Source organism: Bos indicus, chromosome 23 (genome assembly GCF_029378745.1).
Source record: "Bos indicus isolate NIAB-ARS_2022 breed Sahiwal x Tharparkar chromosome 23, NIAB-ARS_B.indTharparkar_mat_pri_1.0, whole genome shotgun sequence".
Lineage (NCBI taxonomy): Eukaryota > Metazoa > Chordata > Mammalia > Artiodactyla > Bovidae > Bos > Bos indicus.
The window spans coordinates 12782767-12926520 of record NC_091782.1 but is presented as its reverse complement, the minus strand read 5'-3'; the positions used below and the strand labels follow the sequence as shown (position 1 = coordinate 12926520).

Below are 143754 nucleotides of genomic sequence, written 5' to 3'. Positions count from 1 at the left end.
GGACGGGAAAGACCCCGCGGAGCGCTGGCGGCTCTGGTGCACGGCGCGGGCAGCCTCCTGGTAAATAATGCACGCCTCCCAGCGCCGGCTGCAGCAGGTAGTGTATCAAAGTAATATCGCGCCGCGAATTGCAGTGTAATCGCCGTAATTTAGGGCCCCGTGGGTGAGCCCGTTTCGGCAAGGCTGCGCGCCCGGACGGCCAAGGTGACTGGAGCGTCTGCTCCGGCTTTGACCTCTGGATTTCCTCCAAGCTAAGTGAGGCCATAAAAAATTCAGAAGCCCAGGCTGTCTCCTAGCAAATGGGGTGTGGGCAGAGAGATTGTATTATCTATCTAGACCCAGCGAGACGGATGCACCCGCCAGGAATAAAGCGATGTCGCCGATCGCGCTTAGGAGGGCCTCCCGGGTGGTCGAGCAAGGCCCAGGCAGTGTGTTGGGGGTGTCCAGCCCAGAACAAGGAGATGGTTTTTCACTAGACTCGGGGTGCCCCTGCCGCGAGCCATCGGATCCGTCCCTCCCGCGGGCTGCGCAGCAACCAGACCCTCCCAGGACCGCCGCGGCGCTAGGGAGTCGTTCCGGCATTAATATTCCTGCCCAGGTCCTCCCAGGGGCCTGCCGCCCGCCTGCCCTCCCCCAGCCCCGTAAGGGGAAGTCTTTGTGGGCTAGAGAGATGATAACAGGAAATGCATTTGCAGGCTCCCTTCTAACTTCTTGATGGGAGCCAGTTGGAAGCGCTCGGAGCTGTGCTGTCCCTCTGAGCTCGGCTCCCGGTGACCTGGAAGGTGATAATCATGAGCTTCTCTCAGGAAAGACAAAGAAATGGAAAAACTTATCGGGCCCTGCAGCTCTGTCACATTGCGTTAGCCGAGAGCCTTGTGTCTGTGGCCCCAACTCGGTGTTGGAGGGGCTGTTTTCCGTTTTCAGGAGCTCTCCACCCCACCCCTTACTCTCGGCGCCCAGGAGTTGTCTCCTCCTCACCCCTCTCGGAATCATTTTCATCTCCCAGTGAAGAGATGTGACAGATGGCAAGCTTTCTGGAACTGACACTCTGCTGATCGTCCCCAACCCCATCCCGCCCCCCTGGTTGTTTCTCTTGCCTGGGCTGTGAACTTGGGAGCCAGGAGGGCCCTAGAAACCAGCGGTTCTGATTAAACAAGCCGTGGGGCATTCTGACAGCAGAACGTTCCACAGCCCAGCAAGAAAGAAGGAGATTTGTGTGTGAGGAAAGATGTCCAGGATATATTGTTCAATAGAAAAAGCAAGTTGCAGCACAGCATATAGCGAAATATCTCATTTGTGTTACATTTTAAATAAAGGCTATATATACTCACAGGCTTGCCTATGCGGAGAAAATGTCTGAGAAGGAAAAAAGACTGTTAATGGCTGTCCCATGGGATAAGGAGGAGAGAGGGACTTTAACCTCTCACTTTGAAATTTTTGTTTTGTTTGATTTTTTTCAAAAATGATTGCATTTACTTTCACAATTTCAATATAAATCTTTTTCCAAAAAAAAAAAGAAAGAAAAGAAAAATAAAAAGAGACCTCCAGTCTAACTTCTTCATTTGAAACAGAGCTTAGGGAGGGAAAGGCACTTTTCCAGGTTGCACTGTGCTCACAGCTTGGCCTCAGGCCCTATCCTCCGTGTCCCTTTACCAGGCTCCTTCCCAGGCGCAGCCTGGCCAGCCAGGCTCAACAGGCCCAGAAGAGAATCGGGGGCCCCCTTTCCAGAGCAGGAAGGGCCCCTAATTGGAGTGTGACCTGATGTGAGGGAGCAGTCTTTGATTCCAGAGACAAGAGTTGGGAGCGGGTTTGGACACCTGGCTGGGTGGCCGGCACTTGTGCATGACCCTGCCCTTCTCCAGGCCCCACAGGCCCAGTCTTACCAGGGGTGGGAATAGAAGGGCTATGCCTGGGGTGACCAACCATTGTGATCTGTCCGGAACTGAGGTGGTTCCCAGGATTTGATCCATGGAGTTCTCCAGGCAAGAATACTGGAGTGAGTAGCCATTCCTTTCTCCAGAGGATCTTCCCAGCCCAGGGATCGAACACAGGTCTCCTGCATTGCAGGCAGATTATTTGCTGTCTGAGCCACCAGGGATGCCCCAAATTAGAACAGTCCTAGGCAAATTGGGAAATAGTAACCCTTCTTGTGCCAGTTGTGTCTATGGCAGCCCACTGACAGTTTGGCAACTCAAGGTTGAAGATTCTAGAAGGCTGTCTCCAGGCAAGGACGGCTCATCCTTGTTCTGACTTCTCTGAAAAGTGTGAAGCTGTAAGGGTTAATTTACTTGTTGGTTATGATTTCCTCTCAGTCCAAGCATGCATAGAAGCGTGTGCACACGCGTGCACACACACACCCGCCCCACCATGCTTCCTTACCTCTCTTAGTCTGTCTAAAGGCACATCAGCCAGGGCCCAGCAATACCCGCCTCTGTCTCTTTGAGCAACATAATCCTCAAGAAATTCTGGAGCCTTTAATTACACACGGGGCTCATCGCAATTTCTCATCTCTCCCTCCCCACCTCAGGAGACAAAAAAGAAATTTCACACCCTAGTGAGCCCAGCTCATCTTTTCCTCTTTGATGCCAGCCTGGGGTTAAAAAGCAGGGACAAGCTACACACGCCTCCTCTGGGTTCTGATTCCTTTGCTGATTTTGAGATTCCAAGCATGCATCCTAAAGATCTAATCTGATTTTGCCATGCCCGCCTTACCAGCCGATGAATGGCCCCCCTGGCTTCCGCACTGCAGCACCCAGTATTCTGCAGAAGGCCAACTTCCACCACCCCTCTCACCTGCTGCTGGCCCCACCTGACAGCCCAGAGGAGAAAGGGCTAAGGTTAAGAAGGTGGTGGTTGGCAGAGGCCGGGGGGGGGTGGGGGGGGGCATGGGGTGGGGTGGGTTCAAGTTTCTGTTCTGGTCACATCTAGCTGTGTGACTTTGGACAAATTGCTTCTCCCCTCTGGTTTTCTCATTCATAAAATGGAAGGGGTTGACCTAAGTGGTCTCTAAGGTCCCTTTAAATGCTGTATGTGCATAGTTGTTTAGTTGTGTCTGACTCTGCAACCCCATGGACTGCAGCCCACCAGGCTCCTCTGTCCATGGGGATTCTCCAGGCAAGAGTACTGGAGTGGGTTGCCATGCCCTCTTCCTGGGGATCTTCCCAACCCAGGGATCGAATCCAGGTCTCCCGCATTGCAAGCGGATTCTTTACCGTCTTAGCCACCAAGGGAGCCGAAGGTCCTTTTAGACCTAATAAGCCAGACTTCTTCAGTTTAAATCTTGGCTCCCCCTTCTAGCTGGGGGAACTTGAGCAAGTTACTTAACCTTTCTGTGCCTTGGTGTTTTCATCGACTTCACTGAATTGTTGTTGTTGTTCCGTAGCTAAGTTGTGTCTGACTCTTTGCGACCCCCATGGACTGCAGCACACCAGGCTTCACTGGGTTGCAGTAAGAATTAAATGAGTTCATATTTGAAGAGTGCTTAAAACAGTGCCAAGCACATGTGAAACCCCTTGTGACAGAGAGACTGGTGCCCCTGCCACACGCCCTCAACACTCTCTAGTCCCATGTGTAGCACTTGGACTTGCTCCAGCTCCAAGCACCTGTGTCTCTGTGCCTGACAGCTTTCTCCACCCACTCACCCCCTCCCAGTCTGCTTGCCCTGAGCTCCAGGCAGGCTAGAAGTGCAAGCAGTTTAAGTGCCCAGAGAAACCTTTAACCAGTGATCTTAAGGCATTTGCGTATACATACCCAGGCGAGCTTGGCCCTCGTTGAGATAACCAAGGCTTATTCTACACAGTCTCCCAGACTGGGTGGTAACTGCTCTTCAATGCAACCTTTGTTGGATTTCCACCTTCCCTGTCTCCCTTGTCCAGTGCTTCTCAAGATCACCCACCAAATAAACGACTCTGCACTCAGATCCTGGCCTCAGTTGTTACTCTGTGCTAGTGCAAAGACAGGACCTTCGCTCATTGCAACAAGCTTGTGCAGTGAGTGTGGTCATTCCATGTCACAGATATGGAAACTGAGGCCCACGGAGGCTCCGTGCCCTGCCCAAGATCACACAGTAGGCACGTGGCCCAGCTGGAAATTGAACCCCTTGGCTTATGCATCTCCACCTTCCTCCCTCCTCTCCTTCTGAGGGGCTGAATCCTGTTTCACAGTGGACACCTCATTCCTTCAGAGCCAGGGCGGTGGCAGCTCCTTCACTCCAGGAAGGGAAAAGGGGTGCAGAACCAGGCTGTCTGTGAAACTGCCTCCCTGGCAGACTTGAGAGGCCACCCAAGGACTCTTTTCCAATCACACAGACGCCCACAGACCCCTGGGGTCTGCAGTCCTGGGCAGAGCAATCAGGCTCTTGGTACCACTGCCTCAGTTTAAGTGCAAACATGTAGGGACCCTTGGAGGACAGTGGCCTCCCAAGGTGCCAGGGTGGTACTCAAACATTGCCAGTCCCGAGAGGGCCCTGTCCTTCTGGGCCTCCAACCAAGCCCCTGTCTTGGCCTCTGGAAGTGTGCACTGCCAGCAAGAGCAATGGGCCATATGCCTGAGAAAGAGGGAGCCATGCCTCACAGTCACCCCTGGCAGAGGGCCTCACTTCAGACTTGGGCTCGTTACGGTTCCTGCTGTGCTGAGTCAGGCTTTCTACTTACCAATGGCTTTTATAGGCACACAGCTCCACATTCACAAAAGCCTTCCTTCCTTCTCTGCACCCTTCTTTCCCTCCCTGGAGACAACAGCCGCTGCTGCTGATTTACTGTGGCTCCTTCCAGAGATGTTCTATGGATAGACAGGCACACATATGTAGGCGTTACAGCACATTGTTCTTTTTCCCTCCAAAACAATTTGTCTTGGAGATTCTTCTACAGGGGTATGTGAAGACCTTCCTCATTCCCTTTTACAGTTGTCTAGTATTCCATAAGCATTTACATCTCATAACCAATTTAACCAGTCCCCACTGGATGGTTATTTTGAGTTATCCTTGATCACTTGCTAATACAAACCTTGTACCTGTGTTTAGTTGCACACTTGGAAGTGTATCTATAGGAAAAATAGCTAGATGTGGGATTGCTGGGACGAGAGGTACATATATATACTTGTAATTTCGAAAGATGTTGCCCAACTGACCTCCAGTCACTTAAACTCCCACCAGTTGTGTGCCCTGCAGAGGGCTAACTGTGCCAAGTGTGTACGGACATTGTTGACTTTGCCCTCATGACAGCTGGGGAGGGTGGCATGATTATCCGTGTCTGATGAGAAAATTGAGAGAGATTCAGTTTTGCCCAAGATCACCTCCCCCCCCAAAAAAACACAAAACTTTGAGCAGTATTACCTGCCAGGCTCTAGGCTAAGTGCTTTACATTTGTTATCTTATTTAACCCTCCCAGTAACAGTATGAGGTGGTTACTCTTAGAACCACCATTCATTCAGTTGAACCAAGTGTTGGAGCTCAAAGAGACTGAGAAGCTTTCCCAGTTCCACACAGCCAGTAAGTGGCAGAGTCAGATTCGAAATTTCTCAGTGTGCCTCCAAAGTCTGGGCTTTAGCTGCTCCCAGGAGGCTCTTAGAGACTCCCTGTTTAGTGCCTATCATGTGACACCAACTTTTCTAGGCACTGTGGTGCTCAGTCGTGTCCAGCTCTTTGCAACCCCATGGACTGTAGCCCACCAGGCTCCTCTGTCCATGAGATTTCCCAGGAAAGAGTACAGGAGTGGGTTACCATTTCCTTCTCCAGGGGAATCTTCCTGACCCAGGGATCAAATCCACATCTCTTGCATCTCCTGTTTTAGCAGACGGATTCTTTACCACTAACGCCGCCACGTAGGAGGCTGAGGCACTGTGGGGGCGGGGCAACAGCCAAGTCCCCGAGAGGTGTGAGACATGTTCTTCAGTAGCCAGAGAAAAGATCAGAGGCAGAAAGGATTACAAAACTGTTTTTCAGGGACTTCCCTGGCAGTCCAATGGTTAAGATTCTATGCTTCCACTGCAGGGAGGCATGGGATCCCTGCTAAGAACCCACATGCTGCGAGGTGTGAAAAATAAATTAAAAAAAAAAAAAAGGCCAGGACTAGAAATTGCTCTGCTGACCCCCAGACTGGGGCTCCTCACTCTGAACGCTGCACGGTGCTGCCTCCTGCACACACTTAAACCAAGAGAAGCTGACCAAGCAACTTAGTGTGGCAGTGAGGAGGAGAGGGGGGCTCATTTATTAAGCACCTGCTGCATACGCATAACCATAGGTTCCACAATAACCCTTTCATCTTACAGTCCCCAGCTGAAGCGGGGTGCTAGGAGTCAAAAAGCTTGAGGGTAAGTGGAAGCAGATTTGCAAGAAGCATGAAACCCAAGCAGAGGGCTTTACATGCACTATGGCATGAACTGCTGTGAGTGAATAGGGCTGATTATAGGTTATGAACCAGGACATGATTTCTATCAAATTTATGTTTGAGGACACTGAGCCTGGTGGCAATGCTTGGCACGTGCTGTTCCTCTGGCTGGAATGCCTTTCCTGGGCTTGAAAGGTCTCTGTGACGCATTCCCTGATCCCCGCAGAGTTTGACCAGGTGCATTCACACCCCCTTTGCTAGGTGAGAAATGCCCCAAGGCAGTGGCTGGCTCTGGTCCAGTGTCAGGCACATAGTGGGAGCTCCACAAATGCTTATGGAATGAATGAATGAATGGAGCGATGAAGGCCTGCCTGAGAAAATGGCAGCAGGAAGATAGAGGAAATGTGAAGCCAAGTTGAAGGAAGATGGACAGGGCCTCGTGAGTGGTTAGATCTAAGAATAGCTTGCACTTACATGGTAATTACTGTATAATGGGCCCCATAAGGGAGGCACTATTTTTTATCCCCATTTGACAGATGGGGAAACTAAGGCTAAGTGAGATTATGCAGCCAGTAAGTGCTTGAGGTCACAGCTAGTAGGTAGGAGAGTTGAGCTTTAAACTCAGTCTGGCTGAGGGTGCAAGCTCTATTTTATAGCTCTCTCATTATTGTATACAACTTACAAGAATTAAAGCGCCAATACTTTGGGCACCTGATGCGAAGAGCCAACTCACTGGAAAAGACCCTGATGCTGGGAAAGATTGAAGGCAGGAGGAGCAGGGGACAACAGAGGATGAAATGGTTGGATGAAATTGTCACTGACTCAATGGACATGAGTTTGAGCAAACTCCGGGAAATAGTGGAAGACCAGGAAGCCTGGCATGCTGCAGTCAATGGGGTCGCAAAAAGTCAGATACGACTAAGCGACCGAACAGCAAGGGCTGAAAGAGGTGAGTAAAATCGAAATCACCCATCCTAGTAAACTGGGATGATAATGCTCAGAGACCCCAGGTATTCTGACCTGTAATCAGTTGCTTTATCCCTGCCTGCTCACCTCCTTCTCATTTATTACCTTGAACATTCCGACAGGATCCAAGCTTCCATCCCTACAGATTGAACAGCTTGGACAGAAAGGGCAGAGTCTTCTCCTTTTTGAGACCCAGAGTGCAGAAGTGGGGGCTGGGGGGCCTGGCAGAGTGCCAGCAGGAGTCAGCGCCCCGCCCAGCGGCTCCTTGCCTGCCCCAGTGGCTCTGGGCGGACAGCCAGTCCAGCCCCTGGTGCCATCTCTCTGCTGCGCCTCCTCTCTCACCAAAGTCACACTCCGCACGCTCAGGTTCCTTTGTGGTGGGTGTTTTGATTAATTTTATTCTAATTAATTCAGTAATCTCAAGCTGTTTGCAAAATCTGCACCGAACGCTGCTCCGTGATGGATCTGCAGAAGGGGCTGCAAACACACGATTCATTTCTCCGTTGGAGCTATATATATCTTATGGCTGGGAGAGGGTGGGCTGGGGAAAGAAGCAAGACCGTTCCCTGCCTGCTGGCTCTCAATGTCATTTCCCAAATGCCCTCTCTTCCCTGGGCTGGGCTTGCTGGCTGTGGTCCCGCTTATGCCTCTTCTTTTTGGTGGGGCCTGGGGTGGTTTGCTTAACCTCATCGACTTCAGCACCCTCATCTCAAAATGGAGATGAAACACCTGCCCTGGCTACCTCATAGGCCCTCAGAACCAGCTAGAGTATGGGGACAGGCTTGAGAAGCTGTAGAGAAACCTGAAGGGCTGCTGACGTCTTTAATGGAGAGACAGGAGAGTGTGATGGCTGAGATGCAAACTGGATTTTCTTGATCGACCTCTTATTAGCTGGGTACCTTGGAGAGATGACATCACCTTTCTGTACCTCAGTTTCTACATCTGTAAAATGGGAGGGAGTGAAAATAGCATCCTCCTCATAGGGTTCTTGTAAACAGTAGTGAATATGGGTTTTTAGAACAGTACTTGGCATGGAGTCAAGCGTTAAACAGAATATTATCATGGTTATCTTAGTCATCTTCATACCTTTAAAATCTTCTGCATGCAACCCAAATACTCAGTTATGCAAGAAGCCTTCTCTGACTAGCCATATGGAAACTTGTACCCCAGTCCCAAAGAATGCATCCTTCCCTCATTTCTCTGAATGTGCTGAAGTTTTCACCCATAGTCTCCATATCTTCTTTGGGTGGCTCACTTTTCTTTTAGCTCAATGGAACACCTCAAGTTACAGGGGTCATCTTAGTCCGTAACTCTTACCATGGTGGGATTAAAAGGGCTTGGCCCGTGGCTGTTTCAGAAACCCCATCTAAAGGGATTTAGAGGCAGCAAGATAATTATAAGGGAACTGGCCTTGAAGCTGGGTTTGCTAAGTACACACAGTGATTTTAATGTAAATCTAAATAAATATAGAAAGTTTTTGAAATGGAGGCAATATCAATTGTCTATATAAAGAATGATCCTCTTTTATATGGAGGGAAATTTGGAAATGATAGAGACAAATCCTTCCCCATACATCTTTGAAATCTGTTCTAGTGCTATAAAGAGAAAAACCAACCAATAAAACAACCAAACAACAAGGTAAAGGAATGAGGAGGGAAGAGTGGTCAGGGAAGGTGTCATCTGAGCCAAGCTTGAGAAATGAGAGAAAGCCCATTGTGTGACCTTCTGGGCACCAGCACTTCAGGGTGAGGGCACAGCCTTAAAAAGTCTTTGAGACAGGAATGAGCTTGGGGTATGCGATAGTGGCTGAGGGGGATGGCAGGATAAATCAGAGAGGCAAGGCCACAGGTCCAGACCAATAGGCCTTGTGGGCCAGGGAAAGAAGTTAGATTTCATCCTAAATGCACTGGCAGCCCCTGGAAGACTTTAAGCAAGAAAGTGACACAAACTTATATATATATATATATATGTATATATGTGTGTATATATGTGTACATATATATATATATATATATTTTTTTTTTTTTTCCTGGCTGCAGCATGTGAAATCTTAGTTCCCCAACCAGGGACCAAACCCATGGGCCCTACAGTGGAAGTGCAGAATCTTAACTGCTGGACCACCAGGGAAGTCCCCACAACCTTATTTAGATTTTAAAAGGTCACGGTAGCTGCCTTTCCAGAATTCATCCATCCATCCTTCCATCAATTCATTGACAACATTTACTGCACACCTACTGTGCGCCAGGCACTGGTGGTTCAGAGTTAAGCAGGACATTACCCTCCCCTCATGGAGTTCAGCTGGAGACAAAATGAGCACAGACATGCTTTAAAGGCAGGGTGGCAAGTGGCATGGTAGAGCTGCATACAGGATTATCCCTAGAGGTATGGACTAGGGGTCTGGGATTGGGAACAGGAAAAGCTACTGGTTAGAGCAGTGGTTCTCCAAATTGAGTGGCATCAGAAACCACTGAGCCCTTGTTTAAAACAGATTGCTACTGCACGCAGCCTCCTGCCACTGATTCTGATGCATTCACTCTGGAGTGGGGCCTGGGAATGTGCACTGCTAGCTACTTTCCAGGGGTACTGATGCTGCTGGTCTGGGGACTGCACTTTGAGAACCCACTGGGATAGGAGGCTGTCGGCTCCTGTGACCAAAAAAATGCTAGTTCCAGGAATCCATTTCAGAACTGGAGACTGGACAGCTCCCAGCATCTCCCTTCAGTGCTTATCTTCCGCCCACGCCCGAGACAGGAGAACCCACTGAGGACAGCCATTTACCCACCATCTCCTTCCATCCACTGCCCCCTGGATTCCACTCACAGCCCCTCTTTCCCCTCTCCCTCCTTGGGAGGCATGTCTTCAAACTTTGTCCTGAAACTGAAGGAGCAATTTCACTCTCAGTTGCCTCCATTGATTCCTTTCAGGCTGCAGAAGACCTGTTACCACTCATCCCAGCTCCCAGCCAGCCAACCAACAGCCCTCATCTCCCTCCTTCTCAGCTCAGTGCCTTGGGCTGGGGAATTCCAAGTCCCTCAGCCTTCATCTGCTTGTTGCAGCCTTATTCACCTCACACCCTAGTAATTCTGCCCCCTGCCTTTCTCTGTTCCCTGAACGTCCCCTCCTCTCCCTCACCAGCCCCCACCTCCCTCACCCCTCTGCCCATCCCATCTGTGCTAAATTTGGCAAGCTCTCCCATGGAAACCTAAACTGCCAGGTTCCTGGTAACTTCAGCCCTTAGTCCCTCAAATCGATAAGACTAAGGCTTCTAACATCAATCAGAGCCCCAAATTTCAAAATTTGCAAAAAATTCCTCAGTTGGGGGTTTTCCCAACTATCCTTCAAGACCAGGGTTCTCCTTGGATTTCCAGTAGTCAGCTGACCCTGCTCCCCACTCCCCCCACTCCCCCCACCCCCACCAGATGGTAAACGCCCCAAGAACAAGGAGCTTGGGTTGGCCACTCAACCCTGAGATAATGTGCTCAGCACAGTACTGAGTAAATGCTCAGTAAACAGCCCCGTTATCATTACCCTCGCCATGAGTGTGTTGTTGCTGTTTCTGTTGCCTCCTCCCCTTGTGCCTTGCCAAATGCCTGGCACCATAGGGTCTCAAAGTCTTCCAGCTAAACACGTAGCAGAATGCAGAGTTGTCATTCTCACCTCCCTGGTCTCACCTCCTACTGCCTCATTCATCTGTAACAGCTTCTCCCTCATTTGCCTTTTTTTTTTTTTTTTCTCACTGCCTCTGTGTTCTAAGCTGGAGCCTTTGAATGAGTTTTGTGCAATAACTCCCCACCCCCAACAGCCAGATCTTGGAGGCCTGGGAGATAAGTGTCAGGAGATTTTGGTGGGTAATGTGTTCTGGGAAGTAGAAAACGGCCCCCCTTACAGAGATGCAATTATACAGGTTACACGTCCTTAGCTTCAGACACAGCCACAGAACCCAGGAAACCTGGAGTCAGCTCAGATGGTGCATGGGACCACATTATACAGAATATTCTCCACTTGCTGTAAAGCTGTTGACAAATATACAAGAAACGAGATGGTTTTCTTTTTCTTCTTTTTTTTCCCCTCTTTTAGCCAAACACTGAAGGCCCTCGTGAGTCACAAAAGTTTTGAGAAATTACTCAGGAATGTAGGAGGAACACTCCATATTTTCCCCTGTCAAAGGTTTGGTTTTCTTATTTATTTACTAGTGTGCCACTGGGTAAATTGAACTCTGAACAACATTAAAAGGAAATAAACATATCTCTCAGCTGCTCACGGACTTGGTGCTCGCCAGGGAGTTGGGTTATCAACAAGCCTCCCCAGCCAGGGATAAACTTGCAGCCTGGAGGTGGGGTGGGGGCCTGGGAGCATACAAAGCGGGGGACCTTCCACTGCCCACTGCAGGCATGATGGAGCTCCTTTTCCATCCACCGGCTTGCAAGACCCACAACAAACATCTGCATTCAGTGCCCACAGTAGCTTGGGCAGACAGAATGATTCCCTTTTATCCCCACCTTTCTAGATCTTGTGCTTCTCACCAACGCACTACACCACACACACACACAGACACCAGCAATGACAAACGAGAACCACAGGAGGAATGTCATCTCAGAGTCACATCTGCATGGTTGAAATCAGAGGGTGGGATGCCTGCGAGCATTCTTATGACCTGTTTACAATCACCGAGAATCGATACTTACTTTTGGGAAAGAAAAAAAAAAAAAATATATATATATATACACATACACACACATATATATTTGTGTTGGATGGATGGATCCCTCTCACTCTGAAAACCATGACAGATGAGTTTTGTTCACCTCTCTATGCATTTTAAAGGTGCCTTTAAACTCATGAAATTAGAATCTGGGTTGCTGGTGGCACCCATCCAGCCCTGACCTGGCCTCCGCTCTTTCTCAGAGGGGTGGGGGCAGCCAACTAGGGCCTCATTCAGAATTCTATCTCGCCTGACTAGTGTGACGGCTTCTCTGTCTCTCTCTCTCTCTGCTCAGTTTCCGTGATAAGAAAAGCTGGGTCCTCTCCCCAGGGGTGCAAGCGAGGCTCGGTGGGTTTACAGGGGTGAAGGCAGCATCCCCACTGTCCTGTGGTCTTCCCAGGCCCCAGTCCCACCACAGCTGTGACTCACGGCTGCTTGGGGTCAGGGCAAGCAGCCCTGCAGGCTCCAGGACTACAGAATATATTCTAACACTCATTCTCCTGCCCAAGAACATGCAGTGGCTCCCATTTACCCACAGCAACTAAGTAGGCAGTGACTGCCTGAAGCTTTGGGTTGAAAAGGACTCTAAGGCCGCTGTCAGTTTCAGCAGGGAGAGTGCAGTGATTGACTAGTAAATATCTGAAGTGAATGGAGGCAGGTTAGAGGCACTCGTGCTGAAGAGCCATCTTCCCTGGCTTACAGAATAAAGTTCAAATACCTCTACTGCTCGTCCACGTCTCTCCATTGTCAGGCTTCTCCAGCACCATTGCTTACTCCCGTCCAATAAGCCTAGTTAAGCCAGGCTTCACAGCACACCTGGCATGTGGGAGCTCGGTCCAGTCCCTGTGGCTCAAGCTGGTGGCCCTGCCCTCCTGCCCCTTCTCCATCTCTTGTGTGTATGAGTTTAATTTTTACTACTTCTTGAGGTTCAGCTCAAATCCTCCTCTCCCATTAAGGCCTCCCTCACAGGGACCACAACCCCGTTCTCCCCCTCCACCCACATTGATCACAGCTGTTCTGCCCCACCCTCCCCCATGTGGCCACCACGAATGGTGATTACAAAAATTACGGGAAAATATCTGTGGCACAGTTCAGTGCAGAAAGCAGGACACAGCACAGCATGAGCAGGAAGAGCAGCATCGTGTAAGAAACGCTGAGCGACCACATCCAGTAGAGGCTGAGGGGACAGGCTCTGAAGCCAGACTCCCTGGGTTTAAACCTGAGCTCTGTCTCTTCTACTGTACGACCTCTACAAGTCATGTAACCTTTCCATGCCTCAGCTTCCCCACCTGTAAAATAGAGATGACTAATAGAGTACCCTTTCAAGCGAGTTAATCTTCAGAAAGCATTAAACACAATGCTTCATACCACCACAGACGCCACTGGGATGCAAGCTCAGAAAGGTACAGACGTTTGTGCCTTTTATTCACTGCTTTAGCCTGGCACCTAGGATAACACCCAGCACACAGGAGGCATCAACAAGAGTGTGTGAATGAGTGAAGGGGGGATGGGGGAACAACACATGCACCAATCAGAGGCTGCCACACATCCACTCTGGGGGAACAACACATGCACCAATCAGAGGCTGCCACACATCCACTCTGGGGGAACAACACATGCACCAATCAGAGGCTGCCACACATCCACTCTGATGGGAGAGGCAAACACACACTGGGACTGTCTACACAAGTCTGTCCACAAGCACTGAGAGCTCACTGGCAGGGGCACAACACAGGGATGAAGGAGGCCAGGGCCCTGTGGCAGAGGTTGCTAGTTATCGTCCTTCCGTCCTTCCCTTCCTCTCTACTCCTGGAACTTCTGGCTGGTCACATAGTCGAACAGAATAAAGACTACATTTCCCAGACTCCCTTGCAGCTAGACAGCCCGGTGACTAAATTCTGAGGTATACAGTGTAAAGGGAGATGTCAAATGATGGCTTCCAGAATTCTCCTTAAGAGATAGCTGATATTCACTCTTGCTCCAGTCGACTGGAAAGTGATGTAATCGCTGGAATAGGAGCAGCCATGTTAGACTGTGAGGAGAACTTGGTCATGAGAGCCGCCGATCATGGAGCCACAGGACAGTGGAAGCCTGAGTCCCAGAGGACCATATGGAGCAGAGCTTTCCTATGAGCCTTGAACTCCAAAAACTCCTAATGCATAGGCCAATATTTGGGAGTTTACTATCACCTGCAGACCATCTCAGTCCTAACTGATACTGACTCCATCACTGGAAACTCAGTCAGCTGGGTGTAGCACAGAAGGAAATAGACCTACTCTGCCAAGTGTGGTGATGATGGCTCTGCACAATATACTGTAGGAAAAGTCTCAGAGGAGGGAGGACCAGGCCCAACTGGGAGGGGGATGTCAGGGAAGGGGATCCAAGAAGGCTTCCTGGAGGGAGTGACACCTACACTGAGATCCATGGAATGGGGAGGAGTTTTCAAGATGGCGGGATGTGGCGGGGGAGGGGTGAATGTGGCGAGAAGGACTTGGACAAGCCAAGGCTGGGAGGAAGGGCGTTCCTGGCTGAGGCACAGCAAGTGCAAAGTCAAAGAGGCCGTGACTGAACAGGGCTGATCTGGTGCAGTCTGAGCACAGCGTGCACAGGAATGGGATAGGAACCATGAAGGAAGGAAGATGAGTTACGGATGTTTTCATCCTTGTGTGGATGAAGGCTTGGAAGCTGGGCACAGATGCCTAGTGTGTAACGTGTATGCATGCGTGCACAGTTGCTTCAGTTGTGTCTGACTCTTTGTGACCACATGGACTGTGGTCACCCCAGGCTCCTGTGCTCACCCCATGCTCCTCTGTCTATGGAACTCTCCAGGCAAGAATACTGGAGTGGGCTGCCATGCCTTCCTCCAGGGGATCTTCCCAACCCAGGGATCGAACCTGCATCTGTTATGGCTTCTTCATTGGCAGGCGGGTTCTTTACAACTAGTGCCACCCGGGTGGCTTAACCTCACACAACTTGTGTGAGACAAGTACTCTCATAATCTCTTTTCGCAGATGCAGAACCCAGGCACAGGGAGATTAAACCTCTTGCCCCAGGCTTCACAGCAGGGAACGATGGGGCTTGGATTGGAGGCTGAGCAGTGGACTTCTCAGCCTGGTGCCCTCCTGAGCCCCTCTGCACTCTCACAGGAACATGGCTTTGCAGAAGATACTCTCAGCCCTTTCCATCTACCTGCCCTGACCCCTTTCCCCCATTTGGTATCGTCTGTGGGCAACATTAGTGCCTGGCTGGCTTACAGCAATACTGTTGCAGTGGGCTCTTGTCTAACACTCAGAAATGAATTGTCCAAAGAGACATAAGTGCTGACAAAGCAAGAAACTTTACTGGGAAGGAGCACCCAGGCGGAGAGCAGGAGGGTAAGGGAGCCCAGGAGACCTGCTCTGCCACACGGTTCACAGTCTCGGGTTTTCTGGTGATGGAGTGAGTTTCCAGGTTGTCTCTGCCCAATCATTCCGATCCAGGTCTTCCCAAGTGGTGTGCCCATCACTTAACCAAGATGGATCCCAGTAACGAAGGACTCTGGGAGGTTGGTAGGACATATGGACTGATGGCTCCTGTCTCCTTTCGACCTTCCTCGAATTCTTCCAGTTGGTGGTAGCTTATTAGTTTTGCATTCCTTAACTGATGCAGGGGGTTACTGTGGTGCCTGGACAGGGCGGGCTGTTTTGGATAGTGGTTCCCCTAACAATACCAGGAGATTTTGATCTTGGTCCTTAGGGAAAGAGAATTGAAGGGGCTCCAGGGAGCAGAGAGAAAGCCCAGAGCAGCCAAAGAAAAGGACACATCTGAAAAGGGGACCCCAGATTCATTCAGGCAGGGTCCTCCTTTCATTTTAGAGGAAAGATTTCCATCAGGAAGCTTCACATCTCTAATCCTGTGTCTATAATAAGGAGATAACCATCATCCATATATTAGTGTGTTTCTCACGTTATCTTGGGGTTTCCCCAGTGGCTCACACAGTAAAGAATCCATCAGCAATGCAGGAGACCCAGGTTCAGTCCCTGGGTTGGGAAGATCCCCTGGAGAAGGGAATGGCAACCCATGCCAGTATTCTTGCCTGGAGAACTCCATGGACTGAGAAGTCTGGAGGGCTACAGTTCATGGGGTCGCAAAGAGCCGGACACGACTGAGCGACTAAGCACCCATGCATGTATGTTATCTTATTTTTACCCTCCCACCAATCCCATGAGTTTGACACACTTACCATCATTTTACAGATGAGACAAGGCACAGAAATGCTAAGTAACTTGCCTGGCTTTGCTCAGCTCATAAATGACAGCACCGAGAACCGCCCCTGGTCCGCATGACGCCCAAGCCCACACCCACAGTGGCCTGACTCTTCCAAGTCCTCAGTCAGAGATCTTTCTCTCCATGACAGAATTCTGTTCAGACGCAGCTGCCTCTTCCCTCAGAAGCTCCCCTCCCCCTCCCATCCTGCTCCCACAATCTGTAGTCAACATATGCCTTGAAAAGGCGACAAAGCCACAGACGTCCTCAGAGGTTTTTTAAAATGTATTATTATGCAAGAGCTGAGCGAATTGTTGCTAGAAACACCCCTTGCCTTACTCAGTCCGGGCACGTTCAGAAAACCCTTCCTAAAACATGAATTTGAGCGCCTTCGGGCACCAAAGACCTTGGACTGGTTCTCCTGCATCCCCTGCCTCTGGGAAGGAGGCCTCTTAAATACTGCTCAGCTGGAGGAGGGCCTTTTCCGAGATGGAGATGTGGGCTTCCTTCCCTTTGGCCACGAGTCTGTAATAACCTCTCCACAGGCAGAGGCCATGCTGCACAACCCCATTGGGCGCCGTCCCCATCGAGCACAGCATGCTTCCGTCCCTGTGGTCAGCCCACCTCTTCAGCAACTGGCCTCAGCCTTCCAGCACCCCACTGCCCATCCCCTCAACCCTTCTGGGACGTTGTGCTGGCCTGAGGCCCACCGGCTCCAGGCCCTGCGACATCTTAAAGTCCAAACTCGAGTCTGACTGATGGCTGGATGCTGGGTAGCCCGCATGTCTGGAGTTCTTCCCAGGAGAAGCCCCAAGTACAGCCCAGTAAATCAATAAACAAATTAATAAGCAAATACTGCTGTCTGCTGAGCCGGACTGGGACTCCTGGGCGAACAGATTTCAAATCAACAACAGACAGCCACAGGGGATGCCGGGAACCGGGGCACCATTTCTTGGTGGAATTTTCAAAGCCCCCCATGGGTCCCAGGACTAGAAGCAAGGTTAGGGGGCAGGGGCCAGCAGGGAGCTGTAGGCTGTTGTCACCGAAAACGCCTTTCCATCCTCAGCGTCATCTTTCATCCTCACTTGCTCCAGTTCGCTCTTTCCTGCCGAGAGCAGGGCTCGGTGCACCGCTGGCAGGAGCTTTGATCTGGGTACCAGGAATGATGATGTGGGTGACAAAGGAGCCCCGAATCACACGAGGCACCAATTAGGGGAGTTGGCCCTTTATCGCTGACTCGCAGCTACACGGCAGTAGCAACCGCGTAGCTGCTTCTGTGCACTTCTGAGTGGGTCTGGCGGGTCGAGGGAGGCCAGTAGGGAACTGATCTCTGTGGATGCCACCTCCATCATCCCCTCAGCTCTGGGCAGCCAGCATCCGATCCTCCAGGCAGGGAGACCCTGGCAGAAACCTCCCTGCCAGCCCCCTCCACCCCTCCACCCCCTCCGGCATGCAGAGGCCCAGGGGCCAGGGTCAGATGCAAACAGAAGTGCCTGGTGGCTGAAAATAGACCCAACCGGACCTTAGGAGAATCTCCAGCCAGGAGGCCTGCGGCGCCTTTTCTGAAAGGGCCTCCTGAATGCCTGCGTCCTCTCTTTTGTGCTCACAAATGCCACCCAATCGCAGCGAGGCCGCTGAAGCTGAATAAGAAGAGAGAGAGAGTGTCTGCCTGGGGCGCTGGCCTCTGGGCTGTCTGCCAGGGCTGTCAGGCTGCCCAGACTTCAATACCAACAGAGTTAAGGGACAAGGAAACAGCTCCGGTAAAGGCTTGGAAGTCGGGGAGGGAAATGACCTCTCTTGTGAGGCAATAGAGTTCAGTTACCCAGGGCTTTCTGGCACGAGGCTGTCGCAAGGCCCCACGCAGGCAGGATCCTCTGGCGGGTGGACGCAGATGGTGCCCCCAGTCAGTGGAGCCGGCCCGTGGCCCTGCCCCGTCTGGCTGCCCAAGGCTCTCACGGCAAAGGAGCCTGGGCCCACCATTTCCTTTCTGGCCATCGGGAAGGGGGTCCTGTCAAGCTGCCACAGCTCTCAGCAAGCACATTTCAGAAACAGGGGATGGTGCCTCCCCTCCCCAAACAGCCCGGGACACCTGGAGAATTCTGATCATGAAATGCACGTGCCGAAAAACCTCTGATGACCTGCTGATGGCCCACAGAACAACATCAGGACTCACAAACATCCCTCCATTCCTTTGCTGCTTCAAACAATCCCCGGGTGCCTCTCTGTGCCAAGCCCCTTTGAGAAGGTGTCCAGCTGGTGACAGTGAGCAGGACAGATATGGTTCCTACCCTCTCTGAGCTGGCAGTGGAAAGGGAAGCCTGGCTCTCAAATTCAAAAGGTGGGCTCATGTGGGCAGGGCGGGGAGATAGATACTCCCTAGAGCAATGGTCCCCTGACTCTGGGATCTAGTGCCTGATGATCTGAGGTGGAGCTGATATAATAACTATAGAAATAAAGTGCACAATAAATCATCCCCAAACCGTCACACATACACAAACAACCAGTTTTCCATGGGAAAATTGTCTTTCACAAAACTGGTCCCTGGTGCTAAAAAGGTTGGGGACTGCTGTTCTAGAGGGAGGGTAGATTTCAACTGGGCCTGGAAGGCCAGCTAGGCTGGGGGCCAGAGTGCATTGCAGAGGGTGGGGAGGGGATATTGGCTGGGGGCATAGGTCGGGAGGACCCAGTCAGCCAGGGACGGAGAAGCGGAGGCCCGCTGACTGGAGGGCGAGGCTGGGGCAGACACGCACCACTCCCTCTTGCAGGCTGGGTGGACGTGCAGAGGGCCCTGCCCCAGGCCCCGACTCCGGCTTCTCAGGCCACTTGCTGTCAAGTGTCACCCCACCGCCAAGCCTCCCACATGACCACCGTCAGCACGTGAGAGGAAGAGAGAAGGGAGTTGGAGACAGTGAGAGAGAGAAAGAGACCAGCTCCAGGGGCACAGGCCGGGTCCACTTCCTTCCCGGCCCCAGGGAATACCTAAGAGAAGCCCCACAGCCTGGCGCCAGAGCTCAGACCCTGGGGCCACACCCCGATTCTGCCCCTTCCTAGCCGTGTGGCCTGCGGTGAATCTCTTCCACTTTTCATCCTCCTTGTGTCACTTCTCCGTTTGGAAAAAGAAGGTAAAAATAGCATCAGTGTTCTGAGGGTTGTTGTGGGGATTAAAGGAGTTAATGCATATTAAGTGGCTGGAGCAGCTCCCAGTTCCCAGCGAGAGCCCTGTAAGCGCGACTCTATTATTACCCGAGAGAACAAGGTGTCGGCCTTTGCCAGAGGGAGGTGCCCGGGCCAGGCCACTTCAGCAGCGTGGGGAACCGGGGACACGAGTGAGAGGAGAAGAAAACCCTGGAACAACAGGCCACTCTGGACTCCTGAGCAAACTGGAGAAAACTGGGGGCCCACTGGGCCCAGATGTATGTGTGCGTGGGTGTGTGTGTGTGACTTACATGCAGGCAAAGGCACTTGTCTCTAAGTGTCCAGCTTGATCAGTTTTTACACATTTCCATCACCCCAGAATGTTCCTTCAGGGACACTGGTCCTCCACACAGGCTGCATCACAGCAGGGAGCCTACACTCCATGGGGGCATGAAATAATCTTTTGGGGCTCTACTTCTATCTCTTGCATCTTATTCTTTTCAATTTGCCCTCTTGTATGTACTCTATAATATACATTAGCTCAGTTGTGTGTGTTTAGAATTTATTAATAAATAAACTTACATTTGCTGGGGTTATGAACTTACTATTTCCTGCTTGTCCCCTCAGCCCACCTTCACCCGGTCCTGAGAATCCCTGCCCTAGGGTGTCAGGGAGGATTTGGCTAATGGGAGACTTAATGGGAAGAAGAAAGTGCAGTCAGGGACTTTATTCCCACGGCTCCCTCCCTGCAGGGCCACCCCAGGTGGCTGTGTCCCTCCACGTCTGGGTGCTCCACTCTCTCCCCTCCCCTGTGGACTGAGGAGTGGTCACAGCTCTGCACCACCCCTTGTAGCTTCTCTACACCCACAGCTTTATAAAGAGGTTCTGGGGCTTTGCAGGTGCCACTAGCGGTAAAGAACCTGCCTGCCAGTGCAGGAGACATAAGAGACTTAGGTTCGATCCCTGGCTTGGGAAGATCCCCTGGAGGAGGGCACGGCAACCCACTCCAGGATTCTTGCCTGGAGAATCCCATGGACAGAGGAGCCTGGCAGGCTACAGTCCATGGGGTCGCAAAGAGTCAGACACGACTGAAGCGACTTAGCACACACGCAGGTAAATAAACTTGCTTGAATTACCCTAAATTAAACAGGACATCTGTTTCCTGCTGGGACCCTGACTGATATACAGACACATCCTCAAAAATGTTTTACCCACAGGGGTGTGTGATCAAGATATTTGGAGATCACTGTTTGCTGCACAGCGTGGTGCCTATTTGTGGATCTGGTCCCATGGAAGCCGTCTTCTCCAGGCTTGGAAGCAGCAGGCATTCAGATAATCTGCTGCGCAGGTGGAGTCGACTGGACTACCACTCATGGCTCACTGGGGGTCCCACCCTCTCAGAGACTGATGGTCGGGGGTGATGGCAGCTCCCTTTTGCTCAGCTAGCCTTCTCTCTCAGTTCCCGCCATTTCCTGCTGGGGATTCAGCTGTTTCTCAAGTGGCTGCTACTTGATTAGTTCAGTGTCTTGAGAACAATGAAATGACAGCCTCACCCCGAATGACATGAGGAGAGTTTAATAAAGAGCTTGTTTGCAAAGGTGTGTAGGCAAGGCTTAGGGAAGCTGATAAGGGGTGCTTCAGTACCCAGGGCCGGCGAGTGTGGGGAGCCCCGGAGAGAGCTGCAGTGGAGGGAAGGCTGGTGGGGAACCGTGGGCAGAGGGACATGGCCAGCCCGTGACCTTGAGGGGAGGAAGCTGGGGTAATAGATTCCCCATCCTCACTGCCTCCATTCCTGAAGCCTAGCTGGAAGCCAGTGGGCAAAGGAGCCCTCGCAGGCGTCCAGAGAAGCAGCAGTCATCCGGGCCAGGGAGCCGGGCGCTGTAAACTCACATCCCCGCAGGCAGATCCGGGCAGGCAGCTAGCTAAGCCATGATGTGGCTCACCCCAGGCTCCAGCCTCATCACCGCCAAAGGGAGTCCAGGCAGGTGGTGGAAGGAGGGGTGCTCCTGCTCTCTGATTCCTTACAACCTCAAAGAGAGGAGGCGAGGGAGACAGGAGGCCGTAGATAAAAACACAGTTGCCTCCAGCAAAGCCATTTAGGAAGAGCTCCCGAGACTTTGTTCACCGCAAAACACACAGATCAGGTTCTCGCTTCCTCCGGAGCAGCAGGGGGGCAGTGCGGGGCTGAGTGAAAGAGGAGGGGTTCTCTCCCTCACCCCTGGGAAAACTCAGAATCCTCAGACCCGGCTCTGCCCGTGTCTAACTGTAGCTCCAGGCAGGATCCTGTATTTCTCTGGATCGCAGTGTCCTCCTCTGGAAAGTGGCAATAACAGCACCCACTTCCTGGGGTTTTTGGAGAAGTGAGTGTGACAACACTTGGGGAAGCGTATGTTCCTCACCAGAAGAGACGGGGGATGGCAGGCACGTGCCGTTTTATGGAATACCCAAAAGGAGTACTCGTCTTTAAATGCATCTAGTTGAAATGACAGGACCTTTCCCTCGCCCCCTAAGGGTTTACTGAACATCTTAATGGGCTCACTGCCTTGTGGGCTCCTGGAGAGAAGGAGGGGGTGGGAAATCAAACACCGACGTGAAACAACGGGAGAACTCTGGGCTAGGGTCAGGCAGAGTTTCAAGGTAGTACAAGGAATTCTGAAAGAAATATTGTCCCCCAGTCATGTCCGACTCTTTGTGACCCCATGGACTGTAGCCTCTCAGGTGGCCCTAGTGTTAAAGAACTTGCCGAAGAGACTCAGGTTTGATCCCTGGGTCAGGAAGATCCCCTGGAGGAGGCAATGGCAACCCACTCCAGTCTTCTTGCCTGGAGAATCCCAAGGACAGAGGAGCCTGGTGGCTACAGTCCATACTGTCACTTCAGTCGTGTCCGACTCTTTGTGACCCTTGCACTGTAGCCCGCCAGGCTCCTCTGTCCTTGGGATTCTCCAGGCAAGAAGACTGGAGTGGGTTGCCATTGCCTTCTCCAGGGGATCTTCCTGACCCAGGGACTGAACCCAGGTCTCTCGCGTTGCAGACATGTTCTTTACCATCTGAGCCACCAAGGAATTCTGAGCAGGGGGAAATTGGGCTTGGGAAGGCAGCTCTGGAAAAGTCAGAATTCCAGGTGAGAGGAGTCACCTGGTAGAAGCAGGAGCCTGGAACACTAACAACAGCCAAGAGGGAGGCAGGGCACGGGGTGCTCCCTGTGCTCCTCCTGTTTTTCCATCCTGCCATCCTCAATTATGTCTCCTCATGACATGAGGTGCCTGCAGCAGTTCCAAGCCTCGAATACATTCTCAACAGCTTCCCAAGTAGAACTGAAGGGGTCAGATGGAGAAAAATGTGGGTGGACTTCCCTGGTGGCTCAGATGGTAAAGTATCTGCTTGCAATGTGGGAGACCCGAGTTCAATCCCTGGATTGGAGAGATCTCCTGGAGAAGGAAATGGCAACCCACTCCAGTATTCTTGCCTGGAAAATCCCATGGACGGAGGAGCCCGGTGGGCTGCAGTCCATGGGGTCTCAAAGAGTCGGACATGACTGAGCAACTTCACTTTCACTTTTCAGTGTAAGAAGAGAGGATGACTTTCTTCTCACATAGGTCTCTTACAGAGGAAGAGAATTTCCTAGAAGTCCCTGCATATTACTTCTCATGTCTCATTGCCTTAATGAGGCCACATGCCTACCCCTAAGCCAATTACTAGAAGAGGGAGATGGATGGTCGTCATGGATTTGCACCAATCATGATTCACCTGGTGGCTAAGCACATTGACTCCTGATAGAGCTCTCCCCCACTCCAGTACTCTTGCCTGGAAAATCCCATGGACGGAGGAGCCTGGTAGGCTGCAGTCCAGGAGGTCGCTAAGAGTTGGGCACGACTGAGCGACTTCACTTTCACTTTTCATTTTCATGCATTGGAGAAGGAAATGGCAACCCGCTCCAGTATTCTTGCCTGGAGAATCCCAGGGACAGAGGAGCCTAGTGGGCTGCCATCTATAGGGTTGCACAGAGTCGGACACGACTGAAGCGACTTAGCAGTAGCAGCAGCAGCAGCAAAGGAGAAGGAATGCTGTGGGATAGGCGATGGACAGTGTCTGCCACGTCCATCCCAGCTCCCGCTGCGCCCCTGTTGCAGCACAAAGAAAACACACCACTTCAGGCTCCTTCCACCACCTGCCCGTCCTCCCACTTCATCTATCATCCTTCCAGCCGCACCCTGGAGCCCAGCGCTCAGGGCCACTGCTCCACAGAACTCACCAGCCTTCTTCCAAACTCTGCCACTCTGCTGTTGGCTCTCCTGCAGCAAACGGCAAGGCCATCCATCAGTCTGAGGCAGAAAGGTGAGTGGCTTCCTAGACTCTACCCCCTTACTCTCCGTGTTCCCTCTTCTCCTCGTTTTGCCTGCGCTGGGTCTTCGTTGTTGCGTGTGAGCTTTCTCTAGCCGTAGTGCGCTTCTCATTGCAGTGACATCTCTTGTGGAGCATAGGCTCCAGGGTGTGTGGAGTCCTCGTGTCACATGGGTTTAGTTGCCCCAGGGCATGTGTAATCCTCCCAGACCGGGGCTAGAATCCGTGTCCTTTGCATTGGTAGGAGATTTCTTAATCTCTCAACTACCAGGGAAGTCCCATATTCCCTCTTTAATCACCCCCTTCCTAGGTCTTCAAGATGTCACCCCTTCCCATCCCCGTGTGATTGCTTCGGCTCAGGCCCTGGGGCCCTGCCATCCCTGCTTAACCAGGTCCCTGCTTGCAGTTTCACCTGCTTCCAGACCAGGGCTGGCAGTAAAGTGAGGCAAGCGAGGCACCTGGGGGGCAAGATGTTGTGGGGAAGCCCTGCTCCCACTGTCCTCTACAATGCAACCAGCTGATGCTTCTAAAACACGAATCTGATTGCAATGCCATTTACGCTCAGACCTGCCCAAGAACTCCTCTCTACTTTGGTAAGGAATCAGACTCCTTAGAACGGTCTTCACCCATCTTCTGTTCTCCCCTCTTTTTTTTTTTTTTTTTTCCTTTTATGAGATATTTAAGACCTACACAAAAGGTGTAAATCATAATAAAATGAATACCCTTATATAAGCACCATCATTCAGCTTAAGAAACAAAATATTACCAACACAGTAGAAACCCCCTGGGCACTTCTCCCCAGTCACATCCACCTCCCCAGTTATGGAGATAATCACTAGCCTGCTTTTTTTTTTTTTTTTAAAGTGCGAAGTCTTAACCACTGGACTGCCAGGGAAATCCCTGCTGCTGCTACTGCTAAGTCACTTCAGTCGTGTCAGACTCTGTGCGACCCCATAGACGGCAGCCCACCAGGCTCCCCCATCCCTGAGATTTTCCAGGCAAGAACACTGGAGTGGGTTGCCATTTCCTTCTCCAATGCATGAAAGTGAATGTGAAGTCGCTCAGTCGTGTCCGACTCTTCGAGACCCCATGGACTGCAGCCTACCAGGCTCCTCTGCCCATGGAATTTTCCAGGCAAGAGTACTGGAGTGGGGTGCCATTGCCTTCTCCAAGGGAAGTCCCTAGTCTGCTTTTTTCTTCTTTTTAATAAATCTACTTTTTAAAATAATTCTACTTATTTATTTACTTTCGGCTGTGCTGGGTCTTCGTTGCTGCGAGGGCTTTTTCTCCAGTTGCGGTGGGCAGAAGCTACTCTCTAGCTGCAGTACACAGGCCTCTCACTGCAGGGGCTTCTCTTGTTGCTGAATAGGCTCTAGGGCACTCAGACTTCAGTACTGTGGTTCCCGGCTGTAGCGCACAGGCTCAGTAGTGGAGGCACATGGGCTTAGTTGCTCCGTGGCATGTGGAATCTTCTGGGATCAGGAATGGAACTCGTGTGTCCTGATTGGCAGGCAGATACTTTACCACTGAGCCACCAGGGAAGCCCCTCAGCCTGCTTTTGATGTTTGCTATTTAAACAGCATATGTTTGAGTAGTGAAGCAATATATAGTATTATTTTGAATATTTTGCATGTTTTAAAACTTTAGGGAAATAGTATCATATGGTTTATGTTCCTCTGCAACTTGTTTTTTTCAAACATTATGTTTGTGAGATTTATCCATGTTGATGTGTGTAGCTCTAGATCAGAGGTCAGAAAACTTTTCTGGAAGAGAAAGATAATAAAATTTTAAACTTTGTGGGCTGAACAATCTGCTGCAACTACTCAGTTCTGCCACTATAATGTGAAAAAAGCCATAGACAATATGTAGATGGGCAAATGTGACTGTGTTCCTATACAACTGTAATTACAAAAACCGTAATTACAAAAACAAACAAATCAAAAAGCAGGCTGGATTGGGTGTATTTTGCTAATCCCTGCTTTAGATCATCATTGCTGTATAATTTTTCATTGTATGATACACTGCAATTTATTGATCTTTTTTCTGCTGATTGATATAAGCAATTGAATTATTTTCCCAACTCTTGCATTCATGACTACATAAAACTATTCATGCACATCCTTTGCCATGTAGAGTGGATGGAGAACCTATCCCTACCCCATTAACTTTGAGTTTGGCCTAATGGAATTTAACCAATAGAATGCTATCGAATGTGATGCAAGCATCATTTTAAATGATTTAATTTGGCCTCTTGCAGTCCTGCCATTTGTCATGAGAAGAGCTTGCTCCCAGCACACTGTTCCTCCTTCAGCCTCAGTCCCCAAATGAGAGACACAGAGAGCCGGGGCAAAGCCGGGCAGACTCACCCCGGCTAACCTGAAATCCTGCGGGCAAGGAGCACTCCCTGGGCTATGACCCGCCCACGATGAAGGAAGGAGAGCCCAACTCGGTGTTCGAGGCCATTCTGGACACTGTGGATCCAAACAGGGACAGCCACATCACCCTGCACGAGTACTTGACCTTCATGATCAGCTGTGAGAACGAGAAGGGAGACTGAGAAGCTTCGAAGGGAAGCCTTCTGTGACCAAGGGAGGAGCTGTACCAGGACCTGACTCGGGAACAAGCCGACTGCTTCGTCTCCCACGTGAAGCCCTCCATGGACAACAAGGGCTGTGAACTCCCCACTGCTTCTGACTATGTCAAGTGAACCCGCTCGCTCCTCATGAATTGATCCTCTGCTCCTAGGTTAGCCTGGCTCTCGCTGCTCACCTTGCTGCTGACTCGCTGCCTGTCATCTCATCTCTGTGCTCTTAAGAAAAATACTCCCAGACAGTGATACTTTCCAACGTAACCTTAACCTGCTTAGCTTGGGACAACATTTGATAGAAAATGGTGCTTTGATAAATTGCTTCTGGTCTAGTCACCAGGTTGCTGTGGGGACCCAATTCCTGTCTTAAAGCCAGCTGCCCCTTTTCAACTGCAGAAAAATCTAAGCGGCTGGCTGGTTCGCCTCTTGTTCTCCCTCTCCCAATTTTCTGTTTTCATGTAAAAAGCAAATGACTTGACTCCTCTCCCAAAAAAGGAAGTAAATGTTTGTTGTAAGTCACTGAGAATTGTTTGTTACACAGTATGATTACAGCAGTGGCTGATTAATACAATGGACATTTAAACTGTTTTCAAATCTTTGCTATTACAACAAAGTACACAATTGTAATATGTCAACTGACGCACCTTCAACTTTTTTAGTTAATGCTGATTTGTTTTCCATAGTTTTGTATCAACTTACACTCCACCAGGGGTGTATCAGAGTTTCCATGATTCCACATCCTTGTCAGTGCTTGGTTTTGTCAGATGTCTGCTAATCTGATGGGTGTGAAATTGTATTCCCTGTCTAACTCTTACTCATCTTTCCTTTTCTCTGAGCCTCCTTCCCTAACTCCCCAGTGTGAACTAAGCCCAACATTCTCAACAAATCCATAGCTCCTTCTGCTGCAAGACACATGGGATCTTAGTTTCTGGACCAGGGATTGAATTGTGCCCCCTGCATTGGAAATGCAGAGTCCTAACCACTGGACCACTAGAGGAGTCTCAGTCCATAGCTCCTTAAGCTTGACTCTCTCACAGTTTTGGAGCATGGCATTGTATTTATCTTTTAGCCTGTCACCACACAGTGATCCTGTGTCCCCCAGCCCCAGTATAGAGCTCACAACATAACCAGTTCAGTTCAGTCACTCAGTCGTGTCTGACTCTTTGCGACCCTACGAATCGCAGCACGCCAGGCCTCCCTGTCCATCACCAACTCCTAGAGTTTACTTAAACTCATGTCCATGGAGTCGGTGATGCCATCCAGCCATCTCATCCTCTGTCGTCCCCTTCTCCTCCTGCCCCCAATCCCTCCCAGCATCATAGTCTTTTCCAATGAGTCAACTCTTCGCATCAGGTGGCCAAAGTACTGGAGGTACAGCTTCAGCATCAGTCCTTCCAAAGAAATCCCAGGGCTGATCTCCTTTGGAATGGACTGGTTGGATCTCCTTGCAGTCCAAGGGACTCTCAAGAGTCTTCTCCAACACCACAGTTCAAAAGCATCAATGCTTCAGTGCTCAGCCTTCTTCACAGTCCAACTCTCACATCCATACATGACCACTGGAAAAACCATAGCCTTGACTAGCCGGACCTTTGGTGGCAAAGTAATGTCTCTGCTTTTGAATATGCTATCTAGGTTGGTCATAACTTTCCTTCCAAGGAGTAAGCGTCTGTTAATTTCATGACTGCAATCACCATCTGCAGTGATTTTGGAGCCCAAAAAAATAAAGTCTGACACTGTTTCCACTGTTTCCCCATCTATTTGCCATGAAGTGGTGGGACCAGATGCCATGATCTTCGTTTTCTGAATGTTGAGCTTTAAGCCAACTTTTTCACTCTCCTCTTTCACTTTCATCAAGAGGCTTTTGAGTTCCTCTTCACTTTCTGCCATAAGGGTGGTGTCATCTGCATATCTGAGGTTATTGATATTTCTCCTGGCAATCTTGATTCCAGCTTGTGCTTCTTCCAGCCCAGCGTTTCTCATGATGTACTCTGCATATAGGTTAAATAAACAGGGTGACAATATACAGCCTTGATGAACTCCTTTTCCTATTTGGAACCAGTCTGTTGTTCCATGTCCAGTTCTAACTGTTGCTTCCTGACCTGCATATAGGTTTCTCAAGAGGCAGGTCAGGTGGTCTGGTATTCCCATCTCTTTCAGAATTTTCCACAGTTTATTGTGATCCACACAGTCAAAGGCTTTGGCGTAGTCAATAAAGCAGAAATATATGTTTTTCTGGAACTCTCTTGCTTTTTTGATGATCCAGCGGATGTTGGCAATTTGATCTCTGGTTCCTCTGCCTTTTCTAAAACCAACTTGAACATCTGGAAGTTCATGGTTCACGTATTGCTGAAGCCTGGCTTGGAGAATTTTGAGCATTACTTTACTAGCGTGTGAGATGAGTGCAATTGTGCGGTAGTTTGAGCATTCTTTGGCATTGCCTTTCTTTGGGATTGGAATGAAAACTGCCCTTTTCCAGTCCTGTGGCCACTGCTGAGTTTTCCAAATTTGCTGGCATATTGAGTGCAGCACTTTCACAGCATTATCTTCCAGGATTTGAAATAGCTCAACTGGAATTCCATCACCTCCACTAGCTTTGTTCGTAGTGATGCTTTCTAAGGCCCACTTGACTTCACATTCCAGGGTATCTGGCTCTAGGTGAGTGATCACACCATCATTGATTATCTGGGTCATGAAGATCTTTTTTGTAGAGTTCTTCTGTGTATTCTTGCCACCTCTTCTTAATATCTTCTGCTTCTGTTAGGTCCATACAATTTCTGTCCTTTATTGAGACCATCTTTGCATGAAATGTTGTCTTGGTATCTCTAATTTTCATGAAGAGATCTCTAGTCTTTCCCATTCTGTTGTTTTCCTCTATTTCTTTGCATTGATCTCTGAAGAAGGCTTTCTTATCTCTCCTTGCTATTCTTTGGAACTCTGCATTCAGATGCTTATATCTTTCGTTTTCTCCTTTGCTTTTTGCTTCTCTTCTTTTCACAGCTATTTGTAAGGCCTCCTCAGACAGCCATTTTGCTTTTTTCATTTCTTTTCCATGGGGATGGTCTTGATCCCTGTCTCCTGTACAATGGCACAAACCTCCGTCCATAGTTCATCAGGCACTCTATCAGATCTAGTCCCTTAAATCTATTTCTCACTTCCACTGTATAATCATAAGGGATTTGATTTAGGTCATACCTGAATGGTCTAGTGGTTTTCCCTACTTTCTTCAATTTAAGTCTGAATTTGGCAATAAAGAGTTCATGATCTGAGCCACAGTCAGCTCCCGGTCTTGTTTTTGCTCACTGTATACAGCTTCTCCATCTTTGGCTGCAAAGAATATAATCAATCTGATTTCAGTGTTGACCATCTGGTGATGTCCATATGTAGAGTCTTCTCTTGTGTTGTTGGAAGAGGGTGTTTGCTATGACCAGTGCATTTTCTTGGCAAAACTCTATTAGCCTTTGCCCTGCTTCATTCCATACTCCAAGGCCAAATTTGCCTGTTACTCCAGGTGTTTCTTGACTTCCTACTTTTGCATTCCAGTCCCCTATAATGTAAAGGACATCTTTTTTGGGTGTTAGTTCTAAAAGGTCTTGTAGGTCTTCAGCTTCTTCAGCGTTACTGGTTGGGGCATAGTCTTGGATTACCGTGATATTGAATGGTTTGCCTTGGAAATGAACAGAGATCATTCTGTCATTTTTGAGATTGCATCCAAATACTGCATTTCGGACTCTTTTGTTGACCATCATGGCCACTCCATTTCTTCTAAGGGATTCCTGCCCACAGTAGTAGATATAATGGTCGTCTGAGTTAAATTCACCCATTCCAGTCCATTTTAGTTCGCTGATTCCTAGAATGTTGATGTTCACTCTTGCCATCTCCTGTTTGACCACTTCCAATTTGCCTTGATTCATGGACCTAACATTCCAGGTTCCTATGCAATATTGCTCTTTACAGCATTGGACCTTGCTTCTATCACCAGTCACATCCACAACTCGGTATTGTTTTTGCTTTGGCTCCATCCCTTCATTCTTTCTGGAGTTATTTTTCCACTGATCTCCAGTAGCATATTGGGCACTTACCGACCTGGGGAGTTCCTCTTTCAGTATCCTATCATTTTGCCTTTTCATACTGTTCATGGGGTTCTCAAGGCAAGAATACTGAAGTGGTTTGCCATTCCCTTCTGCAATAGGCACTTTATAAATAATTGTTGAATGAAGGTTTGATGAGAAACTTTAATCAGTCTGGTCAGCTCCTGTCCCAGGGGAGAGTATGAGCTGAGATAACAACTCATCACAGGTACAACACACACATCAAGGTGTGTAAAAGGTCAGAAACCAATTACTCTTCATGTGGTATCTGACTTGGGCTTTGAATGCTACTTGTTTTTATGCTAAAAATGTGATCCGACCAAGGTGGATCTCAAGGGAATAGCAGTAGCTAGAGAAGTGAGTGAAAGCTAAACCCTAAGGGTCTAGGAATGTTTTGTGAGCAAATGGAATCTAAAAAAACAGGTTGCTTGCATAGTAAATAACTAACATTTCTTGCACACTATTCCAAGTACTCTATACATATATGGAATCCTATGATAACCCCATGAGGGTGAATATCAGAGAAGGAAACTGAGAAAAGTGATTTGCCCAAGGTACACAGCTAATGAGTGGAGACCAGGATTGATTTGAACTCAGACAGTCTGGCCTCAGTGCCTGAACTTTTAATCACCATCCTCTCCTGCTGTTCTGGAAACCTTCACACACACCCCCAAGGCAATTGCTCTAGAGATCAAGGGACTAGACTTATCCCAGAAACCCCTTCTCTGAACCGTGAGAACGCCTTTGGATGGTATGGTTTTGTGTGGCATACCCAAAAGCCAGAGTTCTGAGAACTCCTTGGGAAGCATCTCCGTTGCCATTCAGTGTGACAGAAAGAACACAGGTCTGGGAGCCAGGAGACAGGTTTTAATCCAAGTTCAGCCACAGTCTTAGTTCACGTTATTTTTTGTTGCAAGAAGAAAAAAAAAAACCAATAATTTCAAAATTTCCCAAACAAAGAGGGAAGATATAAAAAATGGGCAGTGCTGATAGAACACCCACGGGTTGATCCAAGAGACAGACCGTGGATATGACCATGCATTCATTCTGTCCCTTTCTCTCTGGGCTGAGAACAGCATCACATTTCAGGGTCAGATTTCTGGGAGGTGAAATCTGATTGGCCCAGCTTCTGTCAGGTATCTGATTGTTATCTTTTCTGGCCCAATCCACTGTGACAAGGAAGGTGAAACCACATAAACTTCAGAAAAGAGGGGCTGCTATGAACTAGGCAGATAGCTCTAGGTGTCTAACAAAATTACTAACTCACTGTAGACCTTAGGGAAGCCATCTTCCTTCCTGGGACTCAGTTTTTCTCACTTGTAAAATGAGAGATTTGATCTGTATCTTGTTCACCATGACATCTACTATGCCTCACACATAGTAGATGTTTAACAAATGTTTGTTGAATAAATGAATGGACTCGAATGACCTCTACGTTACTTTCTGATTCTTGTAGTGTCTGTCTTGTAGAATTCTTATATGTGAGATATGCAGGTGCTGGGAGCTGCCAGGGAGGAAGAAGAGGAAGAGGAGTGCAGATAAGCACGTGCTGAAGGTGACCAGGGAAGCCAACTTAAGCAATCTTTTCTCTGGGCATCTTTCCAGTGCCAATCCTCTGTCCTCAGCAAGCTGTCTTCTGGACAGAATTTGGCTTCTTTAAAGGACCTTGTCCCTGGAGAGATAGTGCCCTTTACAAGCTGCTAAACTGGCTTCCTGAGAATAGCCAGCACAGAGCCATTTGGTAACAAAATCCAAAGGCGAGAACCCTGGATTTGACTCCAAGAGCTAGAATCCAGACTCTTCCACTTATTTTTTTTTAATATTTATTTATTTATTTGGCTGTGAAGAGTCTTAGTTTCAGCACACAAAATCTTCATTGCATCATGCAAAATCTTTCGCTGTGGCACACAGACTCTCTAGTTGTGGCATGTGGGCTCAGTAGCTGTGGTATGGCGGCTTAGTTGCTCCACAGCATGTGGCATCTTAGTTCCCTAACCAGGAATTAAATATGCATCCCCTGCACTGCAAGGTGGATTCTTAGCCACTGGATCACCAGGGAAGTCCTCAGACTCTTCCACTTATTAGGTGATATGAATGGATCACTTAACCCCTCCAAACATCAGAGTCTTCATCAGCCAAACAGATATGAGAATATTTGTTCTGCTTCATTCATAGGAGTTCTCAAGGCATAGTACATGTAAAATTGTCCAAAATACTTGAACCACATTTATGGTATGCTAATGAGGTATGAGGGCTACCCTGGTAGTTCAGCTGATAAAGAATCCGCCTGCAATGCAGGAGACCTAGGTTTGATACCTGAGTTGGGAAGATCCCCTAGAAGAGGGCATGGTAACCCACTCCAGGATTCTTGCCTGGAGAATCCCCATGGACAGAGGAGCCTGGCCAGCCATAGACCACGGGGTCACAAACAGTCGGACATGACTGAGCGACCAAGCACAGCACAATGAGGTATGAGGCACAGCATTATGTGCTGAAATGGATTATGTTATATAATCTTCCCAAGAATTTTATGAGATACCTACTATTTATTTTATCCTCATTTTACAGATGAGGCAACTGAGACTCAGAGGTTAAGTAACTTGTTCAAGGTCATACAGTTGGTGAGCAGCCGAGTCAGTTGCCATGCCTTGAACCACCAGTCTCTACTGCCTCTGTCTATGTTCCAGTGATAGACGCCTGACAGTGTGCTGGTAATTATTATTCTTACTTCCCAGGGCCCAGGCTCCCTCGCAGAAGCTAAACACTGAAATTTAAACATTGAGTATCCAGATGTATGAACATCCAGAGAAGCAGAACTTCAGGGTTCTCCCAGAAAAAGCAAACAAAAACACTCAGTCTACAAATTATGTGAAATACGAAATTTCTGGGCAGTAAGTGAGAGAAACACAGCTCAAACTGGCGTACTCAAAAGGGAGGATGTGTTGGCCTCCATCCTTGTTGGCCTCCATCCTGGGAGAGGCAAGAGCAAGGCAACTGGAACCTCAGGTCCAAACACCCACAAGGCACCGTCTCTCTCACAGTCTCTCACTAGCTGCTGCTTTGTGCACTCTGCCTGCCTCACCTCATACTCCACAGGAACTTCTTTCATGGAAGGCAGCACAACTAGGGGCAGTTCCAGGGTCACAGCTCTGCAACCAAAACTGAGACGAGGTTTCATTTCCCAGCTAGAGATTAAAAACCTCAGTGAAGCTCTCCTATTGGCCAAACCTGAGTCATGAGCTCTCTCCTCTGAACCAATCACTGTGGCCAAGAGCATATGATTCTATGACTGGCTACCCTGCTCAGGGAGCTACATGGCCCCCCATGTGACCAGTGGGAGTGGACTTGTTATCAAAAGGAGGGGGGCGGTAGAGATGGCAGCACAGATATGGAGTCTGGAGGAATCTCTGAAGCCAACGGTCACCCCAATTTGTGTCCCTTCCAACTTTTCCTCTTTCTCAATCCACACCTACTAGTAAAAAGTCACCTAGTGGGCTATCAGTTCCATATTCCCATCTCCTTCTTCAGAAGGGTTCAGGCCATCTTCTTTAGGGATGGAGGAGAGGGTCTGTCCTCTCCTACAGGCCATTTATCCATGGATGTACCTCAGATTCCTTGTCTGCAAAGGGAGGGTGACCGAGCCTGCCCAACCTTCCTTACAGAGCTGTGTGAGGACCACAGAGCTAATGGATGTGAAAATTTGCCTTAGAAAGAACAAAGTGCCATATTTACAAACACAGGATGTATTTATTGATTTATTTATTTTCCTTTGTATCCTAAAAAAGGATTTGAGGTAGTTTACCAAAATGTACACAATACAGTGGGATAAAAATAGATAAAGTGATAGAACAAAGGGAAAGCAAGGGTAGAAAAAGAAAATAAAGCCAAGGAGAATGCTAGTACATGAAAATCTATGCTCAAAATCCCTGAACAAGTTCAGATCTGAGCTTCGTCGTGAGCGAAATAGTGGATGTATAATCAGTTACCAAAGGTACAGTAGCCATGAGGTAAAATCCTATTAGCATGCCAGGAAGGGCACATAGCCTATCTTGATGCTAATATCTGATAGAAATCTCTTCTTATCAAGAAAACATTATGGAATTCCCTGGTAATCCCGTGGTTAAGAATCCACCTGCCGGAGTGACGCGCACTTCCGGAGTCTCCCGGCAACTTTAGTAAGCGTGGTCCGCTTACTAAAGCCAAAGAAAGAAAAAAAAAAAAAAAGAATCCACCTGCCAATGCAGAGGACACAGGTTAGATCCCTGGTCAGGGAAGATTCAACCTGCTGAAGGGCAACTAACCCCTTTGCCACAACTGCTGAAGCCTGCTCACCCTGGAGCCTGCGCACCACAACTAGAGGAAGCCTGCGTTCAGCAACGAAGACCCGGCCTAGCCAAAAATAAATAAATTAGTTTTTAAAAATATTATGGAAGGACTGGTCTCCATATTCAACAAATATTTAGATTCCTGTCCTTTTATTTTCGAGATGCCCCCTGACATCTGCTTCAGGGTGTCAGGTGGGTTCATCATCTATTTATGATTTGGTTTAATTGAGCTAACATCACTGGATACCAACTAGGTAGAAAGCAAAAACCTTTTTTTTCATCTATTTTGCTTTTTTTTTCTATTTATGGGAAAATGAGGTTAGGTGCAGGAGTGGTACATGAGTTCCCCCTTAAAGTGTGGGACAAAACAGTTCGAGCATCTTGGCTTAGCTGAAACGTATAAAAATCACTAAGACATAAAACTGATCCAAGCAGGCTATAAAGACACGGCTCCCTTTGCCTCAGAACCTGGGCTATAATCTCCTGTCCTGGAACAAAATTCAAACATAAATCAGCCTCCACTGTATTTTTAACCACCTACGAAATTCTTCATTTCCTGCCTGTGATACTTCTGACAATGAAAGATTTCAATCTCCCCCACTCCCGCTCTGAGAAGGTGCCCTTAGGGCAGTGGTAGGGGTCCAGGCCTGGGCCCTCTGGGTCCAGCAAGCCCACGATGGGGCTGGGATGGAAGAATAGACTTAGGGGTCTCCATGACAAATTTGCCAGGGCTGGGGCTAGCCAAACAGTGCTTTTGTGCAGGGTTGAAAAGGGCACCCCCTGCGCAGGAAATCCTTGGGTTCCCACCTGGAGTGCCCTCTCCCATCTTCAACTTACCCAATCTCGTTTATCCTCCAAGACCCATAGCCTCCACAAAGCCACCCCGAATATGCATGGCATTCTTTTTTTACCCTGAGCTCCTAATGTATCAACAGTAAGTACCAAACAGCTGGCTTTTAATTATATGTTGTCTGGCATTCACTATTTCATGTTGTCAGTCTGTCTCTCTAACTAGATTGATGATATCTTGAGGGTAATGATTGCTTCTTATTTTACACGTCCACCTTACAATCAACGAGGGTGCCTTTTATCTGGGCACTTTACAAATAACAAGGCCGTTAAAAACATAATCCTACGGTGTCTAAGCTATCTAGTCTCCCCAGTGTGCCCATTTCATAGACAAGAAAATTGAGAGCCAAAGAAGAGGCTTGACTTGCCCAAGGTCAGAAAGTGAGAACCTGACCTGGCCAAGAGTGAATCCAGTTCTCCTGTTTGCCAGTGTGCTGCTTGATTTCCCTTAAAAATTAGCTACAAAATTCCCAAATAGACAGTTCAGGACGCTCACTGGAGAACAAAGACAGACAGACAGCTGGCCAACGGTAATCCATCTGCATATGGACAGAATTTCCGGCACAAAGCCAGGCCAAGCTGCATTAGGCTAGACAAACAGCCCCCATGGGAATCAAAGCTGGTCTTTGAACGTACCATGGGGTGAAAGGATCTCAGTGGGTTACCTGGGGTTCTTTCAATCTCCCCAGCACCCGTCTGCAATGTCTGGGCATGTGAAACCCACAGTTGATCTCAGTAGGAAGGATGAGTAGAGAGGTGAAGAGGGTGTCTCCTCTCTGAATAGAGTGTATGTGAGTGGCTGCATTTTGCAGTAAATGACACATCCTTAGTAACAGGAAATAAACCAATATTGGCCCAAAACTCCTAACAGCAGATGGTTTACAATAATATCAAAGTTGACAGAAACTAGTATCAAAATAATAGCAAAAAATACGAATGGCAACAACTGCTAAGCAAAACCCCATAATGAAAAGCTGGAAGCAGGTGCCTTAGTCTTGCTATCTCTCCTGGTCACTCACAAACCACAGTATCAACCACTTAGTATTTCTCACAACAACCCTATAAGTCTGGCATGACGAGCTTATTTTATAGTCATGGGAATCAAGGCTCAGCGAGTTTAAGTGTTTTGCCCCAAATCACACCACAGCTAAGTGGCAGAGCTGGGACTGGAATCCAAGTCAGCCTCACTCCAAAATTCCCCCTTTTACTACAACCCACGTAGGCTCTCATTCCAGCTTCAATTCAGGCATTTTGTCCCATTAGCAGGTACGTGGGACAGGCTCTGGTTTGGAAAATCCAAGGCTCACTGGGGAGAAGGATGACAGCTCACCCATCAGTTCACCGGGAGTGGGGAAGAGAGACAAGGGACTGACATGAAGCATACCCACGGCTTTTTCTTGGTGCCAAACAAACGCAGAAGGAATCACTTTTAAAAGAACACAGTGTTTTTCCTTCTCTTCTCACCTCCCCTGGGCCTGTGCCTATGATAATTGGGAAGCAGAGAGTCTGGTTTTTCTGGGATCAGAACCAAAGCTATGAAGAGTGTTCTGACAGTAAATGCTGTTGATTGACAGTTGATGGACAGTGTTCTAGAGTAAGTTTTTCCTGGGCTGAGTGTTAAGCTAAGAACTGCACTAAACAACTGCTCAACAGCCTGCTTCCTGTTCAGATAGAATTTACTACACTTTCCTGCTGTGGGCCTCAGTCAGGCAGCCAGATGAGATGGTATCTCAGGTTCCCTCCAGCTCCATCATTCAGTGACTCTATCAAGAAGAGAAAACAGATCTGAAAAGACTTTTCCCCCCAAACACTGTCAAGGTTATTATTCACACACAGAAACACAGACTCGAACAGAGAGATAACTGGTCAGAAAATAAGAAGCTGCAATGCTGTTCTCATACTCTTTGACCCAATAATTCCACTTGTGTGAATTTATCTTAAAGAAATAATTCAAAAGGACAGAGCTATGTACACTAAGATAATTGCTTTAGCATAATTTGGTGGTAACATCCTATAAAATAATACAAGAATAAGATGCGTTCACTTGGTGGCAATATACCCCACTGCAAATGTTGATTTCAAAACATGGGGAAATGGGACTTCCCTGGTGGTTCACTGGTTAAGAATCCCCCTGCCAATGCAGGGGACACAGTGGGGCAAGTAGGGGGAGGGGCGGGTTTGATTCCTGGTCCAGGAAGATTCCACATGCCATGGGGCAACTAAACCCACGTGCCACAATTACTGAAGCCTACACACCCTGAAGCCTGTGCTCTGTAACAGGAGAAACCAATGCAATGAGAAGCCTGTGCACTATAACTAGAGAAATCCTGTGCTCAGCAACAAAGACCCAGTCTAGCCAAAAATGAATATAAATTAAAAAAAAATTTTTTTTAAGCTTTAAAAAAAGCACATGGGAAAATGTCTATTTCAAATATCCATTAATGAGTCATGAAATAAACTTAATAGGTCTCCTGCCACTAGCTTTTTTCAGTTGAACAGACTGGATTAGAAGACATTTGAGTGCATCATAGGTGGTAAAGGTGTTTATTAGGGAACATTAGTTTCGGTTATATGGGTAACTGGGTTACCAGACAAAATTGGATCCCAGTCAAAGCATTTCAAAGGACATGGGTCTGCAGCATACTCTATGGACAAGACTGAAAGTGAAAAGTGAAAGTCAGTCGCTCGAGTCCAACTCTTTGTAATCCCAAGAACTGTAGCCTGCCAGGCTCCTCCGTCCATGAAAGTCTCCAGGCAAGGGTGCTGGAGTAGGTTGCCAATTCCTTCTCCAGGGGACCTTCCAGGCCCAGGGATTGAACCCGGGTCTCCTGCACTGCAGGCAAATTCTTTACCGTTTGACCCACCAGGGGGAGGTATGATAGGACTACAACAGCGTAAAATATAATGTCTGAGACCAAGCCCGGACCAGAATACACGGAAACAAAGGCAGGAACTGCACTGAGTGGTAGGATAAAGGAAGCTGCTTTTCACTTAAAAGTCTTCTGTGACGTTTGTAGGCTGTTACAATAAAACAAGAAAAATAAGAACAAGACGAAAAGGATGAATAACAACAGACCATTGTCAGTTCCCAAAGGGCCAAGGGGCTCAAGATGGGGCTTCGAGGTGAGGCAGTGCTTCAGTATGGTCTTGAAGGTCCATAGTGAAGAAATGACAGAATTGAAGGGATGGGAACTGACTTCTTCAAACAGCGCAAAGTGGTCCCTAAAAGCTTGAAGGACACAGATGACGATGTGGTGAAAAAATAGCGTCTCTTGTGCTGTAAAGTGGCTTTGGGTAAGTAAGGAAAGGCATAGCTCCACCCCTGGGCGGGGCATTGTTCCTTCCGGACCAATCCAGGTACTCTCTCCCCACCGCCTTCGACGCTAAGGCCACAAAGAAAGGTTGCCCCTCACAAACATGGCCGCACCAAGCTGGCCACGCCCCTCAGTTAGATGGCGACCGCCGTTAGTCCCGCCTCCCGCCACCTCGGCGGCCAATGAGGGAGAAGCACGAGACTTTGCACATGCGTGGCGCCACCAGTGGGCGCGTCCAATAATGACTCCGGGAACCCGTCGAGTAACATGACTAAAAAGAAGCGGGAGAATCTGGGCGTTGCTTTAGAGGTGAGGGGAGAAACGGGGGCTGCAGCATGTCGTGAACTTCTCCCCGCGGCGGATGGTGGGTCGGCCGGGCTACTGGTTGGAGGAAGGAGTAAGAGGAGGAGATGAGGGCGACGTGGGTTTGGGAGAGGGACGCGAGGGTGAGAGACGGCCCGCTGGGAGAATCGAAGGTTGCAGGGCCCGAGGGGTCACGAGAGGTGGGAACAGAAGGTGAGGGGACTTCCAGAGGGGAAGAGACTCGCGGGTAAGGGGAGCCCCAAAGAGGGCGCGGTACGGAAATTTGGAGGCCCTGAGAGGAAACGTTTAAGTGAAAGGGGGAACCCAAAGGGGGCGGGTACTCGGAAGTAAGGGGGATCCCCAAGGGGTAGAAATCTGTAGATGAGGGGACCCCCGAAGGTCAGGGACCCCATACTGTTTAGTATATCACTGGTGGCCTGAGATGGGGAATTTTTCTTCTGGGGTACTGAAGCATGGAGCTTGAAAAGTACTTTGTGAGAATCTGTAGAGGATTCGGGAATGGTGTTCTCAAAGAGCTTAAAAAAACTGCATAAGGAAGGGAAAGAAAATTGATGCCTATTGAGCAAGTGCTATTTGTTACTTTATTTGCATTCCTGGTTAATCCTCACTACAAGCCTGTGAGATTTTTACAGATGGGGAAACAAGTTTCAAGTAGAGCCGGAGTGGAAATGGTTGAGGTGCCCAAATTCAAGCACAGGTGGTTTGCCTTCTGCTGCATCTTGTTTCTCCCGGTTTATGGTTCCCTTAGATCAGCCTTTCAGCAGTTGCAGGAAATATACTGGGCACTTGTCTTCTTGAACTTAGTCCCAGTTCAGTGGTTCTCAGTCTTAAGAATGCATTGAGGATCATCTGCCTTGTTAAAAATGGGGAGTTGAATTCTCCCCCATCCCAGGTAATTCAGTAGAACTTGGGTGTGTATTCTTAACAAAGTATCTGTATTTTTAACAAGCTCCACCCATGCTTAATGCAGGAGGTTTTAGTACCACCACTTGAGAAATATTGGCCTACTCGGTAGGGAACAAGGTTGATGGAATCTTCTTGCATTGGGATGACCAAAAATTTCATTCGAGTGTTTCTGTAAGATGTGGAAAAACACGAACAAACTTTGGGAAGACAGTTCAATCCCTGAGTCGGGAAGATCCGCTGGAGAAGGAAATGATGACTCACTCCAGTATACTTGCCTAGATAATTCCACGGACAGAGGAGCCTGGCGGGATACAGTCCATGGGGTCAGACACAACTGAGTAACTAACACACAATAAAATCAAATATAGATGCTAAAATGAGATGGCACTCTGAAATGGGAAAAGCCTAGACTTTATAGCCTATATTAGGACATGATAAGCTGCTGTAACAGAAATCCCAAAATTCGGGGTTTTGTTTGTTTATAAAGGATCAGATAGTAAATGTTTTCGGCTTTGTGGGCCATATAGTCTCTATTGCAACTACAGTTAACCCTCGTTGTTCACAGATTATGTATTGTGCATTTGTCTCCTTGCTAAAATGTGCTTGTAACCCCCAAATCAATACTTGAAACGGTTCAGTAGTAATTACCAAACTGACTGAAAGCATTGGGATTTGATTCACCTGAGGCACACATGTCCAGTTACAGTCAAACAAGGCAATAGTGTGTCTTTATTTTTCAACTCTTCTGTGAGCTATGAACTAGTGTCCTTTTTCTGGTCTATTTAGTGCCAAGTTTCCTGCATTGTTGTGCTTTTGGTTGGTGATTTTGCAGTTTAAAATGGCCCTCAAGTGTAGGCCTGAAGTGCTGTTCAGTTTTCCAAAGTGCAAGAAGGCTGAGCCATGCCTTATGGAGAAAATGTGTGTGTGAGAGTAGCTTTCTCAGGCATCATTATATAATGTGCTGTTGGATGTGCGTTCAATGTTAATTAAACAACAGTATATATTAAATAAGGTCTCTTTAGACACAAGCACACAGGGTTTTGTATTGATCAGCTGATAAAAGTGTTGTGACCGGAGGCTCTCTGGAACCTAACTTGGTTCAGTATTTGCTAATTTTTTGTTGGCAACTTTATAGAACATAACTACCAAAATAATGAGACTCAGCTATACTAAAAAATAACCAAAAACTATACTTAGCACAAAAAGCAGCCATAGGCAGTATGTAAACTAATGAGTGTTCCAATAAAACTTTATTTACAAAAGCAAGTCATACATCCAATAAAACTTTTATTTACAGAAACAAGTCGTGGACTGTATTTGACCCACAGGCCATTGTTTGCCAACTCCCGGTCTAGGGTACCAGGACAGTAGTGGTTCTGCCATATTCCTTTGGTCTTGTGGTTCTGCTGTCCCCCAGAGCCTTGTTGTCACCTCATGAATGAAGCTAGGTTGCACCACACTGAAGTGTTCACTGACAGGAAAGATAAGAGTGGAGGAAGTACACTCAGTGTCTTAAGAGTACTGGGCCCAAAGTGCCCTCTCCCCATTGGCAAAGATTGCAGCTAAGATGCAAGGCCTGTAAGGGGTGGCTCGTAAATACATTCATCACCTAGGAGACCATGTGCCCAACTAGGGCTCCATTTCTGTGGAAGAAGAAGTAAGTGTATTTTACTGGACAGCCTGTCTCCTCAGCAGACTGCATCTTACCTCACAAGGTAGTTTTGAGGATTAAATGAGAGAGTGTTTGTAAAGGAGCATGTGTGACACACAATGGATAGTCAATAAACAAGGCTTTCTCATTGGTAGCCATCCTTCCATTGTAAGTAAGTTTGGACTTTATAGTTTCCTCATTGGTAACATGAAGGATTGAACATCACCAGGGCTTGCAGACTCAGTGACTATGGTCCACATATAGATCATAGATGTTCATAGATATCTTTTGTTTGTCTGATACGGGTTTTATTTATTTGTGATAATACCTTTCCTTTTTTCATATTTTTATTTACTTTCTTTGTTTTGGCTGCTTACTTGTGACAGCTGGGATCTTACTTTGGGTCTTTCTTTTGACAAGTGGGTTTTTTTTTTTAAATTCCAGCATGTGGGATCTAGTTCCCTGACCAAGATGGAACCTGGGCTCCCTGTATTGGGAGCATGAATTCTTAGCCACTGGACCACCAGGGAAGTCCCTGATGTGAGTTTTAAAAGTGTTTTGAATATGGTGATGTGCCTGCTCTCCTAGTGCCTTATACCAATCAGTTTTGCCTGTTTTTTTTATTAACCTGTCAATGTCAATATAAGTATTTACACTGGTCATCTTGATGATTAGGTTACTTTTGTTTGGATATTCTAAGGTTTGAGCTCTGCAACTGTGTGCGTGAGAAAAAACTTGGCTTCTGGCTGTCTCTTCACCTTGCTCCTCCTTTGCCCCCTGCAGATCTGAGTATTGAATGTGCTCTGGTGTTCAGGAGCAGCAGATATTGTCCTGTTATTAAAAGTCATGTGCTCCGAGCCAATGAAGTGGTGATTTAATAAAAAATGTTTGTTAATCTGGCGAGTACGGTAAAACCCCCACAAGTGAGTGATTTCAGCACCTGCAGACAGTCTCCACTTGCTGTAATGAAGCAGTTACTGAGCAGGCAGCGCTCCCCCTGAGGGCTGGCTCGGGCCAGCTGGACTGGACAGTCACCTCCCAGGACATTAAGGCATCTCTCACCCTCCCCCACTTGTGGCTCCTTTCAAAGCCTTTTTATCCAACTCATGTGCCACCTTGTGAGATCTCAGATTTGGGGAAAAACTGGCTACCAAGTTTTATTCTGAATAACAAGAGAGAATTATAATTCAGATGAGAAATCGCCACCTCTGGTACTGATTTTCAAATTGTGTGGGAGGAGGGAAAGATTGTATTTCCTTCTAAACTGATAGAAGGATTCTGCCTGAGGGAAAGCTTGCGTTTCAGTCTCAATGGATAGGATTTTGGCTCACATAAAACCTGTTAGTTTTTTAATTTCTGATAGTAATGACCTGTTATTTGGTCATTGTACTTTCCCGCCACAACTGGACCATTCACCTTGGTGTCTTTAAATGTTTCAATAGTCTTAACAGATGTGCAGTGTCTTGGCTGACATTTAGAGAGTTGGATCTGGTGCCCAGTACAAAAAATCTATCAGTTTGGAAAACTTTTAAGCTACAAGTTACAGAAAACTGACCTCAGTGACCTAAAAAAACAAGAATACACTTTTTTTCCCCCATCACAAGAAATTTGGAGGGAGGTAGCTACTGACCTTAGTTCAAAAGGTTAGCTATGTCAGGGCTGGTGTTTCTGCTTTTTCTTAGCTGTTTCCTCTGTTCACAAGATAGCTGCCACAGCCCCAGTCATCATATTCAACTTTAAGTCAGGGAGGAAAAGAAAAAGGAACTATAACACTCTTTGTCCTTTTTGTCAGTGAAGCATAAGCTCTCTTGGGAGTCTCCCAGCTGACTTCTGGATCATCTCTTTGCTTAGAACTGGAACATGACGACTTCTGGCTGCATTGAGGCTGGAAAAGTATCTTTGAGCTTTTCTAACTTCTATGGTGGCACACAAAGGAGGAGGGGCTGGGAATCAATGTTGTGTTGACCAACTAACAGTATCTACTAGAGGGAATAAAAGTGAGTGGTAGTCATTTAAAATTCACTGGAATTCTTATCAGAGAAAGAGGCCAGGATCAGTGATGGTGAAAGACAGGTGGTAGGATGAGAGGAAAAATTGACCAAGGCAGGATGAGCACCAGGAGGAGAGGAGCCTGGACACTTGTGTTTGTGTGATGTCAGCCCCCGCTGTGAACTCCCTGAGGGCAGTGAGAGGCAGCAGCACTGAGTGTGGCTGAAGACCGTCTCGGTTCCGAAACAGGCTGTGTACAAGGCTGGTGCGAACCTACCAGCTTTCTAAGACAAAGGTTAGAAGCAGCCTAGTGGGCCATCAATAAATATTTACTGAATCGGCCTTGAGAGGCTAGAGGAGGCATTGAACCCTCACCTCTTGACTTCTGGGCCCAGTTGACTGGTTCATCGGTCAGAGGTCAGGAGCCCACAGTGGAGCAGGCATCTGGACACCGCCTTGCTGGCTGCCGCCCAGCCAGGGGCTTGGAGAAAGGCTTGAGGCCTGTGGACACAGTTCAAGGGCGACTGACCATTAAATAAGCCTCACCTGCTGCCAGGCACAAGCGACAGGTTGCCATTGGGCAGGTGATTTCTCTTGGGCAGCCTGTGTCTGGCTCCACTCCACTTGACGGGGGTCAGGAGACTAAAACCTCATTACCTAACGCGGCTGGATGTCAGCGTGTGTGGAAGTGGCTGTTTGCCAGCATCTTAATTAATGAATTCATAAGGCGCGGGGTAGATGCCAATTCTTAAAAAGGGCTCTGAGCCTTTCAGCGATGAAGAGGCTTTTGCTAATTTATCAAAAACTATATATTGGGGGCAAGAAGAGAAAACAAAGCTCAGGTGTTCTGGCCCAGGGACGACTGAAGGCTCCAGGCGCAGACTGACATGGCTCTGCTTGTGAGCTGCTCAAAGGCCAGGGGGTCTCAGAAGGCTTCAGAGCTCGTGAGGGCTTCAGCCGGGCCCCCAAGTTCCTGACCTGGGGCAGGGAGTGACTCTCCAGAGAAATGACCAGCCCCTTAGCTCTCTGCTTTTCCTGAAACTTGTTCATTGATTACAAACTGGATGGGTTTGCTGTCGTCTGCCCAGCCTAGCAGAGAAACTTCTGGTGATTTGGGAGCCGTGATGGAGGTTTCTGTTTTCTACCCTCAGAAAACAAAAGAGCCTCCTCCACGGAAAACATCCCTTAGGGGCTATCAGGGTAATCCGTCCTCTGGGGTTTGAGGCTGGTCCCCTGGAAAATCAGGGCCCGTGACCCCCACGTGAGTTGGCTGTGTGGCTTCCAGGCCCCAGATGGAAAGCCGGAGACCATCTGTGCTGGCGGGCTGGCTTCTCTCCCCATCATAATAAACGTCCTGGGGCTTCCCTGACGTGTAAGAATGAGTGGGTTTCCAAAAATCCAGTTCCTGGACTGCTGGGGCTGGAGATGAAACAGTTGACCCCACTCTTCAGGCTGTGGATTGTTAACAAGTAAGAAGAAAGGCTATGGGGAAAGAAGAGGTTTTCAGGCCCAACTAGCCCACCTTTTTCCTTCTCAGACACGTATTTGTTCTGTGCGCTTTGTCAGGGTGCTTTGGCAGCATAGGTCGTTTGGGGGAGGGTGCCTCGGATGTCTGAAGCTCAGAGTTGGAAGGTAATAATTGCCTTCAGTGTGAGGACATGCTGGGCTCCCATCTCACTGTCTCCAGGCAAACAGATTTCAGTCAGGTTCTTCCCTCACAGCAAGTATCTGTTATGTGGACAGAAACCAAGCAAAGCCCTTGTACAAGATTATTCAGAACAGAGAATCTGTTAAAGCCAGATCAACAAGCTTAGATGGGCTTCAACTGGGATGTGTAATGATTTTGTTCCACAGAACCCTTCTTTGTCATGAATGTTTTCATGAGGGATTTTGGTGAAAGAGCTTGAAGTGGTGGAAAGAGCATGAGCTCTGAAGCAGAAAAACACCGATTCAGACCCCAATTCTGCCACTTCCCAGTGCTGTGACCTAGATGGGTTTGCATAAACACACAGGAGTTTGCTCCTCTGTAAAAAGGGGAAGGTCCCTTTCTTGCAGAGTTGATGCAGACATTGGGGAGCATGTGGGAAGCTGCCTACAGACTGGCCCAGGGTGTAAGTGGAGGTTTCGCCTAAGAGCTGAAAGTGGCTCCAGGCTGGTGGCTCTGTGTGTCCCCCTGGGCTGGTGGCTCACAGCGCTGACTCCCACCACCACCCCCTCGGGTACCGGCTGTGTGACCCTGGACAGGTTACTTCATCCCCGTGGCCCAGGTTTCCTCATCTGCAGGATGTGGGTACTGACACTTCTCCTCACCGCCCAGGGTTATTGTGAGCGTCCTGTGAGGGAGCCATGTGAGGCGTTTAGAGCAGTGCCTGCCCCCAAAGTGCTGGCTGCTGCCAGTATTACTGTGGACCTTGGGCTTCCAGAGGCTGCTCTGACTGGCGCGCTGCCATCCAGACACATGTAAGTCCATGATTTGGCTTGGGCTCAGGTCCCTCGACACCGTGCTCGTTACTGGGTCTTGGTACAGGAAGGATCTGGCCAGGCCGGGGTAGGATATGTCCCGTGACCACTGCTTGACCCCTTAACTCATTCTCAGCCCCTGTCACTCATAGCCCAGAAGCTCCCAAGAGCAAGGCCGGCAAGACTGGAAACGACTTCCTAAAATCGGAAAGCACAGTGGCTTGCCTGGCAGCGCCAAGCCCCAAGTGTGCCTCTGCCCTTTTCCAGAAGAAAGTCTGGCCCTAGACAGCGGCTCCTTAGGAAGTGGGCGGGGGCCACCTCCCGGGCTGTCGGCATGTTTCTGGGAGCACCATTCAGCACCTTCAGTAGGAGAATCTTCAGTGGGAGAGCCACAGCCTGCAGCTTGTGCTTGTTAGCAGACCTGGAAATGGCCGCCCGTGGGCTTGGCCTGACCAGGATGCTGAGTGCTTATCCTTCCCTGCCCCCAAAGGGGCCCCTTCAGTACCAGGAGGCTCCACACTCCTGAAAAGATGCCCCCTGGGGATTCTGGGAGAATTTTACAGTTTCTCTTAACACAGTAGTTTTATGGCATATAGGACCCCAGGGAGACTTCCCTAAAGCTGTGAGGATAGGGTGTTATTCCCCAAGTCAGGTGGCAGAGGCGGTTTTGCTTAATACTGAACTGCCTGCAGGGAGCCCAGAGCTGCTTCTGACGGAGGGGCCCTGGCCCCGATGCCAGCCAGCAGGAGCAGTGGCCTCACTCGGCTGGGGCCGGGGCCTGTTCTGACCTTAGCGTCTGCCTTCAGAACTCCGAGATCTGCTGCAGGAAACACCCCCGCCTCTGGGGAGAATCCTTGGTCTTACACTTTTCCCCACTGAGCCTGCTCCTCTGCCCACTCTCTGAGCCACTGCCCAGCCTCCAGTCCCCTAGCCCCAGCTTGGGTAAGAAGGGCAGCAGTTCCCGTTCTGATTGGAGGAATCCCTCGTGGGCCTTTCTGGTTAAAGTATTGAGTTGGCCAGAAAGTTCGTCCAGATCTTTTCATAAGATGGTACAGAAAAACCTGAGCAAACTCTTTGGCCAACACAGTATAGACTTTCTGGCTCCTGTCTCCAGGACCTCCCCCGGGGCCCTCAGTTCCCCACTCCTTGAAAGATGCTCCCTGCCTGTCTCCTCCTCCTTCCTCCCCACACGGCTCAGACTGGCAGTCTCCATGGGTAGGTTTTAGCCACTGCTGGTCTTGGGGTCAAGAGCACACTTTACTGTCAGGACAGGCTGCCTGTTCACCACCTGTTTCCCGGCCCCCTGAGCTGCTTGCACACAAGTGTAGACAACACCTAGCGGGTGCTTGTGTGGCGTGCCAGAAGGCAAGCAGTGGTGCGGGGCTCACACCACGGCCTCACTGATTGCTCGGGCCCCTGTGCGGCCATGCTCTGCCTACGGCCTGAGACACACTCTTCATGCCCCTGTATTAAAACACACTTGGTCTTCTGAGTTTAAACGTAATGCATGGACACTTCTCTCGTCCGTGTTACTGTCCGCCAGGGGCATCCACTCTCTGCTCCCACACAGCCTGAGTGAGGGCCTGCCTCAGTGCCCACCGTAGCTGTTCCTGTACCTGTGAGAGTCACAGCCAGCAGACTGCTCCAGGGAAGTCCCAGAACTGAACCAGTGGGGCAGCCACGCTCCTCCTGCCGAATGCCTGCTCTCTAGCCTGTTGGGCAGGAGTCCCGGGAGCCTCCCTGGCCTCCAGAGTGTTATCTTCCCTTCCCGTCGGAGTTGGTCGGATCTCTGATGGAGCCTCTTTCTACCTGAAGTCCTGGGCTTTGCGTTCCTGCTCCCAGTTTAGCTGAGCACCTGGCCCCAGAGAGCCGCAGCTTCAGGAAACCTGGGCGCCAGCTGCCAGCCCCCAGCCCCCACCTGCTGTTCTGCATCTTCTCAGATGCCCGCTGGGGCTCAGACCACGCTTGAGTCTGTTCTGCCCCTAGCCGCTGCTCTTGGCCTCTTGACCTCTGCTTCCACCAGGCCCAAACTTTACAACGTGGCACTGGCTCCAGACCAGCCCAGGTTCATCCAGGGCCGGGTCATAAAATCCCCAGTGCACCGCATCCCAAGCCGGCTGGGGAGGCCGGTCTGGAGGCATGGCTGTTCTGAGGGCCGCCCTGCGGGCCCTGCTGACCCTCCGTGGACGGGACGGCCGTACCTGAGCCGAGGGGCCCCCTCCGGCTGCTGCCAGCCAGTGACCAACGGGGAGTTCACTCCATTTCACACCCCTGTTTCTTGCTCCTCTTACTCTTGCCACAAATTAACTCAATTTTCTTTTTATTCCCTAAAGATCTAGTTGAAAACCATTCTCTAATAATGATAGCAAACACTTGTTAAACCTTCACTGTGTGTGTGAGACACTGTTCTAATATTAATACCTTACGTGTATTGCTTTGTATCATCTTCACAACTCTTGGAAATAGGAAGCATTATTACCTTTGTTTTATACTCGAGTAAACTGAGGCACAGAATTAAGGAAGTCACCTAGACGTAGCAGGTGACTGGCGAGTCGCCAGAGTACAGCCCGTACTCCCTGTTACCACACTTCTCAGGAACTACAGCCCATACTCCCTGTTACCACACTTCGCAGGAACTATAGCTTCAGGCCTCCGCGCACTTGGTCTTCCAACTGCTTGCCCAGCTCTGACCCTTATGCTTCCAGAATCTTCTTGACATTTGTCTCCTTATTCTGGTCCTAACCCGTGTTTTCTGTCCTGGTCCTGGCTGTCCTGTCCTCTGTTGCCTTCAGCCTGGTGGCAGAGAGGAGGCTGATCAAAGACTATAGATTTGTTTGGGGGAATCTGCGAAGCGTGTTACCTACGTGCTTGTCACTGTTGTCTGAAAAGCCAACTAGAGGCTTATTTTAGGTCTTGTTTCCTGGGTGCCCGCCCGTATTTCAGGTTCCATCTTGCTGGGCTGGCTCTGCTCTGTGGCCATGACTCCCTGACCCCGGTCACAACGTAAAAGACGCATCTTGACCCTCCCTCCACGCCTGATTGGCAGCCAGGAGCCACCAGAAAATGTACTTACTTTTGGCTCTACTTCCTGGGTCTTCGTTGCAGTGAGCAAGGGCTACTCTTTGTTGCGATGTGCTGGCTTCTTATTGCAGTGGCTCAGTTGCCTCATGTCATGTGGAATCTTCCCAGACCAGGGATCAAACGCGTGTCCCTGCATTGGCAGGCAGATTCTTAATCACTGAACCAGCAGTGAAGTCCCCAGGTCACTAGAACTTTTGCACCCATTATTATGGCTGCTTGAGAACCGGCTTCTGCTTCAGCAAGTGCTGCAGGGTGTTGGACTGCGGGGGGCACCTTCTGAGGATGGGTCTGGGGCCTGCTGAAGAGCCTCCCGCTGGCCCCAGACTGCCCTCGCTCTGCCCACAGCAGGCAGCTGGGTTTAAAGGAGAATTTGATGTTTAGAAGGGAATCAGAGAGAGCTGCAGCAGGCCATAAATATTCATGGAGGGAGGTTAGAACTTGAGTCCCTAAAACCTTGATTTGTGTTAGTCTGTTTATGCTCATTAAAAAGTGGTAAGTGAAAGTGGGGTATTCATGGAACTGCAGATAAATTGGGCTCGTTGAGATAAAGGCCTCCAGCCGCCAGCTCCACAGGCCCTGCCTAGAGCGTCACAGCAGACTGGTGTGCCCACTTGTGGTTTGCCAACCTCAATTTAAAGATTTTGCTTAGCATGATAAGTTCCTGGCCCCCGGTAGCCTTGTAGAGGTATTTAGGGATGGAAAGCCCCGAAATTCCTCCACAAAATGACATGCACACCAGGGCCTGGCCAAAGGGTGGCAGGGAGAAATCTAACCTAGCGCTAATACTTGCATGGGGTGGTCCACAAAGTATATAATCTATGTGCATGTACCACTGCTTCTCTAGCTTCTTTCCGCTTCTGTGGGCATGAGGGGAGGGTTTCAGACTCCAGGTGCTAAATGAGACCTAGCCCCGCTCATTCCTCCATGGCTACAAACACAGGGACTGCAGCAGGGCAGGCTTTGTAGTGGCCACAGAGGAGACAGATGGCCACCACGCCTTCTAGGGTAGGAGGTATACAGTCAGCCTTCCTTAGAGGCCAGGCATCACACACATAAGTGGAGTGGGTTGATCTAGGCTAGGTGTGACCCTGGGCTGCAGATTTATATCATCTACCCAAGGGGCTCCCACAGTTTGGCAAGATGAGGTTTGGACACCCACAGCTGGATGACATAATATGCGCTTGGCTTCATGAGAGAAGGATTGGCTCATCTGCCCAGGGAAGGAGGCAGTACCTCTCCAGCCAAGGGCCGCAGAAAAGGCCTCATGGAGGAGAGAGCACAGCAAGAATTAAGCTTTGTGTGGGACCCAGCATAGCATTTGGTGCCTTGATTTTGGTTTCTGCACCAGGAAATGGAAACCACAAGTCTTAGGGCCTGAGGGGCGGCTGTGTGTGTCAAGGGTGCTGCTGTGAAGGGCGGGCCTTACGGCGGCCTGTCACCTGTTCCTCTTGGCTCCGTCCCCACTAACCTTCACATCAGGCTGTTTCCGTTCCCCGAGCCTGGCTCCCCGGCGCTGGTTTCCCTACAGCGCGTGTTCAAGACGGCCTTTGGCCTCCCCAGGCAAAGGCCCATCTCCTGGCTAGGGCTGTTCCCAGGACAGCCCTCCCTTTGGTACCCACTAGCAGGAAATACGGAGAAGGCAGTGGCAACCACTCCAGTACTCTTGCCTGGAAAATCCCATGGACTGAGGAGCCTGGTAGGCTGCAGTCCATGGGGTCACTAAGAGTCGGACACACGGTGCGACTTCACTTTCACTCTTCACTTTCATGCACTGGAGAAGGAAATGGCAACCCACTCCAGTGTTCTTGCCTGGAGAATCCCAGGGACGGGGGAGCCTGGTGGGCTGCTGTCTATGGGGTCGCACAGAGTCGGACACGACTGAAGCGACTTAGCAGTAGCAGCAGCAGCAGGAAATGACACAATTAACCAAGCAATTAACTCAAGGCTCTGCAGTGGCTCCCTCCCACAGAGCCTTGCTTCCAGAGCTGGAGTTGGTGGCAGCTGGGGCTGCAGGGAAGGGGGTAGGTGGTGTGTCATTTGGGCTGAGCGTTGGGACAAGGGAAAGAGGCTGACCCAGAAGGACCAGGGTGGATACGGGCCAGGAGGAGGGGCTGAAGGCCCAGAGTCTTCAAGGGCAACTGACACTGTCCCCAGAACACTAGGGATGCTGGAATTGGTCTGCACGGTCATTGATTTCCATCTGTACAGGGGCCACTCCAGAAAGGACTGGAGCAGAGAGCTGGCTGAGACCTTTAAGGAGAGGGGCGTTCTACTTTGACTTCTCAGTAAAGTCCTCCTATCTAGGGGACCCAGTCTCCCATTTGTGAAATCAAAGTGGTATTTGCTATCCCTCCCCCGGTTGTGGTAACAGTGAGTGAGGTCATACGGAAAATCAAGCATGAGCTGGACCCAGGGCACTGTTCAGTCAGCTGCTGTGAGGGACACAGGGCCCCCTGAACTCCCACTGACTGCAGTCTAGGCTCCACCAGCAGGGCAAGAAGCAGCAGGCCCAGACCCAAAGAGGTGGCCGATAAGACACCTGGACACAGATGGACACAGGTGAACTTTGAAAGCCAAATGCGTGACACCAGGACCTTGGACGATCCAGTCTAGTACTTCATAAAGCATGTCCCCATAATTCAGATTATTTCCCCAAGAACACATCTCTGAAACTATAATCAAAATAAATGGGAGAACGGGCACCTTTGGCATGTAGCCTTTCAGGAGCTTAGCTATTTTACCACACGTTACAGCTACCTTGATGCTGGTCAATGCTTTTGCACAAAAACCAAGTCAGAAACTTTTAATCTGTACTTTTAGTAATTTTTATTGAATCTCATGGGAAAATGTGTATTATTACAACTTGGGTTATTTTAAAATGAAGTGTACCAATGTGAAGAAATGCCTCTGCTTTTTGGCCCCTAGACGTCTAATCACGCATGGAGTGCTTTGGAAAGGCAGAGGCTGCCCGTATCACCTCATTCATTCTAGGATCTGCCTGTGTAGCAGAACTTGCCACATTCAGGGCTCTGGTTGTTCCTGCTGTGGGGCCCAGCTGGGGACACAGCTGACTGAGGGGCTGCTCCTGTCTGCCCCATCCCATGTTTGGCCCGGTGGGTCAGGGCAGCTCAGAAACCCTGAGCAACATTCACAGGGCTCAGGCTGTACCATGTGGACACAGAGGACAGCAAAGCGTGGATTCGGGGTGTGGATGCTGTCCTAAGACTCCTAGAGACTCCTTCCTCCTCATCCCAGGATCCCAGCTGTCTTGAAAACTGGAAGAGTCTGCCACCCATCTCTACCTGCTGGGTGTGCTGTGTCTTTCAGATCGATGGGCTGGAGAAGAAGCTGTCACAATGTCGGAGAGACCTGGAAGTCGTGAACTCCAGGCTCTGTGGGGTGGAGCTGAGCTCAGAGGCCAGGTGATGCCCCTCCCCACGGCCCCCACCCCTTCGTATCTGTCCCTGGGTCCTGACCTTCAAATTCCACCCCTCACCTCCCCCTGCCTCCAGAGACCTGGGCCCTTTTTCCTCTTGTCCACCCTGCCCTGGCGCACCCGCTGCCCCTTGGGTGGGAAAAAAGCTTGAGCTATTTTGACCTTCCCCCCTCACAGGAGGTCTCTGGAGAAGGAGAAAAGCAGCCTGATGAACAAAGCCTCCAACTATGGTAAGAAAGCTTCCCATTGCCAGCCCCACCCTCCAGTCCCAGGATCAGGAACAGGCAGACAGCCTGGGGAGCCCACAAAGTGATGGGGGTCAAGGGTGCACTTCAGGAGGGGGCCAGCCCTCAGGAGGCCACAGGACTCCACTGAAGGCCCAGCAGCCTAGGAGAGGAGCAGGGTTGCTCTTCTGTTCCAAGGGGGACGGAGAGGCCAGAGGATCTGTTCTCCCCCTTGGGATCAAGGGGGTGGTTGGAGCCAGGCTGAGATCCCTCCCACTCCCCTGACTTGGGAGGCCTGTTCTGGCCCTCTCCTTGCAGACCTCCATTCCCTCCCAGGAAAACCTTGCGATGGGAACGATGGTAGTAGGGTCTTTGGGGTCCAGGATGGACAATGAACCTCCCACGTGGGTGCCGTGAAGGGCTGCTGTGGGTGAAGCGATGCTGCCATCTTCTGGGTGCCGGGCGCCGAGCCAGGGGGAGCCCACACCGGGCCCAGAGCTGGAGGGTGGCCGCTGCCCCCCACCACCCCGCTGCCGCCCTGCCCAGTGGCCTGGGAGGTAAAGGGTCTGCAGAGGCTCCTCGGGCTCTGTTGTAGTCACCCTGGGGGGCCAGAGCTGGCCCAGAATCAGCCCTAGAGTAGTTTATACGGCAGGGAACCTCCCTGAGGAATTTGAACGAACACCGTAAGCACGGTGCGTGTCACATACCCCTGCCCAAGGCTGGTTTGCACATATCCCCACTCCCTCACAGAGGGAGAGATGAGACCTCAGTTCCCCCCTCAAAGCTGGCAGTTTTCACACAAAATTGTAGCATTTATCACTCAGTTGAGCCCTCACAGAGTACCAGCCACCTCTGTGTCATGAAAGGACACAGCATGGCTGTGGATCAGCTGGGCTGGCATCCTCCAGAGGCAGCCTGACCACCCCGTGAGCACAGACGGCCTCCGCTCACCATCACTAGTTCCTGCTTAGCTGGGCATCCAGCAGAGGGCAGACTGGAGCACTGCTTGTGTGGCCCCACCTTTTGTCTGCTCCCCAAGGGGGGCCCAGCTGCCCTCAGTCTCTGCTTGACCAGATAAGACACCCCGGAGGGAGGGGCGCCACGGGGCCACCCAGGGACGAGCCGGAGGACCCTCCTGGGGAGGCCACGCCACCACCTCACTGGGCTCTCAGGCGTAGCCCTTTTGGTGCCTCTCCCACACATGCTGTCTTCGGCTGCATTTGGAGAGAAACAGTTGAGCAGCATTGGGGCTTGGGGCTTTTTTGGGCCCAGCAGCTACAGCCACAAGGTTTTGAGGATCTGTGCTGATCGAGGACACCTGTCCACCACCTTTTTTCCTCCCAGAGAAGGAGCTGAAGTTGCTTCGGCAAGAGAACCGCAAGAACATGCTGCTGTCTGTGGCCATCTTCCTCCTGCTGACCGTCATCTACGCCTACTGGGCCCTGTGAGGCTGCGATTTCTCCGGTCAGCCCTGGCTTCCCCTCAGCTCCGTGATCATAGCTAAGCAGGCCCTTCGAGCCTGAAGAGGACCAAAGTACAAGGCTGTTTCTCCCTGACCCAGACATTGGAGCAGGGCTTCATGTTGGCCTGGCCCCTCTCACCTCCCATTCCCGCTGTGGGCTTGGGGCTCCAGAAGGACTTCGTGCTGGCTTAGCCCAGGGGAAAGGCAATAAAGAACCTGTGTGCCGAGAAAATGTCATGACCCGATGGCAGTAGGGTGGCATTCAGGATTCAAGGGAGGAAAGGGGCTGTGAAGGTAAGCCCCCAACCCAGGTGGGGAATAAGGCGGTGACAAAGCACCTGCTCAGGCAGAACCTCAGTGGGAGCCACATCGAGAGCTTGGGCTGCTGGGCTGAGGCCGACCTGGCACCACTTGTCCCTGTGCCCTCCAGACACGGTCTGGCACCCCAGTTGGCGCCTGCCTGTGATCACAGCAGAAAAAGTGCAGCCTGGGGACTCGTGCTTGTGTGGTGGTCCCACTGGAGGGCAGAGTTAATCCAGTATCTTCAAGAGGCAGCAGGCCTGGTGAGGTGTGGCAGAGCCAGTGGGCAGCCAGGGCCACAGTCACGACCAGACAGGCTCAGGGTGAGTGGCCAGGAAACCTGGCAGAGTTTGCAGGAGGGGCAAACGCAGACCACCCCGCCCCTGCTCACAGCCTCTCCAGCATAGGCGCCGGAGGCTGGAGCAAGGCCAAGCAGGGCAAGCAGAAGGATGCAGGGGCTTGGGAGCCGAGATCACACCAGTTAAGTCAGAAAAGCCGGGAAAGGCACTGCCTGGGTGCTCAGGCCGTGGAACGTGAAGGACCCACCCAAGCAGTGTGTAGGCAGAAGGCTCTAGGGGAGGACCTGCTGGGTGACAGGACGGAGAATGCGCCTACAGCAGAGAGGGAAAGGCACCCGCGGCCTCCAGTGCAGATGCAGAGCCATGGCTCCCTCCCCATCTAGTGGCACTAATTGGTCTGACGCCTCTGTTATTTTAGTCGCACAGACTGATCCCGGGTTGTCACGGTGCCACTGGGAGTAGCTGAGTGATTCACATGAGGGGGAGGGGCCTCCTGGGCTGCGGGGTCTCTCATTCTCCAACCCCTGCTTCTCACAGGAGCCACAGCATTTTCTGACTCTTCCTTGGGCCCCTCTTGGGCAGCAAGCAGCAGCCCTGGGAGCCCTGAGCTCGGACACGGCGCTGATTAAACCAGCCCCTTCTCCCCACTTCACTGAGGCGAGCTTCCTCCCCTTCAGCTCCCAGCCCCAGACCACAAAGCACAGAGGACACACAGCAGCCCCAGCACAGAACCACACAGGCGTTAAAAATATGTCTTTAATGATCCAAGGTTCTGCAAGACACACGGATACCCAGAATTGGGTGGAAATACAGCATCTCAGCGGTGCTGCTGACAACCTGGGGGGAGGGGCTGGATGCGGGCTGGAGACCCCTGAGGTGGAGTCGATTCCAACCTCATGGGAAGCCTCCGTGCCCTCTATCTCCATGGAAACCAGTTTAGTACACGGATGGGGCCCTAGGGAGCCCCTGTGAGCATCTCCGAGAGGTATTTCCCATTAAAAACCACCACAGGTTCCCTCCCCCACCCAAAGCTACTGCCCAGCTTCCCCCTCCGCCCGCCAAGATATAGAGGACGTGGAGTGACCACATAAGGACAAACAAAAGCAACTGTGCCTCCTGTTGGGGAAGAAAACAAAGGAGCGGGGAGGGTGGCAAGGTGTCTGGGGCAACCAGGAGTGCCATGATCACCAGAGGACTGGGTGCCACCCAGCCCTGGAGGACCCTGTTACAGGGGGCCGCCACTGCTGGCCACAGAAAACGCAGCTCTTCAAGACTGCTTCCTCCCCTTCTAGAGCTGCCCAGGGTTTACACTGAGAGGGCTGGGGCACAGACAGACTCCACAACCCCAGGAAGCAGTCACACCCACTCCCAGACATGCCACCTGCATCCTATGTAGTATCAGACGGGGTCCACATGCTTCCCTTCCCGGCCTGCAGGATGGTCAGAGGTGTGGGCTGGGAAGACCAGGGCAGGGCAGGGGAGGAGGCAGTCTTCTCCAACTTGGCATCAAAACAGAACAAGTTCAAGAAAACAAAACTTTGATTTATATAGCAGCTGCTCCAGCCAGCTCACAACAGTGGGCCTCCCCTCTCGGAGTTTGCCCAATAAAAAGCTGGGCAAGGCAGGGGCACAGGCGCCCTCGGACAATGCACAGAACTCAGAAAAGTGAGTGTGTGCTACAAGAGAACAGCTGAGCCCTGCTGCCCCTGACACGTCCCCCGCTGGCCCCAGGTGCCCTGGGCCCTGACCTTGACCTGCTGCAGGAGCTGACGGAGTCCTGTCCTGGCAGGGGAGACAGTTCCCAGGCAGTGCTCCAGGGAGGAAAGTTCAGAGTGTCCCACAGAAGGAACATGTGTCCTCTAAAGGCTCCAACTGAGCTCTTCAGAGGAGCAGGAGGGGCCACCGCCCTCAAGGCCAGGCTCCGAACGACAGGGCGCTGGGCAGGGTGGGCGCGCCCCAGGCCCTCAGGCGCTGTGCGTCTGGATGAAGGAGAGGACGTCCTCCTTGGACAGCTTGTCTGGGTCCTGGGGCTTCTGGGATTCGTGCACACGGATGCCATCCCCCCACTCCCAGAAGAGCCGGCCATAGTAGCAGATGCTGGGGGGAGACAGGAGGTCAGGGGCTGCACCCAGGGGAACAGGACCAAGAGACCCCCACCAACCTGACACCTGTGACGGGAACGATTCCGTCTGGCAGCCAAAACATACCCAGTAACCCCGCTCCTCCCGCCTTCCGGAGCCCGCTTTTCCAACAACACATAGCTTCTACTGCTAACGGCATCCTACTGGATCCTCCCATTACTGATACTCGGGGCTTATCTGTCTCTGCTGCTCTAACTGAACAGTATTAGTGTGGTGACACTAATTACAGGTGCATTAGAGCTACTGCTGCTGTTGAAACCTATGACCAAGAGTCTGGCAAACAGACACTGGGTCTGAGAGCAAGGCTGTGGGCCTTGCCACGTGCCTGTGCCAGGGTCGGCCCTTCACACTCAGGATGCCCACCCAACCTTCACAGCCAGTCCTGACATCACCCGCCTCTCCCTGGGCTCACCGCCCAGTCCCAGACACACCCTGCAGAGACCACCATCCCACCCACGGGGGAGGCCCCTGCCTGGGCAGCAGTGAGTCTCAGGGCGCAGGTGTGCCCCAAGAGCTGGCATCCTGGTAGGAGTTCCTGGGGCTGCTGAGGGGGCAGGCCTGGAGGAGGCCTACTTACTGAAATGGAGCAATGGCATCTGCAGGGAGGTCAAAGGTAGAGTTCTTGGTTTTCTTGTTATAGAAGAACTTCCTCTTGAAGCTTTTGCTGAATCCCATCGTCCATGGCTCTGATGGGAGGAAGGGGACAAAGGCTCAGAAAGGACACACAAGACCCTTGAGGGATGAGTCAGCCTTCCTCCCTGGCTCCTCCATGCCCTCTCCCCCAGACAGCAGCAGAGAACAGCCTGGGAGGACACAGCCCTCATCATCAGCCCAGAGCGGCTCCTGGAGGACGCCGAAGACGACGACTACTCAGCAGCCCCACCTCCCACCAGGGCTGGCAGAGGGGACAGGATTCTGTTAGCCAGAGGGAAGAAGACTCAACAGGAGATATAAATGGCCAGTCTGTCTTTCTGGATCTGCCACTGCCCGTGAGGAAGGCCCTTCTCCTGCCATAAGGACACCATATGTACAAGTTGGGCCCCACTCTCCAGCCCCAGCCCAACCCCCAGGACCACCAAAGACGCACGAGCTCAGGGAAGGCAGTCCCCCTCAATACACCTGGCTCTGCCCACCTCAGTAGGAAGCCCTGAGCTCCGGCCCAGGCGAGGTGTGGGCCAGTCGCCCTGGCTGAGGGAGGGGGTCAGGGAGGGGCTCATCACCCACCATTCACCGTCCTGACGATGTAGAGGCCGGTGGGCACGAAGTGCCGGTCGTCCCGCCCTGTGTAGCTGAGCTTCGGTGTGCCACTGGAGCCCTTAATGATCTTCATTTCTAGCCTTGATTTTCCCAAGCAGGCGTGCAAACAGGAAGTGTGTGAGAGAGTCAGTCCTGATGTTAATCTCTGACTAATGTCAAAACCAGCCAACCCAATACTTGAATCTCGGCTCAACATAAAAGAGACTGAGGCAGAGACATGAGTTGCTCCAGGTCACACAGTGGGGTGCTGGGTTTAGAACTCAGCCTCTGAACTCCCAACTGAGCAGGGGAGGCAGGGGAATGGCACATGCCTCTGCTATGTTGCTGCTGTTTGCGGGGTGTCAGGGTGACACCAGCTGGGGTGAGATGTGAAACCCCAAGTGCCACGGGGCCTTCGGCTCACCAGCCATGGTGTCAGCGTAGCCACTAAAGAGTTAATTTGGGAGCAGTGAGACCAGGTCTGGCTCCAGTGGCCCGGTGGGCACACCCAGGAAGAGACCCCCAGATCCAAGCCCCCCGCACAACGGCTGAGAGCACGAGGAGGCACCTAGCCCCTCCAAACCCCAGGCTCAACCCCTCTCGGCACCAGGGGCTTGGATTTACAGTGCTGAGGCAGCTTGCACTCTGCCTCTCGTGGGGACACTCGTAACTGTTACAGCATCAATGAGCCCGTATTTCTGCCTGACTCGCACCCGCCCTACCCCCCTCCTGACGGTGCTGAATCAGCTCAGCCAGGGGCCTCTGGCTGCCAGGCAGCCATGCAGACAAAGGAGGGGGAGTTAGAGGAGCCGTGGGGCCACTCGGCACCGCGCCCCCAACTCATCTCTACAGAAAAGCAGAGGAGGAGTCCTGGACGCTGCCACGCACCCCACCCCAACTCCTCCCAAATCCTGAGCTCCCTGGCTGAGCCACGCACCTAACAAAAATCTTCTCCATCTCCTCCAGCCGGTACACCTCCTTCACCCTGTGGAGAGAGGTGCAGAGATGACGAGGGCTTCCCGGGGCACCTGTCTGGGCAGCAGGAGGAGGCAGGAGGCTGCTCCTGCAGGCCCTGCACCACCCAGACCACCAAGAACAAGGACCGCAGCCTGGCATTGCCTCCACAGACAAGCCCTAGGGTTCACAGCTGCCAAGCACCCTGAGCCTGGCCCAGGGCAACTGGGGAGCAGAGCCATGGCTGAGGAGGGCGAGAGGGAGGGAGAGGAAGGTCTGGAAGCGATGTCCCTGTCAGTGTTCCAGCCCCACGTCCCCAGCACTAGAGGCCAGGACACTAAGGGTCAGGCTCTTGTCCAGGTCTGTCTGCATGGACTTTAGGCCTTCGGGTAGCAGAGTTACTTCCAAATCGTCCTAACAGGCCTAATTCCATCACAGGTGAGGAGACCCTTTACCCAGCCCCCCAGCCCTGAGGGCCGTTGAGCACACCTCTGGAGCCATTACTGGGTAAGGTGCCCAGAGACTGAGCAACCAGACCCCACACAACACAGACAGGGTCCCTGAAGCGGCTTCTCAGGACCTGGCAGACAGGACATTTTAAAGCATGAGAGGAAATTGCTTTTTTAGACTTTCAGAAGATTTCTATAAAGTGCATTCTTACTACTGGATTTAATTCTAAGTAAATTTGTATTAAAAAGAATAATGAAAATTATTTTTTCAGTCTGTAGACACACGAAACCCCAAAGATAATAACATCAGACCTCAGCCCAGACTGGAAAAGTCTGTTCTCCGTCTATCTGCTGACTGTTCTTATCCTCCTTGCCTCCCACAAGGTCTGCACCTTTCATATCACCTCACATGGCAACAATCCGTGGCCTTCTTCCCATGCACCAAGGATCCCATTACCTCAAACCACCCTTCTCTTTATCACATTCAAAAACTCCCATTCCCTCACCACCCTCTTCTTACCTGAAAAAAATGAAAAGGCCAGGATTGATATGCTAATGATACCCAAGCATGGATGTGTGGTTCACAGGTGCATCAGCGCCCTCAGAAGCACGTGTATCTGAAATGAGGACACCTGAACCCCAAGCAATGACTCTCTCTGCTGGAGGTTGGCCTGCTGTGACAGGCGGGACAGGGAGATACTCCAGGGCAAGCAGGCACCTCTCCAGGACCCCCAAGCACATCACTCATCAGGGTGGTCTGACCTCTAACGCTGGCCTGGCCTGGCCTCCACTGAGCCCTCTCCCACCTCACAGGGCAGGGGGGCAGGTACTAACCAGAAAGAAGCAACGGGGGAGGAGGATATGGGGGGAGAGGTGATAGGCTCACCTGATGGGATTCATGTCAGGCCGACTGGGCTTGGAAACAGCTTTCACAAATTTCTCAGCAAGCTGAATCCTACAATCCAACAGAGTCTCTCAGAGGCAAGTAAGGGTACCTCTACCTGGACCCCTGCCCCCAGAGCATCTTCATGGCACCAGTGGGAGGACACTCCTGAATCTGCAGCAAAGCTGCTCTAAGAGGCGGCACCCGCGTGCCCCTGGACGCCCCCTCCTGCCCTTCTCCACCAACGTCTTCAGGGAGGCCCGCTCCCCCTCTCTGGATTCTGACCTCTAATTTTACTACATCTTGGTTGGTTTTCCTCAAGTGTAACTTTGGCTGTGCTCAGTCACCTCCAGCAGAACTTCAAGTATCATCTTTATTGTAAATGTCTGCGCTTTCACCCCAAACCACTGATCCACAGTGCACCCACTCAGATGAGCCAACTTAGGAGTGATGTCAGCGGCATGGCAGTTTAAGGGTGTTCTGTAACTCCCTTTAAACAACTGATTAGCATCCGTCCATGAATGAAAGTGGGAACTGGGGACCCAGGTGAACTGACTTAGGTGGGGCCACCAAGCACAAAACACATTCTTCAGGGGAGAAGACCCTCCCTCTCCCCATAAGGTCACCCTCTTGCTCAGCCTTAAAGCAAACATCTCTCCTGATCTAAACAGCAGCAAAGTGGAGTGCACTGGTATTTATGAAATCAAGGGTGAGCCCTGGTGAATGAAAGTGCCAACATCAACTTCTCACCCTGCCCTTGGAACCAGCTACCATTAGAAGAGGGAAACTAAGGATGTTCTTAAGCAGAGAAGACCTGAGTGAGGAGCCAAGCCACAGAGGCCGCTGCCATAGCGCCGCCCTGGCCCACCTCCCCCTCTGTCCCCCAGGGCCCCTGTCAGACCGTTGGTTGAAGTGCTGCTCCCGCACGTCGCTGCCGTTCAGCACGAGGACATCGAGGATGTGGATCGCACTTATCTTCCGCTGGGCCTTCCCCTAGAAGGACAAGGACACTGCCCACCCTGCCAGGCACTGGCCTGGGGCCCACTCCACCCAATGTGGCCTGCTGGCCTCCGTTCTACCTAGAGCTGGGGGAAGGGAGGTGCTCTAAACACATTTCTCTCACCTCCCTCCCAGTTGATGCTTGGCCACAGACTGGCCCAGGCTTCTGAGCAGACAAGAGATCTGAGGTCCTGGACCAGCCCCCTTAAAGCTCAGACCCGGTGAGACTGCCGCCATGGTGCTCTGGGAGGAGCTGGCTTCCCACTCTGGCCCTCTGTTCCCACTGACTGTTCTGAAAGTTATGTGTGTAGTGGTAATACCCAAAGCTCAAGGGAAATAACAACTTGCTTCTTTCCCAAGGAATCCTTGGTCAGTAACAATATCTAAAAACTACACAGCAGGTTGACTAGGGCCTTTGCTACCCAGAGATGATCAAGATTTCCTGCACAGAAGGAGACTGTGAGCCTTCCTACCTGAACATACTGTGGCTTAAAGCAACTATTGGAAGAGGAATACTTACAAAGCCTTCGTTGGGCCCTGGGCCCTGCCAACAACCACACAGAGTGTAACCCAGTTAACTTGGGGTGTGTGTGGCGGGAGGCAGTGAAGGGCCAAGCCCAGCTGTGCCTCAGTTCCCTAGATGGCAGAGCCACAACACGCGAGCAGAACCACCTCTGACCTCCCCTTTCAGCTCGTGGACAATCTCCACAGAGAGCAGAGTATCCCGCGGCAGCTCCGTCTTCAGGTCCAGCTTGACCCAGCGGTCTGACTGGCGGCCATCCCACGTGTAGATCTGAGACTTCTACGGGCAAACAGAAAGGGTTACGTCAGGCAGAACAGGGACTGAGCGGTGAGAGGCCAGTTCTCAAAAAGGCTTTCAGTTGGTGGCTCCAAGCTGATGGGGCTGGAAATGCCAGAAGAGGTCTGGAGAAAGGAGCTGGTGATACTTCCTACGCGAGGAGGACAGTGTTGTCCTCCGCTGCCTCGGCGGAAGAGGAGTGCTCTGACTTGGTCCCGCCGCAGGGAACAGGCTCAGGCACCATTCAGGAGGCCTGAGTCCAAGATCAGAGGCCCTCAGGCAAGATCCAGCTTGGTGTATGTGTGAGGAGGGTTTAGTGAAGGATCCAGAGAGCAGAGCAGAGAGAGACAGTGAAGAGAGAAAAAGATAAAATGTGAGAGGACACAGAGAAAGGAAGTGAGGAAGAGAGAAAACTACACAGGAAGACCAGTCAGAGTTGGGGGGAGAGCGGTGAGGACTCTACCCAGTTCAGATACAGAACTGCCGAGGCTTTCCCTCACCTCATGTTAGATTCCAAAGGCACCAGAGTAAGGACAGGTGGTGTCTGCGAGACAGGGGTGGCAGGGGTCGGGGCAGTGCTGCAAAGACACGGCTGCCAGGGCTGGAGCCGCCGAGCCTGCTGACCGTCCTCCTAGCCCAGGAGGCACCACGCCACCAGGAGGAGGCAGTGCTCCCGGCGGCAATGCACCAAAGTGAACAAGCAAACACACGAGTAAGTGCAAGAATGAACGACACATGGGTAACTCAGAGGAGGAAAGGAAGGGAAGTTTCAAGAAATACCTTCCCTGGGGTCAAAGCGCCAGCTCCTCAGTGCCAAACAAACGCACGCCAAGTGTGGCAGGCGGCTGTCCAGATTCCCACAGACAGCACGGTTCCACCACCCAATCCGGGGAGGGAACCAGCTGCAGACTTACCCCCAGGCCGATGAGGAACTTCTGCTCGCTGCCAGACACCATGCAGCGGTAGTCGAGCACTGGGCGGATCTTCTCCAGGGTCTTGGCAGTAAGCGGCGTGGGCTTGTAGCTGAAGATGTCAATCTCAGTGCCCTGCAGCCCCGGGTCAGAGAAAACATGGCTGGGTTGGGGGAAGGGACAGGCGCTCAGTACGGGCGCCTGGGGGATTGGGGGCAGAGGGTTAGGGCAGGCTGGGGGGCAGGGGGCGGGTGGGGACAGGGAGCACTTGCTCTCTGAAACATGCCCCCTGTTCTACCTAACCAGGAACAAACTGGGATCTAATTCCATCTACTTGGAGTGTTCCTTTAGGACCTATTAGAAGAGGCTGGAAAAGGAAAGAACACCGAGTCCCTGAGTACAGATCGATTTACCAGAGCTATAAGGAAATGTCACCCGAATATAAAAGCCTCCCCTTCAATAAAATTGAAAGCAAAGACTTGCAAGCAGTTGATTTGAAAGCAGTTAGGTGATCTCTCCACCTGTTTCAGAAAAATTTACACATGCTGTTTTTTTGAGGCCATCTTGAACCTCATTCTCCAGTCCCTGACTTGCACAACAGCTCAAGATTTGGGCCAGATTTAATGAAGCCCAGGGAAAAGCTAGAATTCAGGTGGCAGGAAAACAGAGGGCAGAATTCCAGAGACCACTCACCAGAAACAGAGCTTAGGTCTGGGCCACTCCATTATGGAGCTCTCCTGGCAGCCCCTCCTGCCCCTCTGACCAGCTCCTGGCCTAAGACCACCTCACACTTCATGCCTCCCCTGCAGGCACATGGCACCCTAAACTTGCTGGGGAGTAAGAGCCAGCACCACCCTTGGGGCAGCAGGAATGCCGATCACAACACATCTCAGGCCAAGAATCTTCAGGTAGCCTGGTGGGCTCTGGGGGAACTCAACACTCTCACCAAAAGTCCCGCCTGTAGGAGGTCTCAGCCCACTCCTGAAGCCCACGTGGTACCTGCACAAGCCCCCTGGAGGCCAGGCACCTGGGGGTCTCAGTGATACCACCTCTTACCAGGCCTCTCTAACTCTTTCTTTTCACCAGACAGCAAGCTTACCTGGATGAGCTCGAAGAACTTAGATTTTGGGTCTGTGGAAGAAGGAGCAACTCGAGCCTGGTCCGGGATCTGAAACGAGAGAGCAAAGAACTTCAGTTTTCAAGCACACTTTTGATCAGGGTTGTGTGTGAGCCTACACACAGACTCAGACTGGGCAAGAAGAAATGGCACCCAAGGAAGCTGGAAAGGGGGGCTGAGGTGGCCAATTCAGTCACTGCTCCCTTTCAGGCCTTGTGGTAACACTCCTTCAGAGCCATTTACCTTTCTCGGGGCTCTCTGCGGTCAATACTGCTACCCAGGACCACCAGCAGGAAACAGGCCTGTTTACCCACCACCCTTGTCCTTGGTGACCAGTCTGTGGGGCTAAACTTGAGTGAAAGAGCCAAGGAAGTAACTCCCAACAGTGCTGAGACGTCCAACTCTTGAGTGCTGTGGGGGCCAGCCAGGCTGGGAGTCGGTCCCAGTCTTCTCGAAAGCGTCCCTGCCCTGGAGCAGAACTGGGTTGGGGGACACTCACCCCCCAGAGCCGGAGGCACTCTTTCCGGATCTCTGCCTGCCGAGGCTCGATCAGGGTCCTGGGAAAATGAAGCCAGTAAATGACTGAAACCTCTGAACAAGGAGTGTATCTCCTGCACGCCCATCAGAACCCCAGGGAGAGGGAGTCGCGTGAGGGAACGTGTGCATGCGCACATGAGGCCAAGCCGCCATTACCCAAGCTGCTTGTAACACTCACACAGCTCTGCCTCCGGGAGATGAGCGCACAGGGGCACGGGAAACGAGATGATCTCCTTGTTCAACCACAAAGGGAAGGGAGGAGCCACCCTCCTGACCACCCTGGATGGCAGGGTCCCCAAACACCCTTCTTCCAAGTACCCATCAGAACACACTGGTTCCTTCCCTGACACAGGCCACATTAAGTCCATCCCGTGGACGTCGCCATGCCCGAGAAAGCTGGACGAGCTCCTGCTCACCCCCTACCAGAGGTTTTCCTTGACCAGGCCTCCCTCTCCTAGCCTGATGACTCTTTATGTCCCCTGAACATCAGATCTTCTACACCTGCCCCCCTACATTCTCTGATGCACTGGTAACAATTTTTCCCGTATCCTTTGCCTGGGTTACTCTTATCTGTCCAAAGACAAAGTAAAGCCTTTGAGGCCGAGGTTCATGCCATATGCTTCTCTGGCATCCTTCACAGGATACGGTAAAGTATGAGATTAAAAAAGTAGGTATTTTTAAATGTTCGTAGAAATGAAGTGAAGAGCTCGGTTTGGGGTTGGGGGGTGGGGAACAAAACATAAAGGTCTTCCGTTGAAACAGGTGGATTCTGGAAAGGGCAACACTCACGTGTCTTGGACAAAGGCACGGATTTTGGCCAGAGCTTTGATCTGCAGACTACAGTGGCTGGAATTAAAAAAGAAAAGGATTTTATCTCAGAAGGATTACCAAAAAAGACAGCTTATGGTCATCAGGACAGAGAAGTTGAGAGAGCAGTGGCCATCTTATGTTTGGGGAAGGGGTTAAAGTCAAAAAAGAACCCCTTCGACCATACCCTTAAGGTACAGTTACATGGATCTGATGAAGGCTTAGGGTAAAGCAGAACTGAGTCAAACCCTCCAGACACTCAGATCCCAAGCCCAGCCAAAAGGAAGGTTCTGATCTCATTCTTAAAAATTTGAGCACTTCCCTGTGGTACAGTGGATAAGAATCCACTGGCCAATGCAGGGGACATGGGTTCGATCCCCAGCCCAGGAATATCCCACATTCCGCACAGCAGCTAAGACTTTGTGCCATAACCACCGAAGAGCCTCCAGAGTCGCAACTACGGAAACCCATGTGCCTAGAGGCCGTGCTCTGCAACAGGAGAAGCTGCCGCAATGAGAAGCCCGAGCACCTCAACAAAGAGTAGCCCCCTCTCACCACAACTAGAGAAAGCACGCTAGCAGCAACAAAGACCCAGAGCAACCAAATAAATTATTTAAAAAAAAAACCCTGAAAGCCGTAGTGAAATGATTTTTTTGGCTGCACTGTGCAGCTTGTAGGATCTTAGTTCCTCAAGCAGGGATCCCCAAACCTGCAACCTTTCAATTAGAGTCCTAACTGAGGGACCACCAGGAACTCCCTGAACTGATTCTGAATGAAGCAACAACACAGACCAGACCTAGTTCAAGTACACACTAAACTGACTCACCTGCGCTAAGAGCCGCCCTTACTACCTTAGCCTCCACGACTGTTAGAGACACGCTTTTTCATTTAAAAAGTGAGACGTGATAAAGCAAGAAAATGTGACCTACTGACAAGAGAGGGAAAACAGTCCAACAGAACAAGACCAAGAGATGATCCAAATGTTAAAATGATCAGACCAGACCTTGAAAATAACTCAAACACAGGTTAAAGCATCTAGTGAAAAAGGTATAATATACTTTAAAAGATGGAAAAATACTGGCAGAGATAGATAAAAACTGTGTTTTTCAAAAGCAAAAATTCTAGAAATTAAAAATATATTAGAAATAAATGGTATTATTTATTTAGCTGATTTACAGAAGTATAGTTGATTTACAATGTTAGTTGCAGGTATACAACACAGTAAATCAAATTTTTATATATTATACTCTATTTAAAGGTATTATAAAATACTGGCTATGTATCCCTGTAGCTTATATTTCACACATAGTAGTTTGTGCCTCTTAATCCCCCATCTCGCCCCTCCCCTCCTCCCTCTCCCCACTGGTAACCCAACAGTTTGTTCTCTAAATCTATCATGCAATTTGTTTTATTATTCATTTTTCTGATTCCACATATAATGATAACTTATCTGTTTGACTGATTTCACTAAGATCCACTGCTCTAGGTCCATCCATATTGTTGCAAATAGCAGAATTTCATTCTTTTTTTTTAATGACTGTAATATTTCAGTGTGTACTAGGGTTTCCTTTCTTCCACTTCCTCATCAATATGTGTTATCTGTAGACTTTTTGATGGTGGCCATTCTGACAGGTGCAAGGTGATCACATTTAATTTGCATTTCTGTGATTATTAGTGATGCTGAGCATTTTTTCATATACCTGCTGGCCATCTATATGTCTTCCTTGGAAAAATGTCTATTCGCGTCTTCTGCCCATTTTTTAATTGATATTGAATTATATGAATTATTTATATATTTTGCATATTAGCCCTTTATAAGTCTTATCATCTGCAAATATTTCCTCCCATTCAGTAGGTTGTCTTCATTCTGTTGGTTTCGTTTGCTATGCAAAAGTTTTTAACTTTAATTAGGTTTCATTTCTCTATTTTTGCTTTCTTTGCCTTAGGGCCTGATCTCTCCACCTCTAAAATTTCTACTCTCTATGTCAGAGTATTCTGCCCTTGTTTTCTTCTAGATTTATGGTTTCTGGTCTTACATGTAGGTCTTTAATCCATTTTGGGTTTATTTTTGTATATGGCATGAGAAAATGTTTTAATTTCATTCTTTTACATATACCCACCCGTTTTTCCAGCATCACTTACTGTCATAGAGACACAAAGACACAGAGACTCTTTTTTCTCCAATGTATATTCTTACCTCCTGTGTCATAAATTAACTGACAAAAGATAAAGGGAAAATCTTGAAAGCAGTCAGAGGAAAAAGGACACATGACACACTGACAAAGTTTATCACCACGGCTAGTTTATCCCCCACGGCTAGTTTATCCCCATGACTAGTTTATCACTATGGCTAGTTTATCCCCACGGCTAGTTTATCCCCATGACTAGTCTATCCCCCATGGCTAGTTTATCCCCATGACTAGTTTATCACTATGGCTAGTTTATCCCCATGGCTAGTTTATCCCCATGACTAGTTTGCGAGTTTTTAATCATGAGTAGATGTTTAATTTTGTTGAATATTCTTTCTGTATCTACCAAAATTATTATTTTTCCTCTTTATTCCTTTAACACAGTGAAGTACAAAAAATAGTTTTCAAAAGGTACACAAATCTTGCATTTTTAGATAAACTCCAGTTGATCATAAGCATTACTCTTATACATTGCTATATTTGATTTACTAATTTTTAAACAGTTTTCTTTACATTTTTGGTTGTGCTGGGTCTTTGCTGCTGTGCAGGCTTCTCTCTGGCTCCGGAGAGCAGGGGCTGCCCTCCAGTCGCGACTCCTGGGCTCTACAGGCTCTATAGTTGGGATGCACCTGCTCTGTTGCTCCATGGCTTGTGGGCTCTTCCTGAACCCATGTCTCCTCCACTGGCAGGTGGATTCTTTACCACCGAGACACGAAGGGAAGATTTTCTGTATAGGCTCATGAGGGGTATTAATCTATAAATGTGCAGTCTTTTGACGTTTTGGTGAGATGGTTGGATGGCATCCAAACTCAATGGACATGAGTTTCAGCAAACTCTGGGAGACAGTGAAGGACAAGAAAGCCTGCCATGCTGCAGTCCATGGGGATGCAGAGTCAGACATGACTGAGCGAATGAACAACAACAAATGTATATATTTAAATGCTATAAATTTCCCTTTATTAATCCTTTTTAAATTCCTTTAGAGAGAGATATATATATATATGAAGGAACATATATATTTATCTATTCATCTGTCAGTGGACATTAAAAGACATTCAAATTGGAAAGGAAAGCAAAAAATTATTTACTTGCAGAAGATATGGTTATATACGTAAAAAGTCTTAAGGAATCTACCAAACTACTAGAACTAATAAGTAAATGAAGCATTCACACAAAATATGTAGTCCATATACAAAAATCAATTGTATTTCCATAAACTAGTAATGAACAATTAGAAAATGAAAATTTTAAAACACCATTTACATACCCAAAAAATTCTTAGAAATAAATTTAACAAAAGATGTGTAACATCTCTATACTGAAAACTATTAAACTGCTGAGAGACATTAAAGAACCTAAATAAAACTTCTAGATGAAACTTCTGACTGATACTCTAGTCAGAGTATTTTCATTACTTTAGTACAGTGAAAGTTTTTCAGAGAATCACCAACAAAAATAAAAAATTGATAAACTGGATTTCAGCATCAAAATTTAAAACTTCTTGGCAATCAAACTGAAAAGGAAGAAGTAAAATTATCTCAGTTTGCAGATGACATGATCTTTTATGCAAAAAATGCTAGATTTCACAAAAAATTGTTATAATAATCAGTCACATTTCTACACACTAACAACAATCTGAAAATGAAGTTAACTACTCCATCTACAATAGCATCAAAAAGAATAAAATACTGAGGAATAAATTAAATCAAGAAGTGAAAGACTTGTACACTGAAAGCTGTGTAACACTGCTGAAAAAAATGAAAAGAGATATAAATGAATGGAAGGGCATGCTGTGTTCATGGACTGGATCACTTAATATTGTTAACATGACAACACTCCCCAAAGCAATCTGCAGATTCAATGCAATCTCTACCAAAACCCCAATGGCAGTTTTTGCAGAAATAGAAAAACTCATCCTAAAAATCATATGGAAACTCAGGGGACCCCAAATAGCCAAAACAATACGGCAAATGAAGAACAAACCTGGGGGCCTCATATCCTGAGTTCAAAAAAACTCACTACAACACCACAGTAAAAAGTATGGTACTGGCATCAAGACCAATGGAACAGAAGAGAGAGCTCAGAAATAAACCCTCACATGTATGATCAAATGATTTTCAAAAAGAGTGCCAAGATTATGCCATGGGGAATGCATATAGATACTCTTCAACAAAAAATGTTGGGAAAACTCAATATCCACATGCAAAACAATAGTTAGACACTTACGTCACATTACCTACAAAAATCAATTCAAAATGGATCAAAGACCTAAACATAAGAAATAAAACTATAAAACTTCTTTCTCTCAAAAGAAAACACAGAGAAAAGCTTCACCACACTGGATTTAGCGATGGATTTCTTGAATGACACCAGAAGCACAGGCAATAAAAGAAAAAATAGATAAACTGGACTATATCAAAATATAAAACTTCTGTGCAAAGGGCATAATCAATACAGTAAAAAAAACAAAACCCCACAGAATACAAGAAGATATTTTTAATCATATATCTGATTAAGAAATTAATACCCAGAATGTATTAATAATTTCTATAACTAAACAACAAAAATCAAGCAAATCAATTTAACAATGGGCAAAGGCAGGTCTGTCAAGATGGCACAGTAAGACCCTGAGCTCACCTCTTCACATGGGACATCAAAATTACAGCACAGGAGCCTGGAATGTCAGGTCCACGAATCAAGGCAGATTGGAAGTGGTCAAACAGGAGATGGCAAGAGTGAATGTTGACATTCTAGGAATCAGCGAACTAAGATGGACTGGAATGGGTGAATTTAACTCAGATGACCATTATATCTACTACTGCGGGCAGGAATCCCTCAGAAGAAATGGAGTGACCATCATGGTCAACAAAAGAGTCTGAAATGCAGTACTTGGATGCAATCTCAAAAATGACAGAATGATCTCTGTTCGTTTCCAAGGCAAACCATTCAATAACACGGTGATCCAAGCCTATGCCCCAACCAGTAATGCTGAAGAAGCTGAAGTTGAACGGTTCTATGAAGACCTACAAGACCTTTTAGAACTAACACCCAAAAAAGATGTCCTTTACATTATAGGGGACTGGAATGCAAAAGTAGGAAGTCAAGAAACACCTGGAGTAACAGGCAAATTTGGCCTTGGAGTACAGAATGAAGCAGGGCAAAGGCTCATAGAGTTTTGCCAAGAGAACACACTGATCATCGCAAACACCCTCTTCCAACAACACAAGAGAAGACTCTACACATGGACATCACCAGATGGTCAATACCAAAATCAGACTGATTATATTCTTTGCAGCCAAAGATGGAGAAGCTCTATACAGTCAACAAAAACAAGACCAGGACTATGGCACAGACCATGAACTCCTTATTGCCAAATTCAGACTTAAATTGAAGAAAGTAGGGAAAACCACTAGACCATTCAGGTATGACTTAAATCTAATCCCTTATGATTATACAGTAGAAGTGAGAAATAGATTTAAGGGACTAGATCTAATAGACAGAATTCCTGATGAACTATGGACAGAGGTTCGTGACATTGTACAGGAGACAGGGATCAAGATCATCCCCATGGAAAAGAAATGAAAAAAGCAAAATGGCTATCTGAGGAGGCCTTACAAATAGCTATGAAAAGAAGAGAAGCAAAAAGCCAAAGAGAAAAGGAAAGACACCCATTTGAATGCAGAGTTCCAAAGAAGAGCAAGGAGAGATAAGAAAGGCTTCCTCAGAGGTAAGTGCAAAGAAATAGAGAAAAACAATAGAATGGGAAAAACTAGAGATCTTTACAAGAAAATTAGAGATATCAAGGGAACATTTCATGCAAACATGGGCTCAATAAAGGACAGAAATGGTATGGACCTAACAGAAGCAGAAGATATTAAGAAGAGGTGGCAAGAATACACAGAAGAAGTGTACAAAAAAGATCTTCACGACCCAAATAATCACGATGGTGTGATCACTCACCTAGAGCCAGACATCCTGGAATGTGAAGTCCAGGAGACCTTAGGAAGCATCACTACGAACAAAGCTAGTGGAGGTGATGGAATTCCAGTTGAGCTCTTTCAAATCCTAAAAGATGATGCGGTGAAAGTGCTGCCCTCAATATGCCAGCACATTTGGAAAACTCAGCAGCCACAGGACTGGAAAAGGGCAGTTTTCATTCCAATCCCAAAGAAAGGCAATGCCAAAGAATGCTCAAACTACCGCACAATTGCACTCATCTCACGCGCTAGTAAACTAATGCTCAAAATTCTCCAAGCCAGGCTTCAGCAATACGTGAACCATGAACTTCCAGATGCTCAAGCTGGTTTTAGAAAAGGCAGAGGAACCAGAGATCAAATTGCCAACATCTGCTGGATCATCGAAAAAGCAAGAGAGTTCCAGAAAAACATCTATTTCTGCTTTATTGACTATGCCAAAGCCTTTGACTGTGTGGATCACAATAAACTGTGGAAAATTCTTCAAGAGATGGGAATACCAGACCACCTGACCTGCCTCTTGAGAAACCTATATGCAGGTCAGGAAGCAACAGTTAGAACTGGACATGGAACAACAGACTGGTTCCAAATAGGAAAAGGAGTACATCGAGGCTGTATATTGTCACCCTGCTTATTTACCTTCTATGCAGAGTACATCAAGAGAAATGCTGTGCTGGATGAAGCACAAGCTGGAATCAAGATTGCCAGGAGAAATATCAATAACCTCAGATATACAGATGACACCACCCTTATGGCAGAAAGTGAAGAAGAACTAAAGAGCCTCTTGATGAAAGTGAAAGAGGAGAGTGAAAAAGTTGGCTTAAAGCTCAACATTCAGAAAACAAAAATCATGGCATCCAGTCCCATCACTTCATGGCAAATAGATGGGGAAACAGTGGCAGACTTTATGTTTTTGGGCTCCAAAATCACTGCAGATGGTGACTGCAGCCATAAAATTAAAAGACGCTTACTCCTTGGGAGGAAAGTTATGACCAACCTAGACAGCTTATTAAAAAGCAGAGACGTTACTTTGCCAACATATGTCCGTCTCATCAAAGCTATGGTTTTTCCAGTAGTCACGTATGGATGTGAGAGTTGGACTATAAATAAAGCTGAGAGCCAAAGAACTGATGCTTTTGAACTATGGTGTTGGAAAAGACTCTTGAGAGTCCCTTGGACTGCAAAGAGATCCAACCAGTCCATTCTAAACGAAATCAGTCCTTAGTATTCATTGGAAGGACTGATGCTGAAGCTAAAACTCCAATACGTTGGCCACCTGATGTGAAGAGCTGACTCATTTGAAAAGACCCTGATGCTGGGAAAGATTGAAGGCAGGAGGAAAAGGGGATGACAGAGGATGAGATGGCTGGATGGCATCACGGACTCAATGGGCATGAGTTTGAGTAAAATCCATGAGTTGGTGATGGACAGGGAGTCCTGGTGTGCTGCAGTCCATGGGGTTGCAAAGAGTCGGACACGACTGAGTGACTGAACTAAACTGAACAGACCATCTGTCTATGAGAACCATGTGAAAACTAGCAGAAAAGATTTTTCAGATATAAAGAAGAAATCACCATGAGATGGGTAGGAGGGGCAGAGATGAGGTATAGACAACACCCAAAACCCTGTGTGGGTAACTCACAAATGGAAAGAGAGCCACAACTGCAGGGGTTCTCCCCAAGGACTGAGGCATCCAAGCTCCGGATGGGACTCCCCCACCCAGGGACTTCGCAGAAGAGAGCTGGAGGGCTGTAGGAAACAGACCCCTAAGGGGTACCTGCAAACTCTCACATACTCTCAAGTCCCAGCACTCAGATAGTAATTTGAGAGGAGTCTGGGTGAGACCCACCTGCTGATCTTTAAATTAGAGAGCCTCCCTGAGACAGGAGGCCACTGGGGCTCCTCCTGGGGACATATGGTTGGGGAACTAAGATCCCATATGCCATGAGGTGCGGCAAAAAAAAAAAAGCAAAATTAATAAACTGAAATCTGCTGCATTTCCATACACTAACAACAAACTATCAGAAAAAGAAATTAAGAAAACAATACCATTTACAACTGCATCAAAAAGATAAAATACCTACAAATAAATCTAACTTAAGAGGTAAACCAAGAGGTAAAAGACATGTACTCATAAAACTGTAAGACACTGATTCATTCAAGAAACTGAAGATAACAAAAACAAATGGAAAGACATACTGGAAGATACCGGAAGAATACTGTTAAAATGACCACACTACCTAAGGCAATCTACAGTCAATGCAAACCCTATCAAAATACCAATGGCAATTTTTACAGAACTAGAACAAATAATTCTAAAATCTGTGTGAAACCATAAAAGACCCCAAATAACCAAAATAATCTTCAGAAGAAGAACAAAGCTGGAAGTGTCATGCTCCCTAATTTCAAACTAGGAAATATGGGCAATTAAGCTATGACCAAGGAGGCAAAAATATACACCGGGGAAAAGACAGCTTCTTCAATAAATGGCGTTGGGAAAACGGAGAGCTACATGCGAAAGAATCAAAACTGGCCTACTTTCTCACTCCTTATACAAAAATAAACCCAGAATGGATTTAAGGCTTAAATATAAGTAATACTTGAAACCATAAAACTTCCAGAAGAAAACCCAGGTAGTATGCTCTTTGATACCAGTCTCAGCAATTTTGGGGGGACATATTTCCTTAGAGAAGGGAAACAAAAAACTAAACAGTTGGTACTACATCAAAAGCTAAAAAGCTTTTGCACAGCAAAGGAGACTAGCAACAAAACAAAAAGGCAGCGGACTGAACCGGAGGGAGATAGCTGCAAACAATGTATCTGATAAGGGGTTACAATACAAAACATAAAAAGAACTCATACAACTCAACATAAAAAAAACACATAGATAAATGAAGAAGATGTGGTGTGTGCGTACACACACACATAATGCAGTATCAGTCACAAAAAAGAATGCAATAGGGCTTCCCAGTGGCTCAATAGTAAAGAATCTGCCTACCAATGCAGGAGATATGGATTCAACCCCTGGTCCAGGAAGAACCCAAATCCTGCGGAGCAACAAAGCCCATGCGCCCAGCTCCTAAGCCTGTGCTCTGGAGCCTGTGCAACTACGGAAGCCTGCACGCCCCAGAGCCCTGTGCTCTGCAACAAGAGTAGCCACCGCAGTAAGCAGCCCACACACCGCAGTGAAGAGTAGCCCCCCTCACCACAAGGAGAAGAGCCCACGCTACAACAAAGACCTAGCACAGCCAAAAATAAATACATTTTTTTAATTATTAAAAAAAAACACGTGGAAGGGAGAGGCTTCCCACACCAAGGGATTCTCTGTAGACAACTTTAAAGAAGAATGAAATAATGCTATTTGCAACAACATGAATGGACCTAGAGATTATCATACTAAGTGAAGAAAGAGAGACACAAATATCACACAATATTACTTTGATGTAGAAACTAAAAAAATGATGCACAGGTACTTATTTACAAAATAGACTAATAGAAACTGACTCACAGTCACTGAAAACAAACATGGTTACCAAGGGGCAAGAGGCAGAGAGTGATAAATCAGGAGTTTGGGATTACCAAATACAAGCTGCTACATATAAAACAGATAAGCAGTAAGGTCCTACTCTATAGCACAGGCAAGTATATTCAATACCTTGTAATAACGGAAAAGAATCTGAAAAGTAACACATATACATACATAAACTGAATCACTTTGCTGTACACTAGAAACTAACACAACACTGGAAATCAACTATATTTCAACTTAAAAAACACTTGATTAAACTATAGTTTTAAAAAACTGATTAAAGAATAGGCAGAGGATTTAAATATTTTTCTGTGGAAGACATACAGATGGTCAATAAACACATGAAAAGATGTTCAACATCACTAATCTAATCAGGAAAATGCAAATCAAAACCACAATATCACCTCCCCCTGTCAGAATCAGTTCAGTTCAGTCGCTCAGTCATGTCTGCCTCTTTGCGACCCCATGAATCGCAGCATGCCAGGCCTCCCTGTCCATCACCAACTCCTGGAGTTCACTCAAACTCATGTCCATCGAGTTGGTGATGCCATCCAGCCATCCCAAAAAGACAACAAATAACTGTTGGCAAGGATATGGAGAAAAAGGAACTCTCATGCAGTGTTGGTAGGGATGTAAACTGGTACAGCTACCATAGAAAACAGTATAAAGGTTCCTCAAAAAATTAAAAATAGAACTACCATGCGCTAGTCACTTCAGTCGTGTCTGACTTTGCAATCCTATGGACTATAGCCCACCAGGCTCCTCTGTCCATGGGGATTCTCCAGGCAAGAATCCTGCAGTGGGTTGCCATGCCCTCCTCCAGGGGATCTTCCCAACCCAGGGATTGAATTCAGGTCTCCGACCTTGCAGGTCTGAGCCACAAGGGAAGCCAAAGAATACTGGAGTGGGTAACCAGCCTATCCCTTCTCCAGGGGATCTTCCCAATCCAGGAATCAAACTGGGGTCTCCTGCATTGCAGGCGGATTCTTTACCAGCTAAGCGGTATACCAAGGAAGCCAGAATTACCATATGATCTAGCAATTCCATTTCTGGCTATTTTTCTGACAAAAATAAGATATATGCATCCCAATGTTCACTTCAGTATTGTTTACGATAGCCAATATATGGAAGCAATCTAAGTGTCCATCAATAGATAAACAAAGAAGATGTAGTATATATATACACAAAGGAATATTACTGAGCTATAAAAAAGAATGAAATCTTGCCATTTACAACAATGTGAATGGACCTAGACAGTATTATGCTAAGTAAAATAAGTCGGAGAAAGATACATACTATACAACTTCACTTATATGTAGAATCTAAAAACAAAACAAATGAACAAACATTAACAGAAGAAACAGATTCTTGGATATAGAGAACTAACTGGTGGTTGCCAGAGGGGAGGGGAATGGGGAGTATGAGTGAAATGACAGAGGGAGATTAAGAGGTACGGACCTCAAGTTATAAAATAGGTAAGTCACCAGGATGTAATGTACAGTACAGGGAATACAGTTAATAATATCTTAATAACTTTTTATGGTGATGGATGGTAAGCAGACTTTGGTGAACATTTTCTAACGTATAAAAATATCAAATCGGACTTTCTGGTAGTCAAGTGGTTAAGAATCCAACTGCCAATGCAGGGCACAAGGGTTCAATCCCCAGCCCGGGAAGATTCCACATGCCTTGGGGCAACTCAGCCTGTGGGCCACAATTGCGGCCTGAGAGTCCTAGAGCCTGTGCTCCACAACTAGAGAAGCCGCCGAAACTAGAGGCCTGAGCACCCCAATTAGCCTCTGCTCACTGCAATTAGAGGAAAGCCCATGTGTAGCAATGAAGACCCAGCACAGCTGAAAATAAATAAATAATTTTAAAAAAAATCAAATCATTATGCTGTATACCAAAAACTAATATGATACTGTAAGTCAATTATACTTCAATAAAAAATAAAATTTAAAAAAAAATGGGCAAAGGACTTGAATATATTTCTTCAAAAAAGATATACAAATAGCCAATTTGCATATGAAAACATATTCAACATTATTAGTCATTAGAGAAATGCAAACCAAAACTACAATGAGAGCCAGTTCAGACCTACTAGAATGGCTATTATGGAAAAAAAAAAAATCAAAAAATAACAAGTGTTGGTGAAGATGTGGAGAAATTGGAACCCTGATGCACTGCTGGTCGGAATGTAAAGTAGTGCAGCAATCCCACTTCCAGATGTATACCTGGATGACGTGAAGGGACGGACACAGTTACTTTTCACACCAACATTCACAGCAGCGTTATTCTCAATAGCTGAAACGTGAGGAAGATCCAAATGTTCTCAACAGCTGAATGGATAAACAAAATGTAGTATGCACATATAATGGATTATTACTTAGCCTTAAAAAAGGAATGAAACCCTGACACATACTACAACATGATGAATCTTAAAAGCATTATGCCAAGTGAAACAGCCAGAGGCAAAAGAACAAATGCTGTATGAATGCACTTATATGAGGTACATGCAATAAGCAAGTTCACAGAGAGAAAATAACAGAGGGTGCCAATGGCTGGGGATGGGGGAACAGGAGTCGTCATCTCCCGGGTATAGAGTTTCCGCTTTGGATGATTAAAAAGCTCTGGAAATGCATTGTGGTGATGGTTACAGAACAGTGTGAATATATTTAATGCCACTAAATTTCACATTTTAAAAAAGGTTAAAATGAAAAAAAAAGTTAAAATGATAAATTCTGTTACGTGTATTTTACAATTTAAAAATGGACTCAAAAAAATTTTAACTTCTGCTTATCAAAAGACATCATTAAGACAATGAATAGGCAAACCACAGATTGGGAAAAACATTCCCAATATACCAGACACAAATCAATTTACCAGGCTGCTTAAACACTCTGCAACTGGGAGCTCTGAGAAGACCAGTTCTGCCATGCATCCACGCACACCCGTATGAAACTGCAGCACGGCTCAACAAAAAGAAGTCCAGAACTGTGACAAAGCCTTGGCTTTGCTGATTTCCGGTCCCGGGCCTGCTTCCTCATCTACAACACGCTGAAACTTAGTACCAGCTCCACCTTGGTGCCAATTCTTACATCAAGATGAGAGAGCTTATGTAGCAGTACCACAGAATGGAAAGTTAAAATACTGAGAGAAGATGGATAAAGACTTCCTCTCCTCCTATGTTTCCCTAGGGCCACCCATACATTCAACCTTCTCTGGGAGACTTGGGGTTCCATTTAGAAATTACCTTTCCAGTACATGTTTGGCCCCCTAAGCAAGCACTTCTATTGATTCATTGCTACTATACAACTCTCCAAGCTTCCTCAGAAAACTGTTCAATGAGGTTTGCCCACTTAGAAAACTGAGCCAACCGGCACAACTTTAAATTATCACCACTAACAAGGAGGGGAAAACAATTAATGAAGGTTAAAACAAAAACAAAACCAGCATTCAGATGGCCTATTTGAGACACTCATGGTCTGGCAAAAGTTTTGATACCAGAAACTTCCAAAAGCATGCTATATACTTGCTTTCCAGCCATCTCTTGCTTCCAACCAAGGGGCTTCATGGGACAGCAAACTATGATGGCCTTCTACAAATGGAAGGAATTAAAGGGAGATTATTCCTTCCTCCAAGGACACAAAACAAGTCTGCCCTCTAGCTTCACTATCATACTCAGGCTCTCACGGGCAGGGCTATGCCAGCCAGGCTCCCACCAGCCGCCCTCTGACAAGGCATGGGAGCAGGATGAAAGTCCTCAAGGTACTCAAAGTCCTAGGGAGCCCTGGAGCGAGCAAACCGATCTCAGCTACCAGTTTTTCAAAACGGACAAAGTGATACCAAGAGCCAGTCATTCAGTTCTTCATTCTCTTCATCCCTAGGGCTTTCCTGATACCCTGGGGATGCAAGCAAACAACAACAACAAAAAGAAACGAAGGAAAAAACACACTGGTCTGCTTACCCCTCGTTGGACCGTATCATGTAGTCAGTAAATTCATGGTCTCCCTTGATCACCTCCAAGGGGACCACAAGGTTGACGTCAGAATCAGTGTTCCGCAGCTGGTTGAGTTTAATGTTGACTGAGAAGAGGTAATCCCGCACTTCGTCTATGCCCACCTTCAGGCCCTTGCACACCACATACCTGAGAGGAGAGACCCTGTCACTCCACTGAGCAAGGGCTTCCCCGGTATAATTCCTCCTCCCTGAACCTCCTGCTGAGTCACAAAACCCCTGTCTACATACCAAGAACAGAGTGCTGCAAAGTTCACCTCAAATCCTTCCTTCTTATGTTGGGCTGTGTTTCTACTCTCTATGGCAGTAGTTTCCAATTACCCTGTGCCAGGCTGGCTGAATCACCATCAGCTGGGGAAGTCTGCTAAGGGCAATGACTCTCCAGGGATGGGGCCCAGAAATCTGTGTTTTTAACAAGCCACCTAGCAATTCGGACTGGCTGCCTCTTCTCTCACAAGATGCACGGGCACTGCGTCCCATCTGGGATGCACACAGTGACTCTGGTTTGTGGCCCACTTGTCCTTCAGGTAACCCTTCCTTGGTCTCCTTCACCCTCCTGGGCCAAGCCAAGGATCGCCCACAAAAATGTGGTGAACAAGGTTGGTGGAGGAGGCAGAGGCTGAACAGTACGTCAGAGAACCAAGAAAATCCAAGTCCTCTTGGCTCCAATCACTTTTTTAAATCAGGGTTTTTTAATGTAGCTTGAGTTGCTCATGCCAGAGATGCACCAGGTTTTCCTGTTCTGACATTTAGCCAACTAGTCCGATTCAAAGGGAGAGGAAAGCCTCACCTCTCTGAGTTGGCAGGACGGCTGGTAATCGGCTTAAAGAGACAGACTCGTTCAAAGCAGCAGTACAGCAGGTAGATGAGCCCCACGCTGAACGGTGTGAAGAGGTCAAAGGTTTTACAGATAAAGTGGCCTCCTAGGTTAAGAGAAAACACCAACGATAGTCAGCAGCTTCCACTCCAGGAAATGAGTTGGGTCATCTCAGGGACTATGACAAAGTCAGGGCCCAGATACCTGGGCCCATTAAAAGTCACAGGCCACAGAAGGGAAAGAGTTGTAGAGGGGACTTTGGGGATTCCATAGCACTTTCCCCCCTAAAGTCCTCATTCCACCATGTGTCATCTCATACAAGCAGACCATTAGCTAACTTTCAAGCCAACCCCAACACATGTTCTTGTACAACAGGGCCTCTGGTGGGTCCTGGGTGGGGAGACGGCAAAGTGTCACCTGTCCGGACAACAGACAGCGCCATGAGGAACTGACAGAGCAGCAGCTGTTTGCTGAGGATCTCCTGCAGGTTCTCCTGTCCCTCCACTGAGAAACCCTGAAACGAGAACGCAAGGATCAGAGCAGAAAAGAGAAGTGACGAGGACTGAAGGGTGCTCCGACCTCATCTTCCCTGAACCTTCTTCAGGTGTCTCCACTGGTCTCCACCAGCTGACTGACACAGATACAGTCTGGTGTTTAGATTCTCTGGCGTGGTCGTATGGCTCCCTGTGGTAAAGACAGCACCTGGGACCCAGGCCTGCCTACTGAGCCAGTGCTGTTTTCCTGCTGTATCGCTCCTGGGGATCTGCTCCTCCAAGGAGATGGTCCAGAAAATTTTAAAACTCATGCTGGAATCCAAGGGAAGGATACGGCAGAACAGAGGCAAAATACGCTGGTCACAAGCCAACTACAAGTCAGGAAACTGAATGCCCTGGTGAGTCCAGTGAGACCCAGGGAGCACGTGTGGCTAAATCTGTATGGGCTCCCTCAGTCCTGGGCTGACCACTGAAGAGGCCCCAGTCTGGTGACAGGAGAAACTCTGCCTAACTCTGATAGTCACAAGAATCTTCCTTTCTCTGCTGACCACAGATTTACTCACAAAACCCCCCCTCCTGTCCCAGGACCATGGAGCCTCTTCCTCCAGCTGGCAGAGTCTCTGGGCAGGCTGTTTGTATGAAGAATGTATGTTGCTGTTCTTGGAGTGGTCTCCCTCCCTGTGAGATCCCAGCAAGGAGCAGAGAGCCAAGCTCACAGGGGAGTGAGGGACGCCAGGGGCTATGATGGGAAAAGAGGCAAGTTATTGTTTAATGGGCATAGCATTTCAATTTTGTAAAATGGAATAAGTTTTGGAGATCTGTTTCATGAAAGCATGATTATAATTAACATAACTGAACTGTAAACTTAAAAATGGCTGCAACAGTACATTTTATGTTATGTGATTTTTATCACAATAATTAAGAGAAGCAAAGAGGCTGGCCTCCATTTAACTGGCCCCAGCCTGGTCTCCAGAAGTAAAAATGTTCAGTAATGTCTTCCAGATTTACAGATGCTTCTTAAAATGCACAGCTGTTTATAGGGAGAGGGGAAAAAAAACACACACAAAAAATCCCATGTGGGTCACCAGTCTATGTTGGCTAAGTCAGAGGGACAATCCTTGAGTTTGCCACTCGAGCTGATGCCCTGCACGGCTGCCTCCCCAGCGTATCAGACCCCGACAGGCTCAGTGGAAGCGGCCCCTCCCTCCACCCAAGCCTATCTGATGTCCCCTGCTAGGCACCAATCTTTGGGGACTGAGGGCACGCTCGGCTCCTGTGCTGACATCTTAAACATTTCTTCACCTCTCCACACAGCTACTGCTTAAGAGGCTGCCCAGGGGGCTCCAGAAGCTTTTTGCAACTCTGGCCATGTGACCCTGGATTAACTGCCGCATTCTCTGACCTTTCTCTACACTAAGCTGTGGCTCACAACTTTTCTGGTAGTCCAGAGAAGACTACCGGCAGCGTCAGATTACTAGGGGAGAAAGCTGCAGGGGTGCCTCTACGCCTCAGGCAGCTGCCCAAGAAATGGGCAACCTGAGTATCTTCTTCAACCCAGCCACTGACACAGCCTCTTGCAGAGTCTTAATATGGAGTCTTAATTAACATGGAGTGGCTGCGTTTGGTTACGTGGTCACCTATCAGCTGCTCCTGAGGCTTAGGAGTGGCCGTGTACAGACAGCCTCTCCAAGAGCAGCGCCTGGGTGACAAACGATGGAAACGTCCTTCCTGTCGGCTCTGCCGAGTTCGTCTTAGTCACGGTGCCCCCTCACCAGGCCTCCACCCTCACCAGAGGCCTGTTGAGGAAGTGAGCTGGGCAGATCCGCCTGCCCCAAGCAAAGATGACCATAACAGCAGAGCCTTGACAAAGTTACAAATGGAAAAGATGTACAAAAAGAATAAAAACATACATCATCACCCCATGAAGAGCAGGTTACCTACCCCATCAGCCATCAGAAAGTGGACGCCCTTGTGATCGGTGTTATCCAGGACGAAATTCCTAAAAGCATTGATGTTCTCAGGGCGGGTGATGTCTCCGTCTCCATCGATCCCACCCTCACCTGACAGACAGGACACAAGGTTCACATTTAGCTCGTCCGCCCTGTGCCTCCCTGGCAGCGGGACACAACCTCGCCAGGGCTGTGAACACAGGTACCAGGCAGGCCTCAAGGCCCAGGAGAAGAGCTCTGTGAGGAGCAGCTCAGTGAAGGACCCGTCACACAAGGCTGCCCTGCAGTGATGGGCCAGGAGGCAGAAACAGGGCCCTGCTACAGTAGAGGAGAGCTCAAGAGGAGTCAACCAGCCGTGAGCCATCAACTGAAACAGGTCTTCATGTTCAAGATCAAACGTGTGTTTAAAGCACTTACATTTAGGAAGCAATATCAACTTCTTCATAAGTTCTGTTAACAAAGGACTTGGAATTTCCTGCCAAGTCACAAGAAGCAAGACAGAGTGGAGGGAACTGCTAGGCGGTTGCTGAGCATCTGGCATACAAGGCTGGGGATGGGTGTGGGTTTGTATTTGTTAATAACCCTGCCAGTTCTCAGCCAGAGATCAAACAGTTTTATTATCTCCTGTCACCACAAGAGAAGGAAGGAGAAATTAACATGGATCTGCTGCAAGTTTGCCTACTGGAGGGTTAACCTGGATCCCACAGGCCTGGGGTAAAAGGCATAGTCAAAAGGAGACTGAGACCTCATGACATGGGCTGGGAACCCCAGGCTGAGAGCCCCGGGACAGAAAACATGGCACGTGGACAGTAACTCCTCCTGATAAGACTTGTCCCTCTGGGTCCCTGGGGCCTCCTCCGTGTCCCTACCGTAGTAGGGCTCGAAGAGCTCGCTGGAAGCGGAGTAGAAGTCCTCCAGCTTGAAGTCGTGAGGGCCCTTCAGAGTCAGCCCGAAGCCCTTGGCGTGCCACCTCTTCCTCCACAGCACGTACTCCGAGAAGCCGCCCGGGCCCGCACAGACGTCGGCAAAGTACAGAAGCTCCGCTTCCCGGTCCTTCACCAGCGGCTTCTGCAGAGGTAAGTGGAAGCCAGGGGAGGAAGAGGGGAAAAATGCCTCAGTGGGGAGCAGGAAAGAGAAAGCAGGGGAGTAAAATAAGCCTTTCAGCAAGCACAGTGCAGAGTTCCTGCCAGAGCCACAACCACCAGGCAAGTGTCCTCTAAGACCACTGCCTTCAGTCACCCATCCCCACCTCAAAACACCCCTGATGCCTTTCACACCACCATACCCAGCTCAGACTCCTAATAAAACACCCTAATGGGCACCCAAGTGTGCATGTTTTATTTCTCAGCATCTTTTCCCCACCATATCCTGCCTTACAAAAGTCCCAACGAGTGGGGTAGATGTTCTAGCCCCCCACATGACAGACAGGGAAAGAGAAACGCCGAGACACAAATCGACCTGTTCACAGTCTGCAGCACTGCTTAGTCAGCATCCCGTCAGCCTGAGCAGGAGACGCAGGCTTCCTGTCCAACCAGAGTCTGAGGGGCTCTCACATCACTTCCTCCCAGCCCAGGGCCTCACCTTCCAGATGACAGTCTCTGCGTCCCTTTGTCCCTTCCTCCTAGACGCTACCTTTTTTTTCCCCTCCAATTAAGTTTTTATCATGGAATAATTTTAGACGTACAGGTAAGTTGCGAGGACAACGTTCGCACATGTCCTTCACCCCGCTTTAGTAACATCTTACACGGTCAGCTGTAAAAATTAATAAACTGACATCACGGGTATATTTCTATGAACTACAGCCCAGACATGCTTCAGACCTCACCAGACCCCTCGTTCGTTCCACGACTCCATCCAAGACCCCACAGTGCCCTGTGCGTCCTCCTTTTTTGCACACCCCCGCTCCTGCCTTTGCCCCTCTGCTGACCAGGGCCTGCGCAGGGCAGAGCTGGAAGCTGGTTAGATTGGGAGAACAGGAGCCACTGACCTAGGCAGCCATCAGAGCATCCAGCCACCTAAAGAATGACTGAATTACACTATCATCATTTGTATTTGATGATTAGTTCTGGCCACTTAAGTGGCTTTAAATTCTTAATATAAAATGCTGGGCGTTCCCTGGCGGCCTAGTGGTTAGGATACTGGGCTTTCACTGCTGTGGCCCAGGTTCCATCCCTGAACTGAGATCTCACAAGCCGCACAGCTTGGCCAAATTAATTAAATTTAATGTACGCTGAATGCAGATCTAGACTGTGTTTACACTTCTCTTCTACACACCTGGGCCCTCAAGGGTGAATTCCACTTGTCTCAAGCCTCCAGGGCAGAGACGTGCCATCTGCACTGGTGACAAGAGGCTGAGCTCCAGAGGGGTGACCGCAGGGGACCCTGATGAACATCCAGCAGAAGGGCTACGACAGCGCAGCCTTCTCTCCCTCAAAGTCTGGCACGGCTGGGTGCTTGTCCAGAGCTCTCTAACTGCCAGATAAAGATCAGAAGGCTTCAGGGGAAACAGTTATAGGAAAGAAATGGAAATACTAATGCTCACAGTCCAGTCACTTGTGAGGTGACAAGGGCTCTGCATCTGATGATGGTTATCTAGCTTGATCACAACAGTAGAAAAAGTCTCTGGAGAAAGGGACTGTAGCTAAAAATACACTTCATCACCCTGTGGCAAGCCCACTCAGTGTGCTGGGCCACATCAGTTCCTTCTCCCTTCCCTCTGCTCCACCACCCTAACATTCTTTGTTCCTGAGCCATCAATTATTCATATTTTCTTATTGTATTCATTTGCACACTAAAAAAGACCTAATGGCATACGCCAAGAATATTATGCAGCACTTCCCAGGCTGCAAAGCGGTAGTGAGGCAGGCGTCACAAGTTTAAGGCCTGCACACACTGCAAAGAGTGAACACACTGTTCCTCATCACAGGCCAAGCCCTAGCCCCAGGCGCCAGCTTCTCCATGTGAGAAGACTGTGAGAAGAAAGGAGAATGAATCAATGAAAGCACCTCACCTCCAAAAAGACAGCATAAATATGATCTGTTCTGTAATTTCAAGACGTGTCACCCTCGCAGGCCGCGGCCAGCGCTCCTTTCACAGAAAGGACGGCCAGGGTTCTCACCTCTGCCACTTACTGACTGTGCAGTCAAAGGCAAGAACACGATTTATGTCTTTAAGCTTGAGCTTCCTCAACGACAAACTGGAACTAATGTAGGTTATTTCTTAAGGCTATTGTAGGATTAAACAAAGTACCTTATGTCGAAGACCCTTAAAAACTGTACGATACTGAACAAATGTTAAGACGACACGAAGTTCAACTCGATCAGCCAGCTCCCTGAGAGTCAGGCCCTTGTCCCTCCCCTCCTTTTCTCTCTGCAGAGTCTGGCGCAGTGCTCCACAGGCAGCGGGGACTTTGTAAGTGCTGTCTAATTTCTTCTAAGACAGCGCTGAAACTTAAAGATCTACATTCAGCTTTTGTATCCTGTTATGCTTCATAGCCAATGCTTTCTTACCACAACGATAACCGCAGGCACACAAGTCCCTCATGTAACGTTTATATATAATACGCTTCCATATACCCAAAGAATCTAAACGCCCTTCTCTTCCTGGCCCCTTCCAATTCTTGCTTATGATCTCTTTATTTCCCTAGCCTCTTTTTTCCTTTTACCACAACCTGTAGAAGCAGAAACATGCTGAAAAACCTCAAAGAGCCTCCCCCCAGCTTCCCATCTCCAACCTCCTCACACTTTGCTAGGCTTCACATTGTCTGCACTCTTACTCTAAGTTCCCTGATCCAAGAGCCACTGAGACTCTAGCAAACCTGGGCGTGTGCCTGGGGCTTCTGCCACTCCCACGTCTGCTGGGACTGCTCTAAACACAACAAGCCTGCTGGGCTTGGCGGTCACTCCAGTCCTTGGGAGGAAACAGGGGTGAACAGACAGAAGCAAACACTAGGAGCTGAAGAGAAATCACTTTTATAGTGGAGCGTAGAAGAACTTCTCTGGAAGGGCAATTCTCCATGGCCACTATCAATCAATGCAAGTCAAGAAGCTGCCTGAAGCATCGCAAACACAGCCACCTTTTCCTATGTAACATCTCCACCCTCCACCTGAATGGTACGACCCTGATGCCTACTTCATTTTCCTGACAGCAAAAGACAATAACCAGATCCCAGCTGCTGGAGGCGTTTACATTCAAAAGCCCAAAATGACGCTGTGATTTCCCATCAACCTGACAGTTCCTCTGCCAGGCAGGGATTTAAGGGAAATCATTCGGAGCTCAGAAAATTAAATCAACACTATATCAATGTAATTTTCTCAAGATGCTAATTCCAAGAGCCGTTTCGTACAGCTTGCTGGTACTGTAAGGTGGGAGGGAGACCTGGGAGAGAGAAGTAACTACAGGCTGGAGGGGTCCACCTGCCATTCTGCCAGCATGGAGGAGACAACCAGGCAGGTGAAGCTGAAGCAGTGAAGAACTTGGAAAACAAATTTCTTTAAGCAGTGGATAATCGGGGGCCTACCAGGAGGAGGCTGAGTGAGGCAGAAACTGGACTGGGAACAGCCGGCTCCTGGCCCCTGCACTGTCAGAGAACGAACCTTCTAGGACAGGGTGAAAATGCTTTGAAACTCTGAAGGGAAAGCTAGAATGAAATGTCCTTTTTTCTTTCTCTATCATATGGAGGGTCTGTGTTCAGAAAAATGAGAGTAGTAAAGTAGAAAATCATTCCGATCCACCACCTGTAATTAGGATCCCACACGAAGCTTGTTCACAGAAGCAAAAAGGGAAAGTGGCCACGTGTGAGGCACAGATTTCAGAGCTGGAGCAAACCTTTAGAGCCTCTTGGTTCTCCTGGTTCTCGGGCAGGTTAGTAGGGCTGATTTCAGAGATGAGGTAGCTGAGAGGCAAAGAAGGTGTGACCCTGAGTGACACCACCTGTGACTAAATGCTGCACTTCCTACCTGCCCCCGACCTTCAGACACGATACTGATTGTAAACAGACCAGTGAAAGAACCCAGATGCCCACATTTCATTCAACACTCAGACATTTCCCAGAGTACTGCCCTCTCATACCAGAAACAGCAGCAACCAAATCAGATGATGTCACAAGTTTCAATCTGGAACATTAACTCACTGTAAGGACTGCTCACAGTCGTCCCTCAGTATTGACAGGGGATTGGTTTCAGGTCCCCCCACAGACACCAGAATCTGCAGGTGCTTGAGTCCTTTACATAAAGTGGCGGTGTACAGCCGGCCCTCTGTATCGCAGAGTCAACAGACACAGAGGGCTGACTGCACTCAGACTCCACCCGACCCTGTAAGAGGCAGGCTCAAGCTTCCTGGTGGCAACTGGCCTCTACACGTCGACGAGCATGGAGAGGCTCTACACACATCCAACCCTCACCCTTACCTGCTCTCAGGTCCCCAGAATGCCCAGAACCTAGCACCATGGGGAAAGGGAGCACATCCATGTATTCCTGGTGTGTAGCACTGTGCCCGGCACAACGCAGGGGCTGGATAAACACATGTTTAATCAGCGCAGCAGGGAGGCCTATGCACTAACTTGTGTCCTCACCTCCCTGCTCCCTTGGCCTATGCAGGCCACACCTGCTGATCTGGTCAGGAATGCCCCTCCTCCACTGCTGCAAGCCTTGCACTCCTCCACCTGGAGTGAAGAGCAGGCTCTGCAGAGTCGGGAGCTGGGACTCCGGGCCTGAAGCCCTAGAGATAACTGCTTACTAGGGCACTCCTGGGACCACAGGAAGCACTGTGGAACCCTAGCTGAAGAGCTCAAAACAAAACATATCTCATCACAGAATGCATCTCCATCACCCAGCAGGAACACTCTCCTAGCATTGTGCAAATGGCAATTTCTGAGCCACTGAAGCTGAAGCCTATTTAGCACTATGAATTCAGAAGCAAAATCTTGTTCTCACCCCATAAGAGTCCCTTGGATTTGTAAACATGCGATCGAACACAAAATCCATGTTAGCCATCTTCATTGCTGCCCTGCAACAAAGCGAGACAGAAAAGCATACTCAGTACCAGACAGATGGGAGAGCTGAGGCTCAAATGGGAACATCGACCAGTGTGCATCGGGGGAGGGGAGGGGAGGGAAATGCCAGCAAACCTGTTGAGGAAGAAGACTCCTCGGATCATTTCGTAGGGATTGGCCCGGGTCCGAGCTCGCCGCATCTCCTCCCCATCCAGAACATCAAACACACTCTGCCCGGAGAGAATCAGAACCACAAGGTGAGCAGCATCACCCTCAGGATGGAGCTTGAGGAGCCGGATTCACAGCCCTCTGAAAAGCTAGGCCTCTGCTGCATCCCAGCTCTGAAATGACCAGATGTGTGACCCCAGACAGGCAGCTCGATCACTCTCCCTCTCAACTACCTCACTTGTAAAATGGCACAAAATAGAAGGGAAGCAAGCACGTGCCTGCCACATGGTAAGTGGTATTAATCCTTCTGGCACTGCTAACCCTCGCTGCAAGCCTGCTTCTCCACTCCAGCAGCAACTCGGCAGGGACCAGAGTTTTGCTATGAAGGGTGTACCCAGAAAGAGGGTAGGCAAACCAAGATCAGGCTTTTCTGAGGGCACCTACCTCCCAGCAAGGAACCCTTCTCTTTCTTCTAATTCTCTCTGGAAAAAGAAAGCCCCACTTTACCTGAGGATATTTCCAACTCTCTACCTGCCAGAAAAATAAGCTCCGTGAGGCTCGTCTCAGGCCTTGCTTCTCCTCCCACTCATTTTCTCCTCAGTTTCCCTGGCTCACCCTGCCCCAGGCAATGCACCTCCTGACCAAAGTCAGGTCAGGTCAGAAGATGTCAAGGGGAGAGTAACACCGACTATCTCTTTTAACTCTAACAACACGGAGTATTTTTTTCTTCCCAATTTAAAGATAAGGAAACTCAAACTCAGAAAAGCTAAAGCAAATGGTCCAAGGTCACTCAGCAAAGAAAAAAAAGCCGCAAAATTAGGATTTGAATTCAGCTCTGATACTGAACAATGATTCCAAAACTTCCACTACGCCAGCCCCCCTTCAGGGTTACGATGAACCCACCCACTGAAATTAAGTGGTTCCCTCCCTGGCTACTGACCACAGGGACAGAACAACACTGCAGGGCAGGGGAGTCACCAGGAAAAAGGATGCTCACAGAAACACGCCAAACTGACATCTGCTCTCCAGGAAAAAAATCTTAGCTAAATTTCAGGTTCCCCACAACCGACTCAAAAGAATAAGAAAAACCCAGCACAGCCCCTCACACAAAATCTTCAGCGCCAGCTCTAGCCATGAGGCCTTACCTTACACTTCAACACACTGCGAAGCAGGCCTTCCCCACAAAACTCTGTTTCATCTTCAATAATCATCTTTCTCTACAGGAAGAAGAAAACAATCCATAATGACCACATGTGACTGCATTTGGGGGGAATCTAGGGTTCTGAGTGAGCAGAGCAAAAGGGGGCTTGAGTCCCTGCCAGAGAACATCAACCCCTGAGGGACGGGAAAGAGAAAAGCCTAAATCCCCCTGGCTCGGCTCCAGACGGCTGCGAGAAGGAGCAGCCCCCTGGGGGCTCCCACGAAAGCACCATATGGATACAAGACTTGTGAATGCTGAGGCTGAGAAAAGCAAACAGGGAGGAGACACCCAAGCTGTCTGTCCCTAGAGTGTGGCGGGGCAGAAGGATGGGGGATATCTGGGAACACCCAAAATGACAGAGGCTGTCCTTTAGCCAGGAAGCCTCTTGCTCCTTGGTGAGTATGAAGGCAGGACCTCAGGCACTGACTTGGCAGCGTCACAGAAAACAAGGGCGTGGGAGCCTCATGGGGATGTTGAGTTCAGCGTCATGTACGAGTGAGGCTGCCTCTAAATCAGCGGTGCTCAAACTCGGTATTCTCAGGTTTTACGCTCTTTAAGATCACTGAGGATCCTAAACAGCTTTTGTTTCTGTGGGAGATAGACGTGTATATGTGTGTGTGTGTGTATTTATATACCTTATTATTAGAAATTAAAACAGAGATGTTTAAATATTTAGTAAGAAATATTTACACACTCAGTCGTGTCCGACTCTTTGCGACCCCATGGACTGTAGCCTACCAGGCTCCTCCCTCCATGGGATTCTCCAGGCAAGAGTACTGGAGTGGGTTGCCATTTCCTTCTCCAGGGGATCTTCCCAACCCAGGGATTGAACCCGGGTCTCCGACATTCCAGGCAGATGCTTTAACCTCTGAGCCACCAGGGAAGCCCAAGTTTAAAATGTTATATTAATATCAATAAATGTGTACGGAAACTATATTCCAGAAAAAAATGATTGGGAAGAGTGGCACTGTTTTCCCTGTTTGCAAAGCTCAGCACCCAGCTTACACAAGGCAGAGAGTCTCCTGCCCACATGTGCATTCAGCATGTGCTATCACGTGTCATAGCTTCTGGAAGACTTCTCAGGACACTTGCAAGAGAATGAGAATGAAAAAGGCAAATAACTGTTCAGAATTATGAAAATAACTGACCTTGTAGACCCTCTGAAAGGGTCATGGAGATCCCTCAAGTCCCTATACTTTGAGAACTGCTCTCTGGAACATGCTGATCTGGTAAAACTATATACTTAATTCTTACAATTTTTCAGAAAGAGAATAAACAAATTCCTTTTGTAACAGCTCTCTCATTCCTTTCTGAGGACAGGGGTAGTCTTTTTTATCTACCTGGAACAGTGCCCAGTAGTGACCAGAATATACACAGGTGTATAATAAGCTACTCTAAAAAGCAGCCAAGAGGAAGACAGAAGTTATGCATTTTGTGCTGCCTTGCAAGGTAAATGACTAGGAGGGAAAAAGCCCAGCATGCCACATCTTCCAGGGGCATATCCGTGAAGCTCTTGACACCCTCTTGACGTAGCTTTATTCCTGCTAGAAAGCTCAAATTCACACTTTTCTTAAACTGTGAGTATACAGATACACACACCTGATTTGAGGAGGAGAAATGTCAGAAGTGTCAAGAATTCAGAGTACATTTTCCGCAACTCCTACCTTCCCCACAACCATCCAATCGCTCATTTCCTGAGTGTCAGGAATTTCAGTGGTACATTCTGGGAACCATGACACCTGCTCACAGGCACTGGGCTACAAACAAAAGAGAGGCAAGTAAGTCAGGTAAGGCAGACCCTCAGGGCCAAGCCCCAGCTCACCAGGGCTTTCCCCAAAACGATCAAGAGGGGCTCAGAGTGAGAAGTGTCCAGGAAACTGAGGCCAACGGCAGTGTCAGACCTAAAAACGGAGCCAGACTTCTGAAGTTCAGCTTCTAAAGGCCAGGGCCAATTCTGGTTTGAATTCTAAGAAACTTCTCCAACTTTCAAAGTTTCTTTCATTTGTTCCAGTATTATTTGATGAACACCTACTGTGGACTAAAAGCTCAGTACACAGAGGTAAAAAGACATAGTCTTTAACTCAGGTGGCCTATAGTCAGAGCAGTGGGGACAGAGAGAAGAATATAAGTCTATAAGGTAATTACATCAGGAAGACAGTGCAATAAGCCTCACTTACTGATGCCTTTTATTGCAAGACACAGTAGAAACTGGCTTCTCTAGTGCTGCTTCCTCTTAATTTTTCAGTCACTTTCCTTACCAAGCTAAAACTGTGGTTTTCATCCTGGCCACACTAAGATTATCTGTAGACCTTTTAAAAAGTACTGATGCCTGGGCCCCACCCTCAGAATATATGATTCTGTTGGTCTCAGAGGGATTGGGTATAAGGACATTTTTTTAGAGGTCGCCAGGTGATTCTAATGTGCATCCAGAACTAAGTTCACAGGGCTGAGGAGACAACGATTATAAAACCTAACTAGGTGGCTAACCTGCATTGGCAGCTCCACATTTTCCCTCCAAGCAAGTGTGGAGAAGAGATTCAGCATTGCGAATTGAAGCAATGAGATTAAAGGTAATATTACATGCTCTGAAAGGCATAAAATGGTATCTCAATGCAAGGTCTTGAGGGCAAGCCAACTACCATCAACAGAGAAAAAGTTTAAAAGAAAAATTACTGAAAACTTTGTCAATGAATCTAGCAGTGAATCATGGCTTCTCCTCCTGGTCAAATCCAGTCCCTTTAGGTATAAAAGTTGTGAATTATAACCTGTAAAAAGAAGCCCATACACAATATGGATGCTCCTTTGGAGAGGAACAGCAGATTCAACCTCCCCCGGAAGTGTGAACATCACAGCTACCTACAAAGTGAGCTCTGTCTAAAGCTCCACACCTTACACTCCGTATTCCTGGACAGCGGTGCCACTGGAGCATTCTCCATGCGGTGACTCCAGGAGTCGGATGTTCACCTCAGGCCGCCCAGACCAACTACCTTAAAGGGGTGGGGCTTCCCTGATGCTCCGGTGGTTAAGACGCTGTGCTTCCACTGTAGGGGGCACAGGTTCAATTCCTAGTTGGGAAACTAAGATCCCACATGAGCTGGCATGGTCAAAAATAAGCAAACAATTAAATTTTAAAACAAAAACAAAAAACAACCACAACCACACACACACAAAAAGAAGTGGCCACCAACAAATAGTTGAGGCCAACTCTTAACCAAAAGATTATCTTTAAGGAAAAAAAGTGAATTATGGTAAATGGTGATTAAGTCAGTCTTGCCTCAAAAAAATTATTCATGGAATTCCCTGGTGGTCTAGTGGTTAAGACTTGGAGCTTTCATTGGCATAGCCAGGGTTTAATCCCCAGTCAGGGAACTAAGATCTCACAAGCTATGTGACAAGGCCAAAAAACCCCCTTTTTCTTCAACAGCCTGTCTCTATTAAAAACAGATTTTATGAGCCAATTTCAGATTCCAAGTTTAGCAAAGTTCTAATTCTGCCCCATTGAGAGGGTAGGGACTTTTCACTCACTTTAGATAAATGAGGACATGGAAAGTACCAAGGAATTTGGAGGTAGAAACCTACATCTAGCCCCAATTATAAATATTTGCCTATTTTGCATTGTTGAGTCTCCGTACAACTACAAGGCAACACAGCAGGACCACTCTCAGAATCCAGCAACTCCTGGTTTGTTAGCGTCTTACTCTGACACTTTATTAGGCTTTTATCATGCACAGGTTCACAGAACTTCTTTGCTGAACTGGAACATCAGGGAGACAAATAAAATATCAATTTTACAGAGTTCAGAGCAACATCTGAAGCTCAACTTACACCAACTGTATAGGCTAGGCATTTGTGTTTTACCTTCTCTAGTTTCAACTCTATAATGGTAACATTTTACCATTATTTTTAGGTACTTTTATTATACCCACTTCAAATCCTCTGTGGACTAAGGTAGGGCATAAGTAAATGAATAAAAATAAAATCTCAACATTATCTATGCCATCAAAAGGGAATCTCTTTAGATATTCAGGATTAAAACAAACTCACACCCAAGGAGATAAGCAGAATAAACCCACAAGAGAAAAGCTATTTGGCATAAACAAACACCTATTTAATATCAGGATATCATAAACCTGAGGAGGTGCAAGGACCTTGGCGGGCACCTGATCTTTTACTCACACAGTAGGAGAGTGGCCCTCATTTGGCTCACATGAATCCTTTCAGCAGAGGGCGCTCACTACCTCCTTAGGCATGTTCATCACTGGTGAAAAACTGTTATCTATTTATACAAGTTCTTTGTGAGAGACACACTCTGCCTTTCTGTATCTTCTACCCACTGGTCTTAGACCCAGTCTTATATGAAGCAACAGGAAACAAATCCATATCCCACCGTATCTCCCCCAGGCTCCTCTTTTCCATTTTGGACACCCCCATATCTTCCATGTAAGTAGTTCCAATCCCCACCAACCACCCTGATCATACTGCCTCTGGGGACTTCTGGTTTGTTAATACGGTTTCATAAAGACATAAATGGCCTTCCATCTCCTCGCTACACAGGTACCTCTGGCTCATCTCGCCAGTTCACATTCAGCTCTTGGTCAAAGCCTTGCAGTGTCAGACCCAAGCCTCGTCGACCTTTCTGATTAGAGGCCTCAACGATGTCCTTCCGACCCTGGCTGTATTTACCCAATCCTTCACCTTCCTTGAAGCCCATCTTGGCCTGAAAAAGAGAAGTAAATGGTGCATTTATATGAGCAAACAGAAGTGGAGCACTTACATAAATAAGACATTTATTCAGTCTTTCTACTGTGTCAGACACTGTATTAAATTGAGAAATACAAACGAGTAAGGCCTAAAGTTTTCCTTCTAGCCTAATAACTGCAATTTGATTGTGAGCCCCGTGGCTGTCTATTCTGGAGGTGAAAGTCTAGGGCAACCAGAAGTTGGATAAATGAGAAGGACCTCATAGCTGTAATTAAAGGCACCAAGAGTACATAATGAATCTCACTGGACATTTGCACAACTACCCTTCCAGCTAATTTGTCTGATTAAGTGAGAAGTAAATCTAGAGCAGAGCTGATAAAGAGAACATAATTTAAAATGGAACTGCTTCCAGCGGCAACTTCTAAACCTTACCCTTAACCAGTCAAATGGCCTTACTAAGGAAGGACAATGAGGGCTTGTAGGAGCCCACTTAATCAAGAGATTAATTGAAAAATCACTTCATGTAAAACTGAGGTACGGAAGGTACTGTAAGACTGGACAGAAACATCTTTTTAAATGTCACAACTAACTAAAAAGCTTACACTAACCTCTAGAGTCCTGGGCCCAGTTACATATCCCTAAAACCAGAGACCCCAAACCCACATACCTTTGTCTAATAAAAGAACTCCAACCTAAAGACCTGTTTCCTCTAGAGGCCTGTATTTCCTGTGGAAGGGGCACTGCAGGCTCAGCAGCTGGATGAAATTCCTACAGTAGCCACAAACCTTTCCCCAGGTCGGAGTCTGAGTCACCAACCCTCCCATCTCCCACTTTCCCGAAGTTTTTGGCCCCCAAATCAGAATCCTGACTACGACTTCAGAAGTGGCAGTTCTCATTCTCAAATGACTCCAACAGAAAATGGAGACGTCAACTATATTTGTGAAGCTAGACAGAAGACAAACTTGGATTTCCCTGACCTTTGCACATATACTGAAGTCTGGTAAGAGAAGTATGCAAGTCTTTTCTTCCACCTTCCTCCTGTGGTATATCAACAGGGTACCAAAGCTGGAAAGGAAAACTGGGCCCTCCTTTGGAAGTTAACACAGAAGACAGCTCTACTCCCATTTAGGAACCTGGGAGTGAGCAGGATTTTAGTCTTTTTTTTTTTTTTTTTAAGATCACTCACTAGAGCAAAAATCTCAGCATGAAGCCTCCTTATCCACCAACACACATCTGTGTGCTCACATCTGCTCATAAGAACTCACTACTAAGGAGACCAAAGGCTGCCCCAGCTCTGGACAGGAGAAGCAGGCCTGAACAGCCGCTTCCCAGGGATGATTCAATGTGATACATGTATCAGGAAGGGGTCACGCCCTCTCTACTGAACTACAGCAGCTGGGAAGCAGAGGGAAAACTTACGCCCTCGCTTTGCTGCTTCTCCTACCAACAGTTTCCCTCCTCTCATTCTGCTGGTAGAGCTTTAGAAACCCAACCCAAGTGCTGACATACCATGAGCTTCTGGGACACACTGTTATACATGGAGTAGCGGGAGGAAGTTCCCTCCACAAGAGAGTCTGCTTTGAATGCATCGTCGAAAGAGTCCGAGCTGCGTTGCTTCCCCTCAGTCTCGCTGTCAGACCCACTAAGGCTGGTAGCAGATGCTAGAAAAGAAAAAAAGAAAATGTTTTAGTGTGTTTATGGCACAATATAGCCTCTAAAAGTTCAAGTTTCATTTATACACCTAGTGTTCGGTATATGCATTGCACACACACAGTTCATTAAGTGACCCAGGTCAAATGTATTCTCTCCCTCGTCTAAACTGTGTAATCTTGGGCAAGGCCACTGAAGGCTCCTAAGGGTATCTGACACACAATGGGAGTTCAAAATCCAGTTTTCCTTTCCCATCTCTTACAAAACTGGGATGATACCTTCCTCATAGAGTTGTTTGAAGATTAAGTGAAAAAATATATTTGGGAGTGCAGTGTCAAATAAAAAATTTATTAACAATATGATTATTATTTCTGCTGCTGCTATTTATTAGTTGAACATCCCTTTCTAAACACTGATACCTGTTTTCATTTTCAACAATTCTATCATGGGGACTACTAGTTTGCGATTGTCTAACCTAGCTTTCTGTTTTCATGGCCCTTCAAACTTGTGGCTGAGAGGGGGGTGTCTACAGCACAGCCTCAAAGAGCTGGCTCACAGACTGAAAGTGGGGGAAGAGAAAGGAAGAAGTGAAGGGGGAGGTGGGGACAGGAAAGGAAGAGGAGGAGGAGAGAGAAGACCGGGGTCCAAGCAGCTGAACTGAGGCGGGGAATAGAGGAGCTGCAACTAAAGACTCCAGGAGGGAGCTGCCGGCCTGGGGGAGTCAAGCCATTAGCTCATTTGTTAGCAATTTTGTTGCCAAAAGACTCCAAATAAGACCCACCTCAGCAGCTACTAGAAGTGGTGGGTTACTTGTCTCCCGGCCAAAGGTGGGATAAGCCACAGTCTAGATAATCACTATAACTGCATCTTTCCTTCTCTTTGATAGATATGTGAATCTCTTAGATTTTAAGGAATTCCCTGGCAATCTAGTAGTTAGGACTCAGTGCTTTCATTGCCAGGTCCCTTAGATCCCTGGTCAGGGAACTAAGATCCAGCAAGCTGCATGGCATGGCCAAAAAAAAAGAATAAGATATCCCAACCCAATATAGTTTTATTCAAGTCGTTTCTTAGGCAAACCCACCCAAATTTGGAAATAAATTCTATCTCAAAGATCAGTTAAACAGGGGACTTCTTTGGTGGTCCAGTGGTTAAGACTCCATGCTTCCACTGCAGGGGGCGGGGGTTCGATCCCTGATCAGGGAATGCAGATCTCCCGTGGTGCACAGAGTGAGCAAAGAAAAAAAAAATCTGGTAAAACAATTTCTGCATATTACCACTGAAAATGGTATAAACCACAAGCCAGGAGGAATGCAGAACAGGAAATTACAGTGGCAGTGTTCAACCTGATCCCAAGGTTAAAGAAGCTGTACAGTGCTCAGGAGTACACAAACCTCATTAATAGGCAACTGTGTTTGTTCTTTGGTGGAATAGTAGTTAAGACTCCCTCTGCCAATGCAGGGGTCACAGGTTCAATTTCTGATCTGGGAAAATTCCAAATGGTGCCGGAAAACTAAGCCCCTTCATCCCAGAGCCTGTGCTCTGCAACGAGAGAAGCCACTGCAGGGAAAAGCCCTTGCACTGCAAGGAAGACTGGCTCCTACACGTCACAACTAGAGAAAACCTGCAAGCAGCAACGAAGATCCAGTGCAGCTCACAATAAAAATTTTTTAAAAGAATGAAGTTTTTTAGTTTCTTCAATTTATGAATATTATTCTTGCAAACATCTGGTAGTTATTAGGATATAAATGCTTGCTATTTAGACCTAAATACTAACAAACCTGTTAGGTATTTCTTTTGTTATTTTAAAGGCATAGTGAAAAAAGTTAAGGCAACACTAAGAGTGTCAAGAACCAAGAAAACTTGGGAACCTCCACTCCATGTATTGAAATGATGAGACCACCAAGAAACATTGTCAACTGGATAACAGAAGACTGAGACCATATCCATGAGCATGGCATCCTAACTTTAATGTTCTCAAAAAGGACAATAAGAATAAAATAGAATAAAATTTTTATTTCTTGTAATTACAAAAAGAGCTTTTGGAAGGCAAGATATACAAGACCAATAAAAGTGATTAGCCATACATGTGCGGTCGAGGCAGAGAGAAGATACCAAAACGATTCCTTGGAACAAGTGGGAAAAGTGAAGCCTGATTTCTATTTTTATATCACTAGAGTTTATAGTGGCTATCTTTTTATATTTCTTGATTTATGAACCATGTGAATATATTAGCTATCAAAATTTTAAATAAATGTTAAAAAAAAAACCCCTAACTTAGCAACATAGCACAATTCTTTTAAGAAAGAAAGGAGGTCCTTGAGAAGAGACGTTGACTCAAAGTCTGGCTGCTTGTGGGAAGCATTTGAGGAAAGGCACAAAAGACAGCCATTTAAAAAAAATTCTCTATACACTCAAAATGGGCTTTATACAGATATTCATAACTTGAGGATTACATTCTAATTCTAAAGCCTGTCTGCACTGATCCATCCATCTCCTTGTGAGAACACGGATTCGCAAAGGGTTGACATTCAGAGAAGAGCAAAGTCTTCCCTAGCACAAAGGCCTGACTTTCCCTTCCACAGAGCTCCAACAGCACCAGTATTCACACCATTAGCACAGCATTCATCACACTGCCTGAGAGGCAGTTGCCACATGCCACCCCACTGGACACAGTCACTCCTAGGGAGCAAAGACTGTGCCACAATTAACCTTCTATCTCTAACACTTGAACTGAGGCTTTGCATTAAAACAAATAAACTAGGTACTCACTGTAGTGAATTTAAAGAACTGACATCCAGTTGTCATCTCTGCTAAGCATCTAGTGAGTGTACAACTCCTTAGGACATTCCCTCTTACAATACCTCAAACATGTGGTGTAAGACATCCAGCCCCCAGAAATACAGGGAAGGATACATGTCATTATATATTAGGTTGGGGCAAAAGTGATTATGGTATTGGATTGTGAATTTTAAAACCATTATTAACTAGGCTCAGTTCAGTTCAGTCTCTCAGTCGTGTCCAACTCTTTGCGACCCCATGAATCGCAGCACACCAGGCCTCCCTGTCCATCACCAACTCCTGGAGTTCACCCAGACTCACGTCCATCGAGTCAGTGATGCCATCCAGCCATCTCATCCTCTGTCGTCCCCTTCTCCTCCTGCCCCCAATCCCTCCCAGCGTCAGAGTCTTTTCCAATGAGTCAACTCTTTGCATGAGGTGGCCAAAGTACTGGAGTTTCAGCTTCAGCATCATTCCTTCCAAAGAAATCCCAGGGCTGATCTCCTTCGGAATGGACTGGATGGATCTCCTTGCAGTCCAAGGGACTCTCAAGAGTTCAACACCACAGTTCAACACCACAGTTCAAAAGCATCAATTCTTCGGCGCTCAGCTTTCTTCACAGTCCAACTCTCACATCCATATGTGACCACAGGAAAAACCATAGCCTTGACTAGATGAACCTTTGTTGGCAAAGTAATGTGTCTGCTTTTGAATATGCTATATAGGTTGGTCATAACTTTCCTTCCAAGGAGTAAGCGTCTTTTAATTTCATGGCTGCAGTCACCATCTGCAGACACATCTTTATTCATCAAAATACAAACTATTACAATCAACACATTTTTGCCAATAAGAAGTAAGTTGGTTTATTCCTGTAGCATAAAAATCCATGTTTGGGGTTCAACAAACTCTTGCAAAGCATTTTCTGCCTCCCACTGGTTGTGGAAGCATTTTCCCTGCAAAAAGTCATTGAGATGCTTGAAGAAGGGGTATGGTGGATGAGGCAAAACTTGGTAGCCCAATGTGTTCAACTTTTGAATCGTTGGTTGTGTGACATATGGTCAGGTGTTGTCGTGGAGAAGCACTGGGCCCCTTCTGTTGACCAATACTGATTGCAAGCGTTGCAGTTTTCAGTGCATTTCATTGATTTGCTGAGCATACTTCTCAGATATAATGGTTTCACTGGGATTCAGAAAGCTGTAGTAGATCAGATGGGCAGCAGACCACGAAACAGTGACTATGAGATTTTTTTGGATGCAGTTTGGCTTTGGGAAGTGCTTTAGAGCTTCTCAGTCCAACCACTGAGTTGGTTATCGCTGTCATATAAAATCCATTTTTCATCATACATCACAATCTGATCAAGAAATGGTTCATTGCTGTTGCATAGAATAAGAGAAGATGACACTTCAAAATGACAATTTTTTTGATTTGCTGTCAGCTCATGAGGCACTCACTCACCGAGCTTTTGTACCTTTCCAATTTGCTTCAAATACCAAATGACCATAGAATGGTGGACGCTAGGTTCTTTGACAACTTGTGTAGTTGTAAGAGGATCAGCGTTGATGACTGTTCTCAGATGTCATTATCAATTTTCAATGGCCAGCCACTATGATCCTCATCTTCAAAGCTCGTCTCCTTTGCACAACTTCTTGAACTACCACTGCACTGTACGTTCACTAGCAGTTTCTAGGCCAAATGAGTTGTTGATGTTGCAAATTGGCGCCACTGCTTTATGACTTCAAGCTCAAGAAAATGGCTCAAATTTGCTTTTCATCTAACATCATTTCCATAGTCCAAAAAGTAAAGATAAACAGAAAGTAAAAAGACATTAGCAGGAAAAAAAAAAACAAAAAAAGGCGAGAAATGTGCATTAAAATGACGTATAATATCACATTCATTAAGAATGTATTCCAGTATCAAATGGCAAATTTCAACAATACAAAAACTGCAATTACGTTTGCACCAATCTAGTATTTGTCCAAATACACAGAGTGTGCAACATCAAGAGTGAACCGTAATGTTGTATCAGCATAGGTTCATCAATTTTAACAAATACAGCACTCCAGAGACAGATGTTGCTAATGGAGGAGGCTGTACACACAGGGGCAGGGGTGTAGGAGGTCCCTTTCTACTTTCAATTTTGTTGTGAAACAAACGCTCTAAAAAAAATAAAATGAAGTCTTAAAAAAATTTTTTAAGGTTCAACAAACAATTTAAGCATGAAGATGGAAGATCTATATCCTAACAGAGAACTGTGTCCCCTTGGACTACTCTTTAGCACCCTGTACCAAGGCCAAAAAAGGACACCTTATACTGTTTAATACATCAGGCAACAACTTTGGTTCAGGACCTGTTTTTATAAACGGTCCATGTTGTATACAATGGAGTACTATCCAAAAGTATCAGTCCTACTCCCAGAGAGCTTAAAAATCCAACAGCTAAGATAAATATGCGTTTTTCAGTATATATGACGTTCTGCAAAAGAAAAACAGGTCAGCATGTGTGAAAAAATCAGAATAAACTTAAAACCAAAATTCTGGCTTCTGAGGAGGAATGTTGGCTGAGACAATCCCTGAATGAGAGGCACCAAATTGGCCTTCATACTCTTAAGGTGACCCTCCAATTCCCTCAACAAGGAGCCGATGTGCTTACATGGGCCAATGTGGCACACATCACAGAGTGCTACTCAGAAGGACAGACCCAGAACGTTAACAATGAGTAACCATGGAAACTGAGAGGTATGGTGATATTTATTTTCTGTCTTGCCTTTCCTGCATTTTCTGTGTGAGAAATAAGAATATATTAGTTTCAAAATTAGGGTTTAAGAAAGAAAAAAAAACGATAAAGAAATAAAGTCTCATTCAATAAGCCTTGTGCAGAATTTGTTTCCAGAGTAATCTTCAGAGGACAGCAGATATGAGGGAAAAGACCTGAGTAGCTCAAGACTAAGCCTGGGCCTCTCATCGCCCATGCAGAGGAGAGATGTGCGCTCAACAGAGCTCCCACGCGCTGAAGAGCTGTGCTTCCCAAGGTGCAGCGTCTTTCTCCTCAGTTGCTCCTGACTCTAACCTGTACTGCTCAGTAGGGGGCAGCTCCCTGGGCACAGCCCTAAAGTTTCTCAGGGAAGCCCAGGGATCCTGCCACCGGACTAGCCTAGAACTTAGCATGTTACATCAGTTGTTATTTCTTTCACCAGCTATCTGAAGACTCACACATCTGTCTATACAAAGGTTAGGAAAGCTTGGTATCCTTCTCACAGGACAATGTGCCCTTGATCCAGCTCTAGGGAGCTGCCAGGCTGTTAGGTTTGCTTAAGGATCCATCAGTGGGCACCCATCAAAAATATGATTACCATTCCTGGGCATGTAGGGTTGCTGCCACCGTCAGATCCCAGAGAGAGAGAGATCTTTTGTTTTGTCTTCGTAACATTTTTGGACCAAAATGACAGAGAGAACCAAATGTGGGTGCGAGGCTCACTGGGCAAATCCTTGGTGGCTCAGGTGCAATACTCCTGGACTGGACTCTTACACAAAGATCTTTCCACTCCATTCCTCTTTCCAAGGTGTCACCAAGAGTACAGCTGTCCCGCCCAGGGTCTGAGAATGAGGCTGATGGGAGCTAAAATATCCGACTAGGCTTTTCTTTGTGAGATGGAGAAGTGTGCTGGATTAGCAGATAAGCCTTATTTCTCCATTTCACGTGCTATTTAAAGCCTGTTCTTAGCCTGACACCATTGAAGCCAAGTGCCCTGGAACAGTCTTGATGGCCACAGACTGCCACGGCCACTCTTTTCAGATGAAAAGAAGACACCTGTCTCTGCTGCAGCAAGAGCTAAAGAGAAAGTTTAGCCTCCCAAGACTGATAAGAATTAGCAAATATTGAGCAGACAATCTTATAATGAGGATATAAATTAACAGGAGTAATAAGGTTGGTCTATTAAAATCATGAGTTTCATTAAGAACTTGCCAAAGCTGGGTGGCATTCCCATTTACACCCCAGGAGCTTCCCTTCTAAAACCTACCGGAGAGCCCAGCTACTGACAGAATTGTTCACAATAGAACAGTAGGTCAAACACGTCAGGATTAAAAACGAGAGTGACCACACACAAGGCGGGGCAGTGCTGACCATGAACGGCCACGGCGAGCAGCACACAGACGCAGGAGAATAAACTACGCGCTGCAATAAACACCACATCCTGCCCAACCACTGCTGCGGAGCACACTCATTCCTGTTTAGAGACTCAATTTCTCCTTCATGCCGGACAAATGGTAACTCGTTAGAGCAATTTAAACAGATACCGATAAAGGAAGTTTTTGATTAAGGCCATGAATCTGGGCTGACAGGAAAACGACGGTGTTTCAGGGAAAAGAGCCTATTTAGGGAAGAATTAAAACCTGGTGGAGAGAAGGCACTTTCGGCTGAAGGAGCCCGGCGACTTCCAGAGCAACACGCTGTGGGAAGGCTGGGAGCCCACACGGGATGTGCAGCTGAGGAGAAAAGGAAATCGTCTCGGGGTCTAGACCAACCTATCCTGTGACAAACAACCAAAAAGAACAAAATGACTGCCATCTGCCGCTCCTTGCTTAATTTCCAAGAGTATATTTAGGCTTGAAAATGCCTTCAAACCCCTCTTAAAATACTCAAAAGAACACACGATGACCCAGTGGCCATGACAACATCCCTTTTCTTCTTTAGTCTGGTCAGATGTCAGTCTCAGACTGGCAATGCAGCTACCCTGTCAATAATGCAAAATAAACAAACTGATTAAACTAAATAGACCTATTAATGAGTCACCACATTGATCTAGCAAAGGAAGCACAAACAAGGCCCAGACAGACAGACACAGCAACTACTCATGTTTTGTTTTTCTATCTGCACTCCCTAAAGAGCATTTTTCAATCATCTATTCAACAGTGTGTCCAGGTAGCAGTGGCTGGAGAGGAAACACATCTGCTTTAATGCAGTGTGCTGAGCAGCAAAGTCACACAGAGCTCTCAGCAGATATGCAGTTTCTGGGGAGACAGAAAACTACCAGAGCACACTGTCCAGGGGATGCCTGAGAGAAGTCACCACAGAAGGAGATGACAGGGACGCAAGGCACTTAATGAAATGATCCTCTGCAGACTGGAGGAGGGGTGGCACAATCAAAGAGGTGAAGCATTTTAAGGCTCTTAGAAAAGATACCCCTGTTGCCTTCCATCAGTTCTATTCAGTAAATATTTTAGTTCAGTTCAGTCGCTCAGTCATGTCCGACTCTTTGTGACCCCATGAACTGCAGCATGCCAGGCCTCCCTGTCCATCACCAACTCCCGGAGTTTACTCAAATTCATGTCCACTGAGTCGGTGATGCCATCCAACCATCTCATCCTCTGTCGTCCCCACTTACTGTGCCATTTATTCCATGCCAGGCATGGGGCTTCAGGGGGAGGGGCACAGACAGCAGTCTTGCTGATGAAGACACCAGACCCTCATCCTCAGAGCCTTCTGTGGAGCAGCTGCTGCTGCTGCTAAGTCCCTTCAGTCGTGTCCGACTCTGTGCGACCCCATAGACGGCAGCCCACCAGGCTCCCCCGTCCCTGGGATTCTTCAGGCAAGAACACTGGAGTGGGTTGCCATTTCCTCCTCCAATGCATGAAAGTGAAAAGTGAAAGTGAAGTCGCTCAGTCGTGTCTGACTCTTAGCGACCCCATGGACTGCAGCCCACCAGGCTCCTCCGTCCACCGGATTCTCCAGGCAAGAGTACTGGAGTGGGTGCCATTGCCTTCTCCCTCTGTGGAGCTGCCCCTTCCTAAAACTAGCTGACCCAGGAAGTTAACAGTGTTTGCCTCTGCCTCATTTTTCTGCCAATCAAAGGGACCAAACAGCCTATTGCCAGACATATACAATGTACTGGCCACCTCTAGATTTCCATTCTGTACACACAACAGGAACAGTCAAACCTGACTGAGTCATATGGTACTACTTCTGAAAAGGTTAAAGCCATTTGCCAGAATTAAGGGGAGTTTGTGGGAGAATGGGAGGGAGGGGGGATAATCTCCACAGTTACATTTTTAAAAGCTTGAAATTTAAATTAGACTGGTTCCCTTGAAAGAGTCTTAAGTATACACCTTTATCTCCTGGGAGTCATTCTCTTGAGAGCAAATGTCCCCTGAGATTCGCTTAGGACCAGATACCTCCACCACCTAAGTATTCCCCTAGGCACACACTCCCCTTCTCCCTTGCAGGCCATTTCTCCTGCTCAAGACTGAAGATTCTACCTTCAAGTTGCTCAAATCCCAGGTGATAAGCAAAATTCCCTTCCTCAACACTTGCCAGAACCGACTCACCCAATATATTTTTGCCTTCCCAAATTAGCAACCTCAATGACATAAACCCTTTCCCACCCACCCTAAAATCCATTGTGACAACTTTAAAGCCGCACCTATCCCCACACAGAAGGTTATAAGAAGAGTCTCTTATCTAGCGGGGATCATGGCCACACCAAATGCTTCATTAGCTGTCTGCAAGGTCTGTCAAGTTCCTCCCTTCTGGACCAGCAATTCAGTACACCTGATGAGTTACCGCCCTTCAATTAGCCAGCCTCTTGAGAATAAACTGTATTTTTTTCTATCACCCTCAAGGGAATGCTTTACACTATCTCAGTCACCAATCAGTCACCAAATTTCATTCCAATTTACCACTGATCCAGCACAGGATACAAAATCCAAAACTGCTGGGGGTATTGGGTGTCCAAAACGTCATATCCACCCAGCACTGGGAACATGGCATTTGGAAACAGGGTCTCTACAGATGTAATCAAATTAAGATGAGGTCATACTGGATTAGGGTGGGCCCTCATCCAATGACTGCTATCCCTCCTAAGAAAAGGGAAATTTGAACACAGACACACACAGAGGCAAAGACTGGAGTTATGCTGCTGCAAGAACACCAGGAATCGCCAGCAACTAGCAGAAATGAAGACAGGCAGGGCAGGATTCTTTCTTAAAGCCTTGGGAGGCAGCATGGCCCTGCTGTAACCTTCGTTTTAGACTTCTAGCTTCCAGAAGTCTGGAGAATATATTTCTGTTGTTTTAAGCTACGTAGTTCACGGTACTGTTAGGAAATTAATACAGCTGGCAATTCAAAGAAAATGCAAACAGAGCTACTTCTAATTGTTTGGTATTTCAGGCAAGCTCCAAGACAGAAAGCTCCACAGAAAGCACCTGTGGAAACTGTGAACATCTGTCACCCTAGAAAATAAGCAAAGTAAAATGCTAGGTTCAACCAGATCAGTGAAATCCTTAAAGCTTAATGCAAACAGCGAACACAGGGATGCTCCAATTCCTTCGGGTGTTTCTGACCATAACTGCCAAGGGAACTGAGAAAACAGAATGCGAAAACCTGAGGGAAATTAAGCCAGATCACCACAGCAAAGAGTCCAGCCCTGTGAAAGAGCCCCTGGATCACTAACAGCTGAGAGCAAGGGGCACTCAAGGCTCACCACTATGTCTACCTGGCTGAAGGCAGCAAAGAGTGCCACTCACTGGAGGACCACAACAGAACCAAGGCCGCCTGTAGAAAGGCCAGCATTTTAGTTACAACACATTCCCAACCCCCAACAGGAGAATGGCAAAAGAGAAAGTCTACAGCCGATACATCTCGGTAGAATTTGCCGAATTTTCCTCATGGGGCAGTGGGCTATATTCTGCCCAACTGAGGCATCAGGGATTCAAGCAGCCAGATGGTCAGTGGTCTCTGACCAGAGGCAGGCTTACCTTTTGCTGCATGATTGACAGAGGAAGGAGGCTCATCATCAGATGTGGAGCTGAGGCTCAGGGCAAGCTCAGCAACTCTTTTCTTCTGTTTCTTGAGAGGGGCAGTGCATTCTGAATCATTTCTCCTCTTCATTGTTACTGCAACCATAAATCCAGATAGTCAGCTGCCCTGGTCAGAGACACTAGGATCACAGCAGGGAATTCCAGAGAGTAAACCATTAATGGGATGAAAGCTGGCAACTCCAAACAGCTCCCAGTGCCAGTGCTTGAACAGCTTCTTCCTCAGAATGATACCCAGGAAGGCTAGCCAAGCTCTGGTTTTCAATAAGAGCTGTCAGTTTGACTGGAAAATGTGGTGCTCACCGACCCAGAGGTCTCTGGGCCACTGGTGTCAAATGCTAAAAAGTCATGGATCAACTCCACAAGCCACAAGGGAAAAAAAGGCCTTAGGTACTTGCTAGTCTATAGTTTTGATGCAACAAGGGACACGTGTGATGATAAGGTACACTGGAAATCAATCATGAAACCTAATGAATATCAACAAATATTTTCAAGGTGAAAAGACTATCCCAGAAAGGCTACTCCATCGCCATTATTATTTCACCAGGAAAATTAAAAGATTACACAGTATGATACAAATACTGGTTTTTGGTTTACTTCAGGATGTTTGAAAACATGGGAGAATTGGGAAAGTTTTTAAATGGAGTAAGGAATGGAAGCAGTGGTTGACTTGACTGAAAAAATGGAAGAGTGGGAAAGTTAGCAGGACCAGACATTATATCATAGGACTCAGGTACAAAAACAGAAATTTTAAGAACAAGAACCCGCCTCCAGAAAAAGAGAATGGAAGGAGGCGAGGCACGGTGTCACCATCATCCATGCCCATGTGTAAGCATGAGAGGCAAACATGAGGGGGGGAAATGAGATGGAATGAAGTAATAATGAGATTCCTGAAATCATTCCTCAAGGAGTGATTAAATTGAAAAACAAGAGTAGGTGAAAACAGAGTGGCTATAAGAGGACTCAGAAAAGAGAAAGTACTCAAAAATAAGAGCAAACACTTGGGTGCTCAGCTGGCCTGCAACTGCTTGGGGAAGGGGAGCTGCAGGGACACAAGAGCAGGCGAACAGCATGGGTCAGGGCAGCAGTGCTGAAATCCAAAGATATCACTGATCCCTCATGATTCAAACATGAATCACGTGTCACTTCTCTCTAGCTCAAGGATGAGCCAGCCAACCCAACACACAATCTCCTCCTTTCTAAGGAGGCAGCCTCTTAACTAGGCACAGCCAGGAGCTATCCTAAGAAGGAAGAACAGGAGAAGCTGAACAAACAGAAAACAAAACCAAGCTGAGCTACATTTAACTTTAAAGTACGGTCTTAAAAATCCGCCCCCTCCCCGCCCCCGCAACCACCACCAGCTCCAAGGCCCATAACCTAAGCAAAAAGGGCCCTCTGATTCCTAGCACGTCTGGGGGAGGCTGGAAGCACAGGAAACTCAAGAACTGTGTGAGATGGATGCAGGAAAAGGAGTGGAAATAGTGTGCGAAAGGCAGGAGATGCTGGTGCTCCGCCCCTACACATCCTAGATCTGGACCTTCCAAACCACCTCATCCAACCCTCTTTTCCTTTGCCACTGCAAGGAACTGAGGCCCGAGAGGGGAAGGCCGCGCAGCCAACCGACCACAGCTCAAGTGACCTACACATCCAAAAGAATGTGCCCTGGCAGGGAACTCTTCGACTCGCTGCTCTCCCAGGGAAGGGGTTCAGATCCCCTCTCCATCTCCCCAGGCCTGGGTTTCGCACCGCCACCCGTTATCACAAGAAGCAAGAGATGAGCTCGCGTCCCTCCCGGCCAGCCTTCTCATTTGTAGACAACGTGAGTGTGTGAAGAATATGTGCGCAGAGACGTGTGTCAGCAGCGGCTGGTGGACTGGAGACAGGGCGCGGGGGAAGAGACGAGGGATATAAGGGAGGAGGGGAGAGAGAAGGGGCGGCAAGGGTCACGACCGCCAGCGCGGGGGCCGAGGCGGCGGCGGCGGACGTGAGGATGCTGAGCCCCGCGTGCCCGCCCGCTCGCCGCCCCCCCACCCGGGGCCGCGCGTCGGCACTCACGCTGAGGGAAGAGGGCGACCTGCCAAGGAGCGGAGAGGGGGGGCGGTCAGGCCGCCGATGCCGCCGCCACCAGGCCTGGCCCAGCCGCTGCCAGAGCCGCCGCCTCCTCCCTCAGTTTCGCTTCCCCACTAGCCCGCCCCGGTCCGCGGGCCGCCTAGTCGCGCTCGGGTCCCGCCCTGCGGGCTGCGCAGCCTGATGACGTCAGGGCAGCCGGCTTCCCCCACCCCTCGCGGGCCCTGGCCCCGGGGAAGACCTGCTCGGCTTCGGGGCCGCCTCAGCCCCACCCTGCCCAGGGCCTGTCCAGGGCGCCTGCGCAGAAGACCCGACGCGGAAGGACTATAAAATCAAGAGCAACCAGGTCTCTTGTTTTCTGGCACTAGAGGACGAGAAACAAACGTGGAAAACAGAAAAGGCAAAGTGGCATCACATCAACTCCTCTCTCAATCAATTGTTTTAATTTTACAGATTAAGAACAAGTTTAGAGAGGTAAAGGATAAAATGGTTTGAAGGCACACACACCCAACCTTGTTGTTCACTGCTGTTATCTCCAACATAGAGAAACAGTGCAACCTCTACATATACTGAAGTAAAATCTGGAAGAAAGAAGGAGAGCTGTCTATGGCCTCTTACCGTATGGACACATAGGGCTTCCCTTGCCAAACTCCTCTTCTGATCTTCAGACCAATGGGGCCAGAAGTTTGCTGAGCGTCCTCGGTGTCACCTTGTTCCTGGAGTCCAAGCTTGTTCTGCTCTCCCGGGACAGGCCAATGACTGGAGACCAGGGCTTGAGGCAAGGAATACAACTTCATTCTGAGAGCTGATTGACTGAGAAGCTGACAGACTATATCTCAAAATAACTATCTTGCCAGGTTTTTTTTAATAGATCAGCTATGGGGGGGATGTGAGGAAAACAAAGTAAAAAGGCCATTGATCTTGCAAAGATCTCCTAGAATAGAGAGTCTCAGGCAGGGGATGTGTTAATTTCTCACATCTTGCCATCTACAGGTGGACAGGGCTCTGAACAAAGGCGCTTTAACAGTCAGGCAGAGGAGCAGGATTCTCTGAGGCAGGGCTTACAAGTGATTATAATAACAAAAGCAATGAAAAGCAAGTCTAAGAAACACCTCCAACTTGGAGTCAGAATGGGCCTGCAACAACTTTACACCCATAAACTCAAGTCTGACCTTCAGTTCAGTTCAGTTGCTCAGTCGTGTCCGACTTCGAGACCCCATGAATCGCAGCATGCCAGGCCTCCCTGTCCACCACCAACTCCCGGAGTTCACCCAGACTCACGTCCATCGAGTCAGTGATGCCATCCAGCCATCTCATCCTCTGTCGTCCCCTTCTCCTCCTGCCTCTAATCCCTCCCAGCATCAGAGTCTTTTCCAATGAGTCAACTCTTCGCATCAGGTGGCCAAAGTACTGGAGTTTCAGCTTCAGCATCATTCCTTCCAAAGAAATCCCAGGGCTGATCTCCTTTGGAATGGACTGGTTGGATCTCCTTGCAGTCCAAGGGACTCTCAAGAGTCTTCTCCAACACCACAGTTCAAAAGCATCAATTCTTCGGCGCTCAACCTTCTTCACAGTCCAACTCTCACATCCATACATGACCACAGGAAAAACCATAGCCTTGACTAGACGAACTTTTGTTGGCAAAGTAATGTGTCTGCTTTTGAATATGCTATCTAGGTTGGTCATCAGTTTCCTTCCAAGGAGTAATTCTTTTAATTTCATGGCTGCAGTCACCATCTGCAGTGATTTTGGAGCCCCCCAAAAATAAAGTCTGACACTGTTTCCACTCTTTCCCCATCTATTTCCCATGAAGTGATGGAACCAGATGCCATGATCTTCGTTTTCTGAATGTTGAGCTTTAAGCCAACTTTTTCACTCTCCACTTTCACTTTCATCAAGAGGCTTTTGAGTTCCTCTTCACTTTCTGCCATAAGGGTGGTGTCATCTGCATATCTGAGGTTATTGATATTTCTCCTGGCAATCTTGATTCCAGCTTGTGTTTCCTGCAGTCCAGCGTTTCTCATGATGTACTCTGCATAGAAGTTAAATAAGCAGGGTGACAATATACAGCCTTGACGTACTCCTTTTCCTATTTGGAACCAGTCTGTTGTTCCATGTCCAGTTCTAACTGTTGCTTCCTGACCTGCATACAGATTTCTCAAGAGGCAGGTCAGGTGGTCTGGTATTCCCATCTCTTTCAGAATTTTCCACAGTTTATTGTGATCCACACAGTCAAAGGCTTTGGCATAGTCAATAAAGCAGAAATAGATGTTTTTCTGGAACTCTGTTTCTGTTTCCATGATCCAGTGGATGTTGGCAATTTGATCTCTGGTTCCTCTGCCTTTTCTAAAACCAGCTTGAACATCAGGAAGTTCACGGTTCATGTATTGCTGAAGCCTGGCTTGGAGAATTTTGAGCATTACTTTACTAGCATGTGTTCTCCCATAAGCCTGCTCTTTTTTCAGTGAATGGCACTGAGGTAGGAGATGGATGGGCCCCTCGGCTGGACAGCTGGTGTTTTTCAACTGGAGTAAAATTGAAGTTTTGCTTTCCCCAGACACTCCAAGGACAGAAGCTGAGCTGTGCTGAAATAAGGAGATAAAATGACCTCTCCTGAAATCAAGGAAGACTTCCCTGTCTGCACATGGGCAGTAAGGCTCCTTAGGGGTCAAAAAGGGAGGGGGCGCCACCCCATAGTAAGTGTGGGCAAACCCCCTACAGGTTTTTGTGGTGGAATCCATATTAGCAAAAAGTTGTGCACGCATGTTGGGGAGGGTTCTAGAACAGGTCAAGTGTGGGAAAAGAAATGAGATAACGGACCAAAGATTTAAAAAAAAAAAAAATGGGAAAGGACTTCCCTGGTGGTCCAGTTGGCTAAGACTCCATGCTCCCAATGCAAGAGGCCTGAGTTGCATTTCTGGTCAGGGAACTAGGTCCCACAAGCCGCAACTAAGACTTCACAAACTGCAACGAAAACTCCTGCGTGATGCAGTGAAGACCAAAGATCTGCATGCCGCAACTAAGACCTGGTGCACCCAAATAAATAAAAATGAAATTAAATATTTTTTAAAAGATTTGTTTTTGCAAATGGAATGAAACCTTCAACAATTTTTTGAATCAAGGCAAGAATAATGCTTTTTCAAGGAATACTAGAATTCTTCCAGTATGTTTGAGTTAAAACTTCAATTGTAGTTTTTTGTTCTAAGATGAATGAATTCATCTTTGGTTAGATCAACATCTTAATCTCTTTGATTCAGTTTATTTAAGAAAGAAATGGACTGCATATCTGTGGTTCGACTTAGAAGCCATAAGATAGAAATAACTTTTGAAAGACTTCTAAAGTGTTCTAGAAATTTGCAGATTTCTCTTTCCAAAGAAATTTGACAGAATTGTATATTACAACTCTGTCTTAGAAAAGCATATCTTCCGGTTTCTTCCTTATTAATCACTTAACTGAAAATGTTTTTTTAATTTTTTAGGAAGCATTTATAACATTGACCTCATAACATTGAATTGAAAGGTTTAACTCATTCACATGATCAAAAGTATATGTCAGGTAAGCCATACATGAAAAGCAAAACTCTCATAATGTCCCAAGAGTGGATTTTCCTTTCCTTCTTTGTTTTTAAACTTTCTGTTCCAGTAAAACTTCTGCCCTTAGTTTGAAAATGTGCTTGAAGGCATATCTTTATGAAAACCAGCAAACTTCCATGTGGTACAGAAGGAATTTATATTTTGCTCTCATCTCTTTACAAAAAAAATTTTAAATGCATTTGACTCAAAGATCTGCCTCTGATAAAGTTGATGGCATTTATGACTATTGACAAAACCTCTTTTTGAGGGCTGTTAGAAAAATTTTTTTGCCAGTGCTTGTCTACGTAGAAAGATAATGAGTGATGTGAAGAGTTTCCCTTCTTATGAAAGTAGTAAAATGAGATGCTTTACCAAGCATCTCAGGGGCTCCGTCTGTGCAGAATACAAAGTTTTCTTCCCAAAAGTTTTATTTGGTAAACAATATGTTTACTTTTTTCAAAATGTTCATAGCCTTTGTAGTTTCCAAAAGGACTCACAAGATAAGAATTCTTCCTTGATGACATCAGTATGAGTACAGGATACAAAAAGAGGAAGCTGGTGACATTGAGAGCTGCATCTTGCTTAGATGCCCTTTTAGGCTGGGAAAATGTAAGATGCTCTTTCAATTTTGCTTACATTACACTTCAGTTCACATTCATTTTTACACATGCACACACACCATTTGTGTTCTAACACATTGGATAATTCAAGTAAAACAATATAATACAAGGCTGTCATCATCAATTACTTTTCCTTGACATTTCATTTTAAACTGGCTTTGTGAAAAATAGCTGGCTTGAAATTCAACAATAAAAAAACTAAGATCATGGTATCTGGTCCCATCACTTCATGGCAAATATAAGGGAAAAAAGTGGAAGCAGTGGCAGATTTTATTTTCTTGGGCTCCAAAATCACTGCTCATGGTGCCTGCAGCCATGAAATTAAAAGACACTTATTCCTTGAAAGGAAAGGTATGCCACACCTAGACAGCGTATTAAAAAGCAGAGACAGCACTTTGCCAAAAAAGTCCCTATAATCAAAGCTATGGTTTTTCCAGTAGTCATGTACAGATGTGAGAGTCGGACTGTAAGGAAGGTTGAGTGCAGAGCTGATGCTTTCGAACTGTGGTGCTAGAGAAGATGTGATAGTCCCTTAGACAGCAAGGAAATCAAACCAGTCAATCCTAAAGGAAATCAACCCTGACTATTCATTGGAAGGACTGATTCTGAAACTAAATTCCAATATGTTGGCCACTGATGCAAAGAGCCGACTTACTGGAAAAGACCCTGACCCTTTCTGTGAGAAAGACTGAAGGCAAAAGGAGAAGAGGGTTACAGAGGATGAGATGGCTGGATGGCATCACTAATTCAATGGACATGAACTTGGGCAAACTCCGGGAGATGGTGAGGGACAGGGAAGTCTGGCATGCAGCAGTCCATGGGGTGGGATAGTTGGACAGGACTTAGTGACTGAACAATTGAAAACAATATAAACACATTGTTTTTATGAACCATTTGAAGTAAATTATATAGGCATGATACCTCTTGATCCCTAAATACTTAAGTGTTTATGTCACAAGAATAAGGATATTCTCTTCCTTAACCATAGTATAATTATCAAAATCAGGAAGTTAACACTGATACGATATTTTAATCTCCAGATCTTATTTATATTTCACCAATTGTCCCATAATGTACTTTGTAGTAAATAATTTTTTGGATAAATGAGTAAAGAAAATGTGGTATATTAGAGAACAAACTTATCATTGCTAGGGGGAAGGGATAGTTAGGGAGTTTGGGATGGACATGTACACACTGTTATATTTAAAATGGATAACCAACAAACACCTACTATATAGAACATGAAACTGTGTACAAAGTTATGTAGCAGCCTGGATGGGAGGGGGGTTTAGGGAAGAATGGATACATGTATGTGATGGCTGAGTCCCTTTGCTGTTCACCTGAAAATATCACAACATTGTTAATCGGCTGTACCCCAAATCAAAATAAAAAGTTAAAAAAAAAAAGATAGAAAATGTGGTATTTACTTACATAATGGGATAAAGAAATCCTGTCATTTGCAGCAACATAGGTATAACTAGAAGGCGTCATGCTAAGTGAAATAAGCCAGATAGACAAAGAGAAATACTATATGGTATTACTTATATCAGGAATCTGGGGGTTGGGGGGCGGTCGATCTCATGGAAACACAGAGTAGAAAAGTGATTGCCAGGGGCTGGGAGGTGTGGGGTGGGGAATATAAGCAGAGGTTGGCAAAAGTGTACGCAAACTGCCATTTTTAATATGATAAGGTCCGGGGATCTAATGTATAACATGGTGACTATAGTTGATAATATTATATTGTATAATTGAAATCTGCCAAAACAGTAAAACTAAAATTTTTTCACCAAAAATAAGAGGGTAAATATATGAGGGGACAGATGTGTTAATTTCATGGGGAGGGCAACTCATTCACAATGCACACATAAATCATCACACTGCACACTTTAAATAGCTGAAATTTAATTTGTCAATGATACCTCAATAAGCTGGAAATTTTTTTCTGGTCCAGGGACCTACCCAGTATCATACATCAAATTATGTAATGTCTCTTTAGTTCTCTTTAATATGGAACAGTTTCTAAAAGTTTCTAGTTTATAACCTTGACATTTTTTAAAAGCTGTTTCGTGAAATGCCCCCAAATTGCTATATAATGTTTCCTCATGATTAAACTGGAATCATGTACTCTTGGCAAGGATAGTATAGAAATGATATTGTGTTCCTCTTATGGCAGGGGAGGGGCATGATGTCTCTCTGTACCATTACTAGTGACAGTAATGTTGACCACCTGTTCAGCTGTTTAAGGGGGTGTCTAAGTTTCTGTACCATGACATTACTATTTCTTCATTTTCCATTAACAAGTATTTTGAAACTATCTGCATGTTCTGTTCCTCATCAAACCTTTACCAACAAGTTTTAGCTTTTGAGGATGACTCCTGCCCAAATCAATTTTCACTGTATAATCTACTAAATGGTAGCCTTCTAACTCCATCATTCTTTCTGACTTCAATGGTCGGCATTCTATTGTAAGTTTTCCTCCTCCCTAATGTATGCATGTATATATGTATGTGGTTATAATAGCATTAGATCATTATACATTACTATTGTTATTTATTTTAATGCTCCAAGTGACATTTTTGAAAGAATTTTTGTATGGTTTTTAAATAAATTGCTTTTATGAACCTATAGATAAACAAGTAATTTGTGTGTTAAGTAAAATGATGTTCAAGAAATATGTATAGTAAGTTGTAGAAGATGGCAAGTTTTACACTTTATCTGGTTTCATCACCGTTAATGACTTTTAATCCTCAGACGAAGATTATACAGTAGTAGCTCAAAAATTGAGAGATTGGTTCAAGACGGCAGAGTAGAAGGACACGTACCCACCTCTTCTCATGGGAGCAGTGAAATCACAACTGCTGAACAACCATCAACAGGAAGATGCTGGAACCCACCAAAAGAGATACCACACTTCCAAAAACAAAGGAGAAGCCACAGTGAGATGGCAGGAGGAGTAGGAATCCCCGGAGAATGTGACTTTGAAGGTCAGTGGGATTTGATTACAAGACTTCCACAGGACTGGAGGAAACAGAGACTCCACTCTTGGAGGGCACACACAAACTCCTGTGCACACCAGGACCCGGGGGAAAGGAGCAGTGACCCCACAGGAGACTGAGCCAGACCTACTTGCTAGTGTCAGAGGGTTTTGTTACCGAAAGCTTGGCCTCTCTATCACTGGTCCTGAATCAAATCCCAGAGACAGAGTTTTAGATGAAGTAGAAAAGGATAACTTCATTGCTTTGCCCGGCAAGGGAGGCTTCTGCTATGTCTCAACCCCAGAGGATATGATGAAGGGTTTTATAACAGTGGTTCAGAGGTGGGCTCTGTAACAAGATTAGGGTGTAAGCAGGGTTTACAGTCTCAATCTACAATCCCATGGATGGAGGAGCCTCGTAGCCTTATTAATCTCAGGTGACCATTTCCTAATCTTGATAAACTTCTCTGGTCCCTTTAAGAGAGTCCCTTGGACTACAAGGAGATCAAAAGGAGATGGACTACAGTCCATCCTAAAGGAAATCAACCCTGAATATTCATTGGAAGGACTGATGCTGAACCTGAAGCTCCAATACTTTGGCCACCTGATGTGAAGAGCCGACTCATTGGAAAAGACCCTGATGCTGGGAAAGATGGAAGGCACGAGGAGAAGGGGATGACAGAGGATGAGATGGTTGGATGGCATCACCAAATCAATGGACATGAGTTTGAGCAAGCTCCTGGAGATGGTGAAGAACAGGGAAGCCTGGTGTGCTGCAGTCCATGGGGTCGCAGAGTAGGACAAGACTGAGCAAGTGAACAGCAACAATCTCAGGTAGTCATTTCCTAGTCTTGATACGCTTCTCTGGTCCTTTAATCTTGACTAGGGTGGTTTCTTGGCTGCCCTATTTTTTTTTAATTAAATATTTATTTATTTTTAGCTGGGTCTTCATTGCTGTGTACAGGCCTTCTCTAGTTTCAGTGTGCTGGCTTCTCATTACGGTGGTTTCAACTCCAGAAGATGGTGAAGGACAAGGAAACCTGGTGTGCTGCAGTCCCTGGGGTAGCAAAAGTTGGACATGACTGAGTGAACAACAACAATTCTTGTTGAGGAGCACAGGCTCTAGGGCATGAGGGCTTTCAGTTCAGTTCAGTCGCTCAGCCGTGTCTGACCCTTTGCGACCCCATGAATCGCAGAACACCAGGCCTCCCTGTCCATCACCAACTCCTGGAGTTCACTCAGACTCACATCCATCGAGTCAGTGATGCCATCCAGCCATCTCATCCTCTGTCGTCCCCTTCTCCTCCTGCCCCCAATCCCTCCCAGCATCAGAGTCTTTTCCAATGAGTCAACTCTTCGCATCAGGTGGCCAAAGTACTGGAGTTTCAGCTTCAGCATCATTCCTTCCAAAGAAATCCCAGGGCTGATCTCCTTCAGAATGGACTGGTTGGATCTCCTTGCAGTCCAAGGGACTCTCAAGAGTCTTCTCCAACACCACAGTTCAAAAGCATCGATTCTTTGGCGCTCAGCCTTCTTCACAGTCCAACTCTCACATCCATACATGACCACAGGAAAAAGCATAGCCTTGACTAGACGGACCTTTGTTGGCAAAGTAATGTCTGCTTTTGAATATGCTATCTAGGTTGGTCATAACTTTCCTTCCAAGGAGTAAGCGTCTTTTAATTTCATGGCTGCAGTCACCATCTCCAGTGATTTTGGAGCCCAAAAAAATAAAGTCTGACGCTGTTTCCCCATCTATTTCCCAGGAAGTGATGGGACCAGATGCCATGATCTTCGTTTTCTGAATTTTGAGCTTTAAGCCAACTTTTTCACTCTCCACTTTCACTTTCATCAAGAGGCTTTTGAGTTCCTCTTCACTTTCTGCCATAAGGGTGGTGTCATCTGCATATCTGAGGTTATTGATATTTCTCCTGGCAATCTTGATTCCAGCTTGTGTTTCCTGCAGTCCAGCGTTTCTCATGATGTACTCTGCATAGAAGTTAAATAAGCAGGGTGACAATATACAGCCTTGACGTACTCCTTTTCCTATTTGGAACCAGTCTGTTGTTCCATGTCCAGTTCTAACTGTTGCTTCCTGACCTGCATACAGATTTCTCAAGAGGCAGGTCAGGCGGTCTGGTATTCCCAGCTCTTGAAGAATTTTCCACAGTTTATTGTGATCCACATAGTCAAAGGCTTTGTCATAGTCAGTAAAGCAGAAATAGATGTTTTTCTGGAACTCTCTTGCTGTTTCCATGATCCAGTGGATATTGGCAATTTGATCTCTGGTTCCTCTGCCTTTTCTAAAACCAGCTTGAACATCAGGAAGTTCACGGTTCACGTATTGCTGAAGCCTGGCTTGGAGAATTTTGAGCATTACTTTACTAGTGTGTGAGATAAGAGCAATTGTGCGGTAGTTTGAGCATTTAGTAGTTGTGAAATTATAATTGTTGCACACTGTCTTGAACGGTTTTCTGTCCCTTCCTAGAAATACTGGTTCTTATTTTTTTACATCATTCACAATTTTCTCACAAAGTTTTTATCATATATATCACATAGTAATACAGTGTTATAATCTTGTGGTTTTTAGGATAGTTAAGAAAAGAAGGAAAAATACAGTCTTTCATATTAACCCACGTATACACAAATTCTGGTGCTCCTCATTTTTAGCTATGGATTTGGGTCATTTTCTGGTATCATTTCCTTTCAGCCTAAATTATTTCCTTTAGTCTATCTTATAACAGAGCATAGCAATGCTTCCTGTTTTTACCTAGTATTGTCTTTATTTTGGTTTCGTTTTTGAAGGACAGTTTTGCTGGATATAGAATTCTTCATTCAGCACGCTGCATATGTCAACCCACTGTTTTCTCCCTTGTTTTGGATGAGATTCAGCCAACAGTTGTATTAATTAATGCTCTCTTTATGTGGGGTCATTTTTCTCTTGCTACTTTCAGATTTTCTCTTTGTCTTTGAACACTAGACTAGGATGTGTCTAGGAGTGGATCTCTTTGTATTAATCTTACTTAAGGTTTGTTGCATTCTTGGATATATAGATTCATGTTTTCATCAGATTTGGGAAGTTTATGCCCATTATTTATAAAAAGTTCTGCCCCTTATTCTCTCAACTCCCCTTTGGATACAACCATTAGACACATGTTGTATGTCTAATGTCTGTAGGATGTTGTCCCACAGGTCTTTGACCACCGATTATTGTTTTCAGTTAAAAAAAAAACTTCAGATTGGGTAATTTCTATGAATTTATATTTGAGTTCAATGATTCTTTTTCCTGCCATCTAGAATCTGCTGCTAAGCCCCTCTAATGAATTTTTCATTTAGTTATTATACTTTTTGTGGTAACTCATATCTGCTGCTGCTGTTGCTAAGTTGCTTCAGTCATGTCTGACCTTGTGCTACCCCACAGACGGCAGCCCATCAGGCTCCACCATCCCTGGGATTCTCCAGGGAAGAGCACTGGAGCGGGTTGCCATGTCCTTCTCCAATGCATGAAAGTGAAAAGTGAAAGTGAAGTCGCTCAGTCGTGTCTGACTCTTAGCGACCCCATGGACTGCAGCCTACCAGGCTCCTCCATCCATGGGATTTTCCAGGCAAGAGTACTGGAGTGGGGTGCCATTGCCTTCTCCAGGTAACTCATATATTACATATAATTTACCATTTCTAAAGGTATATAATTCAGTGGCATTAAGTACATTCATATTGTTGTGCAACCTTCACCACTATTCATCTCTAGAACATTTTCATCCTCCCAAAATTGTTATCATTAAACAATAACTCCTATTCCTCCTCTCCCCTTAATCCTTGGAAACCACCATACTTCTTTCTATCTGTATGAACTTGTATTCTAAGTATTGCATATAAGTGGAATCATACAATATTTGTCCTTTTGTGACTCTCTTTGCTTAGCATAATGTCTTCAAAGTTCATCCATGTTGTAGCATGTGTCAGAATTTCCTTCCTTTTTAAGGTTGAATAATATTCCATTATATATATATATATAATCAAATATATATATAATCAAAATGTGATATATATATATCACATTTTGATTATTCATTAATCCATCAGTGGGTGCTTACATTGCTTCTACCTTTTGGTTATCATGAATAGATTTCTTGGAAAATGAGTATACAAGTATCTGCTTGTGTCCCTGCTTTCAATTCTCTTGGGTATATATCCAGAAATGGAATTACTGGATCATATGCTAATTCTATACTTGATATTTTTAGAAAATGCTATAGTATTTTCCATAGCAGCTGCACCATTTTACATCCCCACTATCAATGCACAAAGGTTCCAATTTCTCCACATCTCCACCAACACTTGTTATTTTCTGGGGATTTTTAGTGATTTTTTTGTTTTTTTTTTTTTATAATATCTATCTTAATGGGGGTGATAATGAAGTGACACTGCAATCTCATTATAGTTTTTATTTGCATTTTCCTAATGACTGGGGGCTTCCCTGGTGGCTCAAACAGTAAAAGAATCTGCCTGCAATGCAGGAGATCCAGGTTTGATCCCTTGGTCAGGAAGATCCCTTGGAGAAGGGAATGGCTCCCCACTCCAGTGTTCTTGCCTGGAGAATTCCATGGACAGAGGAGCCTGGAGGGCTACAGAGCATGGGCTAACAAAGGGTCGGCCACGACTGAGGGACTGAGTGACTCACAATGATTAGTGATGTTGAGCATCTTTTCATGTGCTTATGAGTCATTTACATATCTTCTTTGGAGAAATGCCTATTTAAGTCCTTTGCCCATTTTTCAGTGGGTCTTTGGGGGTTTTACTGAATTATGGGAGCTCTTTATATATTCCAGATACTAATTCTTCATTAGATATATGATTTGCAAATATTTTCTCTCATTCCACAGGCCACCTTTTCATCCTTTGATGAATTACATTTTTTAATTTTTTTTTTTGTTTTTTTTTTAGCTTCTGGCATCTTTTAATTTCCTAGAATCTGTATACAATTAACTCCAGCAGGGCAGTACTCAATACTGTTTAAGCCTCACATTTTAGATTAACTATTTAATATTATAAATGTGAATGCACATCCTCATAACTGGGAAACTAAATGACATAGATTTACTCATTATTTATGTAACCATACAAAATTTTATATGCAATGGGAGCTCTTATACCATAGAATCTGACCTTATAAATTATGCTATGCTAAGCTAAGTCACCTCAGCCATGTCCAACTCTGTGCGACCCCATAGACGGCAGCCCACCAGGCTCCCCCGTCCCTGGGATTCTCCAGGCAAGAACACTGGAGTGGGCTGCCATTTCCTTCTCCAATGCATGAAAGTGAAAAGTGAAAGTGAAGTCTCTCAGTCGTGTCTGACTCTTAGCGACCCCATGGATTGCAGCCTAACAGGCTCCTCCGTCCATGGGATTTTCCAGGCAAGAGTACTGGAGTGGGGTGCCATTGCCTTCTCCGGACCTTACAAACTAGCTTACATATAAAACACAGTTACTCTTTGCTCATCTGTCCTAACTTAGAAAGTGTTGCACCAATGCTTAAGATGTGATTAAAACAGATGCGTTCTCAACACAAGGTTAACAAACCTTGAGCTCCACCCTAGAAATACAAACCTATAAATCAAAAATTGTTTCACCAGAAATAGGTTATGAGCAACTCTTACCAAAGTAGTACTATAGGGAGTTACAATGTTGACCAAAAGAAGACACAGGTTTCTCACTGAACTTTTTTTAATGGGTGTCAAATTTTGTAACAGATTTTTGGTCAAGTTGTTTTCATTAAAAAGTAGTGATTTTAAAAACTAATAACTTAAACTGCCACACACAAAACATAGGGTCCACAAAAACATTCTCCTTTCTTTCTGAAAGTTTTATGATGCATTGTTGTCATTAACTGGTCTTTTACTATTAAACTTAAATGGCCAATTGAGACAAACTGTCTGAGATCGTTCTTTCACTGCTGATTAAGACTGAGGTGGCAGTTATTGGGGATAGTATTCATTTAGCCTTCTGAGCTTTCTGGGCAGACTTGGTGACCTTGCCAGCTCCAGGTGCCTTCTTGTCCGCTGCTTTGACACCACAGCGACTGTCTGTCTCATATCACGCACAGCAAAATGGCCCAGGGGAGGACAGTCAGAGAAGCTCTCGACACACATGGGCTTGCCAGGAACCATATAAATGATGGCAGCATCACCAGATTTCAAGAATTTAGGGCCATCTTCCAGCTTTCTCCCAGAACGATGATCAGTCTTCTCGTTCAACTCAGCAAACTTGCAAGCAATGTGAGCTGTGTGACAATCCAGCACAGGTGCATATCCAGCACTGATTTGGCCTGGATGGTTCAAAATAAGCACCCGACCTGTGAAGCCAGCTGCTTCCATTGGTGGGTCATTTTTGCTGTCACCAGCCACATTGCCACAACGAACATCTTTGACAGACACATTCTTGACATTGAAGCCCACATTGTCCCCAGGAAGGGCTTCACTCAGTGCTTCATGGTGCATTTCTACAGACTTCACTTCAGTTGCCACATTGACTGGAGCAAAGGTGACCACCATGCTAGGTTTGAGAACACCAGTCTCCACACGACTCACAGGGACAGTACCAATACCACTGATTTTACAGACATCCTGGAGGGGGAAATGCAAGGGTTTGTCAGCTGGGCGAGTTGGTGGCAGGATGCAATCCAGAGCTTCAAGCAGGGTGGTTCCACTGGCACTGCCGTCCTTTCAGGTGGCTTTCCGTCCCTTGAACCACGACGTGTTAGCACTTGGCTCCAGCACGTTGTCACCACCCCATCCAGAAACTGGCACAGATGCTACTGTGTCGGGGTTGTAGCCGATTTTCTTAATGTAGGTGCTGACTTCCTTAACAATTTCCTCGTATCTCTTCTGACTGTAGGGTGGCTCAGTGGAATCCATTTTGTTAACTCCAACAATTAGTTGTTTCACACCCAGAGTGTAAGCCAGAAGGGCATGCTCACGGGTCTGTGCGTTCTTGCAGATACCGGCTTCAAATTCACCAGCACCAGCAGCAACAATCAGGACAGCACAGTCAGCCTGGGATGCGCCTGTGATCATGTTTTTGATGAAGTCTCTGTGTCCTGGAGCATCAATGATGGTAACATAGTACTTGCTGGTCTCAAACTTCCACAGGGAGATATCAATGGTGATATCACGCTCACGTTGGGCTTTAAGTTTGTCCAAGACCCAGGCATATTTCAAGGAGCGCTTTCCCATCTCGGCAGCCTCCTTCTTGAACTTTTCAACTGTTCTGTTGTCGATCCCGCCACATTTGTAGATCCGATGGCCAGTCGTGGTGGACTTTCCTGAATCTACATGCCCAATGACAACGATGTTGATATGGGTCTTTTCCTTTCCCATTTTTGCTTAGGTTTAATGGTGGTTTTCACGACACATGTGTCCTGGCAGCAAACCCGTTGTAAAAAAGCTCAAGTTTTTAATTGTGATGAAGTCCAATTTATCTATTTTCTCTTTTGTTGCCTGTATTTCTGACATCATATCCAAATAATTATTGCCAGGTATAATGACATGAAGATTCTCTCCTATATTGTAATATTTTGAGTTTTATAGTTTTACTCTTCCACTTAGGTCTTGAATCCATCTTGAGTCCATTGTTGTAGGTGATGTAAAGGTCCAACCTCCTCTTCTTGCGTATGGATATTCAGTTTTGCCAACACCACTTGTTTTTTTTTTAAGATTTATTTATTTATTTTTATTTTTTTGGCTGTGGTGAGTCTTATTGCTGCACATGGGCTTTCTCTAGTTGCAGGACGTGGGGGCTACTCTCTAGGTACGTGTGTGGGCTTCTCATTGCAGTGGCTTCTCTCAGTGGAGCACGGACTCTAGCTGCGTGGGCTTCAGTAGTTGTAGCACGTGGGATCAGTATCTGTGGCTCCTGGGCTCCCAAGCACAGGCTCAGTAGTTGTGGCACACAGGCTTAGTTGCCCCATGGCATGTGGGGTCTTCCCAGACCAGGGATCAAATTGGTGTCCCTTGCATTGCAAGGTAGATTCTTAATCACTGGACCACCAGGGAAGCCTTCCAACACCACTTGTTCAGAAGACTGTCCTTTTCCCGTTGAGGTCCTTGCATCTTTGTCAAAAATCATTTACAATCACTTGACCATGGAGACTTCCCTGGTGATCCAATGGTTAAGACTCCATGCTTCCACTTTGGGGGACAGGGGTTCAATCCCTGGTCAGGAAACTAAGATCCCACATGCTGTGCGATGCAGCCAACAATTAAAAGAAAAAAATTTTTTTAAGTCACTTGACCATATGGGTTTATTTCTGGGTTCTCTATTGCAGGGGTCCCCAATCCCTGGGCCACAGACTAGTACTGTTTTGAAGTCTGTTAGGAACGGGACCACACAGCGGGAGGTGAGTGGCAGGCAAGTGAACAAAGCTTCATCTGCCACTCCCCATAGTTCACATCACCGCCTGAACCATATCCCCCTCATTCCATGGAAAAAATGTTTTTCATGAAACTCATCCCTCGTGTCAAAAATGTTAGACACCACTGCTCTATTCTATTCCATTGGTTGATATGTCTGTCTTTATGCCAGCACCACACCGTGTTGATTGCTAGAGATTCCATATGAATTTTAGGATAGATATTTCTGTTTCTGCAAAAAAAAAAAAAATTAATGTTGTTGGCATTTGGATAGGGATTGCATTGGTTTTATAGATTATTTTGAGCTGTTACTGTATTCTTCAACTCCAGAATATCCTTGGGTTCTTATTATTTCTATCTCCTTATTGAAAATCTCTATTATTGATTCATTGTGATCATAATTGCTTTGAATTCTTTAAATATAATTTCCTTTAGTTCTTTGAACATCCTTATAACAGCCTCTTTGAAGTCGTTGTCTGCTAAATTCAGTATCAATAGTCACTCAGAGTCAATTTATATTAACTGTTCTTTTCCAAGTATGGGTCATACATTTCCATTTCTTTGTGTGTCTTATAATTTGTTGTTGCTGTTCTTGTTGTAAATTGGACATTTTAGATATCTTGTAGTGAGTCTGAATTCTAATTCCCCCCTGCAGGTTACTGTTATTTCTATTTGTTTATCTGTTTATTGTTTCTCTGACTAGTAACTTGTCTGGGCTAAATCCATGAAATCTGTCTCTCCAGCAGAATACAGCTACAACTTCTGTCATTTTTAAGTTATTTTTATTTCTGTCTTCCTGAAGTACTTACCTCATGTACTTCACAACTGAGTGACTAGCCACTGATCAAACAGAGCTTTTGTCCAACCACCTCAAGCCACTAAACAATCTTCTGTCCTCTACTGACAGGTCTGTGTATGGGGGGGAGTGTATTCATAGTTTAGGCCACCATTTTCACTCTTAAAATTATGACCAACCTAGATAGCATATTCAAAAGCAGAGACATTACTTTGCCAACAAAGGTCCGTCTAGTCAAGGCTATGGTTTTTCCAGTGGTCATGTATGGATGTGAGAGTTGGACTGTGAAGAAAGCTGAGTGCCAAAGAATTGATGCTTTTGAAGTGTGGTGTTGGAGAAGACTCTTGAGAGTCCCTTGGACTGCAAGGAGATCCATCCAGTCCATCCTAAAGGAGATCAGTCCTGGGTGTTCATTGGAAGGACTGATGCTAAAGCTGAAACTCCAATACTTTGGCCACCTGATGTGAAGAGGTGACTCATTGGAAAAGACTCTGATGCTGGGAGGGATTAGGGGCAGGAGGAGAAGGGGACGACAGAGGATGAGATGGCTGGATGGCATCACCAACTTGATGGACAAGAGTTTGGGTGAAATCCAGGAGTTGGTGATGGACAGGGAGGCCTGGCATGCTGCAATTCATGGGGTTGCAAAGAGTCGGATACGACTGAGCAACTGAACTGAACTGAACTTTCACTCTTATCCAGCTTTTACTTATTGTTATGCCCTTCTATATTTCCTCTGCACATACACAAAACTTCAGGGTTGGCCAGGAGCATGTAGCTGATCGGGCCCTCTCTTATCTCTGTGCATGCATGCAGCTTCATCCTGGAAGCTTGCCCCAACCAAGGCTACAACCTTAAGATGGTAGAGCCACTGGCCCTCCTCACTGCTACCTCTGAGACTGTCCCTTCATCAACAACACTGTTGGGTGTTTTTGATCACTATCCTCTGTCCCCACTGACCAGAGCAGAGAAGGTGCTGGTCCTGACTGTCTTAAAATTCAGAACCTCTGTATCAAATAGCTGAGGGAGAGAGTGATGGAGCAGCCTCAGGCCAGAAAACCACAGATTCCCACTCTTCTTACCTGAAGTTCAGCAGTTTTTCAAGCATAAATGCTTCTCAGATTGTTGTATGATTTTGTTTCGTTTCTGGGGAAATGAAATGGGTGTTTTGTCACTTTTTTCTTTATGTCAACTATTGCTTTTGTCCCAGTTTCTTTTGGGGTCAATGAGATGCCGATCTCTTCACTTGGCCATACCTGAACATCTTGCCTCCAGTTTCCTTAAATGCTCAGGGAAATTCCTTGGTGGTCCAGTGGTTAGGACTCTGAGCTTCCACTACAGGGGGCACTGGTTTGATCCACGGTCAGAGAACTAAGATCCCACAAGCCACACAGATAGGCCAAACAAATAAACAAAAGACCTCTCAGTATTTTCTAAGGAAAATTAATATGCAAATACAGCCTGTACAAATACTATGTGTTCGTTTATACCTTTACTTCAAAACACAGACAATGTACAAAGAGAGTTTACAGTGCAAAAAAGCACCTGTGCTACTTGCAGAATGTGTAACTCTATACGTGGCCTATATTGTGTTAACACTACTAAATTATCTTACATAATATCCAGTAGCAGTTACTTCAACCATTAGACAGGTTTGAAAACAACACACTTCTTGACTGCACACTTGCTCACATTACCAAAGGCCAAGCTGCCTTATGGAGTGTTGCTGCTGCTACGTCACTTCAGTCGTGTCCGACTCTGTGCGACCCCATAGATGGCAGCCCACCAGGCTCCCCCGTCCCTGGGATTCTCCAGGCAAGAACACTGGAGTGGGTTGCCATTTCCTTCTCCAATGCATGAAGGTGAAAAGTGAAAGTGAAGTCGCTCAGTCGTGTCTGACTCTTAGCGACCCTGTGGACTGCAGCCTACCAGGCTCCTCCGTCCACGGGATTTTCCAGGCAAGAGCACTGGAGTGGGGTGAAGGATTCTCATTTGGACTATCTGGTTTGCAAAACCTGAACCAACAATGGAAACAACTTACCTCCTCTGTTTGATCTTGTTTGATCAACAAATAATTTTTGATAGAAATTCCTCAAAAGCAACAAAGATATCAGAGTTATCAGTGTGAGAAACACATTGATCCCTAGGTCCAGAGTTGCCCAGTAGCTGGCCAACTACATAACACAAAAACACAAGACCGTAATCATCTATTGTTGTCATTCTTCAGTCGCTAAGTTGTGTCCAACTCTTTCTGATCCCATAAACTGCAACATGCCAGACTTCCATGTTCTTTACTATCTCCTGGAGCTTGCTCAAACTCATGTCCATTGAGTAGATGATGCCATCCAACCATCTCATCCTCTGTTGCCCCCTTTTCCTCCTGCCCTCAGTCTTTCCCAGCATTAGGGTATTTGTCCAGTGAGTCAGCTGTTTGCATCAGGTGGCCAAAGTATTAGAGCTAAAGCTTCAGCATCAGTCCTTCCGTAAATATTCAAGGTTGATTTCCTTTACGATTGAATGACTCCTAAAGAAAATGGTGTATTATCTAATAGTATATCTAATAATACTGTAATTCTGAAGGAATGATGAGTAGAAATAATATTTTAAAATATCTACAGCAACTTAAATATATTTAAACAGCTATGGTTTCTATTGGTGACAAAGATAATCTAATATTCTGTGGCTTGTTGTCAATTGTATTAGTTATTGATTGCTACATAACAAATTGCCCCAATGTTTAGTACCTTAAAACAACACAATCTCACACCATTTCTGAGGGTGAGGCATCTAGGAGCCAACTTAGCTCAGTAATACAGGTTTCTCATGAGGTTGAAGTCAAGCCATTGGCCATCTGAAGGCTTGACTGGGCTGGAAGATCTACCTCCAAGCTCATTTATATAGTTGTTGGTAAAATGACTTGAGGAACACTATTTCATTCTGAGTGGCAATTTGTCCAGCTGAAAAACTTTAATGCTTGTTTCCCTTGCAGCTAGATGTGACTTTATACTACATGCTGGCCAATGATGTGTAATTAGAAGTTGTTGGGTGGAAATTCCAGGAAGTCTTAAAACTTTTGCTGTCATGGGCTCCTAGGCAACCCTCAAGGATGGTGAAGGATAGAGATAGGAAGAACTTGAGTCCTTAGTAACAACTGAGCCTCCCTTCAGCATTTATGGGGGTAGGGGTAATGGCTTGTTTAGGGCCCTCTATTAGCCTAACCTAATTCTGAAATGCATATACTATCTCATTTCACCCTCACAGAAACCCTGAGTGGAAGGATTTTTATTATCCTCATTTCATGGAAAGGAAATGAGGAGAGGTAACCTGACTTGCCCAAGCTCATATAGTAAGCCAGCTGTGTCTGACTCCCTGGCGAGCGCTCACGACCACTGGACCAGACAGCTGTGTACCCCGGGCAATAACGGTAGTAATAGCAATAGCTAACACAGGAACTCTTGCTGTGTTCCAGGCACTACGCTCCAGGCTACATACTTACCATTTCATTTAGTCTTCACAACAACCCCCATGACACAGGTATTACCATCCTTATTTTATGGATGAGAAAACTGAGGCTTGGAGAATGTAATTCATTTGCCCATGACTCAAAGAGACACACGGGGCCAATACATGACCTCATGTATACTTTAGAAAGCCATCTTGGGATAAGGTATGGGGCATGGATTAGAACAGAAAAGAGCAAAGACTAGGCACTTATTTAGAAAGCTCATCGAAGGATTTTGAGAAGCGAAGAGGAAGGGCTGAGCATGGTGCACTCTGTCCCAGGACCTGGCATTTAAGATGCGAAGTATGTTGGCTGAGGAAGCTCCTTGTAAGAAGCCATATGCAAGAGGATAACGTTAAGGACATATATGTCTCTCCTCTTGAACTTTTAGGAAGTTCCTTCCATTCCCCTTAGTCTCTCATCGCCTTTAACTTCCAGAATGTCCACTGTCCCAGTCTCACCCAATGTTTTTGAAGGGAAGATGATGAATGGAAGAGAAGAGGTGATAAATCTATTTGCTTTATAATGTTCAGTTCAGTTCAGTCATTCAGTCGTGTCCGACTCTTTGCGACCCCATGAATTGCAGCACACCAGGCCTCCCTGTCCATCACCAACTCCCGGAGTTCACTCAAACTCACGTCCATCAAGTCGGTGATGCCATCCAGCCATCTCATCCTCTGTCGTCCCCTTCTCCTCCTGCCCCCAATCCCTCCCACCATCAGAGTCTTTTCCAATGAGTCAACTCTTCGCATGAGGTGGCCAAAGTACTGGAGTTTCAGCTTTAGCATCATTCCTTCCAAAGAAATCCCAGGGCTGATCTCCTTCAGAATGGACTGGATGGATCTCCTTGCAGTCCAAGGGACTCTCAAGAGTCTTCTCCAACACCACAGTTCAAAAGCATCGATTCTTCGGCGCTCAGCCTTCTTCACAGTCCAACTCTCACATCCATACGTGACCACAGGAAAAACCATAGCCTTGACTAGACGAACCTTTGTTGGCAAAGTAATGTCTCTGCTTTTGAATATGCTATCTAGGTTGGTCATAACTTTCCTTCCAAGGAGTAAGCGTCTTTTAATTTCATGGCTGCAGTCACCATCTGTAGTGATTTTGGAGCCCCCCAAAATAAAGTCTGACACTGTTTCCACTGTTTCCCCATCTATTTCCCACGAAGTGATGGGACCTGCCGGAGTCCAGCTCCAGCAGCCAGGGATTCAACCTGAAGGGGTGAGCGGTGTCAGCGAGAAACTGAGGCAGCCTCTCAGTTTCCTTGGACTGCCTCTTTATTTCAAGCTTATGATCCTCTTTTATACTTTTACAAAAGCATTAGGTCAGAGGTTTGATATTTTCAGTTCCCACTGACCCAGATTTGTTGTCTCCATAAATCATTGTTGCCCCTCAAAAGGAGTTTCTGCCTCAGCGATTTTCTTATCTACTTTTTCTCATGTATCCTTGTGAATACACTGTAACTCATGCTAATGTCTGGGCTGCATACAACATTCCTCAGTTTATTTCTTATCTTTCTAAGTCCTGTTTGCCCCTAGTATCCTAAGCTCACTATTTCTTAGAAAGGGATTCTAGCTAATAATATCTCTAAAGTCCCTAATTTCTATAAGCTATAATGCAGAGTTCCAAAGAATAGCAAGAAGAAATAAGAAAGCCTTCTTCAGCGATCAATGCAAAGAAATAGAGGAAAACAACAGAATGGGAAAGACTAGGGATCTCTTCAAGAAAATCAGAGACACCAAAGGAACATTTCATGCAAAGATGAGCTCGATAAAGGACAGAAATGGTATGGACCTAACAGAAGCAGAAGATATTAAGAGATGGCAAGAATACACAGAAGAACTGTACAAAAAAGATCTTCACGACCCAGATAATCACGATGGTGTGATCACTGACCTAGAGCCAGATATCCTGGAATGTGAAGTCAAGTGGGCCTTAGAAAGTATCACTACGAACAAAGCTAGTGGAGGTGATGGAATTCCAGTTGAGCTGTTTCAAATCCTGAAGGATGATGCTGTGAAAGTGCTGCCCTCAATATGCCAGCAAATTTGGAAAACTCAGCAGTGGCCACAGGACTGGAAAAGGTCAGTTTTCATTCCAATCCCAAAGAAAGGCAATTCCAAAGAATGCTCAAACCACCGCACAACTGCACTCATCTCACACACTAGTAAAGTAATGCTCAAAATTCTCCAAGCCAGGCTTCAGCAATATGTGAACCGTGAACTTCCTGATGTTCAAGCTGGTTTTAGAAAAGGCAGAGGAACCAGAGATCAAATTGCCAACATCTGCTGGATCATCGAAAAAGCAAGAGAGTTCCAGAAAAACATCTACTTCTGCTTTACTGACTATGACAAAGCCTTTGACTGTGTGGATCACAATAAACTGTGGAAAATTCAAGAGATGGGAATACCAGACCACCTGACCTGCCTCTTGAGAAACCTATATGCAGGTCAGGAAGCAATAGTTAGAACTGGACATGGAACAACAGACTGGTTCCAAATAGGAAAAGGAGTTCGTCAAGGCTGTATATTGTCACCTTGTTTATTTAACTTCTATGCAGAGTACATCATGAGAAACGCTGGGCTGGAAGAAGCACAAGCTGGAATCAAATTGCCGGGAGAAATATCAATAACCTCAGATATGCAGATGACACCACCCTTATGGCAGAAAGTGATAGAGGAACTAAAAACCTCTTGATGAAAGTGAAAGTGGAGAGTGAAGAAGTTGGCTTAAAGCTCAACATTCAGAAAACGAAGATCATGGCATCCGGTCCCACCACTTCATGGGAAATAGATGGGGAAACAGTGGAAACAGTGTCAGACTTTATTTTTGGGGGGCTCCAAAATCACTACAGATGGTGACTGCAGCCATGAAATTAAAAGACGCTTACTCCTTGGAAGGAAAGTTATGACCAACCTAGATAGCATATTCAAAAGCAGAGACATTACTTTGCCAACAAAGGTTCGTCTAGTCAAGGCTATGGTTTTTCCTGTGGTCACGTATGGATGTGAGAGTTGGACTGTGAAGAAGGCTGAGCGCTGAAGAATCGATGCTTTTGAACTGTGGTGTTGGAGAAGACTCTTGAGAGTCCCTTGGACTGCAAGGAGATCCATCCAATCCATTCTGAAGGAGATCAGCCCTGGGATTTCTTTGGAAGGAATGATGCTAAAGCTGAAACTCCAGTACTTTGGCCACTTCATGCAAAGAGTTGACTCATTGGAAAAGACTCTGATGGTGGGAGGGATTGGGGGCAGGAGGCGAAGGGGACGACAGAGGATGAGATGGCTGGATGGCATCACTGACTTGATGGACGTGAGTTTGAGTGAACTCCGGGAGTTGGTGATGGACAGGGAGGCCTGGTGTGCTGCGATTCATGGGGTTGCAAAGAGTCGGACACGACTGAGCGACTGATCTGATCTGATCTGATAGTAGAATATGCTAACATTACAGCAATCCTTAAATCTTTAGCTTCTATCTATTTTAATTATTCCTAAGCCCTAAATTCAGCAAACTCCTTTGCCATAAATGCTTTTCTCACAGATGAGCTTCAGATAGCAATCCCTCCCATGACCTCAAGCTGCGGCCTGCGTGCTTACCCTGGAACAGTCTTTTGCAACAGTCCTTGAACAAATGTCAGTGATTAACTTTATGAATTATTCTCTGAGCCCAGCTGCAGAAGGCTTTGTGCCTTCTTAAGCTCCTCTCAAAAACAATAAGCACCTTAATATTCTTTTCAGTCAACTCAGCCGAGGAAAGGACAAAACAAGTCAGAATCACAAGGCCTAACTCCTTCATCCCAGGACCGTGCCTGTGGAATGAGGAGAGGGGGCTGGGGCTGTGCCTCCATTTTGTCAGTAATGCCTAACGCGGCTCCCGACATCTCCCCCTTTTTTATTTTTTAGAGCATAGGTATGAAACTCAGTAGATAGAGCAGAAACTCTTCGGTTGAGTATTCTGAAAAGGCACGGGGCTATTACACAAATCAGAACTAACAGGCATAAGCACATGGCCGCATTAATCATTATTGTAGAAAAGGATCCATGGGAAAGATACCCCTCCAGATTTTCAAAGAGGGAATTAGAAAGCCACTGAGAGGAAAAGTCAGACTCTGCCTGCTTCATATTCTGAATATCCTGATGTAACTTAGAAATATCTAAGATGTAACTTAGAAATAATACTAAAATCTGAATGATTCCAGATGCCTAAAATATGATTCCTAATGCATTCCCAAGAGTGCATGGACTCATTCACTTGTAGAGGGGTAACGCACATCCATTTTAAATTCAGCATGGCATCTTAAGGATAATTTAATTTTTAAGTTTGTAATTTCTTGCCCCATAAGTAGAACTGCTTCTTCTAAAGCATTGACCTTATTTTCTATTTTCTTATCTATAATTTCCTGTGTAGTAAGAGCTACGGAGACATTTTTGGACAGCTGATCGACAAATGAGGCCTTATGTACTTCTTTTGACAGGACAACAGCAGAAACCGTGACTGATGCAATTATGGCAATCAAGGCAGTTATTCCCACAACCAGAGCTGCAATGAATCTCTTAGGTCGAGAAATTAAGCCATTAAATTCATATAAAACTTTTTTTTTCATATAAAACTTTCAATGCATAATCATCAAATCATTATCCCTCTAATTTTACAGGAACCATCAAATATGGTGGTTGTTTTACAATCATCACAGCCTTATAATTATTATAATCATTCCCATCAACATAATTTGATATAGAACAATTCACACATATAACATTGTAGACAGTTTCTCCTTCAGTAACTTCCAAATCACTCTGATTTTGGGCCAATAAAAAGGCATAGGGAGAATGTACACAGGCCCGTACAATGTATCTTTGTTCTTTTAAAGGTCTATGTAAAGTCACAGGTGCCATAGCAGCCAGTGCTTTCCATAACTCAGGCTGCATGGGACCCGTCCCATTGAAGCTCACTAAAGGAGGAACCCATCCATTAGCATGCCACCTAGTAATTACTAAAGGCATAGGGAGAAATGAATTATTCCATGTGGACCTCTAAGGTTCTACATAAATCAAGCCCCATCATTGATTCGAAAGATAGGGGCACCCCCATTCAGTCAGAAAATGTCTGGTGGCAACAATGGGAATAGGTGACCTTAGGGCATACAAGCATTTTTTCCAACGAGGAAAGCCAGAAGTTCTGCTTATGCTTTCCCAGACCTGCAGTCCTTGTTCATCAGACTCCGGAGTGGGGAGTGCACAGCTCAGATAGTCATTTAAATGAGGGGCTGCATTTTTTAAGGCATCAAATAGTCTTTCTTGCGCTCCCGGCATCAGCAGCTGTAAAGACCAAAAGTCTCTCTTGCCATCGCTCTCTCGGAGAATCAGTAACCATGACGTTTAAAGAAGTGCTAACGCATCCTGAGCAACTGATCTGATCTGATCTGAACGTGTCCATTCAAAACCGGAGATGATCCTTGTAAGGAGGAAGGTATGGCAAAGCAAATAGGTGGATAAATGAACACGCCTTAAAAATTGAAGGGAGTGCTGACCACTGTTTTAACATTATCAGGATAGATAGAAGCCCCGCCCAAAAGAAGAGCATCATTAACAAAAATATGAATGGGCTCATTCATCCAATCAACAGGCTGGAAAGAAGGTGGATTAGGCAAATAGGCCCAATGAACCTTTTCTGCCTTGGCTGACAAGCCAACACAGCAAGCACAGCCACAAACATTACCATAGGAGTGGATGCCATGGTCTTAGTTTTCTGAATGTTGAGCTTTAAGCCAACTTTTTCACTCTCCTCTTCCACTTTCATCAAGAGGCTTTTGAGTTCCTCTTCACTTTCTGCCATAAGGGTGGTGTCATCTGCATATCTGAGGTTATTGATATTTCTCTCGGCAATCTTGATTCCAGCTTGTGCTTCTTCCAGCCCAGCATTTCTCATGATGTACTCTGCATATAAGTTAAATAAGCAGGGTGACAATATACAGTCTTGACGAACTCCTTTTCCTATTTGGAACCAGTCTGTTGTTCCATGTCCAGTTCTAACTGTTGCTTCCTGACCTGCATATAGGTTTCTCAAGAGGCAGGTCAGGTGGTCTGGTATTCCCATCTCTTGAAGAATTTTCCACAGTTTATTGTGATCCACACAGTCAAAGGCTTTGTCATAGTCAATAAAGCAGAAATAGATGTTTTTGTGGAACTTTCTTGATTTTTCCATGATCCAGCAGATGCTGGCAATTTGAGCTCTGGTTCCTCTGCCTTTTCTAAAACCAGCTTGAACATCTGGAAGTTAGAGTGCTTATGAACTTAAAATAGAAGCTTCCAGGGATCTCCCTGGTGGTCCGGTGGTTAAGAATCCACCTTTCAATGTTGGGGACATGGGGGTCCATCCCTGGTCAGGGAATTAAGATCCCACACGCCAGGAGGCAACAAGGCCCATAACCCACAGCTCCTGAGCCTGATCATGCCAGAGAAAGCCTGTGTTCCACAACAGAGACCCAGCACAGCCAAGATAAAATTTAAAAGAAAAGACAGAGAGAGAGAACCTTCCACAGGCAGGGGGGAGGGGTGGCATCAACAATGAGCAGTTCAAGCTGTCCCTCATACTCAGCACAGACCTTTGAGGGAGAGGTCACCCAACTCCTATAATCAGAGCAGGTCAGAAGGAAGTGCCCTCTTATCTTTTAGAGCTAGTAACTGAGACTTCTGCTTCATTGACTATGCTAAGACTTTAACTGTGTGGATCACAACAAACTGTGGAAAATTCTTCAAGAGATGGGAATACCAGACCACCTGACCTGCCTCCTGAGAAACCTGTATGCAGGTCAAGAAGCAACAGTTAGAATCAGACAGGGAACAACGGACTGGTTGCAAATTGGGAAAGGACTACATCAAGGTTGTATATTGTCACCCTGCTTATTTAACTCCTATGCAGAGTACATCATGGGAAATGCCAGGCTGGATGAAGCAGAAGCTAGAATCAAGATTTCTGGGAGAAATATCAGTAACCTCAGATACGCAGATGACACAACACTTATGGCAGAAAGTAAAGAGGAACTAAAGAGCCTCTTGATGAAGGTGAAACAGGAGAGTGGAAAAGCTGGCTTAAAACTCAGCATTCAAAAAACGGAGATCATGGCATCCAGTCCCATCACTTCATGGCAAATAGATAGGGAAACAATGGAAACAGTGACAGACCTTATTTTTTTTGGCTCCAAAATCACTGCAGATGGCATGTGCAGCTGTGAAATTAAAAGATGCTTGCTCCTTGTAAGAAAAGCTATGGCAAACTTAGTGTACTAAAAAGCAGAGACATCACATAGCAGAGACATCATAGTCACTGCTATGGTTTTTCCAGTGGTCATGTATGGATGTGAGAGTTGGACCATAAAGAAGGCTGAAGGCCAAAGAACTGATGCTTTAGAACTGTGGTGTTGGAGAAGACTCTTGGGAGTCCCTTGGCCAACAAGGGGATCAAACCAGTCAATCCTAAAGGAAATCAACCCTGAATATTCACTGGAAGGACAGATGCTGAAGTTGAAGCTCCAGTACTTTGGCCACCTGATGCAAAGAGCTGACTCATTTGAAAAGACCCTGATGCTGGGAAAGATTGAAGGCAAGAGAAGGGGGCAGCAGAGGATGAAATGGTTAGACAGCATCACCAACTTAATGGGCATCAGTCTGAGCAGGCTCCGGGAGTTGGTGATGGACAGGCAGGCCTGGCATGCTGCAGTCCATGGAGTCGCAAAGAGTCAGACCCAACTAAGCGATTGAACAACAACAACTGAGACCCACAGAAGTTGGGTAACTGGCTAACGGTCACAGAGCAAGTAAAAGGTAGACTCGAAGCTCAGACTCTTCCCCATCACATCTGCCACCTACACAAGTAATAGAACCTGATGCAGCCAACTCAAACCAAAAGAAAATGTTTTGGAAGGATACAGGCCAGCTCACAGGAGTAAGGCACAGCTGGACCAGGCTGTGCCAGTCTTCTGACTCAGGTGTACGCCACAGAAATGACTGCTGGATACAGTAATTAGAAAAAGAATATATTGAAAGGATTACAAGGATGTATCAGAAAGAGGTTTAGCAGCTACAGCTAGTAGTAACACCCAAAATTGTGCCACAGAGCCAGTTTGGTGGTTCTATAGTCACTACTGCCCCCAGCACCTGGGCACACACACCAGAGCTTATATGGCAGATGCCCTTGACCAGGGACCATCCTGCAAGCGCCACTGTCACGACTGCTTCTAGAAATGACTTATCAGCCACCTCTCCCACAGAACATGATTCTGCTGGGCCCAGCATCTTTAAATCCCATTCCCAGTTCACAGGTTGAGAGTGCCAAATTAAGGCATCCTTGTTCTGTATGTTGGCGAAAGCAATGGCACCCCACTCCAGTACTCTTGCCTGGAAAATCCCATGGATGGAGGAGCCTGGTGGGCTGCAGTCCATGGGGTCGCTAAGAGTCAGACACGACTGAGCGACTTCACTTTCACTTTTCACTTTCATGCATTGGAGAAGGACATGGCAACCCACTCCAGTGTTCTTGCCTGGAGAATCCCAGGGACGGGGGAGCCTGGTGGGCTGCTGTCTATGGGGTCGCTCAGAGTCGGACACGACTGAAGTGACTTAGCAGCAGCAGCAGTTCTGTATGTAGCTCTAGCCACAAGGAATTCTTTGGGAAAGCAAGTACTTTCAGCTTCTTTGTGGGGAAGAGGGCTTTGCTTCATAAGGAAGGGAATTAGTTATTAATATGAAAGTAGTCTGGGTGATGAATAGTCAAAAAAGACAAATGTAGGTGAGATAGATGCAAGAAAAGGACAGGAACCGAAGATTTTTGTAACAGCATCTTAAAATAATGCTTAATTTGTTTTGACTGTTGCAGCTGGAGATTAAGGTGGAAAAGAAAATGGGTGATAAAGAATTAAAGTAAAAATATATCCTCAAAAATGAAGCTCTTACATATTATTTAAAAATATGCTATCTTCAAATGAATATATGTAAAAGAACATATCCATAAGAACAATGTATCAACATATAATATAGAAATATTTAATAAATTATAATTTTTATTAAATAAATTTATTGTATAAATAAAACAATAGTAATTATATTAATAAAATACATATGGTCTGTATAATTAAAGGGGCTTCCCTCGTGGCTCAGATAGTAAAGAACCTGCCTGTAATGTGAGAGATCCAGGTACGATCCCTGGGTTGGGAAGATTCCCTGGAGAAGGGATGGCAACCTACTCCCGTATTCTTGCCTGTGAAATTCCATGGACAGAGGAGCCTGGTGGCTACAGTCCATGGAGTCACAGAGTCGGACACGACTGAGTGACTAACACACATGTATAATTAAAACAAATGAGGTTACTTTCATGAAGGAGAGTGCTCATCAAGCAAAGCCTCATCATTTTGAGATTAAAAACATCATTGTTTGGTTGTAGAACTATTCCAGTCTTTAAATACTAAATCCACACATCAGTTCTCCAACTCCCAGCTCTCTCTTTCAGATACTGTTCTTTGATCCTGTGGTACCTCCTGCAGGCCCTGGACTCATCTATAGTCTAATTATCACCTCCCTCCTGTCTTCATTTTCCACCCTAACCAGGCTTGAATCCAAGCTCCATCACTTCAACCCCTCTGCACCTCCACAGGACCCCCTTATCCAAAATCCCATTTCTGGAAATGTGTGGATGAAGGCACACCCACTATGCTGGCTTTTAGGTAGGCAGCACTGCTAAACCACTTCCAGAGGATCTGATAAACCTTTGTGGCAAGCTTGTGATCTTTTGACTCTTTACTAGAATGTAGCTTACAATGGCTTTTTTTCTTTTGTTTGGGGCATAAACACCTAGAGCAGGACCTAGTAAAAAATGGGCATCCAACAACTAATGCTGAATTGAATTGCAGACATCCAGAATTCAATAAGCGACTAGATGACTGAGAAGTCACTCAAGATTCGAGTATTCACAGGTCCTGGGGAAGATGGACCGCAGGGAGGGTGGGTCTGGAAATTGGACTTGACGTGGGGATCCAGATTAGACTCTGGTAAAGCAACAAGCTTGCTTGGAAATCAAATTGATGAGCTCGGGTAACCCCTGGTGGGCACACTGTTTGGGGATGCTGCAGACAAAGGAATTCCAGCATCTGTGTCTTTATCGTGCAGGATTCATAGGCTCATCTAAAATGAAAGAATCAGATAAGACAGTTCATTACTTTTCATCAACACAAGGTCCCATCTTCTCCTCAGGAGCTCCTACAGCTTCAACCCCCATTGATGGAAACAGTTCAAAGAGTTGACCAGCTGGGAAGTTTTCTGGTGTTCAGAAGAACAAGCGCTTGGCCTCCAGTTACCAGCGGCAGCATTCTGCTCAGATCAGGCCCTGCCGCTGTTAACAAGACTGCTTTTCTGGGTAAGAGACAGCGATACTAGGATTTTAACCATCTTAGACTCTTCTTAGGTTAGGACCACAGTGCAAGTTAGACATTCCTTCCTTTAATTTCTATGTCAAATAGATTAATTGTAGACTTTTTTTTTAGAAGCCTAGGGGAATGAGTTGTTGAGACAGACAAACCTAGGGCACGCCTGATTTATCTTCAGATAGGAAGTGAGGAGATTCTACACAGAGTCAGGCTATAAAAAGCCAAACAGGCAGTTGGAGAGAGGTGCCCATCCCAGGCGCTCTTGGAGCTGTGGTGACTGCCTGGATGGTTGTTCACAGAGCAGAAAGTACTTGAGAGAGAAGGGCTGGAGATAACGAGGGGATTTAGGTCCTTCTATAAAAACAGCAGTTTCCAATCAGAAAATCAGATAACAGGTATCCAGCTATCCAACCCACAAAGGGCAAAGTCCCCCGCCCTGGCAGAGTCTGATTGCTGGCATGAAGACTGGCTAGAGGTAGAGTGAGCCCTTTCTAGGTTAACATAATCAGATGGACACAGGACACCTGCCACTCACTGCAAAGCGCTTCACAGAGCTTGCTGGCTGCATTCATCTGCTTAATAAAGCCAGAATCCGAAACAAACCCTCTTTACCCAGTTTCTCAGAGCCCTGTTGCAGAGAACATGCCTTTAATTAGAGCCAGAATGCACAGTGGTGGGGTTCAGCTGTACTGTGGTTTGGCGCTGCAAGGCAAAAAAGTTACCACGTATCTTCCCAGGCAAGCAAAATGGAGATGGTGTTTCATATCAGGTATCGCTTTGGGAAAAGAACGTATTGTGGCTGAGAGAAACGATGTGAAAGTTTGGGTTAATTTTTGGTTTGTGTCCTTTAATAACAGAACATTTAAGTTTGTTTCTGAGCAGTGCAATAATTGGAATATTTAGACCTCACAATAACAGATCAGGGTATTTTAGATATGAAGAAACTGAGGCTCAGGGAGGTTGAGTAACTTGCCCAAGGTCACACAGTTACAAATAGCAGGACTGGGGATTCAAACCCGTTTTTAAAGTCTTTTTTTTATTTAAGAACTCATTGTCTGAACTTGTGTGCACCCTTGAAACATGTGTTTTGGAAGGAGAGGTTGCAAGTCACTGTGTCCAACAGCCAAGGAAGAGAAGAAAAGGATCATGCTGTGAGATCAGTCTCTGCAGACAGCCTTTAGGCTCTTGAGTTAAGAGGTGTCTCTTCTGAGGATCTTTCCTCCAGTGATGTATAAGGCTGTTCCCTGCAGCACTGTTTTAAAACAGAGTAAAAAGAGGGAAGCTACTTGTCCCCAACATGGTAAAAAAAAAAAAAAAGTGGAAGTGTTAGTCACTCGGTCGTGTCCAATTCTTTGTGAACCCCTGGACTGTACTTCTGTCCATGGAATTCTCCAGCATGGTAACCACCTGACCATTTAAGAACCAGTTAACTATAGTTTTAACTATACAGCTCATTTGCAGTCACCCAACACAATTATATAGCATGCAACATAAATTATAAGGATTTTAGTGGCAATGACACAAATCTTACTAGAAATGAAACTGATTTTCTCAAGCCTAGATCTTGTCAGAATGTAAATGGCTATTCATACCAAATGATATCTTTTTCTTGGTTGGTTGGGAGCAGACTGATTTTACCATGGATACTCTGCCTTGGTTTTACTGAAGTTTTGTACTGTAGGGTTTGGTGGAATTGGGAGCCTAATAGATTCTGTTCTTATTTCAATGTAGATTATTGGAATTGCAGATAGAAGTAGTCAGATTACTATGGAACCAGATTTACTAGACCATTACTAACATTTAGAAAAAGCTATATCCATAATTTTTTTTTTTTTTTAAGATTACAACTCCTTGATTTTAATAAAGAACTCCCACTAGGTGAATTTCCAGATTTCCTTTTTTTCATTCTTCATATACCACTTTATGGGGTCTATGTCATTTTTATTGCCATTATTTTTTGTTTGTTTGTTTTAGTTGAAAGTATATATTCTGAGATCTATTTAATAGGACTTTGAGAGTTGTATGAACAACGAGTAAAGGGTTTAAAGCAACTTAGATTTAAAAAGAGAAAAACTGGAAAAACAAATTCATGGTGCAAACACGTAACAGAGTACTAGGCAGCTGTGACACAGAAAGAGAAGATTCCACATGTTCTGACACGGACCAGTCATCAAGATGTGACTGGAAACAGCAAGGTGCAAAGCAGTGTGCAGTTTGTTACCATCTGTGGGAAAGAAGGCCTACATGTATGTTTTGCTTGTACAGACAGAGAACATCTCTGGAAGAACATAGGAGGAAGCAGCACCACTCGTCACCTCTGTGCAGGGAAGTGCCACTGGGGCACAAAGGTGACAGGCTTTTCACCCTAGGTCCTTTCGTACCTTCCGATTTCAAAACATGCAACCATATTACCAGATGATTTCAAAACATGTGACCCTATTACCAGATGATTATATGCAGATGACATGATTTTTTTTAAACATTCATTTATTGATCTATTTTTGGCTACACTGGGTTGTTGTTGCTGCGTGTGGGCTTTCTCTAGTTGTGGCAAAGAGAGGTCACTCTTTGGCTGTGAGGGCTTCTCTGTTGCAGAGCGTGGGCTCAAGAGCGTGGGCTCAGTAGTTGTGGCGCACAGGCTTAGCTGCTCCAAGGCACCCAGGGATCTTCCTGGACCAGGGATTGAACCGGTGTCCTTGGCATTGTGACATGAATTCTTAACCACTGGACCACCCGGGAAGCCCGGCACGATTCTGTACATAGAACACCCTAATGACTCTATAGAAAATTACCAGAACTTATAAATGAATTCAGCAAGGAAGGATACAAGATTAACACACAGAAATCATCTGCATTTCTTTACACGACTAGTGAAATATCACAAAAGTGATGTAAGAAAAAAAACAATACCTTTCAAAAGTCACACTCCAAAAAATAAAATACTTAGGAATAAACCTGACCAAGGAGGTGAAAGACTTCTACACTGAGAACTATAAAACATTAATAAAGGAAACTGAAGATGACTCAAAAGAAATGGAAAGATATCCCATACTCTTGGATTGGAAGAATTAACATTGTTAAAGTGGCCATACTACCCAGATCAATCTACACATTTAATGCAATCTTTATCAAATTACTCATGACATTTTTCACAGAACTAAAACAAATAGTCCTAAAATTTTATATGAAGCTGTAAAAGACCCAGAATTGCCAAAGAGATCTTGAAGAAAAAGCAGCAAGCAGGAGGCATAACCTTCTCAACTTCAGACAATACTACAGTAAATTAAAACGGTGCAGTATCTGCACAAAAAAACAGACATGTGAGGCTCAGTGGAACAGAACAGAGAGCCCAGAAATAAACACACACACCTACAGTCAATTAATCTTTGACAAAGGAGGCGAGACTACACAAGCGGAAAAAGTCTCTTCAGCAAGTGGTATCAGGAAACTTGGAGACCCACATGTAAACTGATGAAGTTAGAACACACCCTCTTACTATACACAAAAGTAAACTCAAAATGGCTTAAAGACTTAAACATAAGACATAACACCATTTAGGACTTCCCTGATGGCTCAGAGGGTAAAGTGTCTATCTACAATGCGGGAGACCTGGGTTCGAGCCCTGAGTTGGGAAGATCCCCTGGAGAAGGAAATGGCAACCCACTCCAGTACTCTTACCTGGAAAAATCCCATGGATGGAGGAACCTGGTAGGCTACAGTCCATGGGGTCACAAGGAGTCGGACACGACTGAGTGACTTCACTTTCACTTTCATACACCATTAAACACCCAGAAGAGATCACAGGCAAAACATTCTCTGACATAAATTGTACCAATGTTTTCTTAGGTCAGTCTCCCAAGGCAACAGAAATAAAAATGATGCAACCAGTAAGGGGTTAACTTTCAAAATATACAAACAGCTTATACAATTCAACAACAAAAACCCCCAAATAATTCAATCAAAAAATGGACAGAAGACTTAGACGTTTCTCCGAAGAAAAAATACAAATGGCCAATAGGTACATGACAAGATGCTCAACATTGCTAATTATTGGAGAAAGGCAAATCAAAATTACAATGAGGAACCACCTCGCACCGGGGTCAGAATGGTCATTATTAAAAACTCTACAAATAACATGTAAGAGAAGATGTGCAGAAAAAGGAACCCTCCTACACTGTTGGTGGGAATGTAAGTTGGTACAGCCACTATAGAAAAATGTGTTGAGGGTCCTCAGAAAACTAAAAATAGAATTGCTATATGATCCAGCAATCCCACTCCTGG

General features: G+C 46.8%; 2 protein-coding genes and 1 pseudogene across 4 annotated transcripts; 1 reads left to right on the top strand and 2 right to left on the bottom strand.

The window, feature by feature from the left end:
- Positions 1-39053: 39053 nt before the first annotated feature.
- CCDC167 (coiled-coil domain containing 167) lies at positions 39054-54643 on the top strand. Of its 3 annotated transcripts, none has more exons than XM_070777902.1 (4): positions 39054-39187; positions 52617-52711; positions 52903-52955; positions 54299-54643. In XM_070777902.1, exons 1-4 carry the CDS (start codon positions 39146-39148, stop codon positions 54451-54453), a joined length of 345 nt encoding a protein of 114 aa, XP_070634003.1. In that variant the 5' UTR covers positions 39054-39145; the 3' UTR covers positions 54454-54643. The 3 variants fall into 3 exon arrangements, with proteins under 3 accessions (XP_070634003.1, XP_019841514.1, XP_070634004.1); XM_019985955.2 differs by having other exon boundaries at positions 39055-39187; positions 54294-54643; XM_070777903.1 differs by having other exon boundaries at positions 39156-39275.
- A 1109-nt stretch (positions 54644-55752) lies between these two features.
- Positions 55753-109336, bottom strand: CMTR1 (cap methyltransferase 1). The gene is made up of 24 exons (XM_019985954.2): positions 109169-109336; positions 107054-107191; positions 96384-96535; positions 94732-94890; positions 91838-91930; positions 90118-90189; positions 88940-89034; positions 88746-88818; positions 83682-83880; positions 82805-82923; positions 80787-80883; positions 80343-80475; positions 79503-79682; positions 65826-65882; positions 64999-65056; positions 64482-64550; positions 63386-63517; positions 62352-62474; positions 61575-61666; positions 60677-60745; positions 59325-59372; positions 58376-58488; positions 57729-57837; positions 55753-57107 (listed from the first exon to the last, which is right to left on the bottom strand). Exons 2-24 carry the CDS (start codon positions 107184-107186, stop codon positions 56975-56977), a joined length of 2508 nt encoding a protein of 835 aa, XP_019841513.1. The 5' UTR covers positions 107187-107191; positions 109169-109336; the 3' UTR covers positions 55753-56974.
- A 12211-nt stretch (positions 109337-121547) lies between these two features.
- LOC109576810 (elongation factor 1-alpha 1 pseudogene) lies at positions 121548-124318 on the bottom strand (annotated as a pseudogene).
- Between the last annotated feature and the right edge of the window lie 19436 nt (positions 124319-143754).

Coding starts and splice junctions, on each gene's coding strand:
- CMTR1 (XM_019985954.2), bottom strand. CDS start 107,186: ATGAAGAGGAGAAATGATTCAGAATGCACTGCCCCTCTCAAGAAACAG. Junction 90,190..91,837: donor ATTGGATGGTTGTGGGGAAG/GTAGGAGTTGCG, acceptor TTCTTCCTGTAG/AGAAAGATGATTATTGAAGA. Junction 63,518..64,481: donor AGTTCTTCGAGCTCATCCAG/GTAAGCTTGCTG, acceptor CCGGGGCTGCAG/GGCACTGAGATTGACATCTT.
- CCDC167 (XM_070777902.1), top strand. CDS start 39,146: ATGACTAAAAAGAAGCGGGAGAATCTGGGCGTTGCTTTAGAG. Junction 39,188..52,616: donor ATCTGGGCGTTGCTTTAGAG/GTGAGGGGAGAA, acceptor TGTGTCTTTCAG/ATCGATGGGCTGGAGAAGAA. Junction 52,712..52,902: donor GAGCTGAGCTCAGAGGCCAG/GTGATGCCCCTC, acceptor CCCCCCTCACAG/GAGGTCTCTGGAGAAGGAGA.